General features: G+C 40.8%; 1 long non-coding RNA gene across 2 annotated transcripts; it reads right to left on the bottom strand.

The window, feature by feature from the left end:
- Positions 1-11,374: 11,374 nt before the first annotated feature.
- Positions 11,375-74,440, bottom strand: LOC131193978 (uncharacterized). 2 transcript variants are annotated; one of them, XR_009154080.1, is made up of 5 exons: positions 74,353-74,440; positions 51,539-51,770; positions 32,252-32,428; positions 15,436-15,571; positions 11,375-12,030 (listed from the first exon to the last, which is right to left on the bottom strand). It is a non-coding gene; the product is annotated as an uncharacterized LOC131193978 (long non-coding RNA). The 2 variants fall into 2 exon arrangements; XR_009154079.1 differs by lacking the exon at positions 32,252-32,428.
- Between the last annotated feature and the right edge of the window lie 37,523 nt (positions 74,441-111,963).

Raw genomic sequence — 111,963 nt, 5'->3', positions numbered from 1 at the left:
TCAGTACAATTGGAGGCTACGGCCTATGTGGAGGAACACAAAGCCTTCCTGGAATCAGATGACCCAGGAATTGAAGAAGGGGAGGTTATAGATCATGGGGCTGAAGCGGCTGCCGCTGTTGCGGCCCTGGAGTTGGGTCAGGCTGAACCCAGAGTTCTGAGATCCAAAACTAGGAAGTGATAAAGATATTTGGGATTGTGTTGGTTTTCCTTATTCTCTTTTGTACGATATTCTGTTTATTCTTGACTCTTCTTTATTACGTATTTAAAATTTGCAAACTTTGCTACTTCGTGTCACCTGCTTGCCTTATGGCTGTTGTATGTGTTAAAAAATTTGAGTAAAATTCTTATTTTAGATAAGAAAAATGAAAATTTACCATACCTGATATGTATTTGTATAAACCTTTTTTGACTAATAAAAACTTTTTGAACAGAAAAAAAAAAAGAAGAGATTGGACTGCCATTTGTCAGAAATGTTGTAGGGTCTCCTGCTTGGGGGGGGGCTGGACTAGATGACCTACAAGGTCCCTTCCAACTCTGTTAATCTAATCTAATCTTTGCTTGTCAGAAGGCCACAAAAAGGGATCACATGACCCCATGTTGATACTGCAACCGTCAAAAATATGAGTCATTTGCCAAATGTCCAAATTTTGGTCATGTGACCGTGGGGATGCTGCAATAGTCATAAGTGAGAAAACCTGTCATATGTCACTTTTTTCAGTCCTGTTATAACTTCAAATGGTCACTAAATGAACTGTTGTAAGTCAGGACTACCTGCAATATGGTGGGCCCCTTCTTGCAGGTGGTGATGGATCTTATTATGGTTGTTTTTCCTTAATGTGATGTCATATAAGAAAGTTTCTTCTTTATTTGTGGATTATTGATCTTACTTTACTTACTTTAACTATTGTTCGTAAGCCACTTACAACCATTTTGGGGATTGAATATAAATTGCAGCCATGAAGAAATAATAAATACCTACCTTGCCATCCTTGATATCCTTCTTAGATTATAATATTAAGGCCTACAAGTGAAATCTGACATATGCAGAATAAATATCTATCAGTTAAAAAAAAAAGTGCAAAAGAGGATGGGTCAGTATGTTTTCTCAAAATAACGTTCTTGAGCTTAAACTCAAAGTTGGACTAAACAACTCAACAAAATAGGACAGACAGCCACCATAATTAACAATTTAGTCTTTCATCATGCCATTCACCACGATTAAAAATTTCCTCTAGTCCGCAATATTTTTTCTTCATCCTCTTGAAATTTAGAATCATGACATTGTGTTGTATTTGCTTCCGAATAGTAGGTTGTATTTTGTTACATTTGGGAATCATCTTTGACAATACTTCTCCAGGGTGATTGGCTTGAGACCCAGCTACCATCAGGACTGTCTGATAAAATAAATGATTGCTTGAGCAAAGTGTGGTTAAAGCAGAATTTTCTCCGGTTTCTGAGTATTAGTATTCCCCCCCCCCGACCCCTGCAGATGATACACGATTCATACTATAGATCTGTGATGGTGAACCTATGGCACACGTGTCAAAGGTGGCACACAGTGCCCTCTCTGAGGGCATGCGAGCCGTCGCCCCAGCTCAGCTCCACCATGCATGAATGCACACCTCCTGCCAGTCAGCTGATTTTTGAGTCTTTGCTGCGCATGTATGGGGCGCATGCGGGAGACGTGTGTGCATGTGCAGGGAGCAGGGCTCGCACGCGCATGTGCAGGGGGTGGGGGGAGTCATATATGCATGCATGGAGGGGCAGGGGAGCGCGGGGGGTTGGCGCACATGGGGGGGTTACATGCGCATGCATGGGGGGGTTGCACACAAATGTGCGGGGGCAGGCACGCAGGGGGCCCACGTGCACATTGTATTATGGATGCAGGCGCGCACACACTTTTGACACACAACAACAAAAAGGTTAGCCATCACTGCTATAGATACATTGCATGATTATTTCCATTTTCTGAAATTAATGATCACTTTTTCTGGATTATTTGTATTTTACTAGCATACCGTTTTTAAATGTTTCACCACTGCTGTCAATCACCAATAGAAGAAAGACTGAAGACGTTCTCCTGGGTTTGTGTTTATAAATGACTGATTTACTCTCTCATGGCTTAGTAAAAATAGTCGGCGCTTTGTGGAAAGAGCCCCCATGGCCTCAAACGGTCTATTATCTACCCGAGTGACAGGAAGTTTGTCTTTGGCTTGAAGCTGCCATTTGGAGAAGAATTTGGAAGATTAAAGGGGGAAAAAAGAGATCCGTCACCAACCTTACACTTCAGGCACTGTCTTTTCAATTAATTATCATTCTTGCCAGCTGAAAATGCATTTTAAGTTTCACAGCAGTCCATGGCACTTTGCCTTCAGCCATAGGAAAGAATAGGAAAGGCCAAGATGGAAGCCCCAGTTCCTTTTCTCATACATCAAGACACAAGCAGAAAACAGACACTGACATCCCACCCCCATAGACTGGATTTGCTTCAGGACTACCTATATGTTAATATTTTGCATAAATGTGTACGCAGAAGACAACACTGCAATTTAAAAGCAATGGAAATAGAATATATGGATGGATGGAAACTAATCAAGGAGAGAAGCAACCTGAAATTATGATATGAAGAGGAAACTTCATAACAATGAGGACAATTAACCAATTAACAGCTTGCCTTCAGAAGTTGTGGGTGCTCCATCACTGGAGTTTTTACAAAAAGACTGGACAGTCACTTGTCTACAACGGTATAGGTTTTCCTGCTTGAGCAGGGGGCTGGACAAGAATAGGGATCACCAACCTTTCAGACCTCAGGGACTATTAAATTCATAATTTTAAATCCTGAGGACTACTAATATGATCTGTCTAATGACCGGCTGGGCGGGCATGGCTAGATGGACATGTGACTGGGTGGGCATGGCCAAATCGATGTCACTCGCGTCGAGGCCTCTACTCACCCTGCCCCTTCCAGGCATTCCTTGCCTGCTTGCCCAGGCTTCTTAGGGCCCCAACAGGAGCTAAGCAGCCACCATGAGAAAGAGTTGGGAAAACAGCTGGCTCAGTTCAAATTGGATCTGGCTGAGAAGGAGGCTCAGCAGAAGCACCTCATTGAGGACTACGAGTAAAGGCTTTCCAAGCACAGGGAAGACCTGTGGGAGTGCAAGGCCAGGTACTGGCACCTGGAGGCTCAGCAGGCTGAGATGATCAGTCAGTTCCCGAGCCATGAGGCAGTGGAACAAGGCACTCTGGCTCTTCGCCACCAGCAGTGCTTCGCTCCAGTCTTCACCCAAAGCCCCACACCAGGAGGCTGAAGCAGACCCTCAGTCAGAATTTCTGCCCCTCTCCAACACACACAAAAAGGCCCCCGAAGGGGGACAACTCTCTGCAGCAACACAAATGTTCATTGCACGTATCTGTCCCAGGGACCGTAGTTTGAGGACCCTTGATTTAGTGCAATATAAAAAATGCAAATAATTTTTCTGAGGACCACCAGTTGGTGACCGCTGGACTAGAAGACCTCCAAGGTCCCTTCCTGCTCTATTTTGATTGATTGATATCTTAGCATAGCCTGAGGTGCTGCCCTGGAGAATCTCTTGGAAGAGAGAATCATCATATGCAAACTAGAGGAACTCTTAAAATCAGGTAGACATCCGCGAGGAAGAATAATAAATCAATGATTTCTGGCAAGTGTTATATCTTCCCACAAACAATTGTTTCTTTCCAGTTAGTACAAAAAGGATGAACTGTACAACTTGAAGAGAACACACCAACCAATCAGGGTGGGTCACATTCTACATTCTCTGAGCATAAAGACAGGCACACTATTTATTCACTGTTTCTCATTTTATTCAAACGCACAAACGCACAAACACATGCACTGCCCCCCCCAAGGGAATGTTTTTTCAAACGGGGAAAGGAAGGGGAGGGATGAGCCTGAAGCATCCTGTTAGCAAACCTCCATGGAAAACTGTCCCTTTTCCTGAATGCAGCAGTAAGGCCGAAAATGGCTTCCATTAATGCTAGGGGAAGCTTTTTTTAAAACCTTGAAGTAAGGAAAAATTCCAGGTTCTCTCATGCTTGTTCAAATATACAGTAAAACCAGGGGTGGGCTTCAAAATTTTTAGCAACGGGTTCTCTGCCTGGTTGCTGGGAGGGCGTGGCAAAGGTGGGCGTGGCCTAGTCAGTCTTCTGTATTATGGCAGGGGGTGGGGAATTTTCACCAGTGGTGGGATTCAGCCAGTTCGCACCACTTCGGGAGAACCGGTTGTAAACTTTCTGAGCTGTTTGATAAACTGGTTGTTGGAAGAAATCATATGGGCAGAGAACCATTTGTTAAATTATTTGAATCCCCCCACTGATTTTCACCTTCCCTGGGCTCTGGAGAAGCTAGAAATGGGCCTATTTCCGGCATTCCGGAGCCTCCGGGAGGCCCATTTTTCACCCTCCACAAGCCTCCACACGTGCTCTGCACTTACCTGGTATCCAAAACAGGCCACATGGAGACTCCTGGGTGGAGCGGGCGGGAGTGGGATTTGGGGGTTCACCAAACCGCGCAGAATCTTCACTTGAGGATCGCTCAAACCCGGGCGAATCCGGAGCAGCCCAGCTTGAGTAGAACCTCTGGTCGCAATCATAATTCATTCCATAATTTTGTTCGCAACCCGATTTGGTTGTGATTCAAACCTAATTTTGGAAATTTGGCTCTTACAAAAAAAAAGGGGGAAGGGGAAATCGGCCACGGGGGGGGGGGATGAGATTTTTTGGTCGGAACCCAATTTGGTCGTGGTCAGTAGAAAGAGAAAGGATGTTCTTTAGAACATGGGATACTCGATTGAGAAGAGATATCCTTCCAACCTTGTAATGTTAGGATTTTTTGTCATCACAGAATGCACAGTATTTACTTGCATTAACCTTCAAGTTTCTTGCATTAACCTTCAAGTGATTTGATTTGTGATTTAGAAGAACATGACCATCCACAAATATCAAGTGATAGTTCATGGTTAACAGAACTCATCAATTCCTTCCTTGAAATTATATTTCATCCAACACATCTTAAGACACATCTATTTATTTGCGCAGGACTGGACTAGAATTTTTAAATTTTTAAATGCTTAAATTTTAAATCTGGTTTTAATGGGGTTTTATTATTTATATCTCTATTTTAAATATTCGGCCTTATGTAATAAGTTTTTTAAATTAATGTTTTATTCTGTATATATATATGTTTTATATGGCTGTAAACCGCCCTGAGTCCCTAGGGAGATAGGGCGGTATAAAAGTGTGAACAAATAAATAAATAAAACAAACAAAATCAATTTTTTGTCCAATTAATCATAAGTTCAGATTCATGTATTGAGCATTCTAATTCCTTATTCCATGTCTCTACACATCTGAACATCTATTTTAGAATATTGTTTATAAACAGTTGTCATTACTTATCATTTATTCTATATTAATTCTTTAATATTGGAGAAGATTCTGAAGTATTTACAAAAGAAGGGCTGGTCCATAACTGGATGTCCAAATATTGCCATTTTGCAATCTTTTGGCCATTTTTTTAAAACGTTACAATTTCTCGCTCAATACTTCACCTAATCCAATTTATATTTCCTCAAAATTTATTTTTTGTTCCTCCATGAGGCAAGCTAGAAGGAAAGAGGCATGCTGTTTCTATTATGTTCATGTTTAATCATTTCTGTTTGACTCAACTCCAGCTTGTTTTCCTTTCAAGACTCTGTGATTACTTTTGCAAAGTAAATAAAATGCATCCTTCCAGCTTAAGTGACGATGGTTGTGGAGGGTGAATTAAAAGCTTTGCTGGCAATCCTATTATCTATGCCAGAATAAATATCAGGTTACTTCCTTACACCTACCCAGTGATTTTTGAAATATCTTTCAAATTTCTTAAATAATGAACCATAACCTCTAATGGGGTAACATCGACAAGGAGTTAAAGAATTTGAGAATTATATCCATTGCCAGGGAATAAATAATAGCTCTTTACTAAAAGCTGAAGATAATCAGCAAATATCATCATAAGCCTATGCATCAAAGAACAAAATGGAGCAGAGATAATTAATTCAATAAGTAACAACCAAACCAATGTTATAGATCTTGAGCTTAAATTGATCATGTTCATTTAATTCTTCAAGAAAACCTGGAACTGATACTTAATAATACTGTACTGTCATTTCTAAAAATAAACCTGTAAGGAATCATTCTTCTCTGAGTGAAATCCAATAATAATGGTAATTGGCAATTGTTACAGGCCTTGGATTGGAGAGACAATTAGTAAACTGCTAATTAACAGTGATGTGTTAAAAGATCTATTGGATCCCCTGTGGTGACAAAAAAATAGTACAAATCTTCCTGTAACAAGAAAAAAGAGGAAGGAAGGAAGGAAGGAAGGAAGGAAGGAAGGAAGGAAGGAAGGAAGGAAGGAAGGAAGGAATTACTGATTAATCAAGCAAGGAAAGCCATTAGTCGTTTTGCTGAAAGTTTTATAGAGCTGAAAGCATAGCATGTGGATTGTGACACTGGCTTTTATGCAGGGGTGAAATCTACTTACCTTCCTTACCGGTTCAGAAGTGCACATGCCACTGCGCGCACATCACATGCGCACTCAGACCTTCTCGCATGCACAAAACCTTCTGCGCATGCTTAAAGAAACCAGGAAGTAATGACACCCAGGCGGGTGGGCGGAGCTTTGCTCCGCCATTGCTACCAGAACACCGAACCACCAGCCACGATCGCTACCGGATAGCGAGATCCGGTCAGAACTGGGAGCATTTCACCCCTGCTTTTATGGATCTGATTCCGTATTGCCAGATACAGATTATCTTATACTTCTGACATTTCATTGCTATAGCCAGTTAATTTTATTTGTAATTACTGTATTTCTTCACCTCTTGAATTCATATCTGCAGTTTGAGTTTTAATTCAGAAGTACTGAAGATAGTACATCCCCCCATCCAGTCTATAAGATGGAGTCTGATTCAGAAAGGTATAGAGTGGTAATATGCAGGGGTTGAACTGGACACATAATTATTATTTTCATTATTTTTTATTATTTATTTATTTGTCACAACAGTATATATAAGCATACAGTATATATAAGCATAAGCATGAAATAACTATACGATATATATGCATAAATATAATCATAAGTATGTAATAACTATATGAAATTGGATACAATCAAAGGGAACATTAGGACAGGAATGGTAGGCACTCTGGTGCTCTTATGCACGCCCCTTACAGACCTCTTAGGAATGGGGTGAGGTCAATAGTAGATAGTTTTTGGTTAAAGCTTTGGGGATTTTGGGAAGAGACAACTGAGTCTGGTAGTGCATTCCATTTACCATTTACCATTTCCAAATCTCTTCCCCTCCTCCCACTTAGAGTGACCCTCTGGCCTTCTCTGTTGGTTTTCAGGCCTTTTGGGATCTTTAAATCTCTGAACATTTTATTTGTGAAGGTTCAAGGGAAATCACAAAGGCGGTTTCTTACCCAGTTGCTCAGTCTAAAACAGGGGTCTCCAACCTTGGCAACTTTAAGCCTGGCAGCAGTGGTGAAATCCAACTTTTTTTGCTACCAGTTCTGTGGGCGTGGCAGGGGAAGGATATTCCTTCCCATTCCATTCCTACCCCACTCTAGGGCCAGCCACAGGTGGTACTTGCTGGTTCTCTGACCTGCTTAAAATTTCTACTACTGGTTCTCCAGAACCTGTCAGAACCTGCTGGATTTCACCCCTGCCTGGCAGACTTCAACTCCCAGAATTCCCCAGCCAGCAAAGCTGGGAGTTGAAGTCCACCAGGCTTAAAGTTGTCAAGGTTGGAGACTCCTGGTCTAAAAGGAAATATTAATCTTTCAGGATTCTGGCTAATGAATGCAAATATAAGGTGAGCAACAGAGAAGTAGTTGACTCTTTTTTTCAGCTGTTGTGGCAATCAACCAAACCAACACATTGATGGAATGATGCCTCTATTTGGAAAGAAAACAAATAATTCCCTCATAGCCACGGCCTCTCACAATTAGTCATTTAATTTTATTTTTAAAAATATCTTAAATAAATTCCCTTTGAAGAAGGCATATAGTTCAGAAATGAGAAAAATAAATTAATAAAATAACACTTAGATCTGAGCTTTTAACATCATCAAATAATTCATGCAAATTATCTGCAAATCTGTCTTTGAATTTAAATAATGGCAGAGAAGAAAATATTTTCCTAAATATGTAACACATCACTCAAAATACTTAGATATTTAAATTCTCAATGCAGATCTTTTTTTCCCCTATGTGTTCTTTCTGTTTAATTTTCAATGTAAGTCTATCAATTTCTTTTTTAAAAAATACTTATTTTTTAAAAAACAAGGCATAACAAACACTAACATAAAACATATACCGTATATACTCGAGTATAAGCCGACCCGAATATAAGCCGAGGTACCTAATTTTACCACAAAAAACTGGGAAAAACTATTGACTCGAGTATAAGCCTAGGGTGGGAAATGAGGCAGCTACTGGTCAATGTAAAAAATAAAGATAGAGCCAAGTAAAATAACATGAATATTTATTTGAACGAAAAACAATAAAAGTGCAAAAGGGGCCCCCCAAAAAGAATATGGTATCAAAAATACAGTATCTTTAAAAGTAACAGCAACCAAGCTAACGAGAGCTAAAATCCCTCAAAACTGGAGTTCTCCTCCTCATCATCTGTTTGTCCAAACAGAGCTTCAGCTACTTCAGCTTCTGTGATGTTATCCGCATATACGTTGTCGTCATCACTGAGTTCACAGTCGTCATCATCACTGCTGTCACTCTCATACAATGCGCTGTCTTCACTGCCATCCATAGCATTACTAATGCCACATTTCTTGAAGGCACGTTGCACCATGTCCTCTGGAATATCTTCCCATGCATCACGAACCCACTGTGCTATTAGTTCTATGTCTGGCTTTCTCAGATTTCCAACTTTTGTCAGACGAGCTTGACCAGATGTCATCCATTCATGCCACATCCTTCGCACACGGTCCTTGAAAGGTTTATTTAAACTGACATCTAGGGGCTGCAATACAGATGTAAGCCCACCTGGAATAACGGCCAAAGTGACTTGAGATGACTTTGCCAATTTTTTTATGTCATCAGATGTGTGGGCTCTGAACATATCCCAAACTAACAGTGATGGTTTTTTCTTTAAGGCTGCTCCTGGTCGTCTGCTCCAAATTTCTTCCAGCCATTTTTTGTTCCATCTTCATCCATCCAGCCTTTAACATGTACACGCACTGTAATTGTGGCGGAATTTTACCTTTTAGGCAAGGTCTTTCTTTTAAAAATAATAACAGGCCTCAGCTTGGTTCCATTAGCCAAACATGACAGAACGACTGTGAAATGGTTTTTCATTTCCTGTGGTTCTTAGTAAAATTGTTTTGTCTCCCAAACTTGCCACAGTTCTGTTGCTTGGAAGATCAAAGGTCATAGGCGTTTCATCCATATTTCCAATATCTTGAAGGTCATAGTTATGGATCCTTCTTTGTTTTATGATGAATGAATGGAATGACATCACTTTTCATCAAGGTCTTTTGGCAGCTTCTGTGCAATCTTTGTTCTTTGCCGCAAAAATAGGCCAAACCTATTCATGAAGCGGGTACACCATCCTGCTGATGCAACAAATTTTTCAGTGCCTGGTACTTTAAATTTTCTTCTTTAGCCATTTGAAGGGCATGTGTTTAATTCCCATACGTGTTACACAGTAACCATTTTGACGACACTCCATAACCCATTTATGCAATTCAGTCTCTAGAGCCCATATGAACTCGTTAAACCACGTCGAGCTTTTTTGCCTTTGGAAGCTTTTCCAAGTCAGCTTTCATTTTCCGCCACTCCTTACTTGTTTTCGTCAACACAAAATTCCTACTTGCAATACTGTTATTGCTTTCTTCTGCTCTTGACACAACCTTAAGTTTGAAAGCAGCTCAGTATGACTCATGCTTTTGTTTTGATGGTCCAGGATTAGAAGTACCGGTACCAATATTGGGATCCATTTCTAACAGGGAAAAAAAAATTATTACGATGTCAACTGCCATCAGGAAACCATCACCCCCAGAAAGCTGTCCAAAGAGACCGTGGACGGCAAGCTATCTTTTCCAAAGGCGAAAAGAGGCGAGTGAGAGGAGGCGAGTGTGTCAAACGCCAAGGGGCGAGAGGAGGCGAGGTGACAACGCCTCCGCCTCCGGCGAGAGGAGGACGAGTGAGAGGAGGCGAGTGTGTCAAACGCCAAGGCGAGAGGAGGCGAGTGACAACGCCTCCGCCTCCGAGGGCGAGAGGAGGACGAGTGAGAGGAGGGCGAGTGTGTCAAACGCCAAGGGGCGAGAGGAGGGCGAGAGTGACAAACGCCCCCTCCGCCCCCTCCGAGGGCGAGAGGAGGACGAGTGAGAGGAGGGCGAGTGTGTCAAACGCCAAGGGGCGAGAGGAGGGCGAGAGTGACAAACGCCCCCTCCGCCCCCTCCGAGGGCGAGAGGAGGACGAGTGAGAGGAGGGCGAGAGTGACAAACGCCAAGGGGCGAGAGGAGGGCGAGAGTGACAAACGCCCCCTCCGCCCCCTCCGAGGGCGAGAGGAGGACGAGTGAGAGGAGGGCGAGAGTGACAAACGCCAAGGGGCGAGAGGAGGGCGAGAGTGACAAACGCCCCCTCCGCCCCCTCCGAGGGCGAGAGGAGGACGAGTGAGAGGAGGCGAGTGACAACGCCCCTCCGCCCCACCGCGGGCAAGAGGAGGGCAGTGAGAGGAGGCGAGTGTGTCAAACGCCAAGGGGCGAGAGGACAACGCCCCTCCGCCCCTCCGCCCCTCCGCCGACCACCGCCGCCGCCGCCATCAAAAAGCGGCGGAAGAAAACGCCGGAGGCCAGCCGCCGCCCCAAAATGAGCCGGCCGAGTTGGCAAAGCATGCCGGCAGCATTTGGGCTCGTCCTGCCGGCCCAGCTGTTCCCGAGGGCAAAAAACCCTCTCCCTGGGTCGGCAGGAGATCCGTTCAACCAGGAAGGGGGGGCATATTACTTAGGTAGTCAGTACATTAGGCAGTGGACAGTACATATGGGCAACACAACTATCATGTAAAATAAAAATACCTGTAATATAGCACATTTTAATTTTTTACTTTTCCCTTCCTCGTGGCTCAATCTGCTGAATTAACAGGGGCTGTGCTGCTGCGGGCTCGAGGGGGGGGGGCAACTCAGCTCACATGGCGGGCTGCAACAAGGGGAGCCGGGACTACAACTAACTCTGCAAGGGTAGACTCGAGTATAAGCCGAGGGGGCCGCTTTTCAGCACAAAAAACGTGCTGAAAAACTCGGCTTATACTCGAGTATATAGGGTACTCCTTTTTTATATCAGCTTCGTATCGGTAATCCTCTATTATTTACATTTCCCCTTTCATTTTCTTTAATTTCATTTTCTTTTTGTCCCATTATCCCTTATTTATATATATATATTCATTCATACCGGTCATTATAACAATACATTTTCTTTCATGCACTACCTTTTGTGTGTGTGTGTGACCTTTCCCCCTTTTTCGTCATTTACAATTTTTAATTTCTATCCAATTATACAATTTATTCCATATTATATAATATTCTGTATCTTCTTTTTCTTTTATCTTTTATCTCCTTTGTTAATTTATTCTTCTCAGCACAGTCCAGAATTTTCCTTATCACTTCCTTCTCCGATGGAATGTTCTCATTTTTCCAGTTCTGTGCATAAGATATTCTTGCAGCTGTTATTATGTGTAGAATTAGATATCTTATTTTTTACTATATTTCCTATTGAGTATTCCCAGCAAAAAGGTGTCTGGTTTCCAGTCTATGGGTTGGTCAGTTATTTCTTCCAGCCATTTTTTGATTTTGTCCCAATAATTTTTGTAGATTGACATGTCCACCATAAATGGTAATACGTTCCATATACTATTTTTTTGCACTTCCAGCATATTGGAGAACTGTTCGGGTACATTTTAGCAAGCCTTGCCGGTGGGAGATGCCATCTGTAAAACATTGAGTGGGTTAAAATAAATCAACTTTATTTTGATTCCATTATAGTTTCTGTATGATTGTCATCTCCAAACAGACAAATGCCATGTAACCAATTTCAGTCAGTTTCAGTGCTAAAATTTAATGGCCTGATTGGATTAAGTTGCTAGGGGTTGCAAAAATAAGTTCTGGGGATGCATGCAATCTTAAGTTTGGAGAATGCCGACTTGTGATGTAGAATTTAACATCTGCCTCTTGTGTTAAAGGCCGCCATCATTTATCCATCTCCAGAGTAAGACCTATTTAAAGAAGTACACTGTTCTTTTATTGTTCACACTTCTAAATTAGGGATCTTTTAAAGATGGTCTGTCTATGTAAACAAGCATATGTTGGGAGAACTGTCAACAGATTTCTATTTATGTGGGATGGGGAACATCTTAAGTACTACATGTGAAATCCCTTTTCCCCCAAATGTGGTTTTGTTCTATATGGAGACCTTATTATTGATGGAAACCAGTTAAATGATATGAATGTGATATGATATGAAGTACGGATATTTATTCACATCGAAATACAAATTGGTGTTCTTAATGTTCTAGCATCTTTAAATTTTAGGCCATCCTGGCCCTTTTAGCCAACAGAAGATGCAATTTGAATGCTTCACTTTATCGTCCTCAATCTTTCTAATTTGTTTTCATTAGTTCTATTTTGTTTCCCATGTTATTTAGCATCTACATCAGAATTCTGGGAGTTGAAGTCCACAAGTCTTAGAGCTGCCAAGTTTGAAGACCTCTGATCTACATGAAAGGAAAGGATTATTTGCAAGTTTGAGGGTTGTTGTCATCAATATGCTGATGGGATTTATGTTTCCCCTTCCCGCTCTTTTGGGATTTAAATTCTTCAGGACTGGGTTTCACAACCTGGGCCACTTTAAGACATGTGGACTTCAACATGGCTGGCTGGGGAATTCTGGGAGTTCCACTCATCTTAAAGTTCCTCAGGTTGAGAAACCCTGCTCCAGGGTAAAAAGAACTTAACATGAGAAAGTACAGTAGGTTGAAGCTAAAATTAGTTACAACTGAGCTGTTATCGGTCTCAGGGTCTTGTTTCAATATTTGAAAATATATCCTGTTCTAGATGGGATTGTATTCTTCGCTTAAAGAAGTGACTTGCAATGTAGGGAACTAGATCCAGTCACTACACACATAGTGTTTGTAGCAAAAACATCCTGTCAATTTCAGCTGACAAATGATTTTGTCCTATCGGGAAGAGAAAGCCTTTGGCTTGATCATTTGTACAATGGTCATCTTAAGAGTTGGAATAGCACAAGGTGTTTTTTATGATGTACTGTAATCCTTAAAGACATTTGTGGCCACATGGGGTGAATGAAACCTCTTTGAAGACCTACATTATTCTACTTGTGAAATAATTTCAGAATTGGCCAGGTTGACTTCTGAATCCAATCCATGGTGCTCATGATAATGCATCAAGTATTACATAGTTTAGCCCAGGTGATTTTGGTATAGTCTATTCTGCTATCTTTGATCATGAACCAGACAGTTTTTGTGGTTCTCAGCATGAGCATGTTTGACATGAATTACTGATTCTTTTTTCTCTAGGACAGGACCCAGGTTATGGAACAAATTGCCGTACAAACTCAGGAGGGAGCTCAAATCATGTTTACTTTCTCAGTCCTTTTAATATGCAACTGTTTACAGATCTAGTTTTAGAATTTTCTTGTTCTAATCATATTTCTAGCTTTCAGTGGTTCTATAGCATTTTTACTAGCTGCAAAGAGCCCAGTTAGACAGACCACCTGAGCTGATCTTAAAAGAACAAGGCCAGACCTAGTTTCCACTTGAATGGGAAAGCTGTAAGAAATGCAGACATGCAGGGCAGATGGAAAGGTTGAAAAATCATTCCAGGAGAAGACAATAGAATAGAATAGAATTTATTGGCCAAGTGTGATTGGACACACAAGGAATTTGTCTTGGTGCATATGCTCTCAGTGTACATAAAAGAAAAGATACGTTCATCAAGGTACAATATTTACAACACAATTGATGGTCAATATATCAATATAAATCATAAGGATTGCCAGCAACAAGTTATAGTCATACAGTCATAAGTGGAAAGAGATTGGTGATGGGAACTATGAAACGATTAATAGTAGTGCAGATTCAGTAAATAGTCTGACAGTGTTGAGGGAATTATTTGTTTAGCAGAGTGATGGCCTTCGGGAAAAAACTGTTCTTGTGTCTAGTTGTTCTGGTGTGCAGTGCTCTATAGCGTCGTTTTGAGGGTAGGAGTTGAAACAGTTTATGTCCAGGATGCGAGGGATCTGCAAATATTTTCACGGCCCTCTTCTTGATTCGTGCAGTATACAGGTCCTCAATGGAAGGCAGGTTGGTAGCAATTATTTTTCCTGCAGTTCTAATTATCCTCTGAAGTCTGTGTTTTTCTTGTTGGGTTGCAGAACCGAACCAGACAGTTATAGAGGTGCAAATGACAGACTCAATAATTCCTCTGTAGAACTGGATCAGCAGCTCCTTGGGCAGTTTGAGCTTACTGAGTTGTCGCAGAAAGAACATTCTTTGTTGTCCTTTTTTAATGATGTTTTTGATATTAGCTGTCCATTTGAGATCTTGCGATATGACAAACCAATTGTGATATGACAAATATGACAAACCAATGACAAACCATGTCTGAACCAAGACCTTGTATATCATAGATGTGTCCATGAAGTTACCAGGGTTTGAGTTCTTTTTAAAGGAGACTTACTTTCTCTAAATCCAAAAAAAAACATTTGGAATCCATTTTCATCCAAAAATGTTAAAGGAATGGGCATTGTTTAATTTGAGATCTAACAATTGTAAATAAACCAATGGGGATTTGTTAAGCCAAATGAATAACAGTATAACAGTCTTGGAAGGGACCTTGGAGTTCTAGTGAGTCCAACCAAGCAGGAACACCCAAGCAGGAACTTCTATACCATTTCAGACAAAGGGTAAAACCTCCAGGGTTGGAGCATCCACAACTTCTGAAGGCAAGATGTTCCACTGGTTAATTGTTCTCACTGTGAGGAGATTTCTCCTTAGTTCTAGGTTGCTTCTTCCCTTGATTAGTTTCCATCCATTGCTTCTTGTCCTGCCTTCAGGTGCTTTGGAGAATAGGCTGACCCCTCTCTTCTTTGTGGCAGCCCCTTAGAAGCCCGACTTGGGGGTGGGGGTGGGTAGAATAATATACATTCACTAAAACAAATTCCAAAATTTTACAGAAGTATAAAAAGATCCATTGGCTGCAGTGTTTCTTTGAAGGCAGAAGAAAAAGCAGGGCAAAGAATAGAAAGAGGAATTCCGAAAGAGGATCTAATTGACAGATTGAACTGGAGCAGCCCATGATACAACTATTTCACTTACTCTTCAAGGAAAGCTGGGCTGTTAACAGCTGTCTGTGATCCCATTTCATTTTGCCTCGATGCGGATGTCTTCTTAGTTCAGGAAGTGGGCTGCCGTGTAGACCTTCTTTCAAGTTTAACAGTGTATATAAATATACCTATACAGATGCAGAAAGGAAGTTGAGTCAAAAGGTTCAAATTTTCCTCTGCATATTAAGAATAAAATATAGATTCATGTAACAGTAGTAGTGTTCAAACTCATGAGGGAAACCATTTTAATTGCATTCCTTTAATTACTTTGGGAGGTTTCTAATTTCCCCCATCTTTTATTAAAGCAAGAAGCTATGTGAGTTTTATTGTCATGCTGGAATTTCTCAAGAATCCAGCTTTGTTCTGGATTATCCCTTCTATGCCATTCTCACCAGCTGCTCCCCAACAGGAAAACAAATCTTCTCTCAGGAGCCAATTCCGGAGCACATTTTAAAATGCAAAAGCTGGACTCCCTAACGACTCATCTGCATGCATTAGGAAGAGTTGGAGAGGGGGGGGGAAACGTAATTGAAGGTGTAGTAGGACTTAAGAAATGTACCAGACAGACCGGAGACAGTTTATCTCTTTGATCAGCAGATACTGGTGTTAAATCATAGGTTATTCAGCTTCTCCAATACATAAAGACATTTGAACTGCATGAAAACACAAAATGTTTTCTTTCATTTGTCTCTAGAGAACCAGGGAAAGAAAAGTGAACCTGTTGGCGAGGAGAACATTTATTCTGTCCTTTAAAGGTTAATGTCAAATTATGCAGTATATGTATATAAATGCCTCTGGAGCTTTTTTTTTTTTATCACTCTCTTATTTGGATAAGAATGAAATAAGGCATCAGTCTTTCTTGGGCGTTTCTGTAGAACACATATCAGCAATTTTGATTGCTGTTAGCTTAAGACATCCAGTTTTTCAAGTTTGCTCAAACATTTCATTGTACTAGATGTTGTAAAGAATGACCTTTCCTTTAAAACTGCTTTTCCTAATCTCCTGTCCTCCAGATGTTTTGTGGCTGTAATTGCCTAAATTCTCAGCTAACATAACTCTACATATGGAAAACATGCCAAGATAGGAAAAGCTGATGTGGAAAATTGACAATGCGTTCTCATTAGCTCGGTCACAATTGTATTAAGGACTGTATTGAGCTAGTTTAGCTACTAGGGTTGCAATGAGAGTATTTAACAAAATTGCAATGCATATGCAATTGCATATGAAGAATATGTCTGATTTTGAAAGTCTCCCAATTTATTCCACACTTCCGAAAAGTTCATGGAACAATTTGTAAGAAGGGGAATTCAACTACTTACCTTCTTGGCTGTCTGTGTAAAATCTTATTTGTACAGGTAGTCCTAAAGTTATGACCACAACTGAGCCCAACATTTCTGTTGCTAAGCAAAACATTTAGTAAGTGAGTTTTGCCCAATTTTGCCACATTTCTTGCCACCGTTGTTAAGTGAATCACTGCAGTTGCTAAGTTGGTAACATGGTTGTTAAGTGAATCTGGCATCCCCATTATCCTTGCTTGTCAGACGGTCGCAAAAAGGATCACATGACCCTGAAACACTACAATCATCATAAATATGAGCCGTTGCCAAGCGGCTGAATTTTGATCAAGTGACCATGGGGATGCTGCATTTGTTGTTGGGTTTTTTATTTATTTATTTATTTGTCACACAGTATATATAAGCATAAGCATGAAACAACTATACAATATAAAAGCATATATATAAGTATGTAATAACTATATTAATTGGATATAACGAAAGGAAACATTAGGACAGGAACGGTAGGCACTCTTGTGCTCTTATGCATGCCCCTTACAGACCTCTTAGGAATGGGGTGAGGTCAATAGTAGACAGTTTTTGGTTGAAGCTCTGGGGATTTTGGGAAGAGACCACAGAGTCAAGTAGTTTATTCCAAGCATTAACAACTCTGTTATTGAAGTCATATTTTCTGCAATCAAGATTGGAGCGGTTAACATTAAGCTTAAATGTTTTAGAAATGGCTAGTGTCAGGAAATTGTTATTTGCCTAACTAGTTGGCCAGGCAATATATAAACTAACTATGTATATTTGTAGAAAGGCATGATATTGCTTTAAGGCTGTGCTGCATCATGCAAGCATCCTGATTGGTTGAGCTCTGTAGCCAATGTATAAAAGGACTACTAAATTATGGCTTGTGGGGAATCTACAGGGACGCTACAATATTGTAACCTGATGACATGCTGCAACTGTATATTTGAGCTTTATGATCGTTACTTGATCATGGCTAGTTACTGATTCCTCAAGATACTGACTGTTGTGAATTGGACTGTGTTTTGCCGAACTGAAAGAAGACCTTGTTTGTTGTGCAAGTCTACGTTGGTAAGAAGACTTGGTATTTGTAACATCCCTGACTGACTGACTTTATATGTGTATGACCTGGAATTGTTTTTGGACAAGAACTTTGCCTTTTCCCTAAAAGTAAAGGAATATCAAACCCCAGTTTGTCTGCAAGTGACTGTTATTGTATACAACCAGTCTCAGTCGTTTTCATGCGTAGGGTACTCTTCTCAACAGTCCACAACCTTGGTTGTGAACCCAGATTACCCTTAACAGCTAGTTTATATTATTTTGGAAATGTAAAAAGTTGAGGTTCAATGCTTTATTCTACTGCAACACAGTTGGAAGTCAACACCTTTTTTTTTCTTCCTCCCCTCCTCACTTTTCTTTCCACTCTTCCTCCCCACTGTGTCCTATTATTTGCTTTCATATTTTTGTATTTTATTCTATAATCTAATAAAAAATGTTTTTTTTTAAAAAAGGATGATGGGATAAATGTGAAAAACGGTCGTAAGTCACTTCTTTCAGAGCTATTGCAACTTTGAATGGTCATTAAACAAACCATTATAAGTCGAGGATTAGCTGTAAAAATATAGGCACTGCTTGACTTAGAACCATTTGTTTACCGACTGTCTGAAGTTACCACAATACTGAAAACACTGACTTATGATTGGTTCTCACACTTATGACCATTGCACCATCCCTACAGTCATGTGATCAAAATTCAGGCCCTTGTCAACCAACTCAAAGTCAATGGGGGAAGCCAGATTCGCTTAACAACCGCATGAATCACTTAATAACTGCAGTGATTTGTTATATATTTAACAACTGTCTACCAATTGAAATTTTGGGTTCAGTTGTTGTTGTAAGTCGAAGACTACGTGTACTATTCCTAGCAAGTACAAATGGAATTCTGCTGTATGTATGAAGGGGTTTTCTCAATTATTCACGAGAAAGGACTTTCATACATATAAACAACATATAGCGGTGCAGTTTTAGACTGTGGATTCAATGTTGTATAAGGGCTCGTGGCCCTCTTCAAATTGTCGAAAAATTTTAGTGACATTCTCAGAATATTTTGGGGCCACATGGTTCCAAAAGTCTGCAAAGATAGATAAGCATGCAAGGCTTCCTAGAATTAGGCCTTACTGTTACAGTGAATAGATATAATACTCTATATCCACTCACAAAGAAATATAGTTTTAGATACCTGAATGATTATGCCCTAAAACCATGATCATAGAACCTATGACTTAAATTGCTTAGTACAAGACATGGGTGTTGTTGAATGGATTAGCGATTGAGTGCCTCAGTGATATCAACTATAATTTGTATTGAACTGCAAGCTTCCAACGTCATCAAAATATAATTACACTGAACTTTAAAACGTCTAAAAATGAGTGGATCAACGTACCAAAAGTTGAAAGAGAAAACTGAACTCAAAGCTAAAAATTTGGCTGCATCGTATTTACTATGCTGATGTGTTCCCTTTCATCACACAGGCACTTTCTGAGATGGCTGACCATATGATTTTAATAAATAAATAAACAAAACAAAACAAAACAAAACAATAGAAGCTCATCTAGAATCACATCGAGAGATCACCCACATGGGGGAGCAGTATTCAAACTAGATATTTTTATTTATTTATTTATATTTATTTATTTATTTTGTCACACAGTCTATATAAGCTTAAGCATGAAATAACTATACAATATATAAGTATATATATAAGTATGAGTATGTAATAACTAGATTAATTGGATATAACGAAAGGAAACAATAGGACAGAAACGGTAGGCACTCTTGTGCTCTTATGCACACCCGTTATAGACCTCTTAAGAACGGGGTGAGGTTAATATGGGGGAAGAGAAGGCTTCTTTCGAAACTGGAAGTATTGCCAAACCAAAAACCAAAACAGAATACAGCACTGCACAAAGCAGACATAAAATGTTAAAACAGCATGTCATCAATCATGTTAAGATGAATTTAAAAGGCAATAGAAGTAGGAAGCTGGCAAGGAAAACAGTTAGACCATTAGAGATCATGGGAGGTAAAGGAATATTAAAAGATAAGGGGACTTTGAAGAAGCTGAGAAATTTCTCCACTGAAGATACAGAATAGCCATGTCCAATCTTATGAAGACAAAGTCTAAGAAACAGAGGCAAATGGTGGTAAAATTCTATAGACCTTTCAAATATTAAGAGTTCTTTGAAGCATACAAATAAGGGTGATCCAGAAGATGCAATTTGCTTAGACTTTCAAAATGTTTGCAACAAATTTCCTCATCTAAGGCTTCTGAGCAAATATAACATTCATGAGATAAGTGATGTCCTTTTGAGAGAATAGTCCAGATAAAGATAAGAAAGCAGGAATATATAGGTAGGTGTAGATATAAACTCCAGAGTTTACAAAGATGTAAACTCCAGAATCTTCCACTAATATTTATTTTTTGTTTTATTTTGTTTTGTTCTGTGTTGTGTTGCGTTGCGTTGCATTGCATTGCATTGCATTGTACTGTGGTGTGGTGTGATGTGGTAGAGCATAGCATAGCATAGCATTTAAGATTTCTTCAGACCTTAAAGGAGTTCTTAGTTTGCAGCTAATTAAGCAGGAAAGGAGGTGTGCAGTTGTGGATAACTCAGGGAAAACAAGTTAGAGATTAAAATATATGCAAATTCCACTTGATCCAGTTTGAGGATTCAACCCAAGCTCTGAAAATATTCAAGGCATGAGTTTCTCCGAAGGTCACCTAACCAAGTTAATTGCCTGGAATAAGAGAAGAAATATATTAACAAAGCTTGGTTTTCCTATCATTTAGCTGGTGATTTACAATAGATATAGTAGCAATGTTGTTATGTATCTTTAAATGTTTTGGCGGGAAACAAGCACGTTGCTGATTGGTTGAAGCCGCCGGTTAAACAGTATATAAGGAGAGGTTTTTCCCCAGCCAGGCTGCTGGGTTCACCCTATATTAAAGAGCTGTTGTCACTACCCTGGTCTCCAGCCTCACATTTCCCGAACTTAACACTGGCGACGAAGGTGGGATCTCGAGGCTACGGCGCACCACAACCGAGCTGAAGCACGGATGAACCGAACCCAGCAAACTTAGGGCAGAAACGCGGAGATGGCCAGTTACACTCTGCCCGCGCCGTTTGACCCAGCCAGAGAGAAATGGGGAACGTATATGACCCGTTTCGAAAGCTTCCTAGAAGCAAACGAACTGCAAGGAGTTCCAGACAACCGCAAAAGGGCATATTTCTTGAGCCACTGCGGTCCCGAGGTCATTGACATCGCGGAAGCCCTGGCAGAGCCAACGCCGGTACAATCGGTATCGTGGCAAACTCTGCAAACCCTGCTAAAAAACCATTTCGCGCCAACGCCGTCCAAATACGTGCGGCGTTTTGAATTTGGAGAGCGCAGACAGCTAGAGGGCGAATCCATCAGCGACTACATGGCCGCCCTGCGGAAAGCCTCCAAAGACTGTGGGTACCGAGACCTGGACGAGGCGCTGCTAGAGCAACTCATCCGTGGGGTCAGAGACATGCGTTTGCGGAGGCGGCTGCTATCAAAAAGCAATCTAATGCTGGCAAACGCTCTGGACGAAGCCAGAGCGCATGAAATGTCCACCCAAGCGGCGGAGACCCTGCAAAAGCCACTCACACCGAAGGCGAGCACAAAATCAACCCCGGTGCACCAAGAAGAGATCCAGACCGAATCAGACGGCGAGGATGAGGAAGGGGTTTGTCGTACCGAGAAACGTGGCAAAGAAGACCGAGAGGAATGCGGAAGTTGCGGAGGACAACACCCGCGTCAACAATGCAAATTCAAGGACGCTACATGTCGGCGGTGCGGGAAGAAGGGGCACCTGGCTCAAGTCTGTCGAGCACCCCAACCTTCCCGCCGAAAATTCAAACCGACCAACCAGAGCGCTGGATCGGCCAGGCGACCCGTGATTGGCTCAAACAAAAAGGCGCGAACTTGAATCGAACGACCGTGATCATAGGTCCGCAGAACCAAGGTGGAGAAGAAAATCTTCACCAAACCCAAAATAGAAGGAGTGCCGTGCCGACTAGAAGTGGACACCGGTCAGCGATCACAATCATGTCCTGGGACACTGCTAAAGCTTTGCCAACAGTAGCAAACGACACCTGCAAACACAACGGCTACGAGTCCACGACATCAAGGGAATCGCATCCCTGTTCGAGGGACCACCTCCGTCCGAGTCGAGTACGGACCACACAAGAAGACCCTGCCCATCACGATCGTGGAAGGGACCCTGCCAAGTTTGTTGGGACTAGACTGGTTCCGCATTGGGCATGGGAGTGACTGGCATCTACAGAAGTGACGTTAACCTGAAAGATGCACTCATGAGTGAATTCAAGATGTGTTCAAGGACTGCCTGGGCAAGTACAAGGGGACCCCTATTTCTTTAATCTAGACCCCAGGTAGCCCCATCCGGATAAAAGCAAGGAGGGTCCTTTGCCCTTAAGCCCAAGATTGATAAGGAAATAGACAAGCTAGTAAGGCAAGGGATACTGGTACCAGTCGACCATGCCAAATGGGAGACGCCAATCGTCACCCCGGTAAAACAAGATGGGTCAGTAAGAATCTGCGCTGATTACAAGGCGACGTTAAACAAAGCTTTACAAAAGAGCGCTTACCCAGTTCCCGTGGTGCAACACTTGCTGCACTCGTTGGGACAAGGGCAAGTTTTTGCTAAACTAGATTTGGCACAAGCCTATCAACAGCTACCCGTAGACGCCAACACAGCCAAGCCCAAACGATTGTGACTCACAGGGGGCTTTCAAGTGTACCCGGTTACAGTTTGGGGTGAGTGTGGCACCAGGGCTGTTCCAAAACTTAATGGAGCGACTTCTGCAAGGGCTAGGGTAGTTCCCTACTGATGATGTTTTGATATCGGCAGAAAATTTAGAGGAATTGGGGAGCGAGAAAAGTTCTGGGCATTTTCCGTCAGCCGGTCTAAAGGTTAAAGTGAACAAATGCCAAATAGGGGTAGAATCAGAATTCTTGGGCTACAGAATAGACAAAGAGGAATTCACCCCACCGAGAGAGCAAGGTCAAGGCAATAAGAAAGGCTCCAGCGCCCAAAAACAAAACAGAGCTACAGGCATTCCTGGGCTAGTGAATTTTTACGCGGTTTTTTAAAAATAAGGCAACGATTGCCGAGCCGCTACATAAATTGTTGGAAAGAATACTGTTTGGTCTTGGGGAAGGCGGAAGTAGGCTTTCAAGCAGTAAAAACCTACTCTCGAGCATAGCTTGCTAATCCAGTATCATAGCATTGCCATTGGTTTAGTTTATGCCTCCCTTACGGAGTGGGGGCTGTACTCAGCCACAGACTTCCAAATGGCACAGAAGCCCCAATAGCCTTCTATTCCAGAACGATGTCCCCAACCGAGAGGAACTATAGCCAGTTGATAAGGAAGCCCTAGCTATAGTGTCAGGGTAAAAAGTTTCACGAATACGTTTTGGCAGAGACTTTGAAATTGTTACAGACCATAGACCACTGTTAGGGTTATTGGCTGGCGATCACCAACGCCTGTGGCACTTTCACCCGATTGACCCGATGGACTATCTTGGCCGCCTACCCTACAAACTGCAGCATCGACCAGGAAAAGAGTTGGGGCATGCGGACGATTAAGCAGATGCCCACTACCAGGGGCGATCGAGACCCCACCCGGGACGCCCATCCTGTAATTGACTCTCTGACTCTGGCCCAGTCACATCTAAGGAGGTGGCTCGGCATCATACCGGACATTATCTTGAGAACTGTACTGTTGGGTACAAGAGGGTGGCTTGCGCCGGGCGAGCGTTTAAGGAATTTGTAAAACGTGATGAGCTCGGCTCAAGGGGGTGCCTGCTATGGGGAGATCGAGTGGTGATCCCGGAGAAATTGGGGAAAGGTATTGGACCTCCACGAGGGTCACCCAGGGATCGTAAGGATGAAGGGCTAGCGAGAAGCTATGTGTGGTGGCCCTAATGGACTCAGAAATTGCTGAGAGGTAGGAAATGCCTGGCCTGTCAGGAATCCAGACCACTACCCCCAACAGCCCCAGTCAGGAATGGGAAAACCCCAAGGGCCCTGGTCAGAATCCACATTGATTTTGCTGGCCCTTCCACGGCCAAACCTTCCTAGTGGTAGTCGACGCTTCTAAATGGCTGGAAATCATTCTCATGAGATCCATGACAGCCGAGGCAGTAATCGCAGCCCCACGGCACCTGTTTGCAACCCACGGGTTGCCCGACACGCTAGTATCCGATAACGGCCCGCACCACGGCAACCCAGTTTGAGGATTCAACCCAAGCTCTGAAAATATTCAAGGCATGAGTTTCTCCGAAGGTCACCTAACCAAGTTAATTGCCTGGAATAAGAGAAGAAATATATTAACAAAGCTTGGTTTTCCTATCATTTAGCTGGTGATTTACAATAGATATAGTAGCAATGTTTTTACAACAGTAGGTATGTTGTACTTTGAATCACTCTGGCCAAATATTTTAAGCAAGAACGAAGTTAAAATTTTATTGAAATTGGCACAAGGCCTTTCCAGCTAAACATCTTTACAGTTGGATTTTGCTTTTTGCTTTTTTTTTTTCTGAAGCAAGTGCCTCTACTTTTGGGGGTGGATATGAGGACATTTGAACCAATTCTTTGAGGAAGAATTTCAGGTATCTGAGTTGATGGGCTGGATTGATAAATAAGGACAAGCTGTTCTGATGAAATGATAGCATCATTCATTAAGGATAGTGGAATTGATTCTAATGGTGTGAAGTAGAATATAAAGAATTAATTTTCGAGTTTGATCTATCACTCAGAGGATCCTAGAGCTTCCTTCCCTGAATTCACTTCATTGGTATCTTACTTCCTTATCTCCCTTTGTCTCTTTCTCTCTCTTTCCTTTCTTCCCTCCCTCTTTCTCTCACACATACCTAGGTCATTTAGCAGTGCCATCTGTGTCTTTGTAATTGAGACTCATCCAATGACTGCTGATGAAAAAAAGCAGAACTACAAGTTCTACACTCACTATGTTTCTGTTCCAGTTATTTCACAGCTTCTTGTTTACCTCTTTCCTTTAATTTCTAAGTAATATTAAGCAGGTTTGGCCAAGGCTAAAGAAAGCCATTCACAGTGACATGGGGCAGACCACACTGTGGTAAAGACACCACTAAGATCAACTTAGAAAGAGATCTATTGAAAATCGATGAATTGATCAATAGCAAAATATATTGTATCTCATTTTGTTGTTGTTAGTTGTGAAGTCATGTCCGACCCATCACGACCCCATGGACAATATTCCTCCAGGCCTTCCTGTCCTCCACCATCCCCCGGAGACCATTTAAGCTCACACCGACTGCTTCAGTGACTCCATCCAGCCACCTCGTTCTCTGTCGTCCCCTTCTTCTTTTGCCCTCAGTCCTTCCCAGCATTACGCTCTTCTCCAGTGAGTCCTTCCTTCTCATTAGGTGGCCAAAGTATTTCAGTTTCATCTTCAGGATCTGGCTAAAATAACAGAATAACAGAATTTGAAGGAACTATGGAGGTCTTCTAGTCCAACCCCCTGCTCAGGCAGGAAACCCTATACCATTTCAGACAAATGGTTGTCTATTCTCTTCTTACAAACTTCCAGTGTTGCAGTAACCACAACTTCTGGAGGCAAGTTGTTCCACTGATTAATTGTTCTCATTGTCAGGAAATTTCTTCTTAGTTCTAAGTTGCTTTTCTCCTTGATAGGTTTCCATACATTGCTTCTTGTCCTGTCCTCAGGTGTTTTGGAGAATAGGTTGCCCCCCTCTTCTTTGTGGCAGCCCCTGAGATATTGGAACACTGCTATCATGTCACCCCTAGTCCTTTTTTCATTAAACTAGACATATCCAATTCCAGCAACTGTTTTTTTATATGTTTTAGCCTTTAGTACTTTTCAATTTCAGGCACATACCTAGGATTAAACTCTGAACAAATGTACAAATATTGAAAATCCTGATCTATATTTCTTGGTTTGTTTTTCACATGCTTAAAGGTATGGTCTGCTATGGAGTGCTGGCAGCTGGCAGAGAAATTTAGGAGAGAAGAATAGCTTAAATTAGAACGGCAGGATTTTGAAATGCTGACAGACATGAGTAATACTCTGCATGACATGAATAAAACTCAAATGCCCTTGTTCCGCCTTCAAGATTCGTCTTGGTTGTTCTTTTCTTCTAGAGCCACACCTTGTTCAAGAGCTGGGTAAATAATGATGATGGGCTTTGATACTTGTGTAACTTTTACCTTGTTTTATATTGTTATTCTTTGTGATATCTATTTTTTTTTTTAAAAAATTAAGAAGTCCATACCTGTCAATCTGAAAACTCTAGCCCTGTTCACACAATGCAGTCACTGACTTTCATGGGAACATATGATCTTATATATTTCGGTTAGTTGTATTTTCAATTCTTCTTCCCCTTTAAAGTTGTTTTCCATCTTTCTCCATAGAGGGAGAAAAATAGCGTAAAATCCAGAGTTTTGCCACCCAAATATTCTTGCAAGCAAATTTTGAGGGAGGAAGGCTGGCAGCTAAAAAAATCTCATCCTGGTTTAAAAACTCGTATCTCAATATGGAACAACTAGACCAGGGGTTAGCAACCTGTGGCTCTGGAGTCGCATGTGGCTCTTTCATCCCTCTGCTGCTGCTCCCTGTTGTTGGTTGGCTCCACAATTGACAGGGCTTTCAGTTAGGGCAGGTAGAGGAAAAAAGGATATGCACTAAGAGGAGACTCTTTGGTGGGGGAACCGACTTCCAGTCGGCAGAGGGAAAAGGACGCCGTGCTAGAAGGAGACTATGATGGGGGAACCGGACTTCCGGTCGGCTTCGGAATTGAATGGCAGCTTCCAGTTAGGGCCTTTGTGGCTCTTTGAGTGTTTAAGGTTGCCAACCCCTGAACTAGACATTGGTAGGACACATGAAAGCCAGCAGCACAAATTTAACAGACGGACTAGATCAGGAGTGGGAAACAGTGGCCCTTTTATTCCTGGATCAGGAATTCTAGGAGTTGAAGTCCACAAGTCATAAAAGCGCCATCCTTTCCCAGCTTTGGAGTAGACGATCAGATATGTCTTCAGTTGGTACTAAACATCTCAAGATGTGCCAAAAACTTTAACTGAAAAAAGAAGAAAAGGGGATTCAACAATCAAGCATTTATCCTGAGAATGCTTTTTCTGAGGTCACAGGACAGGCAGTTCTTGGTAATGTGGTCAGAGTACTCTTCCTAACTTAATATTCAGGCAGATTTATGTGAGATACTTATTCTAAGACAGCTAGTGTTAGAATTGGAAGCATACATAATAGAAATACTGAAACCTTTTTTTAAAAAATAAAAAGCAGAAATGGATAGAGCATTAAATACAAAATTGCAGAATAAGGAAAAGCATTGTCAAAAGTCTACCAGATATAGACTGCCAATATTCCAGTGACCACTAGATGGAAACAAAGGAGACAAAAAAAATCATTTGAGTCTTTGCTGCCATCCTGTGGTAACTCAGGATTAGGAGACATTGCAGGCTAATTCTATAATACTGTCACAAATACTTACATCTAAGAAGCTGCACTTTCTTTGCTCATTTATAACAAGCAGGAATAGACCCTAATTTTTTAAAGTATATTAAAAATTTAATATTTGTTTAATTAAAAAAAATAAAAATTATGTTCATAAACTGAACGTAAATGAAATAGACCTGGTGTTTCTGCTGGGATAGAATAAATGCAGTCTCAGTTTCTTTAAGATTACTGCCTATAATAGATTGATTATATTGGCAAATATATATATAGGTAGTTCTCACTTAACATCCACTTCAAAGTTACAATGACACTAAACAAGAGGTGCTTACGATGAATCCTTTTGGTTGTAGTCCATAGCAGGGGTGAAATCTAAAAAATTTCCCTACCGATTCTGTGGGCATGGCTTAATTGGTGGGCGTGGCTTGGTGGTCAGATGACTGGGTGGGCGTGACCAATAACAATAAATAATAAAAATAATAAACAAAGTATAAAAAACAATAAGAGGTACCAAAAACCAACTTTCACACTTTACACACACACAACACAACACAACTGACTCACACACAATGTAAAAGCAGCTGCACTTCACACTTCACACAGCCACAAAAAGCTCAAAAACTAACTTTCATACTTTACACACACCCAAAACAACACAAGACAACTGACACACACACACACAAAATACCACATACAGCTTTCTGAGTTTTTGTGTGTTTGTGTTGTTAGAATGAAACACTACAGAAACACACCAAATCTCAGAAAGCTGCACAAATATTTTATTTTATTATTAAGGTTTGTGGACTTCAATTCCCAGAGTTCCTCAGCCAGCAAAGCAAGCCAGCATTAGATGCTCAGGGATGAAATAAATTAGCTAAGCAACTGATTCTGCTGAAAGTGAAACTGGGGTCTTCGGGCTGGGGAAAAAGCCATGTGTTTGATCAGTAATCAGGTAAGTGCCTTAGAATCTCTTAAACGGAGGTTTTTTAAGGTTCTGCTGATGAGGAACTCAGGTGAGATCACCAGAGGAGTCTTTAAAAAAATTTTTAAAAAAAAGTTTAAAGGCTCTGTCAATCTCAGCTGAGGGACGGGATCCTCAAAGGCTTTTTTTTTACTTTTAAAGGCATGTTTCGGCTGAAGAAAAACCTGTTTTTAAAAGTAAAAAAAAACCCTCTGTTGACGGTGCGGCTCAGCAGAGGCGGGGGGGGGGCAGGGATTTTTGCTACCAGTCCTCCGAACCAGCAGCCGCCATCGCTACCCAATTGCGTGAGCCGGTCCGAACCGGGAGCATTTCACCCCTGGTCCATAGCCATATGATCACAATTTGGAATCACAATTCAAACACCTTCACTGTTGACTTCTAACAAGCAAAGTCAATGGGGAAGCCAGCAGGAAATCACAAATGGCCATCATGGTACCCTAGAATGCTGCAACTAAAACAAGATTTGCCAAAAATTATGACAACTGTGACAGCTTCAACTGCTCTTCTTGATTGGCTGGATGTCGCACCTTATGATCATGTGGTTTAGCGACAGAGTTGCTGGTTCCAATTATTGTCAGTAAGTGAGGAGTACTTGTGTAACCACATCTTCCAAATTATGAAAAGCAATCATCCATTACAGAGATGGGTTTCAGCAGGTTCTGACCAGTTCCGGAGAACCGATAGCGGAAATTCTGAGTAGTTCGGAGAACCAGTAGTAAAAATTCTGACTGGCCCCGCCCCCATCTATTCTCTGCCTCCCAAGTCCCCGTTGATCAGGAGGAAATGGGGATTTTGAAATAACCTTCCCCTGGATTGGGGTGGGAATGGAGATTTTACAGTATCCTTCCTCTGTCACGCCCACCAAGCCACGCCCACCAAGCCACGCCCACCAAGCCATGCCACACCCACCAAGCCACACCTATAGAACCGGTAGTAAAATTTTTTGAAACCCACCACTGATCCAATACAGGTAGACCTTGACTTATAACAGTTCATTTAGGGACTATTTGAAGTTACAACCGCACTGAAAAAAGTGACTTATGACCGTTTTTCACACTTATGACCATTGCCGCATCCCCATGTTCATGTGATTTACATTCAAATGCTCGACAACTGGTTCATATTTATGAGGGTTGCAGTGTCCCGGGTTCATGTGATCCCCTTTTGCGACCTTCTGACAAAGTCAATGGGGAAGCCAGATTCACTTAACAACTGTGCTACTAACTTAACAACTCCTGTGATTCACTTATCAATTGCGGCAAGAAAAATTGTAAAATGGGGCAATACACACTGAACGAATTTCTCACGCAGTGTCGTGTCCCACTCCTCCGCTGACGGCTGGGTCCGGGAAATCCGAATCAGGCGTGCCTCTGCAGCTCTGCCCAAAGTCCTAGCAAAGTCCTCAGAGCAGGCAGGAGACCAGTAAGTGACTTCAGCAAGATAAGTTTGACTTTTGCCTGACTCAGAGACTGCCAGAAAGTAGATCCTTTATATAGGCCATGGGGTGTGGCTCCATGACTCAGCACTCATTAAGGCCTGCCCTCCTTCCTCTGCAGCCTCCGCCTCTCCAATCTTCTGATGCGAGGGTCACACCAATCAGCTGTTGGTAATAAACCCTCCTCAGGCTCACCTGCTGTGGAGGAGGGGGAGGGGTCTAGCTGCTCCGTTTGCCTGGGCATGGAGTCAGGGCTGGGGCAGGGAGATTCTCCTTCTGCAGTTTGTGTGGGCATGGAGCCAGGACTGGGACCGGGAGGCATACATTCCTCAGTGTGCGGGAGCAGGTAAGAAGGCCCCGGCTGCTCTGAGGGCGGGCAAGACACAACACGCAGCAACATAAATGTTGAGCTCGATTGTGGTCGTAAGTGGAGGACTACCTGTACAACTCCATGGCTTCTCATCCTGCTGAAGATGGGCATACAGAAATCTGCTTATGCAGCGTCTGTCTCTCACGCAGGATAGTTTTTACCTAGAAAGAAAGCCTTATTTTCTCTTAAGATTCTCATCTGCGCGGGTTATAGAGGGAGCTACGCGTAGCTCCCATGTAACACCGCTCCTGCGCAGACTGCACTGGCTGCCTGTGGCCTTCCGGGTGCACTTTAAGGTGTTGGTTATGACCTTTAAATCGCTCCATGGCTTAGGACCTGGGTACTTACGGGACCGCCTGCTGTTACCACACGCCTCCCACCGACCCGTACGCTCCCATAGAGAGGGACTTCTCAGGGTGCCGTCCGCCAAACAATGTCGGCTGGTGGCCCCCAGGGGAAGGGCCTTCTCTGTGGGGGCTCCCACACTCTGGAACGAGCTTCCCCCGGGTTTACGCCAAATACCTGACCTTCGGACATTTCGTTGGGAACTCAACACTCATCTTTTATCCAGCGGGCTGGCTTAAATTGGGATTTTAATGTTAAATTTATTAATTTTAAACGGGGTTTTTTAGTATGGTAAATTTTAATCACTGGGCTAATTTAAATAAGTTTTTTAAATCGTATTTTAAACTTGTATATTGTATTGTCGGTTTTATTATGCCTGTACACTGCCCTGAGTCCTTCGGGAGAAGGGCGGTATAAAAATCAAATAAAATAAATAAATAAATAATAAATCTGCTTTTCTTTTGCCCCGAGTTTATCTGAAAAGCTTTGCTTACAATTGTCATGGTTTCCTTCTGGCAACTAGAGAACAGCTTTCATTCTGGTGCCTCAATTCTTTGAAATGCATTCCCTTCTAATTAAATAATAATAATAATAATAAATAATAATTCCCTACTAAGGGGCGTGCATAAACGCACAAACGTGCCTACCGTTCCTGTCCTTTTGTTTTTCTTTTCTTCTTCCTATATATATATATATATGCTTATACCTCCTAATATTTATTCATATATATGTTTATATACTATATAATCTTTTTATATGATGTTGTGACAAATAAATAAATAAAATAAATACTGAGTTCATGCCCCATCCTTCTTCTTTTGCTTTTCAAATACTTTTTTGGGGGCAGACTTTTAACATCCATCATTTGATTTTTTTAAAAAAAAATATTGTTGCTTTTAAGGTGGTATTCCTCCTTTATCTATATATCTAAAAGCGAAAACCATTCACGCATTAATCACAAAAGCTCCAGAACCGTAAAGGCTACAAACTTGAAATTTGCCATGTATGTTCCTCTTGGCTTCTAGGTGCTCACTAAGAAAGGATTTTTTGAAATGACCACCAGAGCATTAGTATTTCTTATATTATTATTAACACGCTCTGATGCTATGGAGTTCTGCTCCCCCTCCCCACCTCAAAAGAAATCTGTTCCAAATGCGAAACACAACCAGAGGACTTTCACGTTCAGATTTACTTTCAGAGCAGCAAGCAGCTTTACTACAGAACAGTTGAGCTAAGCCACACCCAGCCTCCTTCTTGTCTCCCTCTTGCTCACACAGCAAATACTGTTTGAGTTTCCAAACACCCCTCAACTCTCTCACACACTGACAGGATGCTAGCCAGATGAATACTGATAGATGCTGCGGGCTGGAACATTCTACTGCCTCCTCCCCCTCCGTTCCAACTGCCAGTTGCATTATATTAACATACTCTGATGCCACGGAGTTACACATTCTACATTAAGTTTCAGGCTGTAAGTGTCAATTTATCAAGCCCGAGCACATAGTTTCATAACAAAGCATGGGCATCCAGCGAGTCTTTAATATTGGTAAGTATGGAGAGACTTAGGTGGTTGCTGTCCCATAAAATCTGATAAGCAAACAAATAAATATGCAAATATACTTAACAAGGTTGGGATTTTTTTAAAAAGCAAGTAAGATTAAAAATGACAGGCGTGTATCCATCACACTGTATCTGGTTGGGGTGAGCAAACTTCTGCAAAGCACAGAAACAGCAACCCAAAGTCAATAAATCCATTAGATAAGAAAAAGAAAGGTAGCCTAAATTAGCTTACATCAACACCATTCTCAAGAATTTTACATTGTTGGAAGTCATTCTTGTTTTCATCCTGTGTATATCTGGCTTCATACGTTGTCTTTTGCCATTTAGGCAGTATAGCAAAAAAGATCAATATAGGCGAATATCCATTGTTCCCCATAAGATGTTCAAATATTTACACTGCTGTAACAGGCTAGAAGGCAAATAGAATTGCTGAGTCATTACATGTTCAGATGCATTTTGACTCCAGTATTCAGGAAATAGCTACAAAGCATGTCTTTCCCTAAGCCGTTAACTGTTAAATTGTTTTAACAATACTGACTTCAGTTTTGATTTTCAGCGTATTGATTTTGCTGTGGTGTTCTATATATTGCATTGTGCTTTAATTGTTGTCAATCTCCTAGAGTGCTTATAGAAGCAGAAAAGTGGGGTGTGGTTTTTGTTAAAAAATGTAAGACTTTATTGAATTTCAAAAACTGATAAAATATTTTTTTAAATATAGAAATTTTCAACTTTCTTCAGTTCAGATACAAATATGTATCTGCACCAAGACAAATTCCTTGTATGTCCAATCACACTTGGCCAATAAAAAATTCTATTCTATTCCATTCCATTCTATATGTAATAAAATAACCTTGCACTCTTAAGTTTAAACAAAAATAAAAGCATATTTAGCAAAACATACATAGCAAACAAAAGAAATAACAATACACAGTATTTCGATAATCAAAACAGATTTAGTCATTAAAAAAAAAGTCAAAATCTCATTTTTATCTTTTTCAAACAAGGTCTAAAAGTGGTTTCTAAAAAGAAACAAAGCTGGACATTTTTTTAATTTTTCATTGGAAAGATGGCTATGAATTTTAATAACACAGTTGCAAAAAAAAATAAGATGTTTTGAGGCAGTTCCCAAAAGCTTATTTTAAGAACAAAATACTGTCCTGTGTTTGTATTTCTTCCTCTCCCACATCCATAAAAATCTGCTGACTGACGGTTTTACATTTACCAGATAGAATTAATAATCTTACATGCAACCAGACAAAAATGTAGCATTTTTTTCAGGAAGACACTGGCATTCACATTTCCATGGCCTGTTTGAAATGGCAATAATTACAAGAGGGAAAAAGACTGTAAGAAAAAAGTCATCTTAATCTATAGTGGCAAAAAAATGGGAACATTTTGTGAGTCGAACGTTTTATTAAAAGCATAAGCTTTTACAAGCAGCAGCTGCCGAAAGCTTACCCTTTTTAATAAAATGTGTTAGTTGGAAAACATGGCAAAGAGTAAAGCAACTGTTAAAATACAGATAGTCCTCGACTTACGACCAAAATTGGGCCCAAAATTTCTGTTGCTAAGCGAGACATTTGTTAAGTGAGTTTTGCCCCGTTTTACAACCTTGCTTGCCACAGTTGTTAAGTGAAGCATTATAGTTCTTAAGTTAGTTACACGGTTGTTAAGTGAATCTGGCTACATTGACTTTGCTTGTCAGAAAATGGCAAAAGGGGATCACATGACCCCAGGACACTGCCACCGTCATAAATAAGAGTCAATTGCCAAGCACCTGAATTTTCATTACGTGACCATGGGGATGCTGCAATGGTCACAAGTGTGGTCCCTAATGAACTGTTGTAAATCAAGGACTATCTGTACTGTATTGTTCCAAGCCTTGTGAATTCTTGCAAATGACATTAGAGTAGGAGACCCCTTATCTACGGTAGTAGAAACACAACCTCCAGTTTTATGCTATAGAAATGCACTTGTTGAAGAATTTTATTTTTTTATGTAAAGACCAAGTTGCATTGTGTATTTATCTTTTTTTTTTAATGAGGTTCAAAAATTAATGGCAACATGTGGTCAACGAAAATGAATCTTGCCCACAAACTCTGCAGTTTCAGAGTTATTTACTATGCACAGAAGTAACTGGTACTTTTTCCCGAATGGAGGACTCCGGATGACCTACCAGGCTGCTCTTGTCCCTCGGCACGCTGTGCCATCTGCTTGGCGGCCGCAGGAGAGGTCTTCTGGCCTTCTCGGATGTGCGGCAGCCGAGAGCGGGCCGAGGGAAGAGCGGCGGACCGGTTGGTGGCGGCCATCTTGGGGACGCGAGGGAGGCGAGGGAGGCCTGCTGTTACCTGTGTGGATTGCAGGCCTCGATTTTCGGCCTTGATTTCGGCCCGGCTCCAGCCGACTCCAGCGGCGATGGGACTTCGGCCCGTTTCTATCTGGGGCATGGATTCCGGCCCGTTCGCCTGCCCGTGGGCCCGCCTGCTCCATCGGCGCTTTGTTGCGCCTGGCGGGGCCTTGTGGGCCGTGAGGCGCCTGTCCAGCGGCGTCCAGTGTTCTGCGGCCCCTTCGGCGGCGGGCGTGGTGAGGCCGCGGTCGGAGATGAGGCCGGAGGCAAGGCTATGGTTTGTCTCCCTCTTCTGGCACTTCTGGCACTTTACATCGTGCTTTGTTCATTTGCCTCTTGTTGTATGGCTTGCCTTTCCCCCCCCCCCCCCCGGACTTTTGACCATCGAAGTTGGGTCGCCAGGTATTTTTACCCACGGGTTTCTGGACTGGACTGGACTGGACTGGACTGGACTGGATTGGACTTTGGACTATGAACAGATTGACAGACTGACAGTCATTTCTACCTTTATTAAGACCTTTCGTAGAAACGTTCTCCATAGGTTTACCATGGAGGCTGCCGGTCTGTTTGCTTAGGCTTATCATCTTCATCTGGTTCCAGCTTTATTTGTCCTCTTTGACATCTAGACATCCGTTGGAGGATCCATCTTTTAATTTCTTACCATCTGGGATGTTACCATCTTAGCACCCTCACCGATTCGTACTTTTCTATGCGTTACGCTGTACAGGAACTCTTGCGCCTGCGAGGTGCCCCCGCCTCGCAGGAATGGCCCGCCTCATTACCAAGGGCCGGCCTCAATGACGGGTCTTGGGACCCACAGAGGTGGCATGCGAGAAGAAAGAGCCTTTGGGGGTTTTTAGATAGGGCATTTTTAAGGGGTGGGAGGGGTAGGGCGGGTGATGGGGGTAGCCCGTCGGGAGGGAAACCAGTCCCAGCGCATGCTCGTGGCGATTATCAAATGGGTTCGGAGGTTATGGGGGGGGGAGGGTGTTCCTTTGTGTGAGGGTGAGTCTATTGGCACGGTAAGTGGGAGGGGCAGATATGGCGGAAGGGGGGGATCGTATCGACATAGGGGGTCACGCGTTCGATGTATGCAGGCGATCGCGTGCCCCGATCCCCCTAACTTTACCCATTCCCCGGATGGTCAGGACCCTCAGAGCCTGGGCCTTCGTCTGATGTTATGCAACGCACGGTCCGTGGCCAATAAGGCCCCCCTAATACATGATCTAATTCAGGGGGGTGCCGCGGATATTATAGGCGTTACGGAGACCTGGTTGGGCAATGAAGGGGGTGTGCCCCTGGTTGAGATGTGCCCACCGGGTTTCCGTGCATTCCATCAGCCGAGGGCCCAGGGTAGGGGTGGAGGGGTGGCGGTTGTGATTAAAGAGAGTCTAGAGCCGAGGGAGACCACTGTACCTCAGATAGCCGGGTGTGAATCCCTCTTTGTGAGGTGGGGTCATAGATGTCAGATGGGCTTGCTGGTCGCGTACCTGGCTCCTTGCTGCGTGACAGCTGCCCTGCCCGAGCTCCTAGAGGTGCTTGCCGGGTGGCGGTGGAGACCCCAGACTTTTAGTCATGGGGACTTTAACCTGCCATCTGCCGGCTCGTCATCGATGGTAGCTCGGGAGTTCTTGGCTTCCATGACGGCCTTGGACCTGACTCAAGTAGTGGATGGCCCCACTCACATCGGGGTGGCACACTGGACCTGATTTTGTCTCTGGTCAATGGTCGAGATCTGGACTTAAAGGAAATAGTCATTGAACCTTTGTCATGGTCAGATCACTCTCTCCTTCGCCTGGACTTTCTGACCGCTACCCAACACCGCAGGGAGACGGAACCATTACGTTGGTACCGTCCCAGGCGCCTGATGGACCCAGAGAGGTTGCGGACGGAGCTTGGGCCATTTCCTGAGGGTCTGGCTCACGGCACGGCAGAGGAACTGGCTGCAGCCTGGGAACGGGCTGCGGCCGGGGCTTTAGACCGTGTCGTGCCTTTGCGGCCTCTGACCCGGCGTAGATCCCAACCGGCTCCTTGGTTCTCCGAGGAGCTGAGGGGGATGAAACGCCGGAGAAGACGCCTAGAGAGTTCCTGGAGGTCCAGCCGTTCAGAGGCTGATCGGACACTAGTTAGATCCTATACTAGGACCTACCTAGTGGCACTGAGGGAAGCGAGGCGTTGCTACCCCCCCCCCCTCATTGCGTCGGCAGATACCCGCCCAGCTGCCCTGTTTCGGGTGACCCGCCCCCTCCTTCACCAGGGGGAGCGGGATGACCCGTTGCAGGGACGTGCTGAGGAGTTTAACGGTTATCTATACGATAAAATCGTTCAGCTGAAGGACGGTCTGGACCAAGATTGCAGCGATTCGGACGGGACGTCTGAGGCGGTCTTGGTGATGTTGTGTGGGATGAGTTTGACCCTGTGACTCCCGAGGACATGGACAGGTTGCTGGGTAGATTGAATGCCACCACATGTTTACTGGACCCGTGCCCCTCCTGGCTGGTGCTGGCCACTCAGGAGGTGACACGAGGCTGGCTCAGGGGATTACGAGTGCTTCTTTGTTGGAGGAGTCTTTCCGGCCGCCTTGAAAGAGGCGGTGGTGAGGCCCCTCCTCAAGAAGCCTTCCCTGGACCCGGCTGTTTTAGGTAATTATCGTCCAGTCTCCAACCTTCGCTTCGCGGCGAAGGTTGTAGAGAGTATGGTGGCATATCAGTTTCCCCTTCACCTGGAGGAAACTGTCTATCTGGACCCGTTCCAGTCCGGCTTCCGGCCCGGTTACAGCACTGAGGCGGCTTTGGTCGCGTTGGTGGATGATCTCTGGAGGGCCAGGGATAGGGGTTATTCCTCTGCCCTGGTCCTATTAGACCTCTCAGCGGCTTTTGATACCATCGACCATGGTATCCTGCTGCGCCGGTTGGGGGGATTGGGAGTGGGAGGCACCGTTTATCGGTGGTTCTCCTCCTATCTCTCCGACCGGCCGCAGACGGTGTTGACGGGGGGGCAGAGGTCGACCCCGTGGCGCCTCACTTGTGGGGTGCCGCGGGGTCGATTCTCTCGCCTTCTGTTCAACATCTATATGAAGCCGCTGGGTGAGATCATCAGTGGCTTCGGTGTGAGGTACCAGCTGTACGCTGATGACACCCAGCTGTACTTTTCCACACCGGGCCACCCCAATGAAGCCATTGAAGTGCTGTCCCGGTGTCTGGAGGCCGTACGGGTCTGGATGGGGAGGAACAGGCTCAAGCTCAATCCCTCCAAGACGGAGTGGCTGTGGATGCCGGCATCCCGGTACAGTCAGCTGAGTCCGCGGCTGACTGTCGGGAGCGAGTCATTGGCCCCGATGGAGAGGGTGCGCAATTTGGGCGTTCTCCTGGATGAACGGCTGTCTTTTGAAGACCATTTGACGGCCGTCTCCAGGAGAGCTTTCCACCAGGTTCGCCTGGTGCGCCAATTGCGCCCCTTTCTAGACCGGGATGCCTTGTGCACAGTCACTCACGCCCTTGTGACGTCTCGTCTGGACTACTGCAATGCTCTCTACATGGGGCTCCCCTTGAGGGGCATCCGGAGGCTACAGTTAGTCCAGAATGCAGCTGCGCGGGTGATTGAGGGAGCCCCTCGTGGCTCCCGGTGACACCTATCCTGCGCCGGCTGCACTGGCTACCTGTGGCCTTCCGGGTGCGCTTCAAGGTGTTGGTGAATGTCTTTAAAGCGCTCCATGGCATAGGGCCGGGATACTTACGGGACCGCCTGCTGCTACCGAATACCTCTCACCGACCCGTGCGCTCTCACAGAGAGGGGCTCCTCAGGGTGCCGTCGGCGCGACAGTGTCGTCTGGCGGCGCCCAGGAAGGGCCTTCTCTGTGGGGCTCCACCCTCTGGAACGAACTCCCCAGGACTTCGTCAACTTCCGGACCTCCAGACCTTTCGCGAGCTTAAAACCTACTTATTCATCTGCGCTGGACTGGGTTAGTGTTTTAATGGGTTTTAATGGGTTTTTTAGCTTCAAATTTTAATCCTGGCCAATTTTAATAAGTTTCTTAATTGTATTTTAATTTGTATTTATTGTATTGTATTTTTACCTGGCTGTGAACCGCCCTGAGTCCTTCGGGAGAAGGGCGGTATACAAATTTAAATAATAAATAAATAAAAATAAATAAAATAAAATAAACTGTAAGATTGAAGAGCTGAAGATTAAACTTCCTGCTTCGCACAATGGCAAGATTCTCTGACTCAATTGTAGTCATCAATTGAGGACTACTTGTATTTTATTTCTAAGTTGTTTTATTACATTATAAAATGTTAATAATATACTGTAGAACAGGGGTGTCAAACTCGCGGTCTGCGGGCCAGATGCGTCACATGCTGGCTCTGCCCCCACCTGGTTTAGAGAAGGGGGGAAAAATCCCGATACGTCACGTGACACCGCCATGACAACACTGTAGAATATAGACAATAACTGACTACAGTGGTATTTATACAATGGAAACTGTAAACCTTTAACACTGTTAAAGGTAAAGGTAAAAGTTCCCCTCACACATACGTGCTAGTCGTTCCCGACTCTAGGGGGCGGTGCTCATCTCCGTTTCAAAGCCAAAGAGCCAGCGCCACAAAGACGTCTCCGTGGTCATGTGGCCGGCATGACTCAATGTCAAAGGCGCACGGAACGCTGTTACCTTCCCACCAAAGGTGGTCCCTATTTTTCTACTTGCATTTTTTTACATGCTTTTGAACTGCTAGGTTGGCAGAAGCTGGGACAAGTAACGGGAGCTCACCCCATTATGCGGCACTAGGGATTCGAACTGCTGAACTGCCGACCTTTCAATCGACAAGCTCAGCGTCTTACCGACAAAGCCACCGTGTCCCTTAACACTGTTACACAGTAATAAATAAAATAAAGTTTTAAAATATAAGAAAAAATATATCAGTGTTAAATAGAATTTTTAAGGAGTTAATGAACGTAAGCGCTTCACGGGAGTGCCAGAATCGAATCTATCATCATAGCTTCAGATCTCATGAATTTCTCTCTGGAATTATTCTTCTTAAAGAGAAAACATTACCTTTTAATGCACGAATGAGCAACAGGTAGCCTTCCAGATGTTGTTGGACTGCAACTCCTTAGATGTCTCATACTGACCATGCTGGTAAAGGATGGTATGAACTGTAGTTCCATAACTGGTGCAGAGCTATCTAACCCTAATGCAATTAACATCAGAAGATTTTGTTCATCTCCTGCTATTTAGGGATTAGAGGGAGATATTTCAAAGGTGGGAACTGCTTCTGTATGTATGTAATGAGGGAAGTCATGCCTCCTTAGAAGAATGAAATATTTTGAGAAATATTTAAAAAGAATATTATATTTCCCCTAAAAGAGAAATGGAACTCTTAAGGGACACAGAAACTCAGAGCTTCAGCTCCCTACCTCCAGCAGATACTTGGTGCCAGGGGTGAAATCTAAAAATTTTCCCTACCGGTTCTGTGGGTGTGGCTTAATTTGTGGGCATGGCTTGGTGGTCAGATGGCTTGATGGGCGTGGCCAATAACAATAAATAATAAAAATAATAAACAAAGTATAAAAAAACAATAAGAGGTACCAAAAACCAACTTTCACACTTTACACACACACAACTAACACACACACACACAATACAGCTTTCTGAGATTTTGTGTGTTTGTGGAGTTAGAGTGAAACACTACAGAAACACACCAAATCTCAGAAAGCTGCACAAATATTTTATTTTATTTATTTATTTATTTATTTATTTTATTTATTTTATTATTTATTTATTTTATTATTTATTTATTTATTTTTTATTTTATTTTTATTTATTTATTTTATTATTTATTTATTTATTTATTTTAGTATTTTATTTTATTTTATTGTGGACTTCAAATCCCAGAGTTCCTCAGCTAGCAAAGCCAGCCAGTTGATCACCGAGGAAATAGATTAGCTGAGCGATTGATGCTGTCTGGCTGAAATTGAAACTACTTTCGGGCTGTGGCCATGCATTCCTCAGTAATCAGGTAAGTGCCTTAGAATCTCTACTCTTACTTGTAGAAAACATGTTTTCTACAAGTAAGAAATAAATTCTGCTGTTTTTTACTTTTAAAGGCCTGTTTCGGCTGAAGCAAACCGGGCTTTTAAAAGTAAAAAAAAAAAAACCTCTGCAGATGGTGCGGCTCAGCAGAGGCAGGGGGCGGGGCCAGGGATTTTTGCTACCGGTCCTCCGAACCAGCAGCCGCCATCGCTACCGGATCGCGCGATCCCATCCGATCTGGGAGCATTTCACCCCTGCTTGGTGCCCATTAAGAATGGGGAGGCAGTAACTCAGTGGCTAAGATGCTGAGCTTGTCAATCAGAAAGGTCAACAGTTCGAATCCCTAGCGCTGCGTAATAGAGTGAGCTCCTGTTACTTGCCCCAGCTTCTGCCAACCTAGCAGTTCGAAAGCACGTAAAAATGCAAGTAGAAAAATAGGGACCACCTTTGGTGTGAAGGTAAGAGCGTTCTGTGCGTCTTCGGCATTTAGTCATGCTGGCCACATGACCACGGAATCGTCATCAGACAGCTCTGGCTCTTTGGCTTAGAAACGGAGATGAGCACCGTCCCCTAGAGTCGGGAATGACTAGCACATATGTGCAAGGGGAACCTTTACCTCTACCTTTAAGAAAGACTGGGCCAGCCTATCTATAAAACAAAAGACCTTCAGCTCCAGGATGATGGGATTGTCCTTCAGGGAAAAGCCATTCAGCCACAATAGGAACTGCACAACAAGCCCCTTCATTGCATCAACCCAAACTTCAACCAAGCTTGACTCAAAAAACCTACAAGGTTAGCTATGATCCCTTCAGCAGCCAATAACTTGCACAGGAACAGGAAGCTCAAAGGTAAGGCCCAAGAGAGGGTATAAATAGCCTTCACTTTCTATTTCATATGGTCAGCTACCCAGAATCACATATGCTTGGTGGTTTTGTTTCACCATTAAACCATCTTTCCAATCACCCTCCATGTTTCCAGTGTCTTTCTCCCCACTTAGAACAGAACCAGACGGAGATTTCTTCCAACAGTAATAAAATATTATGAGCATGCAGGGTTGTGATTCCACAAATGGAGCACTAAGCCCAGTGGGGATTCAACCAGTTCGCACCACTTCGGGAGAACCGGTTGTTAACTTACTGAGCAGTTTGGCAAAGTGGTTGTTGGAAGAAATTATTAGGGCAGAGAACCAGTTGTTAAATTACTTGAATCCTACCACTGACTAAGCCCATTATTTTTCCATCAGTCCCATGGAAGAAACCTATAGTAGATTGTCTATAGATGCCAATTGTCTACATGGGCTATTGCAGAGAAGAAAAGGTAAGCTTAGCTACCTCTTTAAAGGGATCCATCCTTTAGTGAATATAGATCTGCTTTGGAGGAACAAGTAGATGTTTTATTACCCAACTAGATATCATCATCAATAATCAGGGTTGTTCTGCATCAGAAAAGGGTTCTACTTCTGGAATAAGAGCAAGACAGATCCCCATTTAAGCTCTCTGGCAGTCCCAGGGAAAGAAGGGATCTAAATTAACAAGTTTATAGAAATAAAAGGCAGAACACTAAATATGGAATTATCCCGATGACTCTTCAGAAGATACTAGAATGTGAGAATATCAAATGATGTCTCACAGTCTGTAAAACATTTTGTCCAAAGTAAAATACATAGCAATTTACTCCTAGCAAAATGTTAGCCATGTAGGACACACTGTATGCTAAGAGAGAAGAGCTTTTAAAGAGCGGTTGTCATTTAAAATTCATATTTATTTGTTCAATTCAGCATTCATAATCCATATTACCAAATCAGATGTAAGGCAGCTGACAAATAATAATAGGCTGACAAATCTTGGTTTCTGATATGACACAACTGTTCTTCCTGAAGCATTTGTAAATTGACCCCATGCTGAGAGACCTGAATAGATGGAATTCATCTTTTGTTTTCCAAGAAAAAGCTTCTCCTGTATAATCATTCTTATATAATAGCACAACTGGAAAAAACTAGTTTGTGCCTTTATTGTTCCACCAGAAATCTTGACTTGGCTAATAAATAATTTCTGATTTACTAGCTAGACTTAGAACATCAGAGACAAAAAATTTGGGAAGGCTTTGGAAAACAAGTTTCTCCAAGGATGTTAGAATTTTAAAAAAACTTCCGGTGGGACCAGAGGTCGGCAAATGGGCCTTTTCCGGCCTCCGGACAGCCTCCCAGGGGGGTGGGAAAAGCTGTTCCCCCACCCAGGCTCCTAGAAAGGCTCTGGAGCCTGGGGAGAGCAAAATATGGGCCTTCTGGTCCCACCAGAAGTTGGCAAACAGACCGACCTCCGGAGGGGGGAGAAGGCTGTGTTGTCCCCCCCCCCCCGCTCGTAGAAAGGCTCTGGAGCCTGAGGAGAACAAAAAATGGGCCTTCCCCACCCCCCAGGCCCTCCAGAGGTAGGAAACAGTCTGTTTCCGTACTGCCGGTGGGCCCAGAAGGCCCAAAAAAATAAGACGCTAAGCTTGTCGATCGAAAGGTCAGCAGTTCGAATCCCTAGTGCCATGAAACAGGGTGAGCTCCCGTTACTTGTCCCAGCTTCTGCCAACCTAGCAGTTCGAAAGCACGTAACAATGCAAGTAGAAAAATAGGGGCCACTTTTGGTGGGAAGGTAACAGTGTTCCGTGCACCTTTGGTGTTTAGTCATGCCAGCCACATGACCACGGAGATGTCTTCGGACAATGCTGGCTCTTTGGCTTTGAAACGAAGATGAGCACCAACACCTAGAGTCAGGAATGACTAGCACATATGTGCGAGGGGAACCTTTACCTTTACATATATATGTAGGTAGGTAGGTAGGTATGCTGCACGAGTCAAAAAGAGGGCTGTGAAAATATTTACAGACCCCTCGCATCCTGAACATAAATTGTTTCAACTCCTAACCTCAAAACGACACACCAGAACAACTAGACACAAGGACAGTTTTTCCCGAACGCCATCACTCTGCTAAACAAATAATTCCCTCAACACTGTCAAACTATTCACTAAATCTGCATTACTATTAATCTTCTCATTGTTCCAATCACCCATCTCCTCCCACTTATGACTGTATGACTGTAACTTGTTGCTTGTATCCTTACTTTTATATTGATTGTTTCCTAGTATGATCTGATTGCCTATTTGTACCCTATGTCTATCATTAAGGATTGTACCTTATGATTTTTGACGAATGTATCTTGTCTTTTTATATACACTGAGAGTATATGCACCAAAGACAAATTCTTTGTGTGTCCAATCACATTTGGCCAATAAAGGATTCTATTCTATTCTATTCTATTCTATTCTATTCTATTCTATTCTATTCTATTCTATTCTATTCTATTCTTTGTTAGTTGAGACATATTTAGTCTCAACTTAGCCGTTCCCTTAACCATTCATCATGTGGTTTAGCCTCCAGACTCCTTATCATCTTTGTTGTCCTTCTCTCTATTCTTTCAAGGGCCTCATCATCTTTTTACATCATGGTGATGAGAATTGGACTCAGAATTTACCAAATATATAAATGAAATACAGAATGAAATATAGAGCAGTACTATCACTTCTTGTGATCTTGATGCTATCCCTCTGTTGATGCAGTCTAGGACTGCATTGGCTCTTTTGGCTGCTGTAGCATACTACTGGCTCATTTAAATGGAGGTGCAACAGGACACCAAAATCCCTCAAAATAACTACTATTGAGCCAGGTACTACATATTATATAGCTGTGCATTTGTTGTTGTTTTTTCTTGGCTAAATGCAGGACCTTATATTTCTTACCACTGGATTGCTTCTTGTTGGGTAGGGCCCAATAGCAATAGCAATAGCAATAGCAATAGCAATAGCAATAGCACTTAGACTTATATACCGCTTCATAGTGCTTTTACAATCCTCTTTAAGCGGTTTAGAGTCAGCATATTGCCCCCCACAATCTGGCTCCTCATTTTACCAACCTCAGAAGGATGGAAGGTTGAGTCAAGCTTGAGCCAGTGAGATTTGAACTGCCGAACTAAAGCTAGCAGTCAGCTGAAATAGCCTGCAGTATTGCCGTCTAACCATTGCGCCACCTCAGCTCTTTTTAATGCTCCAATCTGTCAAGAGGCTATGAAGATTTTCAGTCATCCAGATCATGGTTGTCCCAAAGATGCTTTTTCAGGAGGCAACTAGACTTTCTTGTTTTTTCTTTGAAGACATTTCGCTTCTCATCCAAGAAGCTTCCTGACTGAGAAATATCTTCAAAGAAAAAACAAGGAAGTCCAGCTGCCTCCTGGAAAAGCACCTTTGGGACATCTGTCAAGAGCCTTCTGAATCTTGAGTCTATTGTAGAAAGTTAGCACCGACCCTCTCCTAGAAGAAAGAAATATTTTGAGAAATATTAAAAAGGTAGAATATTATATTTCTCTAAAGGAGAAACATGCTCTTGGAAAGCAGCTCCCATTTTTCTTACTAGCCCCAGCTGGACTGGGCCAGCCTATCTACAAGATGAAAGACCTTTAGCCTCAGGGTGATGGGATTAGCCCTCACTCAAGATCCAAACCAGGAGAAAGCCATTAAGACACAATGGGAATTGCCCAGAGAACACGTCTCTTCATTACATCATCACCCTCAAAGTTTCAACCAAATCTGGGAGCTCAAACAAAATTAGCTATGACCCCTATAACAGCCAATAGAATACATTTCTTGAACAGGAACAGGAAGTTTAAGGGCAAAGGCCAAGAGAGGGTATGAATACCCCTCTCTCTCAACGCTATGGGTTCAGCTGCACCAGAACCATGTGCTTGATGGCTCAGCTCCATTAAACCATCTTTCCAATCAGCCTCCATGTTTCCAGTGGCTTTCTCCCCACTTTGAACTGAACCAGATGGACATTTCTTCCAACACTATCTTTAGATTTCGATTTAGTTTCATTTTGTTTAGCAACTTTTATCATTAAAAATTACCATAGGGAAGGTTATAAGTCCCTTACCTTTTAGGATTGGTATAAGGTTCGTTGAGTTTTTCATTTGGGGTTTTGGGCAGCAAGTTTGCAAACATTTTCTGTTTTTCCTGGAATGAAGGGAGAAGTCCTAGGAAGGAGACTAAGAATTTCCCATTTGGTAAAACTAGGGATGTCAAGAAAGTTCAATTTAAACAGCCGGCTATTGTAATGGTCTGCTAGTGAGGTATTACATTACACCTTCCCCAGTTTGTAAGTCAATATAAGCTACATAAGAAATTAAATGCAACCCTATTCATGAAACCATACCAAACAGCTAAAATAATAGCATGAAATAAAGAAAAATCAAAAGGAATAAACATCTAGCATCTGATGAAGATTACTCACAAAAATTCATATAATAGTAAAGGTGCAACAAGACTATTTAATAAACATAACACTTTTTAAATTAAAAGGACATCTAGCAAGAATTATTTCAAAGCGTTCTTTAAAATAGGGGAAAAGAAATTGTACAGCACCTTATCAAAAAGTATCATAAGAAGATCAGCTAGAAAGGTCTGAGCCATTCTCTCTTCAGATAATCAAAAAAATATTGGGAAAAACGATTCCCCTATGTGTAGACACTTGATCCAGTAATAATTAATCTGTCACCAAGTTCCTATTCATCATGTCTATGGTTGTGGATGGAGTAATCCTAGTTTCTCTCCAATGAGGATTATCTGAATAACAACAGCCAGTGCAAGGGGTATATTTTGTGGTCCATCATTTTCAGGATGCCAGGAAAAAGGGGAGATAACTTGCTTTCTTTTGACTGCAGGATTAAGTGCATAAAATCTCTCTCTCTGTGTGTGTATGTGTGTGTGTGTATGTATGTAGGGAGGGAGGGAGGGAGGGAGAGAGAGAGAGAGAGAGAGAGAGAGAGAGAGAGGGAGGGAGAGAGAGAGAGAATATATATACATATACACAATTGCAGTATATACACACACACACACACACACACACACACACATCTAATGATCTAATACATTCTCAGTTTTAATTTTCATTCTATTAACAACAGAAACATTTTTACTAAGTTATTAAGTATTATAAAATACAAAATACAAAAGTACCGTAAATAAAAGACCAGTGAGGAGGGAAGAGGAGTGAGGAAAGTTAGGAAAAAGAAAAGAAAAAGAAGCATTGACTTCCAACTCTCTCTGTTGCAGTAGAGTCGACAATCAACAACAATCCCTGTAGTTTGCATAAATTTTGGTGAAGTTGTAGATCCATCAGTTTCTTCTACTGTTAAAAAAAAATGCAGATGCAAATGTTGTCTTCCCTTCTTAACTCCTGGAGAGCAAGTTCTATTGATATGCTAATATTGGTGGGGGGAAGGAATTCTTTATAAATTTTTCAGGACCAAGGCTTGTAGTTTCTATATTGTAGAATTTTCATCTTCAGCTGCAGGGAAGAATACATCCATGGGGGTGGTCGGGGGAGAGAATTCTCTGACGAAATTAAATGTTTTCTATGATGGAGAACTTATAGACTAAAAATTAAATAAAGATGGGGAGGACTTGTTTTAATAAAACAATGCAATATTAAAATATGCTTTTGAGTTCAAATAATACAAAATGTGTAATTTGGTAACTCCTGAAAAAATACAGTAAAACTCTATATTATCACATGAAGACAAATTAGGGAAAGTTGCAATATTTGTAACAATCATTTCAGATTATTTAGAATTGATGCTTAGAAATCAAGATGCAGCAATAAAATAAAACATCGACAGCATAATGAGAAAGAAACTGTTAAGTCTCATTCTTTTTTATTTACAATAATAATCAATAATATTATTTTATGTTATCATATAATTCATATAATTTTATTCATATAATTCTATTCCAATCTATTAGCTCTCTTGGTAATTTATAGTCGTTTTAATTTTATTGAACAGTTTAAAACTGTAACTTGGGCATAGAATTTCATTAAAAATGGCAATATCAGCAACAAATTCATCAGAACACAGCCTTATCCACAAGCAGAGTAAAAGAATGCACACTAGCGAGTATATAAAGAACTGCACGTCTAAATTACATGGACAAAAATAGTCCTTTACTTTAAAGAGCTTGCAGTCCAAAACAAGGTATTGAAAGAAAAAGAAAGAAAGAGAAAAAAAGAATATGGAAGAACAGATCAATATGGACCACTGCATTTAAGATGGATGAGCATGCATATAATAGTGGATGAAGATTTAAGCATTAACACAAAAAGCTTTGAAGGGAGGGAGGGAGGAGGAGAGAGAGAGAGAGAGAGACAGCGCGCAAAGGAAAATGTTCTAACTAAATCCACTGCTTGCTTTTCTGATGTCACTTCTTTTATTTATTTAATTTATTTATGTTTCATATTCCTTAACTGCCCATCTCCCTCTGAGAGGGGCTCTGGGCAATATACAATATAATCAATAAACATTAAAAATGGAATAATTTAAAAAGTTTAAAATTATAATAATTTTTTAATATAAAATTATAAAATTATTAAAAAGTTTAAAATTATAAAAATAACAATAGAAAATTTCAAAAGGTGAAAAATTCCAAGATTGGGGAATGTAGATATTAGCAGGGGTGGGGTTCTCATGGGGCCAGCCAGCCTATAATAAATAAATAATGGATTATATATCCAGATTGGAATTCCATGAACAAAATAGTTTGCTGGAGACAACCAGCCTTTGCAACCAAGTAAAAGGTCCCTTTTTCCCTCTGTAATTATCCACCCCTAATCACTTTCTCACAGGGCTCTTTCAGAATTAGAAACACCAGACAGAATAATATGAGCAAGGAGAGAAGAAAAAATCCCCTTTCTTAACAACAACAACAACAACAACAACAACAGAGTTGGAAGGGACCTTGGAGGCCTTCTAGTCCAACCCACTGCCCAGGCAGGAAACCCTACACCATCTCAGACAGATGGTTAACCAACATTTTCTTAAAAATTTCCAGTGTTGGAGCATTCACAATTCACTTTCCTTTTAGCCCTTGAAATCTCTCCCATTTTGTTCCATGCAATTCTGGATTCCACCTTCAGTAATTGAGGCAAACAGTTCTGTGAGCATGTTGAAGCAAGCGCAGTTATAAAGCAGAGCGCCTCCTTCCTCCAATATTTTCTTCAAATTGATTTCTCGGGTACATTTTTAAAGGCAGTAACAAAAAATGGATTTTGCTGTGGTTGGACTACAAGACTCTGCACCACAATCTATTTTGACGCATTTTCTTTCATCTCAGATGTCACTTAGATGTAAGAGATTTTTTAAAAAATCATTTGCACCTTAGCCAATGAATTACAGGAGGAAAAGATCGCCTCCCAATCAGGGGTCAAATCCAGCAGGTTCTGACAGGTTCTGGAGAACCGGTAGCGGAAATTTTGAGCAGTTCGGAGAACCAGCAAATACAACCTCTGGCTGGCCCCAGAGTGGGGTGGGAATAGAGATTTTGCAATATCCTTCTCCTGCCACTACCACAAAGCCACACCCACCAAGCCACGCTCACAGAACCAGTAGTAAAAAAAATTGGATTTCACCACTGCTCCCAATTCAAAGGAAACAGTAATTTCTATCTCATAAAAACATGATTAGGTAGCAAAATTTAGCTATGTAAATTTCTTTCTCAGATATATGGCCATGATATTGACCTGACAGCCCATCAGAGAAAATGAAGGGGACATTTTTACTAAAACTAATCTGAGATTGTTATGAAGGAAGAAAAGAAATGAGATGCCTTTCAGATGTGCAAAAAAGGTAATAGGGATTTGTATTTCTTTGCAAGACTAACTGGAAAATCTTAATGCAGGTTAGCAACTCATAGAGCTTGAGATACGCTCCCCCTTCTTTCTGAGATCTATTTCTGAACTCAAGTTCTACATTTTCCCCCAAGTTCAATTTTTGTTCTTAGATTTATCTTATCATATTTATCATATGGTTATTGTTTCTTTTATAGGCCAACTGACTCCCATATGATTCTGATTGAATAATAACTAAGAACAAATAGCAATATAAAAGCATATAAAAAATAGAACTGGAAGAGCAAAGTATTCAAAACAAAAAAGGAAAAAGGAAAAGGAAAGGAAAAGAAAAAAGAGAAGGGAAGGGAAGGGAAGGGAAGGGAAGAGAAGAGAAGAGAAGTGTGGGCTCCACACTTTGTCTTCAAAGCTTGGAAGAACAATGAAATCTCCATTAGTTTCCTGAATGACATAAATGTGGGAGCCACAGCAGGGTGGTATCTGTAAGTATTCTGTCTTCTGCTGTATAGTATATTGCTGTATACTATTCTCCTCAGAGATATGTGGCCTCCCTAGTTCCATCCAACCCCACCCCAAAATAAGATCTCAAGTTCTTCAGAACAAAGAACTGTAGAGAACTAGGGAGGGAGGATACAGCGTGATAAAGAAGCAAAATAAAAGCCCACCTGGCATATCTAATTTTTTTCCAATAATAAAAACCCAAAGAATCCCAAAAGAAATCTGTCGTAATTAGGTTAGAAAACAGACAGGTCTTTTCACAAAGGAAGAAAACTTCCAGGAAAATTTGTCACAATGCTGTATCTTCTCCGTCTTCTGCTCTGAGGGTCTCAGTGTGTCTTAAAAGTATTATTTTTAAAATGATTTATTGCAAGGATGAGTGACTTCAGCCCCAGGTCCGCAGTGATCCCTAATCTTTTTCCGCAGCCCACAGAATTCCTTCTGCAATTGTCAAAACTCAGCAGTGTTATTTCTGGCTATTCTAAGATAGGAAATCCGTAAACATGGCAATGTAAAAAAACGTTTGTACAAACCTATTTCCCCAAATATAAGGAAGGCCACATCAAAACGATGCTAGCCTTGTCTTTGGTCACGATATGACCCACCCACCTGCTATTACTAAGCAATTCTCAGCTCTTCCCAAGAAGTGGCTTATGGTCCCCACACTACAAAAGGTACTGTATAATTCTCTTGGATCTGTTGTGTTTTGTTCATTTTTTTCCCCCAAGGAAAAGAGACACTGGTATAATATGTTTTCCTTTAACGTGAGAGCTATAGTGCTCTTGAGTTAATATAGCCATTATCAATCAAACATGGAAATGAATAAAATAGAATGATGTATGTCCGATCCATCCAGGAACTGAACCATCTTCTCTGTCCTTCTCATGGTCCTGCTCGCTTTGTCCTTTGACAGTAGCTCTTCTCTCTCCTGCCCTAGGAAGATTCCAAGATATCAGGTTTCTTTGTTCTGGCCTAACAGTTGGGAGCAGTGAAACCTCCCCCATGGAAGGATGTGAATGCAGTTTAGTGAGAAGTTGTAAAACCAGCCAGGCGGGTTTCAGTCTAAACCCAGAGAATATAAAGTTTTATTTATTTGGCTGATTTGTTCTACCGCTAGATATGCTAGAGCAACTTCATTAAGAGGAAAAGCGCAGGTGACGTAATTGTGGTCCCCAAACTCTCTATGCCACCTTGAGCTTCCTGCCCTGTTCTTTATTTCAAAGATCGGAAATGTTAATGTTTTACCCTGCTGCCCTTTCCTACACACTGAGGTTTGTGGCAACTGCCATTTTAAAGGAACGCACATGCTTTTCGGGAGTTCAGGTTAAAGAAAGTGGATGCACAGGCTTAGCAAAGGATGCAGTTTGGGATGTGTCTGTTATTAGCCTATACAGTAGAACCTTTGGTCACGACCATAATTCGTTCCATTACTTTGGGCGCAAACTGATTTGGTTGTAACCTAAACCAAATTTTGGAAGTTTGACACTTACAAAAAAAAAATGCGCTGAAGGGGAAATCGGCTGCAAAAAAAAAAAAAAAAAAGTGAATGTTTTGGTCGGAATCCGATTTGGTCGTGGTCAGAAGCATTCGTGACCAGAGGTTTTACGGTATCTTGGATACCAAGAACCAAGATTAAGAGGGGGGGGGGATAAGGTTTTCTTTGATTTACTTTGAGTTAATTAACGTTTAATTTTAATTTAACCAATGCAGCCCTATATTATTAATATTTTTTTTCCTTTTCCCTTTCAAAAGTATAAGAGGGCTTCATTGAGGGAGATCATTTAGAAATGTGAGATAGATAGATAGATAGATAGATAGATAGATAGATAGATAGATAGATAGATAGATAGACAGACAGACAAACAGATAGACGAACAGAAATTTTTAGCTCCTTACAATCACACTCTAAAATTCTTAGTGTCTTACCTTGCATATCTCCATATGAAGTTATATGGTGCTTTGTTTGATTATGGTTTGGTTATGCTTCAGGGGCCTTCTTCCAAAAACACTGATTAAGCAAACCATGGCTGATTGTGTTCTCTCTTTGCCAAATTACTCCCCTGTAGCTTAATTTCCAGGGTTATTATGACACCAAAATCACAGGAAGATTACAGTGGCCATAGGAGTAAATCCATAAACACTCACACTCTCCTTTTCACTAAGAAAAAGCAGATTAAATACCATTTTAAAAAAAATTGATGGATCCCTGTGTTGCTTTTATGATACGTGGTTAATAATTACTGTTTACATCTTGAGAAGTATTCCAGCACTTTCAGAAAACAAGGTTAGTGGAATTCCAACATTGCTGGAAACTGGAAGATGGAACCAACCCTGTGTTAACATAATAGAATAAGAGTTGGAAGGGACCTTAGAGGTCTTCTAGTCCAACCCCCTGCTTAGGCAGGAAACCCTACACCACTTCAGACAAATAGTTATCCAACATCTTCTTTAAAACTTCCAGTGTTGTAGCATTCACAACTTCTGCAGGCAAGTTGTTCCACTGATTAATTGTTCTAACTGTCAGGAAATTTCTCCTTAATTCTAAGTTGCTTCTCTCCTTGTACACTGAGAGCATATGCACCAAGACAAATTCCTTGTGTGTCCAATCACACTTGGCCAATAAAAATTCTATTCTATTCTATTCTATTCTATTCTATTCTATTCTATTCTATTCTCCTTGATTAATTTCCACCCATTGCTTCTTGTCCTGCCCTCAGGTGCTTTGGAGAATAGTTTGACTCCCTCTTCTTTGTGGCAGCCCCTGAGATATTGGAACACTGCTATCTTTCTTTTCATTAAACTAGACATACCCAGTTCCTGCAACCATTCTTCATATGTTGGTCCAGCACATTTTGTTTAGTCTCAATCTCTCTTAATTTTACCCAAAGTATACAGATAAGAACGTTTGGTTTGTAAAGAGAAATGCAAGGACAGCATTTGTGGATTGACCAGTTGACTCAGAAAAGGAATACGGCAGCTCCATGGGAACAGATGGAATTGTCTTATGTTCAGGTGTCAGAATCCACAACTGTCCCTCTAATTTGTTTGCAGACATGAAAGATGTTGAAAGGAACATTGCAAAGGCTTTTAAACACATCTTGCAATAAGCAGTTTTTTTTTCTGGGTTAAAACAAACATTAATAATCTGTGCTTTCAACAAAATTTCAAGCCACAGGAAGCTGGAAATTTAGATGCAATATTTTTTTTAAAGTGCTTTTTTTTTGGGGGGGGAGTGATTAAAATATATTTAAATGTAGCCCATTACATGGAAGAATAGGCACCGCACTGATTCTCACACTTCTCAGTCTAAAAATATGTGATCCCTAGTTACTTGCTGTAAACATGTTTATCTGGGAACTCATCCCACAGAACTTAGTGAGACTAATAGCGAGTAATTAATTACTACCAGTGAATATTTAGTGAGCAATTGTCCCACTGAAGAGATATACTACTGACAAATACATTGTTGGCAAATGTGTGTAGTAGTAATGCCACTGCAATCTTATGTAGACCAGCTGTTTATAATATCTCACTGGAATGCTAGTCATCAAGAGTGTGAACACTACTGCTATTGTATCTTAAGAGAGTTGATTGAATCTGGGATAATTGGCATGTAACCTTCTCTATTAATAGTGCAGAGAGATATGTGAATTAAATGAATGCCATGGACATATGCCATGCATTAACTAAAAAGGCTTTACAATCCTCGCAACAACTTGGTGAACAATTCCACCGGTAATTATCCTTTAGACTCGGATAAGATCAGAAGAGTGGGGGGGAAAGAAGAAAAGCAATACCTAATTTGTTGGATCAATGAATAATCAATCCCATAAAACAACGCTGCAAAGATTAAATCACAAGCATTGTCTGGCCACTGAAATGCACTGATTTTGATTTTTAACAGCTGTTGGCATAAATATCTTTTTCTATGTTTGAAGTTGGAACATCCATACTGCTTAAAATATAACTTGGACTATAAAGTGAAAGTGATACACAAATGAATAAAATTTTATCTTTGTGCGTGTGCGTGATAGCATTTTGCTAACTTGTAATTTGTAATGCTTAATAGCAATCGCACTTAGACTTATATACCGCTTCACAGTGCTTCACAGCCCTCTCTAAGCGGTATACAGCAACAGTCTGGGTCATTTTACTGACCTCAGAAGAATAGTAATGCTGGTAGAGATTAAATTGTGGCTCTCACATACTGTAGTTGGATAATGAAATATCTGCAAACAAACACTCCATATTTCAACCCTGATTGTACATATATTTTCTTCCATTGGGAATTAACATTAACTACATCAGTGATATGTGAAGCCTTTATTCTGATTTATATGGAACGTCTTAAGAAAAACTCAATACAGTAGTAGGAGCTTTTCCCTAGAGCAGTTCTCACCTATGAAGTCCTCCTGATATAAGAATTAGACATATACAAAGTTCAGTTGTGGTTTTTTGCCACATGCAGGCAATTGGATGGGGCTGAAGCAAGTGTTGAATTGGTGTTGTAGGCAGTGCTCAGTTAATGACCATAATTGGGAGCAACAATTCTGTCACTAAGCGACACAGTTGTAACGCAAAACAAAAAATTATGTAACCATGCCAACTTATAACAATAGTTCTGGTTGTAGTCATTAAGTGAATCATACAAAGTTGTTAAGTGTGACATCATATGATTGGAACTTATAATTTCAGAAGCCAGCATCAAGGTCCCAGATAGCAATCACATGACTCTGGGAATGCTGTGACAAACCACAACTTCAACAACCCCATTTACTTCTCCTTTGTCAATGCCGTCACAGCTTTGAACGATTGTTGAATGAGTGGTTACTAAAGGAGGACTGTTTGTATCTCTTATAGAATTTTTATTTTGTCTAACCCAGGAGTGTCAAACTCTCAGCCTGTGGGCCGGATGCATCACGTGCTGGCCACGCCCGTACCCAGTTTAGCGAAGGGTGGGAAAGTCGCGATACGTCATGTGACGATGCCATGACGATGCGAGTTTGATACCCCTGGTCTAACCCAACAGAACATTGAAAAGAGAAGATTGCAACGGGGGTCAGGATTCTGTCTGGCCATCAGTAATAATTCTCTAAATTCTGGGAGTAGTGGGAAAAGAATCCAGGAAAGGAAATCCCACTGTATCTCTGCAGGAAAGGTAGCTGCCGGGCAGTCACTTGGAATGTTTGTGGCTGCTTCAATCTAAGCTTCCCTCCTTCCTCTCTTCTAGTCATGTGACCCAAAACAGCACAAATGCAGCCTGGCTTAAGATTTTCTGGTGCATATAATTTAAGTTCTCTAACACAGTGGTCCCCAACCTTTCTGGGTTAGTGGCCTGGCAGGAGGGGAGGGAGGAGATGGTTCCGTGTGAGTGGCTGGCAGGCAGGCAGGCAGGTAGGCAGGCAGGCATGTGAGCACCTGCAGCTCCATTTGTGAAAATGGTGGGCGTTTGCGTGGCCTGATTTCGAATGGGCCATGGCCCGGTGGCTGGGGAACCCTGCTATAAGTTGCTTAGAGCTGAATAGGTTTTAGGTAAAGGTAAAGGTTCCCCTCGCACATATGTGCTAGTCATTCCTGACTTTAGGGGGCAGTGTTCATCTCCTTTTCAAAGCCGAAGAGCCAGCGCTGTCCAAAGACGTCTCCGTGGTCATGTGGCCAGCATGAATAAATGCCAAAGGCGCACGGAACGCTGTTACCTTCCCACCAAAGGTGGTCCCTATTTTTCTACTTGCATTTTTTATGTGTTTTCGAACTGCTAGGTTGGCAGAAGCTGGGGCAAGTAAGGGGAGCTCATCCTATTCCACGGCACTCGGGATTCAAACTGCTGAACTGCCGACCTTTCGATTGACAAGCTCAGCATCTTAGCCACTGAGCTACGGCGTCCCTGAATAGGTTTTAAGTAGTGGATAAATTGAATGAATGAAAACATATACAGATGCATCATGGGGTGGGGGGAGCAGAAACCCAGAAGTATACATGCATATACACAGATGCAACATATTATTTCATTACACAGAAGAAAAGGCAGATTCCTTCAAATCTGCTACTGGTGAAGGGGCTGGAAAGAATTCCAGAAAGAATACTCTGCTCTGTCTTTCTTGTTTCCTTTGTCTAAGACCTCCTTCCCTTTCCCCTTCCTCCTATTTTTCCCTTTCTAACAGCAAGTCTATGCCTATTACACCCAAACAAGACAGATGAATGATAAGATGATTGCTCCGTATGGCTTCAAATTGGTCCTAAAAATTAGATCTCAATTCTATAATGTCTGTTCCTAGATTTAGTTCACAAAAGGATTAAGGTAGCCCTCGTTGCCTAGGCATTTAGCCAAACAGCCACATGTACGTGCTGTACAATCCTAACTTGGGCAGCTAAAGAAATCAGATGCATATTTATTTACCCAACAGAAGGAAATATATTGTAAATTTTAGATCACGTTTAATCACACATATACACAACTCTCTGCTCCTGGTATGAAAGCATTGCTCATATCATACAATGACTCAACGATAAAAGGTGGGAGGGGGAGCAGAGGGAAAGAAATATCAGCTGCAAATAACTGAAACCTTAGAAGAAGAGCAAAGGTTGAGACTGAAAAAGCAGTCTAACCTGCCCAGGACTGTGAGATGGGCAAATTGTCTGGAGCAAACAGAACAAGCTGTCTCCAATTCCAAAGAAAAGGAAGGCAGGAAAATCAATAAAAAAAACTGCCTTTCTGGGAAAACAACAGGTTAATGGCAGGTTAAAAATAACAAGTATTAAAAATTTCCAAATGGCGTCTATGTCTCTACTGAGTAAAACAAAAAACAAAACAAAACACACTTCTCCTCCAAAACATTATAGAACAGGGTGCCCTGTGCTGTTGTGTAATACTTTAGGGTTCTTCTTAAGGCTAAAACATAAAGGTGTGCAATTACATCTGATCCTGCTTAGCATTTCAATGAGATGCTTGGAACTTTCTGGTTCTTATTCCATCCCATTTTAATCCTAATAAAAGCTTACTCTTTCCTGGCTCTTTGGAAAATTTCTTGCCGAAGGATTTTTCCAAATATTTTTTTTTTCCTTATGGAGGGATAGCAAGGGAGTTTTGTGCTTTCCTGGGCAAGATTAGATTAGCACTTGGTACTAGAGAGAGTGAGTTTTGCTGGCAGATGCATATTTATTTACCCAACAGAAGGAAATATATTGTAAATTTTAGATCACGTTTAATCACACATATACACAACTCTCTGCTCCTGGTATGAAAGCATTGCTCATATCATACAATGACTCAACGATAAAAGGTGGGAGGGGGAGCAGAGGGAAAGAAATATCAGCTGCAAATAACTGAAACCTTAGAAGAAGAGCAAAGGTTGAGACTGAAAAAGCAGTCTAACCTGCCCAGGACTGTGAGATGGGCAAATTGTCTGGAGCAAACAGAACAAGCTGTCTCCAATTCCAAAGAAAAGGAAGGCAGGAAAATCAATAAAAAAAACTGCCTTTCTGGGAAAACAACAGGTTAATGGCAGGTTAAAAATAACAAGTATTAAAAATTTCCAAATGGCGTCTATGTCTCTACTGAGTAAAACAAAAAACAAAACAAAACACACACTTCTCCTCCAAAAACATTATAGAACAGGGTGCGCCCTGTGCTGTTGTGTAATACTTTAGGGTTCTTCTTAAGGCTAAAACATAAAGGTGTGCAATTACATCTGATCCTGCTTAGCATTTCAATGAGATGCTTGGAACTTTCTGGTTCTTATTCCATCCCATTTTAATCCTAATAAAAGCTTACTCTTTCCTGGCTCTTTGGAAAATTTCTTGCCGAAGGATTTTTCCAAATATTTTTTTTTTCCTTATGGAGGGATAGCAAGGGAGTTTTGTGCTTTCCTGGGCAAGATTAGATTAGCACTTGGTACTAGAGAGAGTGAGTTTTGCTGGCAGATGCATATATTTAAATATAAACTGTCCTAATCTTGTTAAACAACCCCTGCCCCAATTTCAAAGGGAAAACTTTTGGGGAGGGAAACCACCACAGCTCAGCTCAGGCCAATTCACCAAGGCGGCTCCTCCTCCTCTCTCAATTGGTGTTTTTTTTTTTTTCCATGGAATCATAGAATTGAAGGGATTTAAGAGGATGTGGTGGCTCAGTGGCTAAGATGCTGAGCTTGCCGATCGAACGTTCAGCAGTTCAGCGGTTCGAATCCTTAGTGCCGCGTATTGGGGTGAGCTCCCATTACTTGTCCCAGCTTCTGCCAACCTAGCAGTTCAAAAGCACGTAAAAAATGCAAGTAAAAAAATAGGGACCACCTTTGGTGGGAAGGTAACAGCGTTCCGTGCGCCTTTGGAGTTGAGTCATGCCAGCCACATGACTACGGAGACATCTTCGGACAGCATTGGCTCTTCGGCTTTGAAACGGAGATGAGCACCGTCCCCTAGAGTTGGCAACGACTAGCACGTATGTGCGAGGGGAACCTTTACCTTTACCTAAGAGGTCTTCTAGTCCAACACCCTGCTCAAGGTAGGCAACCTTATAAGAGTGATGTCAAACTTGCACCCCACAGGCTTCACACTGCGTCACACATTGGCCATGCCCACACCCGGTTTTGTGAAAGGGGAAAAAAATTGCAGTACGTCACGTGATGGCGTGACGCCACAAGTTTGACACCAGTGCCTTATCCCCATTCCAGTCAAATAGTTGATCAGTCTATTTTTGAAAATAGTGATGGAACACTCACAACCTCAGGAGGAGTTAACTGTTCTCCCTGTTAGAGACATAAGTATGAGCATTGGTGGCAAATCATTTTTTCAGTGTCATTGTAACTTCAGTTGTTAAGCAAATGCTCGTAAGTCAAAGATAGTAGAAAACAGCATGTTAAAAATGTTACTAATAGGACAAAGTGTCCTTTTTGCCACAACAAAAAAAGCAGACTCCTTTGAAGATATCACCTATGAATATGAAGTTACCAATGTTTTATCAAATGTTGCAAAGACCTGTTTGATCTTGGGAACAGTCTCCAGTTATATCTTTTAACTATATATTTGCACGTCATATAGTATGTGAATTGGCAACTATATGCTGATCACAAGCTACGTATCAGGGATGCACAATTTCCAGCTCTGTGGACTTCAGCTCCCAGAATTCTCCAGCCAGGATGACTATTTGCCAAAAATTCTAGCAATTTTAAGGAAAACTTTCTTCAGCCTGGCACATTCCAGAAGTATTTTATTCCCATCAACCCGAGTCAACATACTGGAGGGAGGGAATTGCAGTTTGACCCATGTGGAGGTAATCAGGCTGGAAAAGAATAATTTAAGTCAGTCTTAATAAGTTAAGACCTGTGGACTTCAACTCTCAATTCTGGGAGTTGAAGTCCACAGGTCTTAATATTACCAAGGTTGAAAAGCACCGATTTAAGTTATTCTTAGCAAGCCATGGGCATATTGACTTAGAATTCTAGGAATTGGAGTCTACCACTTCTTATGGACAGTTTCAGGTGATCTCACTTTTGTTGTTGGAGGAGGAAATGTCTTGCTCAATAGCCCATTTGTTTTTTGAATAGCTGCTGACATGTTCACTCACCTGAGCCATCTGGAAATGCTTCTCTGTGTGTAATCAGTTCCATATTTTCTACAGTGTATTTTAAATACCTATTGGCTTTAAGAGACCTTCCAAAATGAAGCATAACTGCAAAAGACACTGGCTAGTCAAATTCAGAGGAAGACCCAGGTTGGTGACAGTATAAAAATCTAAATCTTTTACCATTTGGATGGGAGACCACTAGGAAATCCTAGGATTGTAGAAAAACATTCCAGAAGTCAGTGGAAGTCAGTTATCTCCTTGAAGTAATCCAGGAACTGAGTTTGACTCAAGGACTTTAACTTATTAAGCAAAAACATGTTTTTAAAAAATATCCAAAAGAATCAAATGACATTTTTTCCAGTCTAAACAAAGTAAAATATCCCCTAAAAGTTTTCTCCCCTCAAAGTTTGTTTCTAACAGGCTATAGATGTGAATCACTCTGGAAGAAACTGTTTTGTGTCCTATGTGTTACCCTATAATGTTTTGTTTTCAATGAAAACCCCAATTTACTCTTCCTGTATTAAACCCATGCAGATGTAGTGATACAAAGCAGAATATAGTCCAAATGTTTAATCTAAAACAGTGGAGTGAAATAGCAAATAACACGCATCTTGTTCAGCTCTGTCTAGAAAAACAGTATCGTTTTATTAAGAATTAGGTACTCTGTCTAGGATTTTAACTTTACTGTCTAGAATTAAATTAAAAGCAGTACTAGACAGTATTTGAGGAAGGAATAATGGATGGATGCTTATTAAAGACTAACAGGGAATATTGTGATGAGAATGTTACAGAGATCTGATTTTACTGATTTTAGGGAGGGAAGACTTAAGGTCATGCTGAATTCTCACACTGGATTTAATAGGATTTCCACATATGTCACCTTGACAGCTGAATCAATGCCCTCTTTGTTTAACACAGATTTGTAACGACTTCAAATAGTGGGCACAACTCTTATCCCAGTTGATTATATTCATGTATGACAACAATCACTAACATTCATAGTGTCTGGGTGTAGAATTACACATTCAGCTAAGATTAGGAAAACAATAGTTTCAGAAAACTATTGTTGAACAGGAAGTAGTTTTCAGCTGAGTATCAGGGAAAAGGTCTGTTATCATTTATGGAGCAATGCATGAACCCAATTAAGTTGCAATCAATAAACTGTGGTTAAACAAATAATGGCTTAGTATGAAGCCTGGCAATTCATCCATTTGTATGGCTGCAATGGACATCTTCCTTCAGAATCTAATGATGATCTAGGCTGTTTTGTCATACAAGCACACATTTCCTGAGAGATGGGCTTGAGGAGAGTGCAATACCAAAAGGTTTGGCTTGCTATCATATTAAGCATGAAAAACTGGTTATTTTCCAAACCAGGAAAAAGAACATTGAGCTGCCAGAGGGTTGTGCTGCCAAGGTAAACCACAGAAAGTAGTATATAGCATAAATGAGAGAAAAGAACCTTCATTATATCAAGCTGTCTTTTTTTATTTATTTATTTTTATTTATTCGCATTTATATCCCGTCCTTCTCCGAAAACTCAGGGCGGCTTACACTATGTCAAGCAATAATTAATTCGTTTAACCAAGTTGAAATGGGAAAAAATGTGATTTTTGCTTTCCTTATTAAAATACTGCTGTATAGATGCTGTTTAGAGAACGCAGCAAGTCATTCATTTAGCCACATCTACTTTCTCTCAAATATTTCTGTGTGCAGAAATACTTGTCTATATGATTAATGATACAAGTATTTGAGAAATGTCTAATAATATTATGATGGAATCACAGCACATAAGTCATGGTAAATAATGTACTATTTATGGACATCAGAGCTTTTGTATATTTCTTAATTGGTCTACCTAATGTTTTCCTTCTTTAAAAAATCTTAATATTAAGAAGTAGAGGAAAAGGAACTGAAATCTTAGACAAGAGTGACAGTACCCATCATTTTTTTTTATTCTGAGGGGGAAAAAACCCTCTCTGGATCTCAAATATACATTCTGAGAAAATTAACATGGTGGATGGTAGCAACTCAGTGCTTCATCTGGCAGTGTGTTTACCTGTTTAGGAAAAAGAAAAATGGAACAGGCAATAAGGAACATGGGAGCAGGAAGACTGCAGAGGAATATCCACATCTGTTTGCCATCTAATAAATGAGTATTTTGTGACTGATCACACCTACCACTGTCACCAGTTATGACTTAGGCCAACTCTTCCAGCTCTGTTGTCAAGGATGTGAGTGCCCATGAAACATTGACACTAAACAGAAAGTTAAAAGGTGTATTTGAATAGATACTACTTCTGTCTCTGAAGTCTGACTATAGTATCACAATTTAATTTTTCTCACCCTGCAACATTCCTAAACTTGCCACAAAACTGTTGGGAAAAGGTATTGCCTTCTTAAGATATTCATGTGGTCATGTTTATCATCCTTTTGTATGTAGCCAGATTTCATTCATTATGCCTAATCTCTCAACAAAGAAATATTTAATGATACCTTGCAACTCCTCTTATTCTAACCCTGGCTGTAAGCCTCGCGAGAATGGGACAAATTGACAAATAAAACACAACACACAGGAGAAGCAGCAGCTTCTTGTCCATTTTTCCTTACAGCTATATAGCCTGGCTGCTTTCCTTGCTTTTTATCCCGCGCTGGCTCTTGGGGGGGGGGGGCGGCTAGTGCTGGAGCAGCACGTGCAAGCAAAGGCAACCCCTGGAAAAGCCGACCTTAGCTGGTTTTCCTTTCCCAGCCTAGGAACTGAGCCAGCCTGTCAGCTTCTTCCCTTTTGCTGTGGGAACAGTGACTCATCAACTTTCCTCAGTCCGGCTGGAGGTCCTGGGCGTTCTAATGAGGTCCTTTGCCAATTGCTTTGCTTAGCAATGGAAAGTTATGGCTTGTGGCTTTATGAGACTGCGGACCAGAGAGTGAAGGTGATGGACAGCAAGAGATGAGCATTTGTCTGCTTTCTGGAGAAGAAAACACGGCCTGTAATGCCAGGGCAGAGTTTCTCAAACTCAGCAGCTTTAAGATGTGTGTGCTTCAATTCCCAGCATTCCCCAGATGGCACTCTGAAAATTTAGGGTGTGCAAGGATTTGAAGTAGAGGGGGATGAGGGGGTAGGTGGTCTGCCTAGAGGGCAAAGAAGGCACCCGGAAATCAAAGGAGCAAGAAAGAACCCAGGCAGGGCAAGGAGGTTACGTGCAGTGGGAATGCAAAAACTCAAGAGGACAAGGGGAGCTAGCAGAAGGATCAATATTTTGCATTGGATTTTCCTAATCAGTTAAAATATAATCCCATTTGGGTTTTCCCTGCATAGTGACTGATTGGACTCTCTCTCTCTCTCTCTCTCTCTCTCTCTCCCCTCTCTCTCCCCCCCTCTCTCTCAGCACACACAAAGGAGGAAAAAAGTGCAGTTAGTGAGATACAAATAAGGGATCAAAAATGTCACGTACATTACAAGTTGTTCAATGTATCCCTACAAAGGATGGAATGGGTTGTATTGCTTTTTAAAGGAAAAAAAACCCCTTAAATATTACTAGTAAGTTTTAAGAGTAGCTGGTTGATGGCACACAGGTGGGCCAAAGGCTTTTTTCCAATGTTTTTCCACAGAATTTCTGTTTTATTTCCTAAATCCAAGTGAGTAACATAATAAAAATTGTACATCCCCCCAAACCATATCTTACATAAAAGATACATTAAAAATACGTGTAAGTTACCCTGTGATCAGATGGGTGGCCAATAAATTCGATAGATGATAGACGATAGATAGATAGACAGACAGACAGACAGACAGACAGACAGATTAGATCGATCTAAGATTAGTAATTTCCTGGTTCATCACATAACTACTATTATGTTGAATATGCCTCAGTTTCATAAAAGTTGAGAACCACTGGTGTAAATCACTAATTAAAATTGAAAGGCTATAAGAAATAAGAGATTGGCACTAGGAATACAGTTTATCATAAAATTGGAATACAGACCCTAAACATAGGCCATTTATTTCAATGGGGGGGGGGGAGAGATGAATCAAGAAAGTGTTTGTGAAGAAAGGATTCAGAAATGACTTCTAGTGTTCAAAAGTCCTCCTTAGATAGCTAGGTAGATGTTCAGCACGTTTATTAGATTTTTATCATGCCTTTATTACTGTTTACAAGTAACTCAAGGTAGCAGACATACATACATTCCTTCTTCCTCCTCTTCTTCCCCCACAGTAAGGTGAGTTGGGCTGAGAGAGAGTGTGACTGTCCCAAGGTCATCCAGCTGGAATTCATTCCTTCTGCCCCGTTCCCACTATCTGGCCAGGCACAAAACTCAGCTCTGTTTTTGCTGATTAAACATCCATTTAGAGGTCAAGTTAAAATGCAGGGCTACAAAAAACATTTGCACCACCACGGATTCTGATTGTCATTACAACTATGCCAGAATATAAAATCATCATTGCGGTTCTGTGCACAGGGCTGGAGCAGTGGTGAAATCTGAACCAGTTTACTACCGGTTTGCTGGCTGCACATGCGCGCTGTGCACGCACGCACAGTACACGCCAAAAGGAGGCATGGGGTAAGTAGAACAGGGCGTGGGGTGGGGGGTGATCAGCTGTGACGCGCGGTCTTTTTTTTTACTTTTAAAAGCATTTTTTTACAACCTATTCGGCCAAAGAGGTTGTAAAAAAATGCTTTTAAAAGAAAAAAAAAGGTTCTGATGATTGTGTGGTTCAGCTGGGCAAGGGGGGGGGGGGAGGGATTTTTGCTACCAGTTCTCCGAACCATCCGCCACTGATCGGCCAATCCAGTCCGAACTGGGACCATTTCACCCCTGGGCTGGAGGCAAGCACAAAGGACATTACATGGAACAACTAGCATCTCACCTAGTAAAGTTCCAACAGGGTGTTAATAATGAACAACTAGGAAAATGTGAGCATGTGTCTGAATACAAAACTTGGCTGAACCATTTGGTCAACTTTTTACCCCTCCCTGAATTTTCAAGAGAGATTTACTATAAGGAGGAGCGGAGAATCAGTAGCAAACTTAGTAGAAATTTGGGGAAAGTATAGTTAGCTTGCTTTACATTCGTAGTTTACATGTAGTAGCTATTAATTACTCAGAGTAAGCAATAAAGGTTTTCCTTGTCAGATGTATTTATTTTTGTACTTGTGTTATGTGACATCTGCAAAAAGTTTGTCACAAGTTGCAACGGAGCAACTTGTGTTTCATTCAGTTCAGTAAAATTTGAAATAAATTCATGGTGTGTGAGTCATAAAAGTCCATGGCTTTTGCAATGGAGCAACTTGTGTTTCATTCAGTTCAGTAATATTTGAAATAAATTCATGGTGTGTGAGTCATAAAAGTCCATTTAAAACTTATGCTGTAATGTATTTTCAAAACCCCAACCACTAATATTTCCTAGCTGTTCTTTGTGAAGAATTTAGAAAGTTTATAGCAACTACTATCCCCAAGGTATCTTTGTTGGACAACAGCTAACAAAGAGCTACTTAACAGATGGATTGAAATTAGATCTGCTAGGAGATTTCTGGCTAATTTGTATGAACGCACAGATTATTGACACTTTGATTACTACAGCATATCCATGCCATAAATTAGACTGCGGAAATGGAGAAAACCCTAAATAGAAGTGAATTTTGCAATAGAGCAACTTGGCTTTCATTCAGTTCAGTAATTTGAAATAAATTCATGGTCTGTGAATTCTTTTAACTCTAAACACATGTCTTTTTTGCATAAGGTTCCAGTCGGTAGATCTTACTATTTTTTTAAATCTTTAATTTTGTAAAGAATTAAAATAGATTCTTCCCCCAGGCTCAGTGTCTACTTTATTTTCTTTCAACTCTGAGTTGAAAATTATGCTTCTGCACTTTCACATTTTATCCTAATCCCTTTTCAGGCTTCATTGAGTGGTCTTTCTATCCTCCCACACACAAACCGTCCCTCCCCATGTCAAATCATCAATTCTTTAAGGTAACCACAGCAGCTATGGGGAGTGGGGGGAGGGGCTGTTGGAAAATGTAGTATTAAGACTCTACAATCCCATTATAGTACAGGTAGTTCTCGACTTACAACAGTTTGTTTAGTGACTGAAGTTGCAACAGCTCTGAAGAAAGTGACTTCGTTCACACTTATGACGGTTGCAGCATCCCCATAGTCACATGATCAGAATTCAGACACTTGGCAACTAACTCATCTTTATGACCGTTGCAATGTCCCAGGATCGTGGGATTAACTTTTACGATCAGCAAAGTCGAGGGGGAAGCTAGATTCACTTAACAACCTTGTAACTAATTTAACAATTGCAGTGATTCACTTAACAACCGTGGCAAGAAAGGTCCTAAAATGGGGCAAAACATACTTAACAAATGTCTCAGCAATGGAAATTTTGGGCTCAATTTTGGTCATAAGTCAAGGACTACCTGTACTCTAGCCAACATGACAACCCGCAGAGGTATGGAATTACAATTACTCTTCACCCCTAATCATGTTAGCAACAGAAAGTTCTGTAAAACATTTGCAAGATCCAGATGCAGGATGTTAGCAGTAGCCAATTTTGATGTTCCCCACCCACCCAAATGGTACAAATGCAGATCACCCTCTACTGTTTTAAAACCTGTTAGCACTTGACAATTTCTCTGTTTTGGTAGTTCCAGGTTGATGGAAAGGCCTTTATTGATGGACTGTGTTTTGTGTGGCAAATCACAAATTGCATGGGTTAAACCTCTTTTCTGCCCATTGTTTAAACTGTAATTGAAAAGTATGATTCACTTGATGACTAAGGACATTCACCTTATTTAGAGGGATGTACAGAACTGAATTGGATACCCATTAACAACTCCATCTTTACCTGGTAATTACTTTGATTCCTTGCCTTTGGCTACTAACTCTCTGGTCCATTTATTTATCCAAACTTTCCATCAACATGCTCAACAGTCAGTCTGCTTTGACTAGGATTTCTCTAGTTGCCAGTTGCCAGTTGCCAGTAAAAGAGAATTAAATGGACTTTGTTTTTCAACAAGCCTGGCTTTATTGCAAGAGCATACACATTGGCAAAATGTGAAATAATATAAATTAAGAATCAGCCTTACACTGTAGTTTCGGAATTCTTGGTTTTGAACTATTGTGGTTTTCAGAAAAGATGCATATGACATGCTGCATTTTTTTAAGCAGAAGTGAGAAATAATGATCTTGTAAACAAGTATAACAACCTACCATGAATGTTGCAACAAGGAAGAATGCTTCTGTTCAAAGACCCAGCTAACTAGTTAGAACCTTTTTTCCAGCATATAGAATAGAATAGAATAGAATAGAAAAGAGTAGAGTAGAGTAGAGTAGAGTAGAGTAGAGTAGAATAGAATAGAATAGAATAGAATAGAATAGAATAGAATTTTTATTGGCCAAGTGTGATTGGACACACAAGGAATTTGTCTTGGTGCATATGCTCTCAGTGTACATAAAAGAAAAGAAAAGGTACCTTCATCAAGGTACAACACTTACAACACTTAATGATAGTCATAGGGTACAAATAAGCAATCAGGAAACAATCAATATCAATATAAATCATAAGGATACCAGCAACAAAGTTACAGTCATACAGTCATAAGTGGAAGGAGATGGGGTGATGGGAACAATGAGAAGATTAATAGTAGTGCAGATTTAGTAAATAGTTTGACAGTGTTGAGGGAATTATTTGTTTATCAGAGTGATGGCATTCGGGAAAAAAATGTTCTTGTGTCTAGTTGTTCTGGTGTGCAGTGCTCTATAGCATAGTTTTGAGGGTAGGAGTTGAAACAGTTTATGTTCCAGGATGTAAGGGGTCTGTAAATATTTTCACGGCCCTCTTCTTGATTCGTGCAGTATACAGGTCCTCAATGGAAGGCAGGTTGGTAGCAATTGTTTTTTCTGCAGTTCTAATCATTCTCTGAAGTCTGTGTCTATCTTGTTGGGTTGCAGAACCAAACCAGACAGTTATAGGGGTGCAAATGACAGACTCAATAATTCCTCTGTAGAACTGGATCAGCAGCTCCTTGGGCAGTTTGAGCTTTGAGTTGGCACAGAAAGAATATTCTTTGTTGTCCTTTTTTGATGATGTTTTTGATGTTAGTTTTCCTTTTTAGATCTTGCGATATGGTAGAACCTAGAAATTTGAAGGTTTCTACTGTTGATACTGTGTTGTCTAGTATTGTGAGAGGTGGAAGTATGGAAGGGTTTCTCCTAAAGTCTACCACCATTTCTACGGTTTTGAGTGTGTTCAGTTCCAGATTGTTTTGGTCGCACCACGAGGCTAGTCGTTCAACCTCCCGTCTGTATGCAGATTCATCATTGTCTCAAATGAGACCGATCACTGTTGTGTCATCTGTGAACTTCAGTAGTTTAACAAATGAATCATTGGAGATGCAGTCATTTGTATAGAGAGAAGTGGGGAGAGCACACAGCCATGGGGGGGCCCTGTGCTAATTGTACAGGTATCTGATGTGATCCTGCTTAGCTTCACCTGCTGCTTCCTGTTTGTTAGGAAGCTTGTGATCCACTTACAAGTCTGATCCGGGACCTGTAGCTGGTTTAGCTTAGTTAGAAGAGTGTCTGGAATGATGGTATTGAATGCTGAACTAGTCTACAAAGAGGACCCTTGCATAGGTCTTTGGAGATTCAAGATGTTGTAGAATGTACTGCAGAGCCATATTAACAGCATCATCTGTTGATCTATTTGCTTGGTATGCAAATTGCAAGGGGTCTAACAGCTGATCCGTGATGGTTTTCAAGTGGGACAGCACTAGCCTTTCAAAGGTTTTCATGACTACAGATGTTAAAGTAACTGGTCTGTAGTCATTCAGTTCCTTGATGGTGGGTTCTTCAGCACTGGGATGATGGTAGAGTGTTTGAAGCAAGAAGGAACATAGCACATCTCTAGTGATTTATTGAAGATATGGGTGAAGATGGGGGCCAATTGGTCAGCACAGACTATTAAGCAAGAAGGAGTTATCTTGTCTGGGCCTGGAGCTTTTCCTGGCTTTTGTCTGTGAAATATGTCCTGCACTTCCTTTTCTGTGATCACTAGGGGTTGTGAACCCAATGGGATGGAGTCAGTTGTAGGAGGCTTTGCTGTTGTTGGTGTGTCTGAGATGGGGGTTGAGGAGATAGGTGGCTGTAGTTTCCTTTCAAACCTGCAGTAAAACTCGTTCAGGTCATCTGCCATATTCCATTCCAATTTCTTTTCCAGCATTTCCTTTTTCTTAAACATAGCTTCACCTTACTCTGCTCATTCAGAAAGGTTTGTGGGAAGGCTTCCTAGTATTTTCTCCTAAAGCTTTTTGCACGTGGCAAATATTGCTTCCTTTTGTGGAGCTTGACTAAACCGGAATCATGCTTGGAAAAAGTCACAGTTTAAACTATTAATAATAATAATAACCTTTATTGTCATTGTACAACAAAATTGATTTAGCCTCTACTAAAATTGTACTAAAATTGTACTACAAAATTGATACAACAAAATTGATTTAGCCTCTACTGGTGCAATCCATAACAAAAATACAAGACAACATGAATAATATAGAAAATGGTCTTTATACAAGTAATTAGGGAGAAACCAGCCATATGTTTCCATGTATGCATGGAGCAATCATAGTTGTATTTAAGAGTCTGACAGCCCATGGATAAAAGCTGTTTTTAAACCTGTTTGTCTGGCTGGCTATATTTCTATGTCTTCTGCCTGATGCTAAAAGTGAGAAAAGACACTGATCAGGATGTGAATCATCCCTAAGTATCTTCCTTATTCTGCTGAAACATCGAGACCGGGCAATGTCATCCAGTGGTGATAGGGGGCAACCAATGGTTTCTTGTGATGAATTGATCACTCTCTGTAGTGCCTTCCTGTCCACAGCTGTTGAACCAGCATACCATACTGTTATACAGTACATAAATATATTTTCTATTGTAGACCAATAGAAAGAGGTCATCAGCCATTGTTCCACCTGGTTTTTCCACAGGACTCTAAGGAAATGAAGTCTGTGTTGAGGCTTACTAACCACCAGGGATGTGTTGTTTTTCCGGTGGAGATCTTGACTAATAAACACTCCCAAAAATGTAAAAGAATTTACCAGTAGGAATTGATATATCTTGATCTCACCAAAACATTTGGCAAGGTCTCCCATTATAGCTTGATAGGCAAGATGGATAAACGTAGGCTAGCAGCAGTGGTGAAATGCAAATTTTTTGCTACCAGTTCTGTGGGCGTGGCTTGTTGGGCGCATGTGATTGGGTGGGCGTGGGCAACTTTTTTTTTTTACTTTTTAAAGCATTTTTTACTACCTAATGGCCCGAACTGGTAGTAAAAAGATGCTTTAAAAAGTTAAAAAAAAAGGTTCCAATGATCGTGCGGCACAGCTGATTGACAATCAGTTGTGCTGTACGATCGGCTGAACTTTTTTACTTTTTTAAAGCATTTTTTTACTAATGGTTTGCCCGAACCAGTAGTTTTTATTACTATTGGTTCGCCCGAACCGGTACCATTTCACCCCTGGCTAGCAGATACAAAATCAGTCAACATTGGCTTGGTCCTGCTATCTTCTGTGATTATGGTTCCCACTATAGCCATAAAACCATAGCACTATTCATCTCTTGCACATTCCGAGGTTTCCTTTCCTGACACCTTGCAAAATACAAGTAGTCCTTGAATTATGACCATTCATTCAGAAGTTGTGATGGTGCTGAAAAAATGACTTGTGACAGGTCCTCACACTTACATCCATCCCTGCAGCCTTGTGATCACAATCCAGGCACTTGGCAATCGGCTTATATTTACAATGGTTGCAGCATACTAGTGTTGTATGAATGTCATTTGTGACCTTCCTAGCTGACTTCCAACAAGCAAAGCCAAGGGGGAAGCCAGCAGGGAAAATTGCAAATGGAAATCATGTGATGTCTCGCTTAAAGGTGCTGGTTGTCACCTTTAAAGCCCTTCATGGCTTGGGACCAGGTTATCTGAGGGACCATCTCTTGCCGGTCACATCTACCCGACCCATCAGAGCAGGGAGGCAGGGAATGTTGCAGGTCCCATCCCCGAGGGAGATATACCTGGTGGGACCCAGAAGAAGGGCCTTCCCTGTGGTGGCTCCCTCTTTCTGGAACATAATTCCCCCAGAGATTATAACGGCTCCCACGGTAATACTCTTCTGGAAGGCGCTGAAGACCTGGTTCTGCCAGTGGGCCTGGGGAACCCAGAGCATGATGGAGCCAATGGTAAAATTCAATTTTTCTTACTACTGCATCTGTGGGCATGGCTTGGTGGGAGTGGTGTGGCTTGGTGGGTGTGGCAGGGGAAGGATACTGCAAAATCTCCATTCCCACCCCACTCCAGAGGAAGGTTACTGCAAAATTCCCATTCCCTCCCCACTCCTGGGGGAAGGATATTGCAAAATCTCCATTCCCACCCCACTCTGGGGCCAGCCAGAGGTGGTATTTGCAGGTTCTCCGAACTACTCAAAAGTTCCACTACCAGTTCTCTGAACTAGTCAAAAATTCCACTACCGGTTCTCCAGAGCCTGTCAGAACCTGCTGGATTTCACCCCTGGATAGAGCCCAATAAATGGCTTGTGTGATCTGCTGTCGCCAGGGCGGGGGCTGGGAGGTGATTTTGTTATATTGTACTATATTAATTTATTTGATTCTTTTGTTAGTTTTTATTGTTTTAAATGTGGTGTTATATTTTCTGTAAGCCGCCTTGAGTCACCATGGGTGAATAGGGTGCAATATAAATTCAATAAATAAATAAATAATTAAATAAATAAATAAATAATGACTGTAGCAAAAAAAAAGCTGTAAAATCGACTGTAGCCATGTTATGCCTTACTTAAGGACTACATCGCTTAATGGCACATTTTTTGGTCCCAATTGGTCATCAGTCAAGGATTACTTTATCAACAGGACTCTAAACATAAAACAGCAGCAAATCAGTAACATCCTTACTAAATCATAGTGGCACAGATAGGTCAATTAAAAGTCTCAATTTAGTCTCCATGACTTTTTATGTACTTGTTAAGGTACATAATATGGTTCATGCATGATTTTTCAGTATGGTATGTTGCTTTCTGACAGCAAATATTTTCCTCCACAACACTTTATAGTGGACAAATGAGCCACTTCCTATAGCAAATAAAAAAATACAATTATGAGATTAAGATTGCAAAATTTAATGAAGAAATTAGTGAGGGAAGATTTCAACTTCTCTATGGCTTCAGGAGAGTCACTCTTAAGCTAAGAAGTGACACAACCAATTTCATCAAGAAATAACACAACTGGGATTTATTAATTATAATGTTATTCACCTTAGAGCAGGGATGTCAAACTCAAGGCCCATGGGCCGGATGCATCATGCGCTGGCCACGCCCATCCCCAGTGTAGCAAAGGGGGAAAAGTCACAATAAGTCACGTGATAATGCCGTGATGACACAAATTTGACACCCCTGCCTTAGAGTGATACGAGCAAGACCCTTTTTTGGTCCACAGGTATAACTTGCCCAACAATGCAATAATACATGACACACAACTACTTTTGTGAATGGTCCCCATTCAGAGATAGTTGTCTCTGAACCTGCTGTATTTACGGACTTCTGAATTTCCCTTTTACCAATTCCACCAGTATGAACTGCAAAAGCTCATTTGTAACAAGACAGGAACGAACTATGAAAACCCACTTCTGAAAATGATCATGCAATGTTATATGATTAGGTTCAAACTCAACTTTGGTGGTGGTCAATCAGTCAGTCACTTTCATCTCTTCATGATCTGTGGACATCTGTTCAGCAGGGTTATCAGTATCTGCTTGAACTCCTGCTCATGTCATCAGTGATAGCATCAAGACACTTTCTCTTCTCCCAGCCAGTCTTCTTTAATTGCCTTTACTTTTTCCAGTGCATCAGTGCTTCCTTGTGACTCTTGCCTGGGCATTAAGTATCCAAAATAGTGCTAGTTTATTTATTAATACTTCCTTAACAAGCCCCTAGTTTGACTTCCTCTAGCGCTGAATGACTTGTTCTTCTCTTACAGTCCAAGATAACTTCACGGTTTTGTTTTGTTTTTTTCAGCACCACAATTTAAAGGCATATTTTAACTTTTATTCAGCTTTTTCAATGATTCAGCTTCCAGTCACATACTACAAATGGGGAAATTCATAATCTTGACATTAAATATCTTTGTAGTTATTAGAAGGTCTATGCCCCTTAATATTTTGTCTACATCTTCCATTGTCTGCCTCCGCTTTATTTCATGATTAGAGTCACTGTCTTTGTAAGTTTTTAAGCATTGGAAGATGAAGAAGATCCTGAAGATGAAACTAAAATATTTTGGCCACCTAATGAGAAGGAAGGACTCACTGGAGAAGAGCCTAATGCTGGGAAAGATTGAGGGCAAAAGAAGAGTGGGACGACAGAGAATGAGGTGGATGGATTCACTGAAGCAGTTGGCATGAGCTAAAATGGACTCCAGAGGATGGTAGAGGACAGGAAGGCCTGGAGGAACGTTATCCATGGGGTCATGATGGGTCGGACACGACTTCGCAACTAATAACAACAAGCACTGCACACCATAACAACTAGACACAAGAACAGTTTTTTTCCGAAACACCATCATTCTGCTAAACAAATAATTCCCTCAATACTGTCAAACTAGTTACTAAGTCTGCATTGCTATTAATCTTCTTATTGTTCCTATCACCCATCTCCTTCCACTTATGACAGTATGACTGTAACCTTGTTGCTGGTATCCTTATGATTTATATTGACTAATATGATTTGATTGCTTATTTGTTCCCTATGACTATTATTAAGTGTTGTACGTTATGATTCTTGACGAATGTATGTTGTCTTTTTATGTACACTGAGAGCATATGCACCAAAGACAAATTCCTTGTGTGTCTAATCACACTTGGCCAATAAAGAATTCTATTCTATTCTATTCTATTCTATTCTATTCTATTCTATTCTATTCTATTCTATGCTATTCTATACTATTCTATTCTAAGAAGAAGCATTGGAAGACAATGTCTATTCCTCTTCCAACTTCTTTTCTACTATTTGCATTGAGCTGCAGTTGATTATCTCTACTTGCAGCCCAAGGAATTCTCGACAATTTTCCACCGCACATCTGCAGGCATTGACAAGAGAGTGTACGTTATCCCATCCAAAGCCTGGATCACAGGTTTCTTTCCTATGGCAAAAACAGGGCTTTCAACTAAGGGAAAAGAGGGGAATTACTTGCATTCCTCAAAAACAGTGCTGCAAACGTGCTGATGGTGGCTTTGCCTGAATCTTCCATTGAAGGAAATGTTTTTACAGTATTTGCAAAATGGAACTTACTGTAAGCTTTAATCCTCTGCATGGGTCTTTGTGTGTGTGTGTGTGTGTGTTTGTGCGTGTGTGTGTGTGTGCGTGTGTGTATTTCTGCATTGGCTAGTTGAATAGAGCCTATTCTTCTGTATATTATGCATAGGATCACATCCTTCGTAAAATGAGATTTTTACTTTTGTTGAGCAAGCAAATTGATGGGTGTGAGTAGCTTAAAGGGAAATAGTGTGTAAAGTATACATGGTATTGCATTAGGAAGGGTTGGTCTGATATGCCAAGGTGCTCAAACTGGTAGGGCTTGCTGGATATTGCTACGTGCAAGACTACATAAAAGTTTGGGATGCGTGGGTGTGAGTGTTTATTTAGGAATCAAAACTTTTGCTGATTCTGTCTTCTCAAATCTATAAAAATAATGCTACTTGCTAACAGTACTATCTCGACTCCCTTGGCCAAAAATGAGATCTGGACCTTGCAGATCTCAAAAGGGAACATTATTCTGGATTTACCCTAGCAACATCAAGCATATAAACAAAACCCAAACATTTCGTTTGGAAAAAAAAATAGGGAAAATGTTTTATAGTGGGTACACTGGAAGCTAAATATTGTAGAGCAAGCAAATTACCTCCAGATTCCAGGAAATCTGGCAAACAACCTTGTGGATCTTTTAGCAAGGCTGTTCTGTTTCCCTTCCCCCAATACTCCCAGCAAAGAGTCCGTCAGAGGCCTTCCTTTTTTTTCCCTTTTATTTACATAGATACATGTCCTGGCCACGTCTACCCACGGGCCTGCCAAGTTTCTGAAGATAACGAGGAAATTATAGATAAGGCCAGAATTACTCACGAATATATTCTTCCCTCCATTGAAATAGTTAGCTCGCGCTAATTCATTAGCTCGCGCCAACTCATTACTTTGTCCAAGACAAAAAACCAGGAAGTCCCGCCTCCTATTTATAGTCTCTGCAGATGTCACTGCATGACAATTATGACTTGGCTTTGTCCCAACTCTTCCGCTGCTGCGCACGGCGATTACGTCTACGTGACCTTGCATCGCTCCAAAACTGTTCTTGGGGCGTTGCCAAATCAGAAGGAGGCTCCATGGAATCAGGCTGTGCCGGCCCCTCCCCATCCCTTTGAGTGGGTGCCAGGGAGGGAAAGGGCTCAAGAGAAGCAGGGCTGGCCAGGTCTTCTCCCTCACTTTCTGAATCATCCGAGTCCAGGAGTCCGGGTCCAGGAACCTGGGTCACAACAAAGGCAGTTTTAAAAGCCATTTTTGATATATGGCATAGAAACCTAATAAAGAGCCAAGCTTTCCATTATGTATTATTTTTATTTACGTGCATATTTATTTACTTGTATGTTGCCTTGCCTTCTCCAATTTTGCCATCAGAACAGCCTGTGAAATACCACTGTATGGAGTCTGGCCCAAAGTCAGCCTGAAACTATCCATAGCAAAGATTGGACTTAAATCTGTTCTCTTTGCTTTGGCACCCCAGAACCATGGTAGTGAACTATCACATTCACAAGACAATATGAGTATTTAAAAGTCTCCTCCATTTATTTTCTAAATCTTTTAGAAGTTACTTTGCTTACTCAGAGGTAATTACAGTAGTGCTGTAGGCAGAAATCTATGGAACAAAGTTGTATAACAGAATATAATAACAGTGTTTTCTCTGTGTCTGCCTCCCACAACCCGTTTTGATCTTCATTCAAATATTTACAAAGTGTAACTTCTTTTCTACTTTCACTGCCTTGATAGAAATATCCAAGCATTTTTGTCTAGGAAAGTTCCCAAAGACATACTACTCTGCACAACAATAGTTCCTTCCACGCACAAGAGGTTAGCTTTAACAACTTGGAAATGCTGTAATACATTTTCAGGAAATAGGAATGTATGTACAGCAGGGAAGCTGACTATATTGGACCCAGATCTGTCTTTTCTTCCATTGTTTAAATAGTCCAGATGGACACAAAGACAGGACTCTGATTTTTTAAACTAAAGTGGTCAATCTTTAATGTGGTATCTTTAAAATAAAATCGTATTGCTTCATCTCCTAAAAACCAAGCATTACATTATATTACCATGTCCAACAATTTGCTTGCCGAAAACATAATACTTGCTGGCTCTTGACATTTTTTTCAACTACAATTTTCAATATCCCATTGTACTAAATATAAACACTTTCCTTGATCTTCAGAAGCAGCTCTTTACTGCAATCAGGCAGCCACATTTTAAAGGAATTAACTTCCAGTTCAGTTTCACCATATCCAGTTAATTATTTACCTACGGATTGCTTTCATATTCCCAGAGCTCCCTAAGATTCATAAAAGTTGATTCAATAAAACCTTAATAATTTTTAAAAAAATGAGAAGAGGCATGGATGAAAAACGGAAGTTTAAAAGTACAGGCTGAAAGATCAAATTCTAAAATGATACCAGTGAAAGAATAATGTCTTTAAGAATAGTATCTCTATACCTTACGCTTGAATCAAATCATTCTCATATTAGTAGATAACATCTCCACATAATATTTATCTTTTTAGAGATCAAATTTATTAACATTTGTACTGCCGTGGTTAGAAGTCAAAACAGAATAAGAAGTAAATAGTGGTCAGAGGAAAAGATTTATGGTCTTCAAAGGCTAAGGCTTCTTCCTTATATCCATGGGATTATTATTTTTTTAATTGCAGGTCAAGTTAAGAAAATCAATAAATTTTCCTGGCTTCGTTACTGGACCACCTGCCAACAGGAAAATAATTACCTGTCATTTTTCCTAAGGGGAGTGGGGTGAATTTAGACGGGACTTGGAGAAAGCCAGATGTAGACATCCGTCACATTATCTGACTAACAGGTGGCAAGCAATAAAGTTGTGGGAATGTAGTAGCAGTGTCCTTCTTCCAATACACCTCATGATTTATCTTCCATACCTATGGCTTATAAATTGGACTCTTTCTCAACAAAACACCCTTTCCAAAAAGTTACCAGGCTAGAAAGTAGGAGCCTGTGAGTTTAAGTCCTACCTTAGCATGGATAGGCAGCTCGGTGACTTTAGGCCAGTCACTCTCTCTCACCCCAACTCATCTCACAAGGAAAAAAGGAGGAAGAAGTGTTGGATATATTTGCCGCCTGGAGTTATTTGTAAAAATAATAAAGCCAGCATACAAATAAACAAACAAACAAACAAAAGCCAGAGATAATGTGTCAACCCTGAAGTTAAACAAGATTAGGAAATATATACCATAAGAATACTTGGACCTCCTCTTTATTGTTATAGGCCAGGACCTTTCTATCTCCTCTTATACTGAAGAGAATCAAAATGAAGATATCTTGATATTTTTTCCTCATGCCTCTTCTGTTTATCCAGACAAAGCTGATGTTTACGTAATGGTTGTCAATTTTTTTCTTCTTCAAGATCATCTCCATATTCTTCTACAGGGAGCTATCGAGTAAAACAGGAGGGAGCAATCTACAATGAACATACTCCAGTTTGGACTGATGCTTCAAAGGAATAGAAGCAGTGGTGGGTTTCAAAAATTTTTACTACCGGTTCTATGGGTGTGGCTTGGTGGGCGTGGCATTGCTTGGTGGGCATGGCAGGAGAAGGATACAGCAGTACATGATAAACTTCTCCTAAAACTAAAATCCTACGGCATCTCAGGACCCCTCCACAATTGGATAACAGCTTTCCTGTCAAACAGACAACAAGTGGTCAAAATTGGCAGTGCTCTATTAAATCCTGTTCCTGTCAAAAGCAGCGTTCTTCAAGGCAGCGTTCTTGGACCAACACTCTTCATATTATACATTAATGATCTCTGTGACCATATTATAAGTAATTGTGTTCTCTTTGCTGACGATGTCAAACTATTTAACACCACCAACAATGCAGCTACCCTTCAAAAAGACCTTGACTTTGTGTCAGAATGGTCAAAAACTTGGCAACTCCAAATCTCAACCAGCAAATATTCAGTCTTACACATTGGAAAAAAGAATCTAAACACTAAGTACAAGCTCGATGGACATTACCTTACAGATGACCCCCACCCTGTTAAAACCTTGGAGTTTTCATATCAAATGATCTAAGTGCCAAAGCCCACTGCAACTACATCGCAAAAAAGGCTTTAAGAGTTGTAAACCTAATCTTGCTAGCTTCTTCTCCAAAAACACTATACTACTAACCAGAGCATATAAAACATTTGCTAGACCAATTCTTGAATACAGCTATCCTTTCTGGAATCCATACCACATTTCTGATATCAATACAATTGAATGTGTCCAGAAATATTTTACAAGAAGAGTTCTCCACTCCTCTGAATACAACAAAATACCTTATGCCACCAGACTTGAAATCCTGGGTTTAGAAAATTTAGAACTCCGCCGCCTTCGACATGACCTGAATTTAACTCATAGAATCATCTATTACAATGTCCTTTCTGTTGAAGACTACTTCAGCTTCAATTGCAACAATACACGAGCACACAATAGATTTAAGCGTAATGTTAACCGCTCCAATCTTGATTGCAGAAAATATGACTTCAGTAACAGAGTTGTTCATACTTGCAATACACTACCAGACTCTGTGGTCTCTTCCCAAAATCCCCAAAGCTTTAACCAAAAACTGTCTACTATTGACCTCACCCCATTCCTAAGAGGTCTGTAAGGGGCGTGCATAAGAGCACAAGCGTGACTACTCTTCCTGTCCTATTGTTTCCTTTCATTATATCCAATTAATATAGTTATTACATACTTATGCTTATATATACTGTGTGACAAAATAAATATCCATTCCCACCCCACTCCAGGGGAAGATTACTGCAAAATCTCCATTTCCTCCCAATCAGCTGAGACTTGGGAGGCAGAGAATAGATGAGAGTGGGGCCAGTCAGAATTTATACTACTGGTTCTCTGAACTACCCAAAATTTCTGCTACTGGTTCTTCAGAACTGGTCAGAACCTGCTGAAACCCACCTCTGAATAGAAGGCATCATGGAGGGAGACCAAGGAATCCCTTTCTGACCTTGTGTGTAGCAGTTCCTGGAAGCAACTGAGAAATTGCCATGCAGAATACGTATCGTGGAACAGACCACTGAAATTCATACCCTTGTGATCAATCTGTATGGAATAAGAATTAACGCAATAGCACCAAAGCCAGAATGGAGTGTGCAAAAAGCTCCCACTCCACATCCCAGATTTACATAATCACGGAGCCTTGAATAAATTACTGTGGAAAATACATGGTTACTTATTGTCAACCACTGAAGGTAAACCAGACCAAAAAACAAAAGCCACACAGGGTTGTATAATAAGGTTATGGTGACAGTATCTTGTTAAGTCTGAATATGCTTTCCCCTTCCCTCCCTTTATCTTCATGAGAATCAGGAGGTCTTCTCTGAGACAATTGCTGAGGCTCTGCCTCAAAATCAGGTTTCTTTTATCTGGCCATTGTCTTGGTAGTGGCTCTTCCTCCTGTTCTGCATTAACAAAGAAATAGCATCAAACTCAAGAGCAGTGGTGGGATGCTGCCGGTTTAACAACCGGTTTGGTGAGCGCGCGCTTGGCACACAGTGCTGAAAATGGAGCATTTAGAAGCTCAGTTGCTTACCTTCCAAGTCAGCAATGATAAGTAGAACAGCGAGGGGGGGGGGAAATCAGCTGTGCCAAGCAATTGAAATAAGCTACAAAGCAGGAAATAAAGGGCAAGATATAGAGGGGGCGGGTGGGTGTGGCCAACTAATCGTCAGCGCTACTGGTTCACCTGAACCGGTCCGAGCTGGCTGAATACCACATCTGATCACGAGAAATGATAATGCTGCTCTATACTACTGTTGAGGCCACACATGGAATTCTGCATCCAATTATTGTGACCATAATTCAAAAACGATGCTGAGGCCCTAGAACAGGGGTGTCAAACTCATGGCCTGGATGCGTCATGCAATGGCCACACCCATGCCCTGTTTAGCGAAGGGGAAAAAATTCACAATACGTCACATGACAACACCGTGATGATGTGAGTTTGACACCCCTACTCTAGCAAGAGTGCAAATAAGAGCAACAAAGATGATAAAGGGTCAGGAGGTTAAACTGTAGGTTGAACAGCTAAGGGAACCTTGGTATGACTAGCCTTATGAAGAAAAGGATTGAGGGTGATATGATAGCTGCCTTCCAATAGTTGTGAGGCATCACAGAGATGAGAGCATTGACTTATTCTCCAAAGCACCTGAGGGCAGGACAAGAAACAATGGATGGGAGCTCGTTAAAAAGAGATCCAATCAAGAACTAAGGAGAAATTTCCCAACAGTCAAAACAATCAATGAAATAGCTTGTCTCCCAGAGTTTTGGGCGTTTCATCGCTGGAGGTTTTCAAGAAAAGACTGGACATCCATTTAATTTAATATAAGGACTCCTGCCTTAGGACTAGATGATCTGCAATATTCCAGGCCTATGATTCAAGGTTATTCTTTTCTGCCCATTACACTTACAGTAAGTACTCCTTCCAGAGGTTTGGAGCATTGCCTTTCTAGGGTGACAGTTGTAGTGCTTTTGCAACCTATCCGAAATAATAAAATAAATAAAAACAGCAAAAAGTATAGCGATATGAAACTCTTTTTATTCCTTGTTTTAAATTCCTTGTTTTAAATTTTAAATTTAAATTTGTTTTAAATTTTAAATTTAAATTTTAAAGTTTTAAATTGTTTTAAATTTAAATTATTTAAATTTAAATAAATTTAAATTGTTTTAAATTTGTTTTAAATTCCTTGTTTTAAATTGCCCTGTGCTCTTTCATAATGAATGGTGCTCTTTCATAATGGTGTCTAACTCAAATTAAAACAGAAGATAAAAAAAATCAAATCACACTTGACGATGTCAGGAGAAGAGGAGAAACGTTATTGTCCAACTGGAACAGCTGGGGACAACCTTAAGCTACCTCAGGTATGGGTTGTCATGAGGACACAGTTGAACAAAAAGTTGCAGGGGCAAGTGAGGGAGAACTCTTTACAAGACCTTTTCAGTCTGTAAGTCACAAAAAAAGCTAGGAAATGAATTCACCTTGGCATTCTGGAGAAATCTAGATTGAGCGAATTAACAAAGCAGATTCAGGATATTTTTGATAACCAGGTTGCATTTCCTATTTTGCTGAAAACCAAGCTACCAAGTTTTTAACTACAGTACCATGTTACTGTACAAGAGCACACATCTGACTGCGTTAAAGAAAAGGCCTTCAGGAAGATGTGGTGACTAAGCAAAGAAAACACAGGAAGAGCTGGCACCAGAAAGCATACACGGTGTTGTTTTTCTGCAGATAAACCTTGCCTCTAGATATTTTTCACCTCTGTCTGGCTTCGTCCCCTTGTTTACTTTAATTTCTGTATGCATGTGGTTATTGCTGAGTGAAGCCCATAAGCTGTGTTTTCCAGGTAGCATACCTAGGTATCTTCATAAGAGTGTTCTTTATTACTACAGAAGAAAGCAGTAAAATTGGTGGCATTGGGTAGCATATGCTTAAAATTAACAAAGAGGGAGAAAAAAAAATAGCAGTAACACTTAGACTTATATACCGCTTCACAGTGCTTTACAGCCCTCTCTTAAGTGGTTGACAGAGTCAGCATATTGCCCCCAACAATCTGGGTCCTCATTTTACCAACCTCAGAAGGATGGAAGGCTGAGTCAACCTCGACTGAACAAGTGCAGCCTCAGTCTCTCCAAAATAAACACACCCATATATTTATATCAAAGTTATTTTACAGCAAAATTTGTTTATCAGTACCTTTGGGACCATCTCATTTCTCTTCCACAAAATTCTGAATGCCGCATTGGCTACCTTAGCAAAATTATCCTGTACCTCTTCGATTCTGCCAGCATAATATATAATGAATAATATAATGAGATTTGGGGCCTGGTTTATTGTAATCTCTCACCACAATTTCACTTTTCATATTACGGAACACTGTTCATATGATGGCTATCATAATGAACCAGGAAGTTGCTTCATCAGACAATAGTGCTTGACACTGGGCTAAAGGCACTGAAAAGTGAGGATAGAATCACTTCTTACAAAGCAAATGGACAGACATATGGTTTTGAGTCTACCACATATCTCCCTGGCTTTAAGAAGGATTAGCTTTTTCAAAACTGAACTGGAAATCTGGTGATTATGGTTTATTACCGTATATACTCGAGTATAAGCCGAGTTTTTCAGCACGTTTTTTGTGCTGAAAAACGTCCCCTCGGCTTATACTCGAGTATATACGGCTTATACTTGAGTTTTTTTTTTCTTCTTTTTTTCACATTATACCGGATGGTGCAAACTTGGCGGGCTTTTGCATTAGCACGGGGAAGCCCTGCCGGTGCAGTGAGAGGGCGGGGCGGGGGAGCCGCCAGCCTTCTCGGCTGAGGGAGGGAGGCTTTCCCTGACCGGTAGCTGCCTCATTTCCCTCCCTCGGCTTATACTCGAGTCCCCAGTTTACCCCAGTTTTTTGGGGTAAAATTGGGGACCTCGGCTTATACTCGGATCGGCTTATATTCGAGTATATACGGTAAGTAGAGGCAGTATGATATAGGATTAGCACTGATCCAACCTCAGCCATGGAAACTCACTGTCTCTCAGAATCACTACATCCTTTGTTATAAAGGGCAGTTCTTTATTTCAGAAAGTGAGTTTAATTATTCATTTTATTGTTTGGTTCCTGAATTTTGATTTATAAAGCGAAGTTGTAAAAAAAAACTTTTATCCTCATGAACCTCTCAGATTTACTCCCTTTTGAAGTTTGTCCGTTATTTTTCCCAAGAGAATAAGATCGTTATACAGAATCATGCAAGTAGAATTCATAGTATTGCAATTTGTGGCCCTTTAGATGTTGTGGATTGCATCTTCTGTTGTGTCTCACACTTTGCAAAGCTTGCTAGAAATCGATGAAAATAGAGTTCATCTACTATGTGTTACATCTGTAAATAACTCCTCTTCTGTTTCTGCTTGTGCCATGAATTACTAAAGACAGTTGGCCTTTCCAAAGGGGTAATAAAGTAATACTGGTAGTCCTTGACTTACAACTGATTGCTTAGAAACCGTTCTCAGTTATGAGTGACTACCTTGGGCTACATACACACTAGATTTGAAGTTCCAGTGCTCACCCCCACACACAAAGTCATGTGAGCAAACTTTGGGTGCGGGCAACATGGTCACAGTTACAACTGTTTGCAGCAGCCCACATTCATGTGACCAGACTTTACAATAGTTTTGCTGAAAACAGTCACTCATGGTTTTCAGTAAATCTGTGCCCATATCAAACCATTGGTTCTCTTAATGATTGCGGCGTTTGCTTAACAACTTCAAATTCCCTTAACAATCGCAGATTTGCTTAACAATTGCTGTGAAAAGGTAGTCAGATCAGGTCTATCACATGACCAACTCATTTTACAACCGTCACGACCTACAACCGTGATGAGCAGGCAGATCAAGGAATACTTGTAGCGTTGTTGCAAAGCATTTGAAACAGGCACTTTCCAAAGTACACTGATGCAAAAGTGAAGTACCGATCCTTGAAGCATTAGCTCACTGTCACCATATATGTGTGCATGCACAAACAATGCTTCCCCTGGGATGATCAGTGAATCAAAGATGCTGCATATTTCAAACCTGTTTATGTCTTAAGATCCTTTGTTTGGGAATAGTCTTTTGCTGAGGTTCCTAAACCCAAATAAGGCAATAACTCTGTTGTACTGGCAGTTCCTGCAGTGTTGTCTATTTGTGCACATATGCCGATAAAAAACCAGGGACAAAGCTTGCAAAGGACACGCTTGCTGTACTGCCATGTTGAGAAATGCTTGGTTCATATGAATGGGCTTTCCAAATTACTTCTTTCAAATGCCTTGCACAGCTCTAGGTCTGCAGAGATTCCCAGTCATCCAGGTCATGGTCGTCCCAAAGGTGCTTTTTCAGGAGGTAACTGGACTTTTTTTTTCTTTTGAAGATGTTTCACTTCTCATCCAAGAAGCTTCTTCAGCTCTGACAGGATAGTAGTCTTCAAAAGAAAAAACAAGGAAGTCCAGTTGCCTCCTGAAAAAGCACCTTTGAGACGACCATGACCTGGATGACTAAGAATCTCTACAGTCTTTTAGCTATACAATTTGAGATGAATACCCTTTGAATGGTGTTGGAGTAGGAATGGATTTCCAGATAAAAATTGCAGACTACAGGAACCAGGAGCACTACTCAGGTGACCCCCGAGGTCAAGTGCTTCAAAGATTGTCAAGGCTGAAAAGCGCTGTCAAACTCCCGGCCTGTGGGCCAGATGCGTCAGGTGCTGGCACACCCACGCCCACTTTAATGAAGGGGAAAAAATGTCCCCATACATCACGTGACGCCACCGAGATACCAGGAGTTTGACACCCTGCTCTAAAAGGATGCAAATGACCAGCTGTCTGCAAGGAATATAAATCCTTCCATTCCCTACTATCCTGTCAGAGCTGAAGGAGTTTCTTGGATGAAAAGTGAAACGATTTCAAAGAAAAAAACAAGGAAGTCCTGTTGCCTCCTGAAAAAGCACCTTTGGGCTGCACAGCTGTAATTCACAAAGCATGGTTCACTAAAGCAGGGGTCTCCAACCTTGGCAACTTTAAGGTTTGTGGACTTCAACTCCCAGAATTCCCCAGCCAGCTTTGCTTCAATTCTGGGAGTTGAAGTCCACCAGGCTTAAAGTTGCCAAGGTTGGAGACCCCTGCACTAAAGCACCACTAGCAAAGATGCATCTTTTTCTGCCAATATATCACACGATATTTCCACACCCCATGGTGTTTTTTTTTGGAGGGGGGTTGCTTTTAGGGTTCCAGTGCAAAGAAAATATTTTTTCAATTTATCTGGTTTAAAATGTTGTTTTAAATTGTATATATTTTGTTCTTTTTCTGGCTGTACACCGCCCTGAGTCCTTCGGGAGAAGGGCGGTATAAAAATCTAATAAATAAATAAATAAATAAATAAATAAATTTATCTGGTTGTGCCAACATTTTGGATATTAGTTGCCTAAGTTAAGTCACCAGATAGCCTTGTTTCTGTAGCTGGTGGTAGGTGGGGGACTCTATATTTATTTATTTATTTATTTATTTTGTCACAACAATATAAGTATCACACAGAAAAGATTATATAGTGTATAAACATATATAAGAGTAAATATTAGGAGGAATAAGCATATATATATATATATATATATACAAGAAGGAGAAAAAGAAAAAAACAGTAGGACAGGAACGGTAGGCACGTTTGTGCTCTTATGCACGCCCCTTATGGTCCTCTTAGGAATGGGGTGAGGTCAATAGTAGAAAGTTTTTGGTTAAAGCTTTGGGGAATATGGGAAGAGACCACAGAGTCAGGTAAAGTGTTTCAAGCACTGATGATTCTGTTAAAGAAGTCATATTTTCTGCAATCTAGATTAAAGCGGTTAACATTAAGTTTAAATCTATTGGTTGCTCTTGTATTATTGCAATTAAAGCTGAAGTAGTCTTTAACAGGATGGACATTACAATAGATGATTCTGTGAGTTAAACTTAGGTCTTGTCAAAGGCGACGGAGTTCCAAGTTTTCTAAGCCTAGGACTTCAAGTCTGGTGGAATAAGGTATTTTGTTGTTTTCAGAGGAATGAAGAACTCTTCTTGTAAAATATTTCTGGACACGCTCAATTGTATTGATGTCAGAAATATATATGCTCATCTGTAACACTCTCACCTTGTCAACTTGCTGTGAGATGAGCAACTCACTGTTTATAAGCTGAAGTACAGTCCTTAATAAATGTTTCAAAGATCAAAAGAGAAAAAGTTATAACTGTATTGGCTTTCATTTTTGAAATAAAGTCTCTGGTTTAAATAAAAGTAAGTCCTTTCTTTTGAAGGATCTTGGTTACAGCATAGTTTTAAAAAACTTGGCAAACCAGTTGACATGCACTTGGCAATACAACAGTCATTTAAAAATAGATGTGACAATAGATATGGTACAATACGTTTCCTTTAATATGGTACATAGGCCTGTTGTTAAGAGTTCATTCATTTGCTGAATGCACAAATTGGATTGGCTCAGGAGTTTACCTTCCAATATCTATATGAGCCTCAGGGGTAGTTCATTGCAATCATTATAGTTGAGTTACAACAGAGCTGTTAAACTCGCGGCCCACGGGCTGAATGCCCGCCCCTGCCTGGTTTAGTGAAGGGGGAAAAAGTCCTGATACATCAAGCGACACCACAATGACAACATGAGTTTGACACCCGAGTTACAATAAAAGATGTTTCTAGTAGTTAAAGCATCAGGTTAGAGAGCAGGATATCATGAATTCTCATCCTCCCTTAGTCATGAAAGCCAGCTGGGTGATCATGGACCAGTCACTCTCTCTCAGCCCAATTCATCACACACGGTTGTTGGGAAAAATAGGAAGAGGAGGGTGTGTTCGATATGTTTACCGCCTTGATTTAGTTGCAAAAATACAAATAAATGAAATAAATAAAAATTATCTGTAGCTCAGGATTGAAGTTCTTGGTGGTCCTTGAGCTTAGCATTTGCTTGATCTTACCTAGACAGGTAATAAAATACCTGCAAGCAAACAAGGTGAGAGAACACCAAGAATGCCGCAGTTGAGTTACAGTTCAAAGCAGGTGCAGTAAACCCTAACAAGATATAATGACCAGTTCAGTAATTCCTACTCTGAAAAAAGATTTTAAAAGAGCTAAGAATGATCAGGACCCATCCATTTAATGATGTCAGCATAACTTGTATGATGATGATGTTCAAGATGTCTTGATTGGTTTGAAGTTGTCCCCTATTTTTGGATTGTTGTTGTTGTTATTAGTTGTGACGTCGTGTCCAACCCATCACGACCCCATGGACAACGTTCCTCCAGGACTTCCTGTCCTCTACCATCCTCTGGAATCCATTTAAACTCATGCCTACTGCTTCAGTGACTCCATCCAGCCACCTCGTTCTCTGTCGTCCCATTCTTCTTTTGCCCTCAATCTTTCCCAACATTAGGCTCTTCTCCAGTGAGTCCTTCCTTCTCATTGGGTGGCCACAGTATTTCAGTTTCATCTTCAGGATCTGGCCTTCTAAAGAGCAGTCAGGGTTGATATCCTCTAGGACTGACCGGTTTGATCGCCTTGCGGTCCAAGGGACTCACAGGAGTCTTCTCCAGCACCAGAGTTCAAAGGCCTCAATTCTTTGGTGCTCAGCCTTTCTTATGGTCCAATCTTCACAGCCATACATTGCAACTGGGAAAACCATAGCCTTGACTACACACACTTTTGTTGGCAGGGTGATGTCTCTGCTTTTTAGTACGCTGTCTAGATTTGCCATAGCTTTCATCCCCAGGAGCAAGCATTTTTTAATTTCTTGGCTGCAGTCCCCATCTGCGGTGATCTTGGAACCCAGGAAAATAAAATCTGTCACTACCTCCATTTCTTCCCCATCTATCTGCCAGGAATTGAGAGGGCCGGATGCCATGATTTTAGTTTTCTTAATGTTGAGTTTCAAGCCAACTTTTGCACTCTCCTCCTTTAGTTCCTCTTCGCTTTCTGCCATTAGAGTGGTATCATCTGCATATCTGAGGTTGTTGATATTTCTCCCAGCAATCTTAATTCCAATTTTTGATTCATCTAGCCCCACCTTTCTCATGTTGTGCTCTGCATATAAGTTAAATAGGGAGGGTGATAGTATACAGCCTTGCTGGACTCCTTTCCCAATTTTGAACCAATCAGTGGTTCCGTGTCCAGTTCTCACTGTTGCTTCTTGACCCGCATACAGGTTTCTCAAGAGACAAATAAGATGGTCTGGTACTTCCATCTCTTTTAGAATTTGCCACAATTTGTTGTGATCCACACAATCAAATGCTTTAGCATAGTCAATGAAGCAGAAATATATGTTTTTTTGGAACTCCCTAGCTTTTTCCATGATCCAGCGTATGTTGGCAATTTGACCTCTAGTTCCTCTGCCTCTACGAAATCTTGCCTATACTTCTGGTAGTTCTCGATCCACATACTGCTGGAGCCTAGCTTGTAGGATTTTAAGCATAACCTTACTAGCATGTGAAATGAGTGCAATGGTGCGATAGTTTGAACAGTCTTCGAACCTTTCGCCACGAGTTTAAGACACATCTATTTATCTGCGCAGGACTGGACTAGAATTTTAATTTTAAATTTAGTTTTTAATGGGGTTTTATTATTTTAATTATAATTTTAAATCTCGGCCTAATTCAATAAGTTTTTTAATTAGTGTTTTATCTTGTATTATATTTGTGTTTTTATCAGGCTGTAAACCGCCCTGAGTCCCTCGGGAGATAGGGCGGTATAAAAATTTGATTAAATAAATAAATAAATAAATAATAAGTCTTTGGCACTGCCTTTCTTTGGAATTAGAATGTAAACTGACCTTCTCCAATCCTGTGGCCATTGCTGAGTTTTCCAAATTTGCTGGCAAATTGGGTGTAGCACTTTTACTGCATCGTCTTTTAAGATTTTGAATAGGTCAGCTGGAGTACTGTCTCCTCCACTAGCTTTGTTGTTGCTCAGATTTCCTAAGGCCCATTTGTTCTTCTGAGGAATTCTTGCCCAGAGTAGTATACCTGATGGTCATCTGAATTAAATTCCCCCATTCCTGTCCACTTTACTTTGATGATTCCTAAGATGTCGATGTTCAGTCTTGTCATCTCTTATTTGACCATGTCCAGCTTGCCTTGATTCATGGAACTTACATTCCAGGTTCCTATGGAGAAAAAATCTTTACAGCATCGGACTTTCCTTTCACCACCAGATACATCCACAGCTGAGTGTCCTTTCGGCTTTGGCCCAGTCGCTTCATTCTTTCTGGCGCTACTAGTACTAGCCCTCCGCTCTTCCCCAGTAGCATATTGGACACCTTCCGACCTGAGGGGTTCATCTTCCGGCGTCATATCTTTTTTCCTTTTTGTACTGTCCATGGGGTTTTCATGGCAAAGATACAGGAGTGGGTTGCCATTTCCTTCTCCAGTGGATTACGTTTTGTCAGAACTCTCTGCTATGACCTGTCCGTCTTGGGTGTCCCTGCACAGCATAGCTCATAGCTTCATTGAGCTATGCAAGCCCCTTCACACAACAAGGCAGTAATCCATGAAGGGGATTTTTGGATAAGAATATTCTATTGGAAGACTATCAATAATGGGCAGAACTGAAGCAACCAGCGAGTGGTGCTAGAACCATTCTCTTCTTAACACCCCTTTCCTCTCTTGTTTGGACACCCTCTTTTCTCTCCCCCCCCCACCCTTCTCCTTCCCCTGCCATCCCACCTAGAGAGCAGACCTAATTGACTTCCCAAATACTGGAAATGTAGAGCTATGCCTCCTATTCACTGTCAAAATTCGGTGAAGTTGAGGGAGTTGAATTGCTAGCTGTCTCATCCAACCCCAGGCGGCTTTCAAAAATCATGTTGGACTGTAATTCTGGTTTTTTTTTAAAAACTCCTTTGAGTAAAAGATTGCTGCTACCGCCATATTATTATTTTCTTTATAATAATAAAGAAAACTGGCATCCTCAATATGTTGATAAACCCTCAATTCAGGTCTTTGAATTAGTTTTCCCAGATGTTCTACAGATGGGTGTTAAAAAGCAGGTGACTTCAAGGCATTTCCTTAAGGTTCCTTTGGGTGAAGAGTCTGCAATAGATTCTTGTTTTCAGGAGTCGTTGGCGCTCTCTGGACTTGGCTGTTTCCTTGCAGATGTTGAATTACCCAAACTAAATAACATCATTATTGCTGATGAGGTTACCTAACTTGGATATTGAGATGTCTGCAATAAAGAAAGAAAATTCAGAGGGCACCAAGGACCCCTCATTTTAACCCTGAACTATAAATATTCTCCTTTATCGGTTCCTGTTTTACTTGCATGATCACCTCTTTTGCTCTTTTCTGCTCCCCACCTTTTGTAAACTGCAGGGATTGATTAATTTTACCATTGCACAAGCACACATCTACCTTTTGAGCAAAGGCTTACCCAGTCTCTTTATCTCCATGATTATTCTTTGTTTAGTAATGCTTATTAGCTTAGAAAACTGTTTCCTCATTTTTTTTTATGTTTCCTCTAAATCTCTGAAAGGAAGTACAGTAAGGTACTGCATTCCTTTAACAATGGAAGTTTAATCTTTTTTGGAGGGGAGGGGGAGCACTTGATCCAAGGGGAAAGTCCCATCAAAGTCAAATGGAGCACTGGTAGATGAAGCTTTTCTGCATTTTTTTTTCTTGCAATGTTTAGAAAATTGAGATGCAGAACCCTTAACATACAGATATAGAGTTCAAATAATTAAACATGAATTAATCTAGGATGCAGAATGATTTCAGTGGCAAAGGTCAACTTTCTTCGTAGGGAGTTTTTTCCCCCTACTTTTTAATTTATGAGTTATGTGTCTTGTGGAATCTCTCAGCAACTAAGTTTCCTTCTGCTGCATGTGCACCCAGCTGTTAAGAGAAGTTTCAGTTATACTTTCAAAGTGAATCATTGGCTTCTAAAGTATAAATTACACAATTCCCTGGATTTTTATTTTCACCAGTGCAAATGCAGACATCTCCTTTATCTTAAGCAATAATACTTGGCATTAAATCACGGCAATAAAAAGCCAGAAATCATCCCAGCAAGTTTGAAATTTGCAAAAGTCTGTATTGACTTGTTTCCTGGTTCTGTTTCTTAGAATGCCAGAAACTCCCAAGACAGATCTGTAAGATAAACTTCCTTGAAATGCAAAAGTTGGAGAACACAGGAAGCTGCTTCCCATTTCAGAAAATTTGGGTCCATTAATTTACATATAAGTTACATGTAGCAGCTGCTTCAGGTTTTAAACCTTTTTTAAAAATCTTTCTCAGCCCCACCTGAAGATGCCATCCTCAATCTGGGATTTTTAGTGCATGGAAAGCTGCTAAACTATAGAACTATATTGTTCTGTATTTATTTGTTTTTTAATGCCACTCTTCCTCAAAAAGCAGAGCCTGGAGCAGTGTGGATAAAACAATAAGCTGCAAGCCTCTTCCATTAAAAAACAGTTTGGTTAAAGTAATCAAACATGCAAGCCGGTACAGAATGTAAAGAATTTCATATAAAAGGCAGAACTAGAGAGGTTACACTACAGATGCCTCGTTCCTTACAAATGAAATCAAGTTGAACTTTGAAGCAAGACATTTGTGAGGTTTACCATTCTGTACCAAGAGAATGTCCCAGTATGGGGCAATGCTATGGAGAAGACCTTGTTTGTGTGAAATGGTGGGACCATGAGTGGGGCCCTCCCCAGATAATCTTAACACAGGGTGTGACAAACTGAGAGGAAGGATAGCTGGCAGATCTCTTTTTTCCAAGGTTTTCCAGTAATTTCTAAGTTGTAGTGCCATCAAACAAGCTCAAGGTTTGCCTTTCTAGCTTTCTTAGGTGTTCTACCAAGTCTTTTTCCTTCAGTCCAGTTCTAGGAAAATAGAAAGGAGGAAGGTAATTTGCATTTTTCTACTGAAAGCTAGGAATGTAACAAAACTTGTGCAAATGGCATGGGGGGGGGTGGTGGAATAGCTGTGCAATCATGCAGTCTTGCATATTGGGAAGGCTTTAATGGGAAAATCTCTTCTTAAACCAACCGAACCCAAATCCTAGATGTAAAAAGGAATGGAGTGGGGAGATGGGAATGAAAGAAGAAGACAACAATCACACATGGAGAATTACAAATATAATAAAGACAGTCAACTTAACTAAATCAGTTACTAATTACTGTTTGCTAACAGGTCAGTTTCAGCACATATTCAACATTCACCAGGGAGAGAATATAATCTGAGTCTCCTGTTAATAGGCAGGTCCTTATTACTGCAAATGTTAGTTTGTTTGCTTTTTTCTTTCCCATTATTCACTGTTTTTACAGAATGTGGCTCATACGTGAAAACATTGAAGTTCCACACATCTTAAAGTTGTTGAGATTGAGAAACACTGGTTTAGAATCAGGCAAGGGCTCCATATGATTGAGGGTCAGATAAATTTTAGTTTTTAAGCCACCTGTTTGAAATGGTATAGGGCACGGGTGTCAAACTCAATTACGTCACGTGACGTATCGTGATGTTTTTTGCCTTTGTGTGGAGCCAGGGTGGGCACATGAAGCATCCGGCCCACGGCCCACCAGTTTGACAGGCCTGGTATAGGGTCTCCTGCTTGAGCGAGGGGGTTGGACTAGAAGACCTCCAAGGTCCCTTCCACCTTGACTCCGATTATTATTAAGTGTCGAGTTTGGCATTTGGAAGCTGAGGACAGGTAGTTGGGATGGAGAACTAAGTCAAACAATATCAGAAAGACCACAGGTCCTCTCTCTACGCAAATGATAGGAGAAGACTTAAGCAAACTATTCACATTACTTTTTTTTTCTCCATGTTGCCTGTCCACCAGCTTGCAGCTCATGATGGGGGGAAAAGTCAAGAAAAGGAGTTCCTTTTTCTCATATCTTTTCTATTCTAGCCCACTGTCTGCTATTCAGTAAATATCCTTATGAATTGAAAGAGCCACTTTGGTTTAATGGTTAGGACACCAGACTAGAAATCAGGTGACTCTGAATTCCAGTTATGCATGAAAGTCAGCTGGGTGACTTTGGGCCAGACTCTCAGTCACAGGATTCTTATTATAGGGGAAATAAGGAGGCAGGAGCATTAGGTATAGATGCTGCCTGGAGTAAACCATCAATAAAGGCAGAATAAACATCGATCAATAATTAAACCATTGATTGTCTACCCATGGACACATTGACTAACTGCAGGTATTCTAATGTCGTCTATGGAAATGCCCTCAAAGAGAAAGAGAGAAAGGCAGTGCTCTGAGATGCTATATAAGCCTAACCCTGCACACTCTGTAAACACGGGTTTTGCTTCAAAACAATAGGAATGAGAGAAATGTCTGTGGAATGTTAAAAAATATTATTTATTCATTCTAGAGGGATGAAAGGAGGTGAATTAGGAGTGGCATTCACTTACTTTCGCTACTGGTTCGCAAATGTGAGCACTCGCCTCCTCCACACATGAAGGAGCCTTCCGCGCATGCGCAGAGGGTCAAAAATGAGGCGAGATGATGTCAGGGCAGGTGGGCGGAGCCTCCCACCACCGGTACTACCGGATCGCACAATCTGGATAGAACCGGCTGAATTTCACCACTGAGGTGAATGATAGCACTTACTTTATCAGAGGTGTCGAATTTGCAGCCCGTGGCCCAGATGCATCACACCCTGGCCATATCCACCTGTTTTAGTGAAGGGGGAAAAGCCTTGATACGTCATATGACTTCATGAGTTTGACACCCCTGTACTTTATGATACAATCAAACTGATGCAATACGTAATCTCCATCAATTCCACAATGATGTCATAGTGCGCATGATGTCTTTTCCCCTTGGGTTTGTTTGTGTGTGTGTTTGGGGTGAGGTGGGGGAGAAGTCTTCATTTTTTTAAAAAAATTAATTTTATCTCTATTTTACAGTGTGCATTCTGCCATAAAACTTTCAAGCAATTTGTTTGGAGCAGAAACTGAATGAATGAATAAACTTGTAACTCTAATCATGTTCTTACGGTATTTTAAGAGTTAAAAATGTTTAGAATTGGTATTATCACCATATAGATTCACATGTTTATTGCAGAATTGTGGCAAGCCACAACACATCTCCAGTCTAGAAAGGAATTCTTAAGAACGGGGTGGGGGGGGCAATACTACTTCATAATCTTTACTTTCTATAAAAGCATAAAATCCAAGTACACAGGGATGAATCAGAGGGAATGTCCTCTTAAGTAGAAGATTCAGAATGTATTATGTTCCTGGAATGTTTTATGTATTATAATATGTATTTCTCAGTGTTTCTGAGACTGGTTCATGTGTTTCTCCATAGGTAGCCAAGAACAGAAATTTGCCTATATAGACCCGATTCTTAGTTTCTTTGAGCCAAAGGCTTTATATTTATATTTTTTTCCCCTGCAACACTCAGGATAATGTGCATATGGAAATGGGTTTCTGCAGTCCTTGGAACCACCTGAAAGTTATTTACACCTACTGCAATCTGAAGTAATTAGCTGATTGTCATCTAATCTAATTACTACTTCTGTAATTGCTCTATCCCCGGTCCCAAGACATACATTTTATATTCAGGAAACAAGAAGTGACTCTTACCTCTGGTGAAAAGTAAATTGCTTTTTTGAATGCATTGCATGTATTAAAAATTGGAATGCAGACAGAAACACCCCAAACCACCCACAAACCCCTGTGTTTTCTTCCTTTCCTCCTCTTCATTTAGTTCAAAGGTGGTTGAGCAGGGCAGGGGGTTGGGCTAGAAGACCTTCAAGGTCCCTTCCAACTCTGTTTATGTTATGTTATTTTATGTCTCCAACCTCCAGCTTTGCTGGCTGGGGGATTCTGGGAGTTGAAGTCCGCCAGGCTGAAAGTTGCCCAGGTTAGAAACCTCTGATTTAGTTCATCTAATCATTTAACTTGTACTTTAAGAAGACAACTAGGAAACCTGTATGTTTATACCCTGCTCTGCAACCATTTAGTTAATCATAATAAAACGTATTTTCCTGTCACATGAGGGCTTATAGATCTGGAAGTACAAAACTGTGCTGAGGCAGAATTTGTACATCAGAAGCACATGGATGCTCCTTCATTACATTACAACACTCTCAAGGTTATTCTTTACAACTCTATAATGAGCTCATGTATAAACCAAACTACTAGTTTATTCAATAAACAATGTTAAAACTAATTATGAATATATGAACCAAGATTGAGAGGAATACTTTTGAATAGTGCTTCAAAAATCCACCAGTGTAATGTAATAAAGATGATATTATTCTTCCATCAGATAACGTTATTCTACCATGAGTAGATGATAATTTGGCACACAAAAGTCAGACTAGAAACTGGGAGACTGAATTCTAGTTCACCCTTATGCCTGGAAGCTGGCTTAGTGACTTTGGGCCAATCTGTATCTCTCTCTTAGCCCAAACCTATCTCGCAGGGTTGTTGTGTGGAAAAAAGAGGGAAAGAACATTATGTATTTTGCCTTTTGTACAAAATAAAAGCAGGTTGTAAATTAAATATGGCAGCCAGATTGCTCTTTAAAAGTACCTTTTGAAACTTTTTATAAAATCCTAAATGGTCAGGAATCAACTGTCTAGGATGTTCACAGCCCACTCCCCACCAAAAAATGTTCTTGAAGATAGTTCTGTATGCAAGATCAACTAACCACATATTGATACACTCACCAAAGAAATTCTGTGGATGGAACAACAAATAATGAAATTTTCTGTGATGGCACAGTTCATGTGAACCTTACCCTTGTGCCACCTAAGTGAGCAATAAAACATTATTATTCTTAGTGGTTGCTTTAACCCTTAAAGAGTTTTCATTATACATATAGTACATTATATCTCAGGAAACAACAACTGAATGAAAAACTGCTGGTGACCTTCTATCCAGGAGTGAAATGCTCCTGGTTCAGACCGGATTGCGCGATCTGTTAGCGATCTTGGCTGGTAGTCCGGAGAACCGGTAGCAATCACTGTGCGAGGCTCCGTCCACCCGCCCGGCTGTCGTTACTTCTGGTTTTAACCAGGAAGTAATGTGTTTTGTATCCTCTGCGCATGCACAGAAAGGTTTTGCGCATGCACATGTGACTGTGCATGCACTTCCGAACCGGAAGGTAAGGAAGGTAAGTAGATTTCTTCCCAGCTTCTACCGCTGCACCATATAGAATATTTTAACTTACTGTGCCTGTATATGGTTTGCCAATTGCACAGTGGCAGATAGGTCAGTGCTCCAGAGGGTTAGCGTCATTGCCCAGAGGATCATTGGTTGACCTCTCCTCTCTTTGGAAGAGTTTTATAGCTCTCGTTGCCTTAAGAAATTCAAAACATTCTTAAAGATCCATCGCATCCTGGGCACCATTTTTTTGAACTATTACCATCTGGCAGACGGTACAGGGCAATAAAAAGAAGGACAAATAAGCTGAAAAACAGCTTCTATCCCAGAGCAGCAACTATGTTGAATGCTACTGTATAGGGCAATATTAATGCAATATCAGGGGTTTTCAATTCCATTGTATAGAATGTGAAGGATATGTCTGTGTTTTATTTTTATAGTTATAACGTACGCTGAAGATGGCATTTAATTTTGTTGTACGAGGTGCAATGACAATAAACTAAACTAAACAAGTCCTCGACTTAACCACAATTGAGCCCCAAATTTCTGTTGCTAAGGGAGACAGTAGTGGAGTGAAGTTGTTAAGACAGTTGTGAAGTGAGACAGTTGTTAAGAGTGTTGCCCCATTTTACAATATTTTTTGCCACAGTTAATTGAATCACTGCAATTGTTAAATTAGTAGCACAGTTATTAAGTGAATCTGGCTTCCTTGTTGACTTTGCTTATTAGAAGGTCACAAAAGGTGATTGCATAACCCCAGGACACTGCAACCATCATAACTGTGAGCCAGTTGTCAAGTGTCTAAACCAGGGGTGAAATGCTCCCAGTTCAGACCGGATTGTCCAATCCAGTAGCAATCTTGCCTGGTGGTTCAGAGAACCAGTAGCAATCGTGGTGCGAGGCTCCGCCCATGAGTCGTTACTGCCTGGTTTTAACCAGGAAGTAAAGTGTTTTGTACCCTCTGCGGATGCGCAAAAAGGTTTTGCGCATGCACAGCAGGTGTGTGTGCATCATGAGCGCAAAACCTTTCTGTGCATGCGCAGAGGGTACAAACACTTTGTACCAAGAAGTTAAAACCAGGAAGTAACGACAACAAAGCTTGTGCACTTCCGAACCGGTAAGGAAGGTAAGTAGATTTCAGCCCTGGTCTAAACTTTGATCATGTGACCATGAGAATGCTGTAAGTGTGAAAAATAGTCATAAGTCACTTTTTTTCAGTGATGCTGTAACTTCGAATGGTCACTAAATAAATGGTTCTAAGTCGAGGACTAGCTGTCATTTTTTTTTTATTTTAAGGCTTTGATTGGAATTGGAACTGTTCACAATATTTTATTGCATTCTGAAATCTGCTTTCAAGGCTCTTACGAGAGCAGGGCAGAAATGTGTTAGGTAAATAACAGAAGCATACACATAAAAGACTGCCAAACCAGGCACAGTGTTGTTCCTGCTTTCACTGTAAATCAGCTGTTTTATGGTGGCGATATCTGAATTTAGCTTCTCTTTTCCAAATAATCAGAACTGGCAGAACTACAACTATTTACTTAGGAAGAGCATATTAAGCGTCTCTCGCTGTGTCAATATTTCTAGACTGAAACCTCCAAAATATGTATTTAAAAGGGGAAAAAAGCTACAGAAGCAAAATGAGTAAGGAAGAGAAATAAAATTACACAGCTGGAGCATAGTTCCAAAGTCCAGCTTTTGATTTGCACCATGAATTAAACTCCTAGCTCTGATCTTCACGAATGACCCTGTTTGGCACAGCCAGACAGTGGTAAGTATTTGTGGGAAATGTGCTAGACTTCGACTCCAAAAGTACAGGAAAACTGCAACAGGAAGTACTTTTCGATGCTCATTGTTTATACAATTAGTAGATAAAATATAGCCACATTGGCTGATGGTTCAAAATCTGAAAATATTCAGGATTTTTCTCTTTGTTTGACTAAACATTGGACATACACAATGATTCCTGTTGCCTATAGGTTGTGCTAAAATTGCTCCCTATTTCTCTTGATTAATAAAAGGTATATTTTAATTTGGCCTGCTCCAAGTATAAGTCCCTGATCTCTCTTTCCTATCCAATCTTTCTTTGCCTTTTTGCTCTCTAGATACTTTCTATCACCTCATTATGGAGTTCAAGGACAAACTGGACAATTAATTTATTATAGGTATCCAGTCTGAGTCGGTTACCAGGATCAGAGGTCTTCTGGGCTTTTGGATTCATGCTGGAGCCCACTTTCAGGGAACTTCAAAGGTAGAGAGTAGTTCCCTCAAGATGGGCTCCACTACGAATCAGAAAGCTTGGAAGACTAAACGATGTGACCAACCCAGATTGGATCCTGCAACATTATCCTGGGACACATATATTCCCCTTCATTCGTGAGAATACAGGTAGTCCTAGACTTAACAACCACTTTTTCAGTGACTGTGGCACTGAAAATAGTGACTTATGACTGTTTTTCATCAAGGATAGAGAAAGCTCGAACAGCATTCTTCAAAATGAAAAAGGTCTTCTGAAGTCACGACATAAGCCTAAGATTGAAAATCAGGCTTGTCAGATACTACAACTTTTCTATCCTGTTGTACAGAGGGAGTGGAGAGTTGGTCTCTGACAGAAAGCCAATTGAAGAGACTAGAAGCATCTGAAATGTGGATTTACAGGCGGTTGTTACATATAAATTGGGTTGACAAAATTAGAAATGAGGAGATCATAAATTGCCTGGGAAAGCCAAGGGAAACAATCAAAACCATAAAAAAGCGTTTGGACGTGTGATGTGCCACCCAGAAAAATATGGCATACTTCATTTAATCCTCCAAGGAAAGATTAAAGGCAAACGAGGTCCAGGCAGAAGAAGAACACCATGGCCTCAAAATCTCACGGGAGTTTTTCGTGTGGCTGTTGATAAAAATAGGATTGCCAACATTCGATGATGGATATGGCACAAGAAGAAGACTGTTTTTCACACTTAGAGCATTCCCATGGTCATGTGATCAAAATTCAAATGCCGACTCATATTTATGACAGTTGCAGTGTCCCTCAGTCACGTGATCACATTTTCCGACCTTCTCACAATTAACAAAGTTAATTGGGAAGCCAGATTCACCTAATAACTGGGTTACTAACTTAACAGCTGCAGTGATTCACTTAACAATTGTGGCAAGAAAGGAGCAACATGGGGCAAAACTCACTTAGCAACTATCTCGCTGAGCAACTGAAATGTTGGGCTCGATTGTGGTCATAAGCTGAGGACTATCTATACATTGCTTCCTTATTTTCCTATGTGAGGCTCAAGATGGGGTGCAGGGGTTGATCCTCTTCTTTTTTCTAAAACCCTAGGAAATAGGTTGGGCTAAGAGAAAGTAATTAGCCAAAATCAGAGAAAGGGGATTTGATCAGGGATTACCCACTCTTGCACTCAAACTGTTACTCCATAGTAATTATTACTACCCCATAGTAGTTCTTCAGGTTCCTTCACGCATGACTCCAGCAGGAGAAATAAACAGTAATAGATTCCAGTCTAGCATTCTCCTTAGTCATTGGAAAATTGGCAGCAGAGATGCCTTGATAATATCACTTTCAATCTTTGTGTGTGCATTTCCTTCTGTCTTAAAGGGCCAGTAAGCAATCTAACAAATGGGAAAGAGGAAATCAGTGGATGAGGAGTTCCACTGCAGTATACATTTCATGTCCTTGCATTCAATTAAGTCAGAATTTCCCTGGGTTAAAACAAAAGCAGAATTCAACTTAGCTTCATACATCACCTTTTTTTTTTTTCAAAGGTTGGCAGATGCAGCTGTGATCAACGCAGCAGTGGTTGCAATGTAGTACATTTCTTGGAAGATGTAACTTTTGCCCATTTCCTTTGTGCTTGTAACAGCTCTTGAATAGTACTGCATGTGCATCCAGGTATACCTATGCACATATTTAATATATGCATTTTGTTTTGTTTGGGGTTTTTTGAATTAAAAAACTGTCCCATACTCACAACGCATTTGGTAATAAAGCATGGCAATCACATTTGCAAGAAATGCTTAATATTTATTTTCAAGTTATCTGGTGTGGATGATAGGTGACCCCCCACTATACCTTTTCAGTAGCCCCCCTCCCTTTTGCATTAATGGAGGCTATGTGGATGCCTTTAACCTTGCAGATATTGAAAGCACCCTTTCCACCTCTTAAAACTCCTGAACCACCCTCATTAAATGGAACCTGGCCCCATTCATTTTGGAGCACAGCCTTCAACTCACCACTACCCAACATTTAATGTGGCCTTCAGGCTGACAGAGAATGTACTCCTTAATTGTAGAACAACAATACACAGCCCTAACACTGCATGTTCTCCTTTATGGATCCCACAACACAGGGGTTCCCAAACCCTGGGCCACGGCCCATTACCATACTGTGGCCTATTCAAAATTTGGCTGCATGCCTGGTGGATCTTGAATTAGAATTAGAATAGAATTTTATTGGCCAAGTGTGATTGGACACACAAGGAATTTGTTTTGGTGCATATGCTCTCAGTGTATATAAAAGAAAAGAGAAAAAAAAATACCTTCATCAAAGGTACAACATTTACAACACAAATGATGGTCATAGGTTGCAATTTAACCCTTAATGATAGCAACAAAAAGTTACAGTCATACAATCATAAGTGGAAAGAGATTGGTGATGAAAATGATGAGAAGATTAATAGTAGTGTAGATTTAGTAAATAGTTTGACACTGTTGAGGGAATTATTTGTTTAGCAGAGTAATGGCCTTCGGGAAAAAACTGTTCTTGTGTCTAGTTGTTCTGGTGTTCAATGCTCTATAGTGTCGTTTTGATGGTAGGAGTTGAAACAGTTTATGTCCAGGATGTGAGGGATCTGTAAATATTTTCACAGCCCTCTTCTTGATTCGTGCAGTAAACAGGTCTTCAATGCAAGGCAGGTTGGTAGCAATTATTTTTTCTGCCATTCTAATTATTCTCTGAAGTCTGTGACTTTCTTGTTGGGTTGCAGAACCAAACCAGACAGTTATAGAGGTGCAAATGACAGACTCAATAATTCCTCCGTCTTGCACAACAGGCAGGCCGGCGACATGTATATGCAGCTCAACTTATGCAAGTTAAGCTGCGCATGGATGCAGCCCACTTCCCCTATCCCCCCCACCCCAAAGCTGGTCCACCACGCCACAAAGGTTGGGAACTGTTGCCATAACAGATGGATGGATAGATGAGAAATCCTCTCCCCACCAACACTAGCAGGCCAAATTGCTGAATATAAACAGAGCGCGAATCCCTCTCTTCCAGTCCTGAAGATGTTCCCTAGTTGGGTCATTAAACATTTGCTAAAATGTATCAGGAGTGATTGCAGGAACTGGAATGACATAATAGCAGTCTTCCAATACTTGGTGGGCAGTCAGAAAAAAGAGGGGGTCAGTTTATTCTCCAAAGCACCTGAGGGCAGGACAAGAAGTAATGGATGGAAACTTATCAAGAAGCTGTGAGTTTTCCATCACTGGAAGCTTTTAAGAAGTGTTAACCAGTGGAGTTAATTACAGAAAGGGGCTTTGGATTGTGTAGGGTGTGAATATATCAACTACCTGCAGATCTTTAAAGCAGTTGTATTTTTTTTCAAGGATTATATGGTAGCTGTACAGGGTAGCCTTCCTGTCCCAAGAAAAGAGGGGTGTTTTAAATATTTGCAGATAGGAGCTACATATTCAGACCCATTACTCCTACGCTCCAATTATTTCTGTAGTACAGCACTGGTCTCCTAAACACAGCTGATCCTCCTTAGCTTTTTTCCATAATCAGCCTGGGTTGCTGAGCTGCTGTTAGCTATTGTGACTAAGATTTGGTAATACAGAACTCTTTGAAACCACAAGGTCAATCATCAAGGTCATATATCAAGAGGATCAGAATTTGCAGAATTCTGGATATTAGGGAAAGGGAGACAGATGGAAGAAAAATAAACCAAGAGCATTAAGAATACTCAGAGACTGCCACTGAGGACTAGAAAACACAAGGCCCGATCTAGTAGGAATAGAAGAAAGCAGGGTTTCTCAACTTTGGAAATTTTTAAGATGTATGGACTTCAAGGCACCAGGCTAGAAGCCAATTGATTGGGTGTTCTAGTCCCTCCTTTGGCATGGAAACTGGCTGGGTGACTTTGGCCTAGTTACTTTCTCTTAGCCTAAACCATCTCACAGGCAGAGGAGGGTTTCACATAATTTTACTACCGGTTCACCATACACAGAAAATGTGAGCGCGTGCCTTCCGTGCATGCGCGCGGCCTTCTATGCATGCACTTTGCTTGCCTGCATGGCTTGCATGCATGCGCACAGCTTAGAAAATGTGGCTAAATAGGACAGCATAGCGCCTGGGCGGGTAGGGGCGGGTGGCCCACCCACAGGTCGCCACTACTGATTCACTCAAACCAGTCTGAACCAGCTGAATACCACCTCTGTTCAGAGGGTTGTTGTGGGGAAAATAGGAGAAGAGTATTGCATGTATTCGCCACCTTGAGTTATTTATAAAAATAATAAAAGTGAAGAATACATAAATAATAAATAAATAAATACTCCCAGAATTCTCCAGTCATCATGGGCATTAACGCCCACTTGTCTTAAAGTCACCAGGGGTCAGAAACACTGGAACAGAGCAGCATATCTTAAAGTGGGTGGCCCTAAAATCCGTGGGTCCCCGAAGAGCCCCTCAGTTTCTCAAAATCCAAATTATTTGCCAGCCTATGTTGAAAATAAAATCATACTAAAATCACATCAAACAATCGTGAGAAGTGGCAGCGAATGTGTCCATTTTAATTTTTGATAGGGTAATTATCTATGAATACAAACAAAAGCTCTTGGGGGGTCCTCCATAATTTGTAAAAATAGAGAGGAGTCTTGAGAGCAAAATCTTCAAGGAACCCTGGAACAGAATATCCTGGGCTGCCTAAAACTCTAAACATAAAAATTTCTTACTGTAATCATTAACTGCAAGTTCCCACGAGAACAAATCATTTTGAGTGCCTTCTGTTTTGACTAAAGATCTTCTGCATTTATTGCACAATTTTTAAAGTAAATCATTCTTTATGGGGGGGATTAATTACATTCAAATATTTTGTATTGTGGTATTAAATGAGGTTTATTTGCATTTCAAATAAAAACATTTTTTTGAAGGAGGGTATTAGTTGCTCAAAATTTGAAATATCAGCTCTAATGCAAAATGTTCTTCCATAACTATTTCTAGGTAAACATGAAGCTATTTCCTGCTTCATTAGAACACAATAGAGGAATAAAAAAGGAGAATAAATCATTGTTACCACACTTTATTCTGTAAAATGCAACATGTGGAAGTTTTTAATCACTACAAGAATTTGATGGTTCACACATAAATTTCACAATTATGGACTGAATCTAGACTTAGTCACACTTCAAGTAAATGATTTTAAATTAGTATAACTAGAGTTTGTGACTCATGTAAATCCCTATAATTTGAGTGAGTTTACTCTAAACACTAATCTTGAATTCAAGTCAGAGTAACTCAGATCCAGTTTTTAAAAGACTTTCATTTGCCTCAACTATTTGTAACTTGCATTATTGTCCCATCCAGAAGCTTTGCTTCAGTACTGATATAGATTCAGACCAGGTTTAAACATTTCTTAAACAATGGTTCCTTTAGTTAGTTTATTGACTAAAAGAAAACTGATTGGATTTTCTCAATACATCAAACCATAAAACATAGTTTACAGATCACAAAGTTTGGATTCATGCATTCTGTGGATTTAACAAGCAAATAATTCCCTTTTTGGCTTACTGTAATCTATAAACGTAATCAGTTATGTCAGCCTATGCTAATCACTGCCAGAACAGTACAAGGATATTGGTATATAATCTTAGGCCTGACCTATTGAGTTTATTGTAGATAGATTGGAAGGATAACTGTTCACCTTGGTTGGCTATCATGAAATAATAATTCTTTCTGTAGAAAATATTGCATTTTCTAACAAAATCATCTTCCCCAGTAGCAATTTTAAAAGATTCAATCTTTTAACTTTTCATGAACTTCCCCATAAATTAACTGGAGAAGACTGGTTTAAATCAGTGTTTGTCAACCTTAGCAATTTTTAAGATGTATAGACTTTAACTCCCAGAATTCTCCAGCAACCACTGTACAGTGCTTAATTATGGGAACGTAATTGTTTTAAAAGCATTTGGAAGAATAATTTACAGGTAGTAACTATAAGGTGTATACTTCTATTGGTTTTTTTTTAATTTTCCTAGATCAGACAGTGACAAAATACGTATCACAGTATTTCCTTTTTTTGAATCTACTAAGCAAGTGTATTGTCATTTCAGCAAAATAAATACTTGAAACAACGTTTTCAATAAATTCATAGCCTACATAGGCAACCGTTTTGACAACGTGTAAAAAATATCCTTCTTAAAGAGCTTAATTCTTGAAATGAAATTGCCTGATGCTATTTGTCTTTTTAAATAACATTGCAAATGAGAAGTATAGGAAAATACTTTTGCTGAGGCTAGCATAGTCAGCAAAGTTTTGAGCTTTGGGAGCAATGAAAGGGCAGGGTATTTTCAAAAGGCTTCCTTTTTCAGTCGCTGCCCTGGCAGGAAAATGTCTTTATCGCCACCTTTGCATTTAGCCTTTTGTGATAAGCAAACAGCCCTTTAGTCTGTTTACAAAAAGGAATCGCATCACGTGATGATCATTCAGCTTGGAGTAAAGCATTAGGCTGCAGGCATACACAAACCATTTGCCCACATTAAAGTAGTCTACACGTTTTGTAAAAAAATGGTAAACAATGAGCAGAAAAGTTAACTAGTTCTCTTGCTACTACCATGGAAGGCGAAGAAGAAATGAATTTGTTTGTTCATTATGCAGTTGTTAGATTCTCTGGGAGTTTAAGGTAGCATAAATACTCCAAAAGTTTTCCTAACAACCCTGTTGGGTAGGTACAGCCTAAATAGCCTGGGTGGTCATAAAGTCCAACTGAGATTTACCTGAAGCAAAGATACTTAGTTTGGAATACGCCATTAGGATTGAATCCCTATTCATCCCAGCCAGTGTGACCAGCGATGTGGGATTATGGGAGTTTTAGTCCAAATGTTTGGAAGTTACCAAGCTGTTGACTCATGATTTTGCAGTTGTCAAATACTCCAACAATCTGCATCTGAAATGCTGAAGAAGACAGTCCTCTACTTCCTAGTGTCTTCTCATTTAAAAGGCTGTACAAGGTAAGTAGGCAGGCAGACAAGACAGGATATAATTACATGAGAATGGAGAATTAGAGCCTTAACAAGGCTGACATTTTGTAATATAGTATTTTTGGAAGTAGCTACTACTTCCAAATCTGTAGCTAAATATTTGAATTAACAAATTCAATTTTATTAGAGCCAGTTTCATCTAATGGTTAAGGCACCAGGCTGGAAATTGGGAGAGCGTGAGTTCAAATCCTGCCTTAGCTATGAAAGCCAGCTAGGTAACCTTGGACCAGTCATTCTCTCTTAGCCCTACCCACCTCACAGAGTTGTTGTTGTGGGAAAATAGGAGGCGAAAGGAGCATTAGGTATGTTCGCTGTCTTGAGTTATTTATAAAAATTATTTATTTGTATTCCATCTGTTATTATTAAAAGCATCCCTTTTATCAGAGCATTTTCCTTTGTTTGCTGCCTGCAATTTCCTTCACAATAGTAAAACCAGGATCTGTGAAACTATCTGAATAATAATGAGTTTAAAGCTGTTTTTTAAAAATAATATATGCCTTTTAATATTTGTTCAAATCAAAGTGGCAAACATACCTAAAACTGCTAGCTCCTAGTTTTGCCCAAAGTTGGAGAGTTGATAGTCAAAATAAAAAAATAATAATCAATTTTATAGAGAAGGAAAGTTTATATACAGTTATCTAAATGTACTAGTTACTGAACTGAGAAAGTAGAATAGAAAGTAACATGCAATTATATAATTTGGTGGTTAAAGGAGACGGTTAAACGAGGACCCTAGAATTCACAACTTTCGCACTTGCAATTTTGCAAATATAATCATGTGAACCTATTACTCAAATCAACTACTCCATCCAGAATAGCAAACTGTCTGCCTAAGCAAGCACTTCCTGTAAACACACTACTGAGTACATTCTGCAGGCTAAAGTCAGACAAACACACACACACGACTTGTTAAATTTCCTAACGCTATTTGTGGTCAAACTTACATAGAAGCTGTCTTAAATAAAATAGCTCACTTTTTCCCGGCAAAGTAGCAAAGGAAGGGGCATTTTTGGTTGGAAGAAATTAAAACATAACGCAAGGCTCTATCTGAAAGGAAGATTATCAGTTGTTCATGTCATCTGCTCTTACCGATAGGCATGCAAGATTCATTGAATTCAAGGCACTGCAGATTCTGCTTCTGGAACTTACATAATTTTCTTCGTTTAAAAAAAAATGGGTTCCAGTGAATATGCTTGATAGAGCAGAGGAAGAGGAAGAGATGGGATTTTCTTCATCGTGAACTAAATGTAGAGTTTATAGGCAGTTTATACACCCTGCCTGATGCCTCTGAGAACCGTAGCTAGTTTAGCAGAAAAGGACACCGCGCTCCTAAAACTGGGGGAGGGGGGAAGTCTAGGAAGGACTAGCAATTTGCAACTGCACAAATTGCCTGCAGTTCTCCTGGGTCTTCCCCACCCCCTCCATCCAATGTTTGCTACTGGGCGGTAATTCTTCCTGTAAGAGCTGGGATGGGGTGGGGAAGTCTATAGATATGGGAATAATCACGTTAACTCAATGAATTTAATTTTAAAGTTGATTGAATGCAATTTAACTTTTGTCCCGGTTCACCACTCAAAGGTGAAAACAAAACAAATGTGTTGCTTTGAGCTTTCTCCCCATTTTATATACCAGGATGCCACTATATAAAGTTTACCACGTTCTGCTATACAGTATGGCTATGTTAGGAAGGCAGTGATCTCATTAATTTAGCTTAATAACGTAGAAGTGGAGTAAGTGTGATGCATTATAGTGATGGATCTTCAAATCAAATCCATAGAACCGTTGGCATATTCACCACTAGCCTTCCATTCCCCTCTGCTTTCTAAAATAGGTCTGGAAAAATTCAGATATATGCTCAGATTTATATTGCCAATTTATTTATTTTTCACATAAATTTATAAAAAATAAGTCTTGAAGCCTGTGTTTTTCAGGATGTACTTTCAAGAACGTATGTATAGGATCTCATGTAACATTTGTTATTATCAAATTAAATCCTGTGATTTTCAATAGGACACGTTATATTTTTTCTTGGAAGCAAGTCCCATTATACTCAGAGGAACTCTTACTTCATTTAATTATATATAAATTTATGTTATTTTGGCATTCTCTGGTCATTCTCCAAGAGTAAACAACTAAAATATAGAGTTGGATTATACGTAAACAGATATTTATAAATACATATACCAGTATCCAAATGAACTTTTGGGATATAAATTAATACACTTAATGTGGGTACATTATGAAATGCTCTTTAAATAGTTTAAAAATTGTAAACAACTTTTTTCTTTTTTCCTAGAAACAATAAAGTGTTATTCAGCTTTTCACAGAGAGAAAGAGAGAGAGGAAGGGAGAGAGAGAGAGGTGGTATTTTAAATGGATATTTTAGTTATGCACTGCTGGATAGAGAAGATTATAGGTAGTCTTTGACTTAACCATTTAATGACTGAAGATACATTGACATTAAAAAAACAGTATCTTGAGACTGGTCTTTGCAGCCTTTATCACCATCACAGGATCTCCATGGTCACATGATCAAACTTAAGGCATTTTGCAACCATCATGTATTTAAGACAATTGCAGCATCCTGGGGTCACGTGATCACCATTTGTGACCTTCCCAGCTGGCTTTGTCATTGGGGGAAGCTGAATTCATTGAACAATTGCAGTGATTCATTTAAAAGCGGTTGCAAAAAAGGTAAAATTAGACATGATTCACTTAATAACCACTTTGCATAGCAACAGAAATTATGAACCCAAATGTGCTCATAAATCGAGGAATACTTGTATCTTAGTCCTTCAGATGGAAGTGTCTTTATAGAATACAGAGTTGGAAGGGAACTTGAAGGTCTTCTAGTCCTGGGGTCTCCAACCTTGGCAACTTTTAAGACTTGTGGGCTTCAACTCCCAGAATTCCTCAGCCAGCTTTACTCCCAGGAATTCTGGGAGTTGAAATCCACACGTTTTAAAGTTGCCAAGGTTGGAGACCGCTGTTCTAGTCCAACCCACTCCTCAATCAGGAAACCCTACACCTGTGATGGCAAACCTATCTGTGGGCACGCGAGCCGTCGCCCCAGTTCAGCTCTGCCATGCATGCGTACACGTACCTCCAGCCAGCCAGCTGGTTGTCGGGTCTCTACCACACATGCGTGGGGGGGCGGGGAGTGTGCAGGAGGCTGCATGTGCATGTGTGTGGGCAGGCCGTGGGCAGGTCACGTATGGGGGGTACACATGCATGCACAGTGGAGAGGGCACATGTTGGGGGCCGCTCGCGCATTGCATTTTGGAGAGTTGTACATGTGTGCATTTGGGCACTTGGTCCGGAAAAGGTTAGCCATCACTGCCCTACATGGTTCCAGACAAATGGCTGTCCAATCTCTTCTTAAAAACCTTCAATGATGGAGCATCACAACTTCTGGAGGCAAGCCATTCCATTGATTATTTGTTCTCACTGTCAGGAAATTTCTGCTTAGTTCTTAGTTAAGCTTCCATCTTTTATTTCTTGTCATGTCCTCCCCCCAGGTACTTTGAAGAATAGGTTGACACCTCCTCTTCTCTGTGACAGCACCTCAAATATTGGAAGACTGCTATCTTGTCACCTCTAGTCCTTCTCTTTGTTAGACTAGCCATACCCAGTTCCTGCAATTGTTCATCATGTTTTAGCCTCTAGACCCCTAATCATCTTTGTTTTTCTTCTCTGTACCATTTCTAGAGTCTCAACATCTTTTTTTATATCATGATGACCAAAACTGGACACAGAATTCCAAGTGTGGTCTTACCAAGGTAGTATAAAGCTTGGTGTTAATGCAGCCTAGGACTACATAAGAAAAAAAAATCCTAAATTTGTTACCACTTTTGAAAGAGTGGGTTAAATTGGGAATAGAGTCTAATCTGACAAGTGTAGGGTTTAGTTTTGTTTCTGTATTAAGCTGCTTTCTATATGGTACCTTGAGAAAGGCAAGCAGAATTCTTTGGCCAAAGCAAAGGGAAGGGATTTTAACAGAACAAATACTGTAGAAATAGAAACCTCTAATTTCTATCCTTGGTTAATGCTGGTCACTGTTGTCAACTTTTCACTTAGTGCTACCTATCTAGAAACCTGTTGCTGCCATCCAATAGTTGTCCAGATTCTTGCAGGACATTTAGATTGCCCTAATTAGGTTAGAGGGATGCAGTGGCTCAGTGGCTAAGACACTGAGCTTGTCATTCGAAAGGTCAGCAGTTCAGTGGTTCGAATCCCTAGTGCTGCATAATAGGGTGAGCTCCCGTTACTTGCCCCAGCTTCTGCCAACCTAGCAGTTCGAAAGCACGTAAAAAATGCAAGCAGAAAAATAGGGACCACCTTTGGTGGGAAGGGAACAGCGTTCTGTGCACCTTTGGCATTGAGTCATGCCGGCCACATGACCACGGAGAGATCTTCGGACAGCGCTGGCTCTTCGATTTTGAAATGGAGATGAGCACCACCCCCTAGAGTCGGGAATGACTAGCACATATGGGTGAGGGGAACCTTTACCTTTACCTTTAATTAGGTTAGGTCACTGGTGTCAAACTCACTGCCTCACATTTTTTCCCTTCGCGAAGCTTGGGTAAGCATGGTCTGTGCGTGACGCACCTGGCCCATGGGCCGCCAGTTTGACACCCCTAGGTGTTAGATGGACTAATACTGGACTACAGTGACTCAATATAAGGCCATTTCCAGTATTCTGAATAACAGAAAAATATGTTAGCTTATCAGATCTGTAAGGCTTTGTAAAGGCTCCATGCCAAGTCCTGCTAATAAAAATTCTTATTATAATGAATGACAGAATAATGTAGCACAAATTGCTGCCATCCTATTTCATCCTTAGTTCTTTTTTCAATCCTATTTAAGTCAAAGTAGGGTAACTGAATTCCAGTACAAGAAATTGCTTTATGCCATTTGAAACCAATTTCTTTCATCAAAATATAGTTTACTTTGGCCTCAAAAAGGGGATCTTCCTCATTGCTTGTTCCCAAATCCTTTTATCTGGAGTCACTCGTGATACAATTGGGATCTGTACATGAAAGCCAATCTTTGTGGATGTTTTGCTTCAACTTTTGGGAGTCATGATTTTCAAATAATTTTCTAAGTATTTGTAAAGTATTTATTAAGTTAGTTTATATTTTGTACCCAAATAATACATCACCAAACCACAAAGCAATATGTTTTCTGCTCAGAACTTGAAAAAGAAAACAAAATCATGCAGGGGAAAAGAAAAGATTTTATTCAGACTTAAATTATATATTTCAACCAGGCATCCAGTTTGACACTACCATTTATTTTTTGTTTACTTTTTCTTTTCAAGCTATGCTTGTGAAGGATCTCATGAACCTTTAAGGGAGGAAAAAGTTTCAAATGGAGAGTGTATGAATAAAAAATATGCAACAGAACCTTATCAGTAATATCCATAAGAACACACTAAATGCTAACTTAAATATTCTTTCTGGATGAAAGCCTTGTGCAGAATATCTAATAGGTTTTTACTGTCTACAGTGTATTTTTTATTACCGATGTATAGTGTTATTTAATCACTACTGTTACTATTGTGTTATTTAATTACTATTGTTATATAATTTTAAAATATTTTGGATAAATTGTTGTGAATTAAAAAGTACATAACTAATTTATTTTTTTAATAAAACTGTGAGGGTTGTTGAAAAGCCATATTTCCCACTGATCCTTTTGCAAGTGCAGTTTCAGAGCTAAATATGGTTTTCCAAGAACTGATAGGTCAGGTTTAACCTGCAGCGAACAAAATACTGCACAGTACTGGTAAAAGCAACATTCATTTACACTAGACTGCTCAAGTGAGCAAAATTATGCACATCTCTAAGTCTGAAATCTATATAGAAATAACAAGTATAAACAAGGTTTCCATGGTGCAATTTGTAGAGTACCCAAGCCATAACACTGGCAAAGAATCACCCTCTAACTTCTAAAGTTTGTCTTAACTTATGTTTGTTGTCAAACCTGAATCACTAAAGGAAAGCAAAAAAGGCTGTGTGATGTTTAGCTGTAAGTAGTTACACATTGCTGATGCTTTAAATAAAGCAGGAAGAGGATAAGGATCCTATACTGCAGAGGGATCAAAACAAGTGTTCTTGTGCTGATCTTAAAACTTGGAATATAAAATAGTTCTCTTTGTTTGCTACTTGTTTCTGCCTCTGTGGTACAATATTCACAAGCAAACCAGCCCAAATACTACTTGCTCTACATATCTATCATTATCAGTATCCACCATTCTCTTTTGAATTATAGGTAGACCTTGACTTACCACCATTTGAAGTTACAATAGCACTGAAAAAATTGACTTACTACCAGTATTTGCACTTATGAACATTGCAGCATCCCCACAGTTACGTGATCAAAATTTGGGTGCTTGGCAACCAGTATGTACTGTATTTACAATGGTTGTAGCGACCTTCCCAATCAGTTTCCAACAAAACAAAGTCAATGGGGGAATCCGGATTTGCTTTATGACCATATGATTCATTTAAGTGCAGTGATTCGCTTAAGAACCATGGCCAAAACGGTCGTAAAACCAGGCACAATTCACTCAACTGTTTAGCAATGGAAATTTTGGTGCTAATTTTGGCCTTAAGTCAAAGACTACTATACAAAATTCTGTTTCAATATTACAGAAAGGGCAATTCTATATCAAGATTTTTATACCAGGTGAAAAGCATGGTTCCACACTGGCTGAGTTTGAGATCTAAACAATTAACGTCTAAGCATTTGTGGTTCCACTAAAGGAGGGGTGTCAAACTTGATTTCATTGATGGCTGCATCAGGGTTGTGTTTGACTTGGGGGGGGGAAGGGGGGCATGGCCGGAGTGGGTGTGGCCAGCCCGACATCACTCGTGTCAGGGGCATCTGTGGTTGGGGGGATCTGTGCTGGGGGAGATCCGTTGTCTCCAATGGAGGAAGGCTAGACCAGGGAGAGTGTCAAACCCTTGTCCTCCATAGGAGCCTTGTGGTCTGCTGGTGGCCAAGAGCTAAGGCAGGACTTCCCTCTCTCGGTACCCCCCTTCCTTTCCTTTCTTCTTCCTTCCCCTCTTTCTTTCTTTTTTCCTTCCTTGCTCTCTTCCCATCTTTCCTTCTTTTGTCTTCCCTTTTTCCCTTTTTCTTTCCTGTCCCTTCTTGGATGCTCAAATGCAAAATATTTCTCCTTTTGTTTTGCTTTTAGTTTGTTTTGCTAGGCCCTCTGCCAGTGAAAATGGGGTTCCCCCCTGAGCACGACCCTCCCAAGCTCCATTTTCGCTGGCAGAGGCACCACAGGCCGGTCAGTCACCATGGCTGTCCCACGGGCCAGATGTGGCCGGGGGGCCTTGAGTTTGACAGCCCTGCACTAAAGTAATCAAAATGGAACCTTTGTCTCTGAACTTTCTTTCTGCAATGACAAAACCCTGCAATTTGTGGACAGTCTGGATCTCTGTTGGAGGAACTATTGTCTTATTGCTTTTCCTTGCAGTTGACCTTCTAGGTCTTTT

Source organism: Ahaetulla prasina, chromosome 3, assembly GCF_028640845.1.
Source record: "Ahaetulla prasina isolate Xishuangbanna chromosome 3, ASM2864084v1, whole genome shotgun sequence".
NCBI classification, from domain to species: Eukaryota; Metazoa; Chordata; class Lepidosauria; order Squamata; family Colubridae; genus Ahaetulla; species Ahaetulla prasina.
This window is presented reverse-complemented; position numbering and strand designations above follow the sequence as displayed.